This window comes from Jaculus jaculus, chromosome 10 (genome assembly GCF_020740685.1).
Source record: "Jaculus jaculus isolate mJacJac1 chromosome 10, mJacJac1.mat.Y.cur, whole genome shotgun sequence".
NCBI classification, from domain to species: domain Eukaryota; kingdom Metazoa; phylum Chordata; class Mammalia; order Rodentia; family Dipodidae; genus Jaculus; species Jaculus jaculus.
In genome coordinates, this window is record NC_059111.1 from 46,704,404 (window position 1) to 46,848,582 (window position 144,179).

Sequence of the window (144,179 nt, forward strand, 5' to 3'; positions counted from 1 at the left end):
TGCTTCCATGTCCAAATTATATGAGCTAGACTCTGAGAGGAACAACAAATTTAGTTACATGATAATTATCAGTATTTTGAGTTTGTTTTCTCTTTGGGAAAATGGGCTTGGAATATTAGCTTGATTTTTTAAAATCCTCCTTATTTGAACCAAGATCAATTTAGGAGATAGGATGATGTAACTTCATGTACTTTATCTGTAAAGAATTAAGATGGATCAGAAACTCTCGTTTCTGTGTCAAAAAGACCAAAATTACTCTCCCCTTACCCCAAAAAGAAAACATACTAGTTTTGAGAGGCAGTGGTAAAATAATCTTCACCTTAAATTGATGCTTATAATAATGACATTTTACCCAACTAGATTTGAGAACAAGTCAAGCAGAGTTTAATATTAAAACTTTGTCATAATTAACCTGTAAGAAAATGTACATTACATTTTTTTCCTTGCTGTATTTTAGACAGTTGAGCCAGATAACTAAAATGATAGATGTCAAAGTATTTGAAATTTCAGTACCAAAAGTAGAGGAAACAAATATGAAACTGACAGTAACTTAGATTTAAGACATTGCATGTAATTTCCAAAGGCATTTTTCTAAAATTTAAAACATTGTCTCATAATTTATGAGAATCACAGGAAGACTTTTAAACCCTAGTTTGTCAGGAGATATACCTCAGTGGTAGTGTGTTTACCTAACAAACAAGACCATAGATTCAATCCCCAATACAAAGACATAAAATAAGCCATGACTTTACTACATATCTAATTCACTATATAATCAGAGTAACTGTGTTAACTTCACTTCAGGCCATTGTCATTAAAGCTTTCTTGGCCTAAGTTTACTTTCCAGGATACTCTTGCCCTGACAAATTATATGACTTATATTACTGATTTTCTGAAAGACAAACCCACAGTTTACAGGGAAGGATCAATAAATTGGTTTATGCTTCATTAAGCACTTGAACGTCTTTCCTCCAGGTTCCTACTTTACTATATCCACCAATTTTAAATTGTCTGGCATAATCTTTCCTGGGACCAGATCCAAGCTGATCTGATAGTTTTTTATTTATTTATTTATTTATTTATTTATTTATTTATTTATTTATTTATTTGAGAGCGACAGACACAGAGAGAAAGACAGATAGAGAGAGAGAGAGAGAGAGAGAATGGGCACGCCAGGGCCTCCAGCCTCTGCAAACGAACTCCAGATGCATGTGCCCCCTTGTGCATCTGGCTAACATGGGACCTGGGGAACCGAGCCTCGAACCGGGGTCCTTAGGCTTCATGGGCAAGCGCTTAACCGCTAAGCCATCTCTTCAGCCCTGATAGTTTTTCTTAAAAATAACATCAAAAAACCTTTATGGAAAAATTTACATAATTTCTTCCAACCACACCCCTTTGTCTTCCCCTCCACTCAATCCCCACTTTTTTTCCTACTGTTCCTTCTTTTATGTAGAAGTTTTCTTTCTTTAATTTTGTCTTTCTTTCATTATTTTTTTAAAGCTCTCCTCCATTATCCTGAAAAACCTGTTGGTGGGTGCAATATTATGTAGGTCTTGTACAGATAATGACAGCTTCTATGAGATAATGAATATGATGGTTTTTTCAGAGCACTCCTCCTTATCCTTTGGCTCTTAAATTCTTCCCACCACCTCTTCTGTTATAGTCCTAGAGCCACTGGATGGAGTTATAGAAATGTCTTATTAAGTGCTGGACACTCAACTTTCATTTCAGTAGATTGATTTTAAAGGCTTCTTTGGAATAAGAAAACCAGAATGAAATGGCATTGCACATAGCCAAGTGTCAGGCATGTGGACTACTCCATACATAAGATCCTTATTGCTAAAAAATTATAAAAATATGGTTTTGGAAATTTGGCAAAGCAGACATTTATTTTCTGAGATAGTGGTGACTACTGATTATGAGGCTGCTTCATTTAAAACATGGGATTTCAGGCCCATTATTACCCTTTAATGCCATTCTGTAATAGAAATATTAACTGAAAATGTTTTGCCTCAAAGTATTAAAGCCAGATGATCATTTCTTAGTTTCTCTGTTTAGTTTGTTTTAAAGTGGAGAAATTTTTAATATATGAAACCTAAAAAGTAATATATTGATTAAAGTCTTGCCTTTACTTCGTCAGAGAAGTACCACTCATTACAGTATTTATTTGGACTGAGAGCTATTTCATTCTTATGTTTATTAGTAATACTGAGTAAAATTCATTCTAAACCAAGTATACTATACAAATATGCAGAGATAAATAAAGAAAACAAAAACAATAATTTAAACCCAAGCACAGGAGCAATGTGTAGCACATTCTGCCTCATTAACTGAGTTAAACAAGAATGATAAAATTATAGCTAAAAATATAAAGGAGAAAAAGTACTAAGCAAACTTATTACATTGATAGCCATATTTCTTGTACTGAAATGTAATGTCATCTGTAAAAGTGATTGTAGCAAAAACCTGTTTGCTGACTAAATCATATTTAGCCTGCTTTATAATTATATTGCTTTAAGGCCTGATACAGTGGCACAGCTGAGCTTGATCACTATATCTGAGCAAAAGGTAACCACAAAAGAGAAGCAAAGTGATTACCGATGATAGGTTATTTGAATTTATGTGTTTCATAAGCAAACCAACAGTTTCTTAAGGGACATAACAGGATTTTAGCAGGAAGTGGATTAAGGGTTTTATTTTCTTCAACTGAGGTACAAAAGGAGTGAGTTTTTTAATGTTAACTTTCGTTTCATTTGCTTAAGTGCCAGTGATCTATATTTATCTTGCCTAAGGCTTTGGTCTGAAGTGCTGGAATGCTCAGGATGTCTATGGCTTTCACATGTCAGGATAAACTTGAAGATAAATGAATGGTTGTGCCTCTCTTGAGTTCTCAGCTGCTGAGCTGTGGAAATGTGTTTACTGTCTGCGGGTCCTTCAGCAGTTTCCCTGAAGTCCATCTTAGAGAACCCACCATCTGGGCAAGTTAGCTGTTCTAAGTGTTGGTGAGCAGAATTCTTTTTGTTTTGGAGTGTGACTGTCTGTACTCTGTGTTGTAGATGTACTATTTGAAGTGTAGCAGGTCTTGTGTGTACACTTTCTGAAATGCATGCTATCTGGTGTAATGATTTAGTCTGCAACATTTCTTATCCCAAGTTTATAAGCCTGCAACCAGAGAGATAAAAACATTTTACATTTCTATTAGTCTTCAAATGCATTGTTTGATTGTTAAACTTCTCACCAAGTTACTTCTCACCAAGTTTTAGTTGAAAATTTTATTTCTTTATATTCTCTAAATTGATCTAATCTGCCATAATCTTATTTCATATTTTATTAAGATTTATTATTATCTTACAGGCTTTTTAGAATATTATTTGAAAAGATACTCTCACAAAACCACTTAGGCTTTTCTCTTCAAGATTAGAAAAATGTCTCAACTAAGAGTAGAAATTTCATAACCTTTTTATTGAATTCTGAGGTGATTTTTGGCATGTAGTCGCTATTACTGATTAATATATTTAGAAATAATATAAAGAACACAGATTTATTTTAATAGTTTAACTCTTAGAAAGGGAAAAACTGTACAAAATTTTTATATATGTCAAACTTATTGATCATTGGAAATTTTATCAACTCTGCATTAGATTGATTATTCCTGCAATAGGGAGACTTTGAAACATACTAGAGTGTTTTAAATGGTGTGTTTCATGTTCATGTCAAGAAATCCCTGCAATGAGTTCCAGTTTACCAACTTCTCCAGAAAGCAAACTTTATACCATACTCATTTCAAGAATAAAATAACTTCCAATACAAAATAGCATTTATCTATCTCTGCAGTATTCTGCAAAGCCTGAGGAAAAGATTAGATGCCTTTCTTTAATAGTAAAATATCATTAGTTTTTTGGCTTGGTATGCTGAATTCTGCATCCTGGCTAATTTTTACAACAATGTAAACTTCCAGATTCCATCTGAGTTCTCTCAGAGAAGGAACAAGATCAAATGAAGAAAATAAACAACTTGTATTCTTCTTGGGTATGCTCTAAGTAAGACAAGTGGATTAGTGGGGCATATATAAGACTCCTGTAAGCCTGAGTGGGGGGAGGAGAAATATTTCCAAATGATGTACTGCACAAACACTAATTATTTGGAATTGGATCCTTTTGAAAAGAACAATGTCAACTTTGTAATGAACTGTTCTGAGAGTTCAGAAAAGAAAGCAAACACCTGAGTATAATACAACCATTTTCACCTGGGAAAAATGATAAGCTTTTGAACTCAGAAAAATGTTGTCAAGAGGGAAAAAATAGGGCTGGAGAGATGGCTTAGCGGTTAAGCACTCGCCTGTGAAGCCTAAGGACCCCGGTTCGAGGCTTGGTTCCCCAGGTCCCACGTTAGCCAGATGCACAAGGGGGCACACGCGTCTGGAGTTTGTTTGCAGAGGTTGGAAGCCCTGGCACGCCCATTCTCTCTCTCTCCCTCTATCTGTCTTTCTCTCTGTGTCTGTCGCTCTCAAATAAACAAAAAAATTAAAAAAAAAGAAAAGAAACTGCCAGGAAAAAGAATTTGGGACAGGGACAGCGGGCTTCTTTAACACCTTAGAGCAGCACCGTGCAATGAAAAGATAATACACACCTCACACGTAATTTTAAAGAAAAAAAAGAAAAAAAAAAAGAAAGAAAAAGAGGGAAAAAATACACCAAAGTATTTCAATCACTGTCAAATTAATATTCAAGGCTGCAGAATATAACAAGTCAATGAACAAAAAGTCAAGGATTACAAAATACTGTATTACTATTATTATAAATCTGATCCATTTTGCTTTTGAAAGAAATTATTTACTTAGATAAGTACTTGAGAAATTTAGTCAGATATTGGTAATGATAATGAACTAACCTTCCCAATGATTTTTTTGAAAGGAAATAAAATAGTTAAAAATCAAGAAGAAATGTTGAAAAAGAATGAAAGGAGGAATGTACTAATGAGTTATTTGTAAGTTTTCCTTAAAGGATGTTATTAAACTGTTTTCCCATTATTTCAACTAAGTCAAATGCTTCAACAAGAGAAGCAGGTTAGCCCTGAGAGACCTGACTCACTTGAAGTGACTAAAATCCTAAATAGTGTTTAGTTCAAAGTGGTTTTGACCCTCATAAATAGGAAGTAAGGAAAGGAAACAGTACAAAATGACAAGTGCACAGAGAATATACAAGAACATATAAGTTTGGTGAAGAGTTTCTCTGTTTTGTTTGTTGTATATAGAAGTACAGACATTTCTGAAATCTGTCTGGCCATGATGGTGCATACCATTAATCCCAACACTCTGGAGGCAGAAGTAGGAGGATTACAGTAAGTTTAAGGCCACCCTATAAGTACATAGTGAATTTCAGTTCAGCTTATGCTAGAGTGAGACCCTACCTCAAAAAGAGAAAGAGAGGGGGAGAGAGAAACAACAAATTTCTAAAGCCACTGCACTAGAATATTATATGCGCATGTGTGTGTTTGTGTGTGTATTACTGAGAACTACTATACTTACAAACAAGAAACCATGATATTTCCTTCCCCTCCCCCACTTTCCCCTTCATAACTCTGCTCTCTATCATATCCCCTCCTTCTCTCCATTAGTCTCTCTTTTAATTTGATGTCATCATCTTTTTCTGCTATTATGAGGATCTTGTATTGCTAGGCACTGCGAGGTCATGGATATCGAGGCCAATTTCTGTCCAGATGTAAGGAGTGCTACCCTTCTTTGGCTCTTACATTTTTCTGCCACCTCTTCTGCAATGGACCATGAGTCTTGGAGGGTGTGAGATGTTTCAGTGCTGGAAACTCCTCTGTGGACTTCTCAGCACTATGTTGCCTTTTGGGTCATCCCAGTGGTCATCACCATCTGAAAAGAGAAGCTTCTCTAAACAGAAGTGAGAGTACCATTAATATATGATTATGAACATTAAGTGTAGTGCTTTCAGGGCAATTTGGTGAGAATAATATAGGCATTTATCCAGACAACAACAGGCTTTATATCCCTAAGGCTCATGACATCCCCTGCCATAGGTTTTTGATTAGGTTTTCAGTACCAGGCATGCATTCCCTCCCCTAGAGCAGCACTTCAATCAAATTAAATAGCAGTTTGTTTCCCCCAGAGCAGACATGCCACTATTGCACTCATTTGGTCATTTGGCCTATCTGGTCAAACTTGAGGCTTCCAGTGTCCATGCTTTTCACTGCTGATGACTTTTGTCTTCCATATGGCTGCATACAGTGCAGCTTTTCTGAGCTCGCTGTAGGCTGGGCTACAGGGAGAAGGTTTTGTGTTCAGCACCAGCTTGATTTTTTAGTGAATCTGCCATTCAGGTATATGAAGACTTCAGTAATATGGTCTTGCTGTCTCTTTGACATGAGAAACCAAGGGCCTTGTTAATAGCCTATAATGTCTTGGAGGCAACAGGGACCTTCCTTGCCAACAACTCACTGGAAGATATCCCATCTCTGGCACTGAAAATTTTATACTAACAATCTATGGCTTCTGGATGTGCCATTATTCAAGAAATTAGATTTCTTATGTCTTATTCACAATATCTTGAATTTTGACTGACCCTGCCTCTCTCCACCACCTTTCTTTTGTAAAATCATTTCCCCTGACCTCATTTAGGTCTTTCCCCTCCCTGTAATCTGTTCTTCTACTTCCATACATAAAATACCATTCCCTTAAGACTTTCCCTCTCCTTCCTCCCTTATAGCCTTTACTAGCTTATGGGCCTCTGCCACTGATTTTTGGTTCCAAATCACACATTTGTCTATACATTTGTAGATAGGATACACATATGAGAGAGAACATGTGATGTTTGACTTTCCAGGTCCATCCAATTCCTTGAAAATTTCATTTTCTTTTACTCCATTGTGTACATGTACTACATCCATTCATCTGTGGATGGACATCTAGGATGGTTCCATTTCCTAGCTATTATGAATATAGCAGCAATAAACATGGTTGTGCAAGTATCTCTAAAGTAGTGAGAAGAGTCATTAGGATGTATGCCTAGGAGTGCTATAGCTAGATCATATGGCAATTCTATTTTTACCTGTCTCAAGAACCTCCACACTGATTTTTATAATGACTGTACCAGATTACATTCCCACCAACAGTGTAGAAGGGTTCCCTTTTTACCACATCCTCGCCAACATTTATTGTCATTTGTTTTCTTGATAGTAGCCATTCTGGCAGGAGAGAGATGGCTTTGTTACCTTTTGAGGTGGGATCCAATCTCACAAATGCTGAGTGCCCACCTTAATCCCTCTGTGTTGTCCTGTGAGCTGGAGCTCTGATCAGCTGTGCTGACTGTACTGCCACTGGGGGCTGAATGCTGGAGGTTCATGGTTCTGATTATGGTGTATCAGACTTCTGGAGTTGCTCACACAGCTCCACCTATATCTATTTCAGTAGCTTCTTAGCTGATCTTCAGATGTTTTAATTTTTCAAGAAGGCTGATGAATTTGAAAATCCCTTTGTTTGGTCTCTGCTGCTGCCATTGATTGGCACGCCTGGTGGGGTGGTGCCAGGCAGGTGCACACATCACAGGGATCAACAGGCAGCAAGCACCTCAGTGGGGTTCTGGCCATTTTCCTTTTCTCTGGTGAATCTTGGTCTCTCCAGCTTTTCCACTGTGTCTAAGAAAAAGGGTGAGTGCAGTTTGCTGGGGTTTTGCTTAAATCCCTTCCTGGGCTGATTTGGTATGATTCCTATGTTGCTGTCTTACTGGGAAGTCCTGGAATCATTTTAACAAGAACTATTGTTGTGCTATGAATTCTAGTATTTTTTTTCTATTATTTATTTGAAGGGGGAAATGGGCAGGTCAGGGCATTCATTAGCTGCAAACGAAGCCCAGATGCATGTGCCACTTTGTACATCTAGTTTACATGCATCCTGGGGAATCATTTGGATTTGCAGAAGTTCTTTAACCACTAAGCCATCTCTCCAGCCCTAGTAATAATTTTTGTTGTTTGTTTTAGGGGAGGTTCTCATGAGTTTAGCCTGAAACTGCCTTAGGAGAAGAGGATGATTCTTATCCTCTTTACCCACCTCGTAAGTGTTGGATTAGAAGTATGAGGGCTGGAGAGATGGCTTAGCGGTTAAGCGCTTGCCTGTGAAGCCTAAGGACCCTGGTTCGAGGCTCGGTTCCCCAGGTCCCACGTTAGCCAGATGCACAAGGGGGCACCTGCGTCTGGAGTTTGTTTGCAGAGGCTGGATGCCCTGGCGCGCCCATTCTCTCTCTCCCTCTATCTGTCTTTCTCCCTGTGTCTGTCTCTCTCAAATAAATAAATAAATAAATAAATAATTGAAAAAAATATATTTAAAAAATAAAAAAGAAGTATGAGCCACTGGTTTATGCAGTGCTGGCATCTAATCAAGACTTCACACTTGTTAGGAAAAAACTACCCTTTGGCAACTGGGCCACATCCTCAGCCCTTGTTCTTTTTGTTTGTTTGTTTGTTTTGCTTTTCAAGATAGGGTCTCACTCTCTAGCCCAGGCTGACCCGAAACTCACTAATTCACTATGTAGTCTCAGGGTTGCCTTGAACTCATGGTGATTCACCTATCTCTGCCTCCTGAGTGCTGGGATTAAAGACAGGCACCACCACTCCCAACAGCCCTTCTAGTAGTTAAAATTATTTATTTTTAGTTTTAGTTTTTAGTTAACATGCAGAGATTTGGATATCATACATGCTGGCATTTTCAAATATGTTTTATTTTAGATGATTCTCCTCTTGCCCTCTTCCCCATTCTTTACCCAGTATCCCTCCTTCTTCTGTTTATATGTCATTTCTTTATGAAGAAGCAAAAGTTGAATTATATTTTGTGTCTTCTGACAAATTTGACCATGCAGAGAATAAATAGGACTTATTTAGGTGCTTGGTAATACCCCACTAAATATTTGAAGATATTTTGCAATATTTCAAGAAACACAGGTGCTATCACATGAAGGAAAAAATGAAAAAAAGTTGGGCCGCATTATGCAAGAGATTAGGTGGGTGGGGGCTGGAAGTATTGCTTAGTGGTTATGGTGTTTACCTGCAAAGCCAAAGGACCCATGGTTGATTTCCCACAACCCAAGTTAGCCAGATGCACAAGGGGGTGCACACATCTGGAGTTTGTTTGCAGTGACTGAAGGCCCTAGCCCACTCATTCATTCTCACTCTCTGTCTCCCTCTTTTTCAGTCAAATAAATTAATTAATTAAAAGAAAAGAGACAGAGGGGACAGCTTGACTGCATGGACTAAGACTTCAGAGCATGCTTAACTACAAGAGACTGCTTTGCCCATCAATGCTTCTGAAGTTTAAAAGTGGAATCAGGACTGGTTGTCAACATTATTATTTATAATCTAAATGATTTTTCAAATCTATCACATACAATTCTTATACTTCTCCTTTTGAGGCTTTTAGAAATTCAAAAAGATAGGAGCCAGACATCATATTATTTTTTAAATTTAGGATTAATTTATTAAATTATAAATCTATAACAGCTTCTTATTAAAATATTATTTATTTATTTGAGAGCAAGAAAGAGGCACAGAGAGGGGAAGAGAGACAATAGGTGTGCCAGAGCCTCCAACCACTGCAAAGGAACTCCAGGTGCATGCACCCCCTTGTGCATCTGGCTTATGTGGGTCCTGGGGAATTGAACTGAGGTCCTTTGGCTTTGCAGGCAAACACCTTAACCACTAAGCCGTCTCTCCAGCCCCCAGTTTCTTAACTCTACACACACACACACACTTTCTTTAAAGGAAAAACATCATGACTTATTATACCATGACCCTGGCTAATAGCTTTTCAAAACATTGAAAAAATCTTAGAAAAGATTTTACATATCACCTGAAACTTGCAAATTTAACATTATCAAAAAAGGAATGCTTCTACACCCTTACAGAGACCACTAGAAAGAAACAACAAATAAAAAGCTAAGAAACTATCTCGAAGGCATTTTTTTTTAAAACAATCCATCCTCCACAGTAACGTAACGTTACTAAATAATCCAATATATTCACAAAATGACTCCCTGCATCTGTTCTGGTGTCTGCTGTCATATCACCGCATATTTATGCATGATTCCCATAAGAGTTTCCTTAACATTATTTGACAACCTGAAGTTGTTCTGTTCCCTCTGGCTCTCATCTTCTCCAATTTATACAGCAAGGTCCATGGCAAGTAGGAAGAAGCTCAGTATAGACACCTCACACCATAACCCCCACTTCCTCCACTGCCTCTTGGACCATTCTTCCCTCCACCATATGGTTCCCCCCATGTTCTTGCTACCACCAAAGTTTCCACTCTTCATTGGACCATAGTTAGAAGATTGCTGGTTATAATTTCCAAAATCACTGTAATTTCCACTTCCATCATTTCCTCCTCCATAGTTGTCATAACTACCTCTGTATCCCCCACCCTGGTTTTCATGTTGAGGTCCTCCACCAACATTTCCTCTTCTTATTCATCCATAACCAGGTATACCTCCAAAGTTTCTACCTCCACATCTGCCTCCATATCCATTGTAGCTGACCCCATACCCATGTCCACTTCCATATCCCTCAGATCCACCCCTAAAGTTACTTCCTGGTCCTGGTCCAAAATGTCTACCACCACCATATGGGAATCTCCAGAACCAAAGTTCCCTCCTTTTCAACTCCTAGAACTCTAGACTTCATGCATTTTTTGTCTTGGCAATGGCTTTGTTACTTCTGCATTATGACTGTTGATGGCGTAATATTTTTGCACCAATTTTATCCACAGGATCATGGTCATCAAAGTAACAAAGCCAAAGCCTCTTTTCTTTTCAGATTGCTTATCAGTAATTACTTCAATAATATCAAATTTTCCATATTCCTTAATCTCTAAGGTGATGCTCCTCAGTGTCTTCTTTTTAACATTTTATTTATTTATTTGACAGAGAAAGAGGGAGAGTGAGAGAGGGAGAGAATTGGTGTGCCAGGGCCTCCAGCCACTGCAAACAAACTCTAGATGCATGTGCTCCTTGTGCATCTGGCTAACTGGGTCCTGGGGAATCATACCTAGGTCCTTTGGCTTTGCAGGCAAATGCCTTAGCCACTAACCCATCCCCCCAGGCCAGTATCTTCTTTCATACCACCAACAAATAGCTTCTTCAGTCACATGGGCTCCAGGTTTTCCAGACTCCTCTTTGGCTACTGTGCATTTTGGCTTCCATCAATCTAATGAGGCCTTGCAGCCATGGCAGCATCTACTTCAGCCATGGATGAGAAAGTTTTAAAACCAAATCCTCTTGATCTTTTGCTTTCAGGATCCTTCGTTACCACATAGCCTGTGAGATTTCCCCATTGCTTGTAGTAGTTTCTCAAACTTTCTTCAGTGGTTTCAAAGCTTAAGCCACCAATGAGTTTACAGAACTGTTCCTTTTCTCTCTCCATTGTGGACTCAGTTGCTTCATCCTGATTTCCCACATCCAGAGAGACAAGAGAGATCTCCACACATGGAGATGAACCTGGACATGATATTCTTTACACTCCAATAATACAAGCATTTCTAGTCCCAGGCCAACCTGGGCTACATAGTGAGATGCTGTCTGAGAATACAGAACAATAGCCACCACCACAGATTAGGTAATAAATCATCCTTTCATGTTTTAAAATGTATGTAATTAAATTGAGATGTCCTTACTTAAAATTTACTTAAAGATTTGTTGTGTCCTATTTTGGTACTTCATTATTACTGCTATTTGAAATGTAGCAGGTGCTATTATAAAGTACACTGCTATAATCTCATCCTGGTAAGTTTATGAATGAAGTGATAAAAATAAGCTTTCTTAGTACATTGTTTCCATAGCATAACATCTGAAGCACAGTATCTTATATTAGAGAAGATGTAAATTTCCAATAAATAAACTGGGTCTTTACAAAAACAACACACGTATCCTTTAAGAATGAACTGTAAAACATCAATGCCTGGTAGAATTGTTGTCTTTCAGATTAACTTCATGTACACTTATACATTATTTGGAAATACATAATGAGCACCTATCATGTGTCTCTACTGTAGGCAATATGGAACATTGCTAGAAACAATGCTGTGCTAAACATTTAAAAGGAAACAGCTCTACATTTTATTAACAAAAATAAGTCCTTTTGATAAAAGTTAACAAACAAAAGCATACTACCTACAACAACACCATAGGGAGTGTTATTGGGCAGCCTTTTCTCCAAGGTTCCCATAGAACTTTTAGTGAGTCAACAATCCCTTGAGGAAATGAACGAAACTGGTGAAAGTGACGGTTACCCAAGGTGCATAGAGGTGAGGAGGCTCAGTTGTCCCCTTCCCCTACTCTTTTAAGACTGTGCAAATGTAATACTCACTCCTAAACCACTATGAAACTTCATATTACAATGAAGATGTCTGTGATGTAGACTCCACACATTCATTTCAATAACTTCCTAAATTCACTGTTATTGAGCTGTTTTGAATGAAGTGGAGAATATACAGTCACTTAACCTTTGTTTTAGGAGGCTAAAGTAAAAATTCCATGAAAGCAATGGTCCTTTTCAGTTCACATGTTCAAGTTAGTACTGTCTATGTGCCTGCAACGTAACAAACACTCAATACCTAGATTCTTACCCCAAACCTAAATCCTTTCTAGCCCCAGACATTTTCTGAGGACCACGATTTAAAAGCATAAGAAGTTTTAATCCTTTAGACATTTTAAAAATATATTTCTTATGTTTACAAACTATTTTTAAATATCTAAGTTGAGTTAGGCATCTACCATAACTTAAATATATCTTTGAAACGTGTGGGATATGAAATCCTGAGGTAGTGTTGTGGTATGTTATCACCCTGTTTTACCCAGAATGCCTGGTCATCTTTTCTAAGTTGGTAGTTTTGATTGCTTTTTTACTTGTTGATTTGTAATACGGGGAACATCCTCCACTCACAAAACTAATTAAGGGATTTAAAGATGGAATGTTCTATAATACATGTTTTGTGCTAATTATGGACACTCATAGACACTGAGAAGTTCAGTGACTCATTCTGAAACACATTCATTTTACTGAATAATTTCATATCCAACTGGATGCAAGACTTGTATATTCTTTCTTCTGTGTTCAATCTCCTAGACTTTTTTTTTTTTTTTTTTTTGCCACATGTGCTGAGTTTCAGATAAAATCAGAGGAACATTAACTTTCATCCACCCCACTCTTGGTCTAAAGGTTCTCTTGTAAATTTGTCAACCTGGCCACAGATCTGTCCCTGTTTTTCTCCTTTTACTGTATGAAGTTCTCCCAGTGTGTACAATAACTATTCTTACTGGTCTGATCATATTACCCTCAAGCCTTCTCTGATGGTAGTAGGTATGGCAAACTGATTAAAGATATAGCACCTCCATTTTCTTCTTCCTCCTTTCCTCGGTTTATTTGTGACCATGTTGAAGGGCAAATGTAAGTCTGCCCCTTCAGTTTTCAAATCTCTAAAAATTAACAATCTTGCACTACAGTCCAAGTACAACACAGCTGAAAATGCTATATTTTAGCAGCTAAAGTCAGGAAATAAGGCTTGAGCAAGGGATAAGTAAATGCTGGCACTATGACACAAGCAGAAAGGGGGCATACTATAAGTATTCCCATTATTTTCTCCAACCCATTAATATTCCCTACACATGTCTGGGATGGAGTTTTGTGTTCTTAAATCTCCCATACAGACCTTCTGTACATAGTAACAGGGAGCATTTCTGAAACTTCTGAAACTGAAATCCTGTAGAATAAATGAAAGCAATTGAAACAGTCTGAAGGGTCCTTTATAGTAAAATAAAAAATGCTTCATGGTTATTGTCCATGGCCAACCAACAGTTATGAAGTCAGGCTTTTTTCCTGAGATTTAAGGAAAAAAATCTATTTTCAACTATTCTCCTCTTGCTCATGTTGTTGTTATTATTTTATTATAAAATTTACAAACATTAGAAGTGGGAAAAGCTCTTCATTTACTCCTAATAGCATTTTACAAAAGAGGAGGACCTGGCTCATGGGTATTACATGACATTACATTTTTGCTGAGGTGAGATTGCCATTCCTGCTTCCATGTGCACAGATTGCCCAAGACTAACACCCTTCCCCAACCCACTGCAACCTTGTAAGGCATCATTTTCATTCTCTTGGTAGCTCAAGTTTCTGTAATCCCAATGTGTCCAAGGCAAAGGAATGTGGAATCAAAAGAATCCTGAAGCTCACTGGACATTTAGCCTGGCATTCACTGCTGCAAACAACAAGAGTAACTCTACCTCAGACAAGGTGGAAGGCATGGACTGACACTCTGACCTTGTCCTCTGACTTCCACACAAGTGAACTCATTCATATACATACACCCACAACCTACACACAAATCTGACCCAGTTCAATACATAACTTTGTTATTGTGTGGTTTCATGAATATATGTGTCTTCAAAAATAAATTACAAGTAATATGAAATGGGTGTGTCTCACTATGCATAAATCAGTCCTGGGACACAATAAAATGTTTGCACATAAGATATGCAAATTCCTTTACAATAACTACATTTGTTAAAAATGTCCATTTATCACTAACTATTAGGTGCCTGCAACATGGTCTGATCATGAATGATTTGGGCTGAATGGAAAGAATTATAAATCACTTTCCAAGGCACCCTTTTTATAGCCAGTCTGTATAGGTTTGAAACTAAGATCCGCCATGTCCCAACTCTGACCATGAAGCTCTCTAAACTTCTGCTTTCCTGTATAGACATGGGGTTACAAAAGTACATGTGGTACACTTACATAAGAATGCTTCATGAGTTTTGTGCTGTAATAGATCAAGAATAAGTTTTTACAATGACTTAAAAGTTGCTAATATTATCCCCTCAGGTAAATGATTAAACAGAGATATTAAGAAACTGGCTGAGGGCTGGAGAGATGACTTAGAATTTAAGGCACTTGGCTGCAAATCCAAAGGACACAGGTTCAATTACCCAGGACACACGTAAGCTAGATGCACAGGTGGTTTGTGCATCTGGGGTTTGTTTGCAATGGCTGGAGGCCCTGACGCACCCATTCTCTCTCTCTCTCTCTCTCTCTCTCTCTCTCTCTCTCTCTCTCTCTCTCTCTCCCCCTTTCTCAAACAATAAATAAATATTAAAATTTTGAAAAATGAAGCTGGCTGATGGGCTTACAGCTAATGTGAAAATGCCAATATTAAACTCACATAGCATTAACGACATCCTGTCCAAAATCTTGTCCAAATTTTATTTCTTCAGGTCACTAAAATTCCCTGATTTTGTTTCCCCCATCCAAGTAATTACTTCTCAGAGCTGAGCCTTGTCTGTTAAATATTTCTGAAATCTCTTGCATTCTCTCCCCCACATTGTTAAATCAAGTTCATTGTCCTGACCTACTTATTATAGTGAGCTTCCTATAGACTTCCTTCTAGTCTGTTCTCTATGATGGCTGGCCTACTGCTGTCAAGATAATGCCTGAGAGAAAGAATTCCATCTTATTCAAGGTAATTTGTTATGTTGATGCTCCCAATGTCTCTTTGCCCAGCTCTCCAGTGATTTGTTCTTCTACAACTCATACTATAACCTTCCTCACACTGTATGTTTATCCTGTCATAATGTTCTGCTGCATGTTTCCTCATAAGTCTATTTGGAGACATGCTTTCAATCTGCTGTTTCCTCTTTACCTGGATTTGTGTTTCACAAACCTCTAGTAAATTCTCAATTCTTCCATTCAATCCTCTGCAATACCAATCCCCTGTTACAGCAATCACCCTTAACCCCAGGGTAGGGTCAGGTGTTTGTTCCCAGTAGCACAAAGGTAACTGCAACAAATAAAAAGCAAGGAATTCATTGCATGCCTCCAAGCACTGTGAGTTACTGAAAACATTTGCCAAGGTCACTTAGGGAATAAACACATAAGAAAAGGAAGAGCAAAGGAAATGTTTTTAGCTGTGATATGAAAGTAATTTCAAATGCACTCTGCTCATGTTGATAACAAGAAAGAACTAGAGCAGTAAAATGATAGCCATAGAACCAGGAAAAAAAAAAAAAAAGAGCAGGAAGGTTTGAGCTAGAATTTGCTTGTGTGCTGAGTGTTAATCTGCTGGGGAAGGGAGAAAAACCAGAACGTGCTTCAGGTTGCAGGCATGACTGGCCAGGGGTTGCTTGTTATGTAGGCAAAGGGTTGAGGGCAAGATAAGATTAGAGAAGGACATACCATACACAAGGGGAACTAAGTGCAGAGTCTGAATTAGTTTTAAATGCTTCCAAGCATTTGAGGACTGGCAAGCAAATGTAGAAACTTTAGAATGAGAAGTGTACAGTTGAGTTTTCATAGCCAATTGAATTGGGATAAGGCTAGCTAAGTTTTTTTCTGATTGGTGAGCATGAGAATATAAAAAATATCAAAAATTCTGAACTCTGTACTCATGATGCTTTTTTAAAATAATGCATTGTTGCTGTATTGTAATTATTTCTGTCACCTCATTTCTTTGTTTGATTTTGTTTTCCTGAGCCACATTTGTCCCTGGTGCTTCACACATCACTGTTTACCAAAGACTTTAATCTCTTCTATAGTCCAGCTTATTCCTTTCCAAACACACTTAAAATATATCCACTATTATCCTGGCAGCCATTACCTGGGAGCTTTATTGGTTTTCAGATTCCATTATGCTTTTCTCATGGACTCTTGTAAGAATCACAGAATATTGTCGTCACAGTGGGTGAGCCTCTTTCCCTTGCATGATGTTTTGTGATTAGACTTACAGCTTTTCCCTACCCTTTCTTTTAAGACAGAACTAGTGCCGAGCTCCACAGCGTTGCAAGGCCCTTGGGCACCACTCCCATCTCAGACATCTCGCTCTGCCACAGTCCTCAGCCACTGTGCCCAGATTGTGAACCTCAAAATCTTTGCTTTCATTATGCACATAAACAGTGATCTCTTATAAAAATGGTATCCCTTTATACTTCTTTTTTGATACACTATTTGGCTTCTTAAAAATTCTGACACTGTTCTTGCAAATATGGCAGCACATTCAGAGTCAAGTATTCTTAGATGCCCTGTTAATGCCATTATCATTTACTTCACGGCTACCAGGAACATACCTGTGGATAAATTTTTTACTCATATAAAGAGGGAAGGTAGGGCTGGAGAGATGGCTCAGTGCTTAAGGCATTTGTCTGCAATGCCTAATGACTCAGGTTAGATTCCCCGGTACCCATGTAAATCCAGCTGTACAGAGTGGTGCATGTACCTGGAGTTTGTTTTTAGCACTAGAGTCCTGGCATGCCCATTCTCTCTGTTTCTCACCTGTCTCCCCCAACACACTTGAAAATAAATGAATTTTAAAATATTTAAAAGGAGGGGAAGTATACCATGGGGGTGATCCCATGAGAAGGTGTGTTCATCAGTTTTCCATCCCTGTGAGAAAATACCTGAGAAAATCAACATGAAGGAGGAAAGATTCTTTAAGCCATGGTTGCAAAAGGTTAGTTCATGGCCACTTGGCACCAATGATTCTGGTCTCATGTTAAGTCAGAACATCATGGAGCAGAGCATGTAGTGAATATCCTGGTGGCCTGAAAGCAGTGGGACAGCAAGTAAGAAGGTACCTAGGATATCACATACTCTGGAGTACCATGCCCCAGAGCCCCGTTTTATCCAAGTGTGCCTCATCTTTTAACATTTCCCCAACCTCCCAATAGGCTTTCTATTTTCAGTTCTTTTTCAAGCTCAGGACCTCTTGTCACAGTCACCTCTCAAAGGCCTGACCTTCATACTGCTGCTCAGGGATGACATTTTCAATACATTTAAATTTCAGTTGATAGCAGAAGCTATGTTAAAACAATATAGTATTTCCACTTCAGTAGACTTGGTAGGTAGACTTGTGAGAGGGTCTCATGAAGCTGACAGAAGCTGAGGCAGAAATCAAGGTAATGTAATTTTATGACTGTTAATTTTATCTAGGTAGAAAGAAGACTAGATTGAGGTGAAACCACAATTGACAAAGATGTAGGAGTCACATTTGGTGAGAAAGGAAGTGTGTGGTATGTGTGGCTTGGACATTGTTCATAATTTGTGTGTGTTCAGATATGGTTATTGAGTGGTCTTGTCTAGATAACACAACAGTGTGGCTGTGTCATACTGTCTAGAAATAGCATGACCTAATTGATTGTGTGAGCCCAGCTTCTGAAGTTTGGCCTGCTTTCTCTTGTCTCTTTCATATGACAGAGTTCTTTGCTACTTCCTGAGACTTGTGTATGTAAGTCCAGTTCATACAGCTTTGATGACTATTTAAATAAGATTTTAACAGAATTCCTCGGTCCAAGAAATTTTCAACAAAATAAATAATAAAATATAAAATTTCATTGGTATTTTGCTTATAATTTGATCAATAACAACCACACAAAGAGATCAACTTAGGGTGGAGGTATGGCTTAATGGTTTAGGTACTTGCCTATAAAGCCAAAGGACCCAGTTTTGATTCCCCCAGGACCCACATAAGCCAGATGCACAGGTTGCACATGCATCTGGAGTTTGTTTTTAGCGGCTGAAGGCCCTGGTGTGCCTATTCTTTCTCTCGTTCAAGTAAATAATTAAAAGTTTAAAAATATTTTAAAAAAGAAAAAGATCAATCTATGTATACCAACAATAACATACACACATTGTTTAGGGAATCCAGTTTTCATTTTGTAGAACCTTATTTATGATGTAAATTAATAATTGTTATTGTCAGATATGAAATAAAATTTTAATATTGCTTAGTGAAAATCAGTTATAAAGCATTTAAACATATGTTTGCAAATCTTCTATAGCATATTATGACTCAGTGTCTTCATTCTTTATTTATGTTTTCATTTGCAAATTCACTGGTATCATGTACAACACAATGCTTTGAAGTATATACATATATACTGTCAAATGACTAATGATAATTAACATATGTTACCTCACCTAGTTATCACTTTTTTTGCAAAGAAAATATCTCTACTTTATTGTTTTTCACTAAGATAGTATAGCATCGTTAATTTTGGTCAACATGTTATATAGTAAACTCTATTTTTTTATACTTTTTAAACTATAATTTTATACTCTTTAATTGAAAACTCCCTGATACTATCTACAACTTTTCCTGCTTCTTTGGTGTCACTTTTGTATTCTCTACCATCCATAAAATCAGCTTTTAAAAACTCTACATATAAACTCATATTCATAGAGATAGTGTTATCATCTTTGTATTTCTGGGCTAATTTATGCATAATGCTCTTCTGGTTTACCCACATTGCAAATAACAGATTTTCCCCCCACCCCATTTCTTATACATACTGGATGAACCTTTAAGCTGTTTACATATTCTGGCAGCTTTGAAATGTGCTGTGATGGACATGGGAGTGAAGCTGTCTCTAAACCATATTGATGTCAGTACCATTGGGCATATGCCCAATAGTGGAATTTCTAAGTCATGTGGTGGTACAATATTGAATTTCTGAGCTTTTACCATTAGTCTAATTTACATTCCTACCAACAGTATGCAAGGATTTTTCTTTCATGTCACCAACTTTTGTTTTTGTGGATGATGTTTTATTATTATTATTATTATTATCATTATTATTACCGTTATCATTTTTTTGAGTTAGGGCCTTGCTCTAGTCTAGGCTGACCTGGAATTCACTATTTAGTCTCAAGCATGTCTCAAACTCATGACAATCTTTCTACCTCTGCCTCTGGAGTACTGGGATTAAAAGTGTGTGCCACCATACCAGCTCTTGTCTGTTTAAAATAGCAATAATCAGAGAGAGAGGTCAGATGTCTCATTGTGATATTGATTTACATTTTCCTGGCGATTAATAACACTGACATATTTTCATATCTTTGTTACTTCTAAAACCTGTTGGTGTGGGTTTGATATCCCAGTATTCATGTAGAGCCAATGCACAAAGTGGCACATATGTCTGGAGTTTGTTTACAGTGGCAGGAGGCCCTATGCACTCACTCATTTCTCCCCACACACACTTTCATTGCAATAAATATATAAAAACGTAAATGTGAGTGGTAAAGGCAGCATACTGATAAATGAGTGGACTCATTTAAGTAATAAATAGTAAATAATGCAAATAAACACAAATATCCACTATTAATCTGGGAAATAGAAAAAAAATATTCTTTGAGAACTATTTTATGTGTGTCAGTTTTTATTTTAAGTTTTTTTTTTTTTTTTTTTTACATTTTAGAAACAGAGAGAGAAAGAGGGAGAAATGAGCATGACAGAACCTTCAGCTGCTGCAAATCAATTCCAGATGCATCAGCTACCTTGGGTTCTGGGGAATTGATCTTGGGTCCTTAGGCTTTGCAGGCAAGCACTTTAACTGCGAAACCATCTTTCCAGCCCTGTAGTATTAGTTTTGCATAAAAGTAACATAATATTGGTTTGTAAGTTTTTTAATATTACTATTTGCTAGGTTGTTACAAATAAAACCCTATTGATATCTGTTTGGTAGTCCAAGGGGTATTTTACAAATACAGTTTTTGCACCATTTATTTGAAAATGAAATAAGAGATAATGCAATTTCTGTTATTGAATATATTCATATAGTTGAATTTGCAGACCCTTCATTAGAGAAGTTGTATAAATTGGGCAGCAGAAATGGCTTAGTTGTTAAGGCACTTGCCTGCAAAGCTCAAAGACCCGGATCCAACAAGGTTAGCCAGACATATAGAGAGGCAAGCATAAGATTGCACATGCCCACTAGGTGGTGCATGCTTTAGGAGTTCAATTACAGTGGCTGAGGCCAGGGAGCACCAATTTTCTCTCTCTGTCTCTCTCACTTACTCTCTCCAAAAATAAAATAATAAAAAAGAGAAGTTGTGTAATTTATGCCAGAATATTCTTTACTTAGGTATACTCTTCATTTCCCTCAGAACATTAATGGTCTTCTGATCAAAACATAGTTTTTTAAAAAATTTATATTTTTATTTTGAGGCAGAGAGAGAAAGAGAGGAAAGGAGGGAGGGAGGGAGGGAGATAGAGAGAGAGAGAGAGAGAGAGAGAGAGAGAGAGAGAGAGAGAGAGAGAGAGAGAGAGGGAGAAAGAGAGAAAGAGAGAAAGAGAGAAAGAGAGAGAAAGAATGGATGTGCCAAGATGTTCAGCATGCTGCAAATGAACTCTAGATGTTTGTGCCCCTTGTGCACATGTGTGACATTGGGCGCTTGTATTACTGCATCTGGCTACATGGGACCTGGAGATTTTGAAAGCCAGTTCTTACTTGTTGCAGGCAAGCACCTTAACCACTAAGCCACTTCTCTGGCCCTTGTTTGTTTTCAACTGCAAAATCTAGACTGATCATTTCTTCAAGATTCTTCTTGTTTTGGCTAGAATTCAGATGTTTTATTCATACTTTGTTTTAGACCTTTAAGTCAGTGGGATACATTTGCATAATATATCCAGTGACCAGGGTCTGATCTAGAAATATGCCTTCAAGACTGCTGATTTGGGGAATCATTTTATTCATTTTTTTTTTTTTTTCCTAATCAGGTTCCAGATCCTGACCCAAGTCTGTGTAAGTGAAGTAATCTGTAAGTATCACCTGCTATGGGTCTCTGGCATGTGGAGGGGGTTGTTTGATATCTTGAATTTGCATCCAGTCTTGGCCATCATACCTCTCACCTAGACATTGGGCCCAGAACAACTAGGTGCTGTCTTGAATCTGCACCACTCAGCAAGCAAACCCACTCAGCAAGCAAACCTGGGAATGAAGCCCCAAGCCCAGAACAAAAGCCTGCTACCTCATCTGGGGAATGGAAAATTAAGAAACTAATTACTTCCTACCAACTGGGGTCCATGGGTCTCCCTAGTGACTTCTCTGTTACTGTCCAGCTTCATACTGTGTTTGTTATTTTAAGCAAATCCAGTATAAAGAAGGATTAAGACCTCCAGGATTTTATCTGCTTTTACTACAACTATTGTTTCAGTCTCATCCAGTTATTGTTTTGTCTTTTCTGCTCCTACTGCTGTTTCCTGTGTAATCAAGAGGGCTTATAGAGAACACTTGTCTCAAGTATGATAATGACTCCTATTTGATTATACATCAACTTTGTTGCTTAAGTGAACAGCAAGCACCTTCCATCATAATCCACTCTCTGCAATCCACAATGGGCCTGTCTTCTCTTCACTAGGCTAAACACATATTTTGCTTCAGGGCCTTGTGTTTTTCCTATGACATTACATTAATTCTCTGGCTGGTTCCTATCTCCTCATCCCAATTTTCTGCTGTTCATGTGGGATTTAAAAAATGAAAACTCTTCCCCTACTCATAATTTCTTAATAATACTGCTCTACTTTGAGAGTAAAGTTTAAGCTCCTTCAAATATTACACAAGAGAGAGAAAATTCTGGTCTCCACTCATATTTCTTGTAGTTTGTCAGTTTTCCAAATGTATCACTCCCTTCCAGTCCCTTCACTTCTTCCTTTTGTGCTACCATAAAATAACTGCTTATCTATTCAAACCCATTTATTATTTTATACTCTATCTCCTCTCAGAAAAACTAAAATCTTTTAATGACCATGTCATATTTGTATACCAGTACCAAGAAGTCAGTGGTCAGTAAGTGTTTGAAGGAATAAATTAGTTCTAACAACTTTCCTTCCTTTTTGCCCACTTTTTATTTCCATAATAGCCTGTTAAACACATGAGTATTTTTCATGAAAGTTTATTTTTGTGGGGTCCCCTAATAATTGTTTCCAAATGTGCTGCTTACATCGTGTTTGCCATGGGCTACATTTGAGTTCAAGTGCCATCTCTGTCACACAATTATTATTTGACCTTGAAAAACTAAACTTGGCATTTCACTGTCTTCATTATGATTATGAATATAAAGTTATCTTATATATAAGATTTTAAAACATCATACCAGATATGAATAATTTGAAAATTTCCTCAAATATAAAGGATATCGCTTAGGTAAAATGTTTGAATGATTATGACATATGTACTTTTGGTTGTGTCCATGGTACTCCCTGACTAGTAACTTTCTATGCAAGGCAGGCTATAGAAAGGACAACTCCTTTTCCTCCGTATAGGTTACAGAAACTATCTTTCCTCATCTATTGTCCAAGTCATGAATTAATCCTCTGACAGTTCATGTCAGTGAGTATACCATAAGATCCTCTTCAATTCAGAATTCCTCATGTATACTCAGTAAGAATCTGGGTAGCCAGGCCAGGCTGGGTTTCCCCTTTCAGTCTGTTATCATTCAGTCATAATCTTGATGTTCAATCATATTCACCATGGTTGCCCAAGGATCAGTCATGCCCATACAGTATTCTCCATAAAAAAAATTGAATAGAGTTTGGTGAGCATTCTGATAGCTGAACATGTGGAATTTCTTAGAAGATAGTGCACTTGGAGAGGGCATGGGAAGCTCAGTTTCTCCTCTTCCATACCTCCTTTCACACAACTCTTCCTCAGAGTTCTTCATTGTATACTGGTAATTATGATGTGTTTTCTTGAGTTGTATGAGCTGCTCTAGCAAATGAGTCAAAAGAATCAAGCTCGTGAGAAGCACATTTCAAAGATGCCTAGGGATTATGACTAGCATGAGTGTCAGGTGCTTTGAGACGCAAGTCTTATCTGAAGGTGGTAATTTCTATCCCCAGATGGGTAGTGTTACTAAAAAAGACATGTTCTGCCCAAAACATAGTATGAAAATTATCCAAACTGCTGAAATTTTAAGTATTTTCACAAGATATTCTAATGTGAAGACAGAAAATGTCTCAAACCCATTTCCAGGGGGGGCAGGTTAAGTGATGAATATAGGATATAGAATTAGGTTTCTTGAAGGTGTGAGGAAAGGTCGATGTACATAAGAGAGAGTGGAATTGTTTGATGTTTGGCTGTGTCTAACATAACTTCATGGCTCTTAACAGGACCCATGCTCAGAGGATAAAAGTGTTATACTCTGAGGATGGAGTTTTGAGCTTCTGATGTCAAAAGGTTGCCCATGCATCCCACATTTTCTCAGGCTCAGATGTATGATCAATGGTTTCAATGGGTTTGAAATTGACAAAAGCACCTACAGTTTCCCTAGACATAACTTAGACAACCATTGTCATTATGATGCAAGCAGCAAAAGTGCCACACAGAAATGCTAGTTAAAGAATAAGAGCATACTGCTTAGCCATGTGACCCCAACTACATGGACAGTTTGTAAAGTCAGTTGAAAGTGAGGGCATTGACTTGAATTTAGATTTTACTTCTGTTCCAGTAGTGTCAGAAATGAATTGGATATGTGAGTAAACCCTTAGTGTCTGTCGTAGAATTGATTTCTGCCTTGGTGTGTGGGAAAAGCCTTCACTCATTTGGTGGAAGTTCTGATTCTGGTGTGAGAGCAGAGGAAATATAATAGGCATGCTTTTTCCTACACAGTTATCTCCAATATTCCCCCTATATTGAAAAATCAGGAGAAATGATTCAAGTTTTTGACTGTCTTTGACATTGAGAAAGTTACTTCTGCTTCTTAACATGAACAAGTTTTACAAGATGTTAGTTACATGAAGAATCTTCTAATGCCCTGGCTGTTTTTCTATCTAGTACTTGAATCTTCCAGGTACTATATATTTTTTGCATATAGTATTATGCTGAAGATCTCAAATTTTGTTTTTTTAAATATTTTTAAGGGGGAAAAGTTAATTTAGGTTTAAAGTTCCTGGCTACATTCCATTATGGCAGAAAAGCCATGGAGGTGAGAGCTTAAAGTGGTCACATTTAGCACACAATTTGGAAGCAGAGAGAGAGATCAATAATCTGCTTTTAATATTAACAAAGATAGCTTCATCAAAAGAAAAAAGAATTTCTAGATTTATTGCAAAGATAACTGGGCAGTGGTGAGCAATCGACTGTCATATATTAGTGTGTTTCCAAACAAATAATTTTATAGTGAGTTGATTTTTGTATATACAAAGTTATATATAGCAATTGTTAATGAAGACCTTCATGAAATTTTAGATATGATAGGCATTAATTATTCCATTTATTGATAATGCCCAATTTATTTTGTGATTAAATGTAGTGTTTTAAAATTTTTATTTGTATTTATTTACTTAAGAGGTGAGAGAGAGACAGAGAGAGAGAGAGAGAGAAGCAGATAGAGCAAATGGGCATGCCAGCTACTGCACATGAACTCCAAATGCATGCATTGTCTTGTGCATCCTGGGGAATTGAAGCCAGGTGCTCAGGCTTCACAAGCAAGCATCTTAACCATTAAGCCATCTCTACACCCCAAACACAGCATTTATAAAGTGTGTAAGCTTTAAAACACTGACAATTTTTAAAGGCATGTATGGAGTTCAATAAAATTTCCTGTGTAGGCTCATGTGTTTTGAATATATGATGGCAACTTGGGAAAGATGTGAAGCCTTTGGGAGGTTGAACATTGTTGAAAAAGGTGCCTATCTGGTGGAAAGTGTCTTTGGGAAACAGTAGTTCAGCACCAAGCTCTGTATTTATACTGTTTCCTTCCTGGTGCTATGACAAGGTGTGATTCCCTGCCTGGCTGCTCTGCCATGCTTTCTCCACCATAATCATACTTCCTCTTGAAACTGTAAGCTAAAATATATGCTTTTGCCTTGATAAGTTACTGAAGGTTAAGTTTTTTAAATGAAAGAGGGCAGTGCACCTCCCTCTGAAACTGCCCATCCACACATTCAACTCATGGTCTATAGTAGTTCTAGGTTTTGTGTAACTATTGAAAAAGAAGCATGCCTGTGTGTTTATCCTGAGTTCACAAACTTAAAGGCATTTTGATGGGTTCCATATGCTTGTTCATTGAGAGATAATAAACACTACCATGAACAGGCAGCATTGTAGGAGTTGAAACTTAGAGAATAGACCCAAAGCCATCACTGTGTCTAGAAATGTCAAAACTACAATGGTAGGGCTTGAGTTCAGAAAAACATACTTTCTTCAAGACTAGGGTCTCAATCAGCAAGACAGCTGTTTCTTCAGGGGAAACTGTGACATACTGTGACAATTGCTTGATTTGATAGTTTATACATGAATAGCATCTTTGCTGTAAAGAAGAAAATAAAATCTTATTTTCAAACGATAGATTTATAATGAAATTATTGAGAACATTAAAGACATGAGAGAATCACTAGAATGAAGATAAGATTTTTCAGGTAGAAGGAGCTAAAGGAATAGTAATCTTATTGATATCATATTAGGAAAACAATGACAATAGCTAAGATTTATAGATTATTTACCATGTGCCTGGTAAGGTCTTAATACTACTATAAAAGTTGTTCCATTTGGCCTTGAAAGAAAATTAAAATTAGATTATATTTTTACCTCAACTTTTTAGTAAAATGTGGAATTCAGAGGGAAAGTAACATTCTGCCTGTTGACCTGTTAATGAGAGGCACAGTCAGGAATAAACCTAAACTGTTTAAAACCAAAGCCCAAGTCTTATACTACAAGGAAAAAAAAGTCACCAAATATAATCTTGTTTAAAGATGTATTTACCAAATGAATGCCTATTGTTGAAAAAAGTTCTATTAGTATTTCTAAATGAAAAAAAGGAGACATAAAACCTATTCATTCCTTTTTTTTCTTTTTTATCTAGGAATAAACATTTGAATATTGTTTCTTAATTTTTAATTTTATTTATTTATTTATTTGAGAGCAACAGAGAGGGGGGGAGGAGGGAGGGAGGGAGGGAGGGAGAGAGAATGAGCGTGCCAGGGCCACCAGCCACTGCAAACGAACTCCAGATGCCTGTGCCCCCTTGTGCATCTGGCTAACATCAGTCCTGGAGAAACAAGCCTCGAACCAGGGACTTTGGGCTTCACAGGCAAGGGCTTAACTGCTAAGCCACCTCTCCAGCTCTTGAATACTATTTCTAGTTATACTTACATTGGGCTTCTTTGATTGTTTCAAATAATTTTTATTTATTTATTTGAGAAAGAGAGAGAGAGTGAGAGAGAGAGAATGGCCACTTCAGTGAATCTAGCCACTACAAACTAACTCCAAATGCATGAGCTGCCTTGTGCATCTGGCTTAGGAGGGTCCAGAGGAATGGAACTTGGGTCCTTTGGATTTGCAAGCAAGCAACTTAACTGCTAAACTATCTCTCTAGCCTTCAAATATTAATTTTAAATGGTAGTCTTTGATATTTTCATGTGGAAAAGAATCTTTAACTTTAATATTGCCACATGTATTATCACTCTATACCCTAAGCATATTTTTCACATATATATGTCTCTTCTTCCATCTGGTTAATCAGTGTACCTATCTTTTCTTTTTTTTTTTTTTTTTGTTTCTACTGTTTGCATTATGGTTATGATTTTCTTTCAAGTACAGCCAAGAAGTACCTAAAACTTGCTTTCATTCTAGTACAACTTATATTTTTCTTCTGATAACAATTAGTTACTTAAATCTTAAGACTGTTTTTCCATTTTTCTTCCTCTCTCAAATTCTCTTCATCATATAGACAATCTCTGCAATGCTCTTTCTTCTGTTTTATTTTTCTTTTGGGGTGGGATTTACATCCTTGATTTGGTGGAATCTGGATCTGGAATTCTTTTACTTTGGTGTAGTTTATGTACTATGAACATGACTTGATTGTGCAATAACAAATAGAAATTTTTTGTTCACTCACATTTTAAGTGATCATCTATTTCAATCATGAATGGAATGGTATGGCTATGGAATAAGTCTTTCTTGCTGATTTATATGATATTGCTCTCAAGTCTGCAACAAAGGCTTTTAAGATCTACTTTTGTTTTGCGTTTTATAATTTGATCTTTGGCAATTTTATACATATGCATTGTATTTGGATATTTGATCATATAAACCTCCCATTGCCCTCTGTCTTCCTCCCTCTCCTACTTAATCTCTTCTTCCTATAAATTTCCAGGAGACTCATCATTGAAGATAATTACTCCCACTCCCCACTGTGAGTTCTTGAATACATAGTTTGTGTCATGTCCAGGCAAAAGACTTTCACAGTGCCCCCACCAACCTTCCATGTCTTACTTTTTTTCCACACCAAATTCTTCAGTTTCCACTGAGCTATGTAATTAAAGCTACCTGATTTTTGAAAGACTGTAATAATACATCATGGCAAAAAAAAAAGATCTACTTTTATTAATGATTGATGTTGATTGATTAATTAAATTTGGGACAGGATCTTATCATATAGAATTTTTTTGTCTATTTTTATTTATTTATTTATTTGAGAGTGACAGAGAGAGAGAGAGAGAGAGAGAGAGAGAGAGAGAGAGAGAGAATGGGCACGCCAGGGCTTCCAGCCACTGCAAACAAACTCCAGACGCATGTGCCCCCTTGTGCATCTGGCTAACGTGGGTCCTGGGAAATTGAGCCTTGAACTGTGGTCCTTAGGCTTCACAGGCAAGTGCTTAACCGCTAAGCCGTCTCTCCAGCCCTCATATAGATTTTTTTAACTGGCTAGCACTGAACTCTGATTTCTTATTTCAGATTCCTTGGTGCTGGAATTACTGGTGTGTATCTCCATACTTGGTTTTTGCTTATTCTTGTTCCATGGAAGTAGCCTTTTACTCCATTGGGGAGTAATTCATAAGCGATTTCTTATGCTCTCTAAACCTATGCCTCTTAATTGTGACATGCATTACTTTTTTTCTATCCAAATTTCTTCATAAATTACAGAAGAACAAACATACATTTCATCTGAAGATAGAGAAGATAATGTATGTGCTCGGAGAAATTTTTGGTTTTGCTCTTTCCTCTTCATAGTCAGCCTCCATTAAATAATAGTAAAACATATGTATTCCTTGAACTACTCAGTTTCACCTCAAAGAAACTCCGCTATGAATTGTTTGCTGTAATTCTGAAATAATAATGTAGAGTTGCACTGGAATTTCTTTAAGCAGAGATATCATTCATACCATAATTGACATGTTTTCCTTATTTTAGCCACTGGCTCTTTATACCTACAGAATAATTTCTGAATCTTTGCATTTGGTGCAGAAGGAAAACACCTGAGCCTTGCAAACTGTGCGGAGAAGATCTAGGGCTTAGGACTTTTAACAAGGGTTCATCCAGCTGGCACCCACATCTCCACTAGCTTCCCATCTTGCTAGTTCATCATCCTACCTAAGATATGATTGGGGGTTTTTAGCTCTTATTGGCTTTCTGATCCAGGATCTAATGCTTAGAATTGGATACTTTAAAAATCTGGGCTGGAGAGATGGCTTAGCGGTTAAGCGCTTGCCTGTGAAGCCTAAGGACCCCGGTTCGAGGCTCGGTTCCCCAGGTCCCACGTTAGCCAAATGCACAAGGGGGCACACGCATCTGGAGTTCGTTTGCAGAGGCTGGAAGCCCTGGCGCGCCCATTCTCTCTCTCTCCCTCCATCTGTCTTTCTCTCTGTGTCTGTCACTCTCAAATAAATAAATAAAAAATGAACAAAAAAAATTAAAAAAAAAAATCTGCTGGTGTATCATTTAATCTGTTTGCTAAATATTTTCTGTCCTGTATCATATATATCTTTGGGCCAAAGGTACATTCATGTTTGTATAACTTATAACCATTGCATTTTAGTGAACTTTCAGGTAAAGTTAAAATAAGCACTTCTGTTCAATCTGCCAAACTAATGATAACTCTTGGTCATGAATTTAAATTTTAGAAATATGTTACTGTCCCTGTCCTCAGTATTTGTCCCAGCAGGATTGAGGCCACTTAAGTATCCTGTGATCTGGTCTTTACTGTAGATGTGATCTCTCAAGTCAAAGAAAGCTTGTCTTTTCTAAACCATGTGAATGGCATTGCTAATACTTTATGTAATTAGTTGGTTTTACATGCTTGGAATTTCACTTCCTTCTACTTAGTTTCAGATAATCTTCTAGGGCAGATTAATGATATAATAATTGTTAGGATATTATTTGGAGTTAAGTTCCACTGATCTCTAAGCAATACTTCTAAATCACATATTTGATTCCTGCAAGTTAATAGCTAACATTGTACAATATTAATAAGTTATATTTTCCTCTTATTCTCTTTATTATCTTTATGGATTCAATAGTATAAACATGTAAATTTGGGGGGGGGGTAAATTTTAGCCCAGATTCTGGCCTTATGCTATTACCAGGTTTAATAAAGTTTTACAGCATAGTTATGATGGGTTTGAAGTCAAACACTCCCCTTCCTTCTAGTGGAGGAGTGGTGGTGTGGAGATCTCAGCACAAGAGCTGTGGAGTGCCATTGACTAGAAAACAGATTCAAGGACATGCCTCCACTTCAACACTCTGTCCACTGCCCTGGAAAAATTGTGTAATAAAGTCAAGGAAAAGAGAACTGTCATCTACAAAATGTTCATGACCATAACAAGGGAAACATCACTGCTTCACAATTAGAGAAAGCACACCATGTGTTCTCAGCTCTTGTCACCATCAATGTAACACCTGTTGAGAAAAAAATATACTTGAGTTTTAAACATAAAATGACTGACAAATATCAAAATCTATTTTTTAACAGTGGTAATGGAATTTTCCTGCATCAGAAAGAATGGAGCTGTGGGTTAAAAATAAAATTTAAAAAAGAGAATCTCATTGTTTGTATACCTAAGTTTATGACTCAAATTAATTTGTTTCAGTGAACTATAGTTCATCACAAAGTTGTTTTGTGACAGTTCTCTCTTTCCAAAACAAATGAACAGTCCTTTCCAGGCATGTGGTAGCATTTCCTTGGTCCAAATAAATTGATATTTCATATTCTATTTGTCTGGATAAACAGTTATCTTTCCCTAAAAGAAAGAAATATGGAATTGATTACTAACATGAATTTTTATTTCATTTCACAATTTTAGTGTGTAATATATTACTTATCTAAATGTACCATTTCAGTTTTTAGGAGGCACAAGTGGAAAAGCTTGATCATGTAGATATATCATGCAATCCATGAGAGATTTATCAGAATTTTATTTTCCCAATATAAATAAGATTTCTATTTTTTATTATTTATGACACTTTTTTGTGAATAATGTAAAATGAACTATACATTTCAAAAATGCTCTTCTACATTTTAGTACTGTATTAGATGGATAGTAAAAGGTAATGTGATATGATAAAGGTTAGAAAAGGGTTGGAATGAGAGTGTGTTTAGCTTGCCCCTCATTTATTTAACCTGGAAAAAGTTACCCAATTGCTTATATCATTACCTTTGTAATTTGTATTATTGAGAAAATGACTCCCTCTGAGAACTGATTAAAAGATTTGTTTAGATGATGTACGTTTCTGGAATATTCTCCAATATGTGGTCAACACTTTCAGAATTAGCCTTGGATATGTCATGACACAATTAGGTTTCTCAACAAATGTGCTTCCAAAGAGATTATTTTGCACATTAAATATAAAGCATTACTCCAAACAATAACAATGTGGAATTTCCAACTACCTTTAAACAATCACTACCTCACTTGCCTGGCTGTATAAAGTTGCTCATAATATCTGAACATTCCTCCATTTGCTGAAAGTAAAGTTCAGTTAAGTTCAGCCTAGAAGTAAGTAGTCCAGTCCTTGTGTCAAGATAATGAGTGTGATTTTGATGGAATGAACCACATTCTGCTCTTATTGCCCAATCCAGTTGAGCAATAAGGAAAAGACACTCTAGGACAAATTGTGGACAAGGGCCAGGCAGTAATTTGTACACAGGGGTGTGTGCTGTCTTCATTCAGGCCCCTCATTGGCCTCTGCTGCTGAGAAGGTCAGTAGAATTCAGAAATGTCTGGGACCAAAAACCCTGGTATCTGTGTAGTATGTCTAAATGAGGAGGACCAAAGAGAATTTTGGAAAGAGGGAGAGAAAAGATATTAGGAGAAGATGTTAATGCTTTAAAAAAATAAATTTCATCACATAATGTTATATGCTATCCCCATATATGGTATAATGTAGGGTGAAAACAATAAATAATTTTTTTATTTGAAAATGTATTTTCATCTGCGATTTAAAATACAAAAGAAATCTCATTCAACTTAATTTCTTTAAAGTAAGACTGGAGTTTTGTCTATTTTATTGTCAATTATTATTTATACATGTTCACATTTCTTGTTTCATTAGAGTTGACTTCAAGCCCTTCTAACTACCATGTATCATCCTTAAATCTTTAAATCAGCGCTCAGAGAGAGTCCTGTTTTCTCAATAATATAAATTACAAAAGTAATGCTCTAAGCAACTGGGTAACTTGTTCTAGGTTAAATGGGTGCTGGAAGAGCTAAACACATTCTCATCCCAACTCTTTTCTAACCTAACAAAAAGAATGTTTGCTTTCTTTCATTCCACTATTCACAGAAAGATAAGATTTTGTCCACAGTAAGAGACATGGAAATGCAATGTGTATGAAATTTGTATTGCATGACAAAGTATCCTAAACACTTGCTTTTGATAGTTTGAATAGTTGTAATTAAACTTTAAAGGCTACATACAGATATCTTTAACATATTTTCTAAATTTAAATAAAGCTATCTTTAGATTCAGTTAGCAAATAAAAACACATAAAATGTCTCAAGTATGTGCTACTGTTTAGCATTAAGTATAAAATTTGAGATAGTTTCTAATTGTGCATCATTATGAAAGTAAAGTTAGCTTTTTTTCAGAAGTTTAAGACTATTGTTTCAGAATTCTAAGGTGACACCTGCATTCCTTTCCTCTAACAGTGCCTGAAAAAAAAGGTGCTCAAAGCATTTGAAATGATCTCTCATTTATATTGAGGTCAGAAGGCTTATGTTTCTTTCCTGGGGTCCTTGGATTCTGGTCGGCAGCTGTTATATCTTTTTAGGGCTGGGGAAATGTCTTCTGTCTTTATTTCTCACCTGTATTATATATGACAGTTCGGAGACCTCTGTCTCAGAAAATAACTAGAATATCATCTCAGTACAGCTTGCTCTTTTTCTTCCAAACCCACCCCTTTTGGAGATTTCTTATTTCTTTTTTTTTAATATTTTTTAATTAATTAATTTATTTATTTGAGAGCGACAGACACAGAGAGAAAGACAGATAGAGGGAGAGAGAGAGAATGGGCGCGCCAGGGCTTCCAGCCTCTGCAAACGAACTCCAGACGCATGCACCCCCTTGTGCATCTGGCTAACGTGGGGCCTGGGGAACCGAGCCTCGAACCGGGGTCCTTAGGCTTCACAGGCAAGCGCTTAACCGCTAAGCCATCTCTCCAGCCCTCTTATTTCTTAAGTAATACCATAAGCTTCATATTATGGCACCCACTATGCTATTTTGCCATCATTTTCCTATATTTTATGCTTCTATCCATTAATAGATTTTATTTATTTTATTTGCTTTGAATTTTCTGGACCCAGAAATGGCAATTTGCCAAGATTAACTTCTGAAAATTAAATGACTCTGATTAAATTTGCTGTTTTAATTATAATCAGACTTTGAAAATAATAAAACTAACACTAATATACACAAACTACCTTAGAAAACTGTTTCTGTTAAAGATTTACCCTGACAAATGGTATGAATAGATATGAGCAAGAAAAGACTCACATAATACTAACTTTATATTTTCCTAATAATTTTAATTATGAATTAGCAAGCAATGCATTAGCTCAGTATTGCCCATTTCATACTTATCATGGAAATATTTACAGTGAGTAAATTGATACAAGGAAAATCAGGAAGATTATCTCTTCAATAAAAATTTGGACTAAGAATATTTAATTTAGGGCTGAGGAGATGGCTCAGTCAGTAAAGTACTTGCTATGCAAGCATGCACGTCTGAACTCAACCCCAAATCAATGTGGGAAAAAAGAAAAGCCAGGCGTTATAATACATACTCGTATTTCCATTTCTCGGGAGATGGAGACAAGCTGCATCCTGGGGCTCATTGGTAGGAATATTTGGTAATTTCTGGGCCACTGAGAGACTCTGTCTCAAAGAAAGGTAGGTGGCTTTCATGAGGAACAACACGCAAGGTTACCCTGTGGCATCTACACCCCTAAAGATGTGCATATGCATTTGCAAACACACTCATACTCCCACACATATGCACCTGAACACATGTGAACACATATATATACAAAGAAGAATAATTTATTGAATTTTTTCATCTAGACACTTAGAAATATTTACCATGGTCCCTGGTAATATATGAGCAGGCATTTGGTAACTTCCTTATCATTTTCTATAAATTTTCAACTTGTCTTACATAAAAAGGAAACAGATGATAAGCAGAATTATAATTGTAGTAAGCAATAATTGTATTACTATTTCATATTAATTAAATAAAAAAACTATTTCAAATTTCGAAACACTTCAATTGGAAAGTTTAAGTTGATTAATTTCATATTAGTAGCAATACTAGTAAAAACATACAGAAATGAGCATAAGAAAGAAAAAGTATAAATTATCTAGAGTCTGCAACTAAAGTTGACTACGAAGGACAAATACTAATAAAATACACATGAAATTCAAGAAACAACTGATTAAATCTCAAGGAAGCAACTGGGATAAGAGATGCCAGAAAAGAAAATACAATCACGAGAACAAGTCAGCAATGTTGTGGTATGAAAAATATATCATTTTTAGAGTGATTTCAAACGCATTTATAATTCCCTGTTAAATGTTCAGGATTAAATGATTTATTCCTACAATTTTATTACTGCAAAAATGAGGGCTGGGGGCAGAAAACAAATGTATCCCACATAGAAGTAAGTGAGAAGGCTCTTGGACTGGGAGTTGTAGCAATTTGTATCTGAACTAGTAGAGTTCCCATAGGTCAAGGTGTTTTGTGGTCTTCCACCTCTGAATAGTCAAGTAGAAAAGCCATTTGTGCATAAGCTGCATCTGTAGAAAGTGATGTTTCCAAACAGCCAGTTTTGGCAGACACATGTCTGCATTGGCTTGGTTGTAATAAGAGTGTTAGTAAGTGGCAGTTCATCTGAGGCTTCATGTCCTAGCTGCAGATAGCTAACCACCTGATCAGCCAGGAAGCCAAGACTGCTGTAAAACTCACAGCTCAACAATAATTTCCAACCGAGGCTTTCAACATTCATGCTCAGTAATTTTTAACCTGTTATATAAGGGTAAAAAGTTAGTAGTAGTTTAACTACTAGCTGACAGAGGTTTGAAATCATTAATTTCTCCAGTGAAAACTTCATGGTACATATTTATGTTGCTGTTGTCCTTAGGAGATAAAGATCACAAAATAATAGAAATCTTTAAGATACTAAATCATTAACCACTCAGCCATCTTTCCAGTCCCAGTCACACTATCATGTTTCTTAGGGCAATTCATTTTTCTATAAATACAGTCTACCCACATTGCTGGGTGAAGAACTTTGAACTTCTCTTAATTCTGACTATGTCCTGAATTATCAATGATACTTTGTTCAAAATAATCTATAAAATTTAATTATCCAAACTTTTATTTTTGCCATTATAAAACTTGACAATATTTTATAATAAAGAAATTATGCAGAATGGTTAAATAAAGAAACTTCCTTAACTGAAAAAAAAAGATACTAAATCACTAGATCTAGAATGAATTCTATCAACAAAGAAAACTTCTCATTTTGTGAAAACTGACTGACAGCTCCTATGACTTATCCACTTTGCAAGTATTGGTGGTACATTATAGGAAACAAACCAGTAGGGATATGAATGTGTAGGGATCATACTGACTCTCTTTGTCAGTGTTGTTCTGAGGACCTAGTGACCACATGACAAATATCCACTTAAAATGTCAAAAGGCATGAGGTGAGTGTAAGCAGATCTAATTCCAGGGGAATTATTGCCTTAAATACTGTGGAGCATCGTGATATATGCTGGGTCTCGTTTAGCCTATTCACATAATATCCTGATTATAATACAATTTTTTTGTTTCAGTTTATTTGAATGGGATATATACATACATACATATATATATATATATATATATATATATACATATATATATATATGTATATTACATATATGTACATATAAGGCGTAGGTGTATAACATCAAATATTGCCATCTTAGATCTCACATGTGACAAAAGGGAATACTGGATATTATAAGCCTGCTTGTTGTTTTTTTTTAATATTTTTTGTTCATTTATTTATTTATTTATTTGAGAGCAACAGACACAGAGAGAAAGACAGATAGAGGGAGAGAGAGAGAATGGGCATGCCAGGGCTTCCAGCCACTGTAAACGAACTCCAGACGCGTGCGCCCCCTTGTGCATCTGGCTAACGTGGGACCTGGGGAACCGAGCCTCGAACCGGGGTCCATAGGCTTCATAGGCGAGTGCTTAACCACTAAGCCATTTCTCCAGCCCAAGCCTGCTTGTTTTATCATAAGCCTTGATAGGTTCTTAAGGCTCTCTCCCATGCCATCTTTATTCCCAGCTTTCCCAAAACTAGAGTATCCATGATTGTTTTCTTTCTCATTCCAATGGCTTGTGTACATGTTATTATGAGGTAAATAGGAAGACTGTAAAGCCTCGGAGCTGAGGCAAAGGCTGAATACCCCAGGGAACTTCTGTGAGGATTTCCCTCAAGAGGGATCTGCTCTCTGTTCTTTTAAACACCACAGAGTAATTGTTTTTTTTTTTTTTTTCCTTCAAGATAAGTACCAGAGTAAAAGGCTCCTTTTCAATCGGACAGGTTAGCAAACACTGATATACAGGGCTTACTTTGGTTTAGGAGCTCCATGGCCTAATTGGAGTATCAATCAACATACCAAAGCCATTCTTGGATACTTGGAGGTGGGGCTTCCTGATACAGCAGTGATTCTTCCCAGAGCACTTGGGGCAGAGAGGACCTGTGGGATCAGAATTGCTTGGTGCTCTTCCTACCAGCCTTTGGACAGTATACCAACACTTGCGGCCTTGAAGTCTTTCGTCCGACTTCTATCTGGTAATTACATCTGTGTTATAGTAGAAACTTATATAATATGAATATGTGACAGTTAAAAATTGTGCCAGTAATTTTTTTTAATATATAGAAATCTTTTACTGTGATGGGGCTTTTGCTTTATGATTGCAAAGGTTGGGGTGCACTTGGTGTTTTCTCTCAGTGAGGAGACTATATAGGCATTCAGGCATTCTGGCCCAAATGTTTGACTTACAAATTGTAGTCAGGTATAATAATAGTATTGTAATCTTGACAGTAATATTTATATTACTAGTGATAAGAGGACCTTCAAAATATTTAAAATTATTTAGACTCTCCAACATATATATGGGTCTTTATGCACCAAAGAGGAACATATTAATAAAACAATGTACTAAAAATATGCAGTTCTCATTTGTTCTGTTACACACACACACACACACACACACACACACACACACATATACACATGTGTAAATATATAAATATATATGGGACATACACACACATACACATGCACAGAGAAAGAACCAGTCTGTCCATCCTAGGAAGACTATTAAATTGTCGGTGTACTATCATAATGCAAGTTTTAGACTTGTACTAATAGTTTAAGCACGGAAGTTTTTCCTAGTCTTGAAGAATTAGGAATCTGTCCTTTCCTGCTTCTGGTGGCCAATAATAATGAGCAGAGGTCACAGGCAGTCTCTTGCCAGCATGGTACAAGTCAACAGATGACTTCTGTTATTTGTTTGAGAGGTGATTTTGAACCTTCCTTTTATTCTTGACTCAGGCAAGTCATCACTGTAATGTAATGGATTGACCTGGACTACTGGGTCTTTGATGCAATAGCCAATAGGATGTATGTGGAACCCAAACCCCAAAAATTAACCATTAAAAGCCAGTTTCAGGCTGGAGAGATGATTTAGTGGCTAAGTGCTTGCCTGTGAAGCCTAAGGACCACAGTTCGAGGCTCAATTCCCCAGGACCCACATTAGCGAGATGCACAAAGGGGCATACAGGTCTGGAGTTTGTTTGCAGTGGCTGGAAACCCTGGCATGCCCATTCTCTCTCTCTCTCTCTCTCTCTCTCTTCCCCCCCCCTGCCTCTTTCTCTCTCTGTTGCTTTCAAATAAATAAATAAATAAAAATGATAAAAAAAAATTTAAAGCCAGTTTCCAATTTGTGAGTTATCACTAAGAAGTTTTTCATAATAAGAATATGCTCATAATTGAATGCACAGAAAATCAACTGTTGGATTTAAGCAGAATTTTGCACATTGTAGCCACAATTGCTTCATTGGTCCTATATTCATTCCTCCCTGAATGGCCTTTTAGTTTGTCTTTCATTGTGAGCAGTGTCCAAACATAACATCTGCAGTGGTTGGGTGATGCAGTCAAGGTAACAGAGTAGATCAGTTTGCCCCAGTGGGTGGCTGAAGGGGGTGCTTGAGACAAGAACAGAAAATGCTAATATTTGCACCTTCAAAACATCCAAATTTCAACAGCATCCACATTTATGCAATCTACTTTGTCATATGTGTGGCTAATAGTGTCATTCAAATATTGTAGATAGGCCATACTCAAGTTGTTCAGCACAGGTCTCAGTTCCCTACATAAATATTTATTAGATATAAATTGAAGTGACATAGCAATATTTGAAATTATATGTTTCCATATTACCAGACATGATATGTATGAATTTTAGTATAATGTAAATTAACCTGTCTCTAATTAGGTAGATTATACTTTCCGTATTGCTTATTAAATAGTGAATGTGTAAATATTTGTTTGCTCAATGCATACTAGGTACTTACCATTTTACATATGTAACTTTATAATTATGAAAATGATCTTCCAATAGAAATATTATTTAATATACTGAATATATATCCATGTATGGGACCTCTGAGGATCCCCACTCAACTGGGTAACCAAGGAGTCCTTCACTAAGGTTGTATCACAGTGCTTGTGTTTGTTCTTTAAAGATGATGAAAGATCAGTGAAGTCCTGAGCATCTGCCGTTTTTGGAGTCTTAGGTTGCTTAGAAACTCAGTGACTAAGGACTTGCTATGGCAACCTTATTTATAGGGAATGCAAACTTAGCTGGACTTGTGCTAAGTCTCCATATTTTGCTGGTAATCACTTCGCTCTTACCAGTGTTGCAACTTATGAAAAATTTAAAATCACACTTTATAATAGATTGTAACTACATGAAACTGGCTTTATTTCTGTTATATTTTATTTCAAATCTGAAGATTTTTCTTTAAGTTTGTAAATAGATAAAAAGATAGGACAGGCATTAAAGATATGACAAACACTTCTCGGTATGTTACTCATACACTAATAAAAAGGGTTTTATAAATTTGACTCAATAGTTCTTTTATATAATCTTTATTGACATTTTAAAACTTTCCATTACTTACTACTTATTTGCAGACCATAAAAATATTTGGTACACAAATATTTTGGAAATCATTGAAAAGGCATCAGGGAATGTTTTCTCATTTAAATTTGAGTAGTTCTTCCCTGCAGAACATTTACATGGATTTTGCCCTTTCTCAGGGTAGAGATGCATTTAGCTTTTAATGATAGCTCTGCTGTTGTACACATTTATACCTTATAGGACCTGTGATCTTCCTGCATCTTTTCCCATTAGAGCTGCATTTTGTATTTATTTGAACTTGGTGTATATCATCAATAGAGAGGCAAAGCTGGATGCACTACTGAGATAAGATTACACAAGGTTCTATTTACTGTCCTTTTCTCTTGGGTTTTGGCATTTATACATTTTGTTTCAATATTTAAGAGTTCTCTGTTGAAAATTCTCGAGATTGTAAGAAGCAGCATAATGGTACCTTTGATATCATAAATATTTTTTCATCCTTTATTCATTTGTATATGATTGGAAATGATAAACTTTTGTGAATTGTCTCATAAGTTGGTTCAGCTCAACAATGTTCTATGGATGACATTGTGCCACAACTCACAGACAGAAACAAGTATGAAGAAAGAAAGTAGCCTATTTTCTTAGCATTAACTACCCCTTGAAATTCCTTTTCAGGAGTCTTTGTTTTAAGCCTTGAATGAATAAATAATGCTGATTCCTTCCCTTGACAGAGGAACATTTGGTAGTTAAAGTTTCTAATCATCATTAATATATAGAGATTTTAATAGAGCTTGACATATAATTAGATGCAATCACAAAGTGCATTAACTCTGAGTGGAATATGTTGTGGCTATTCTAAAGTAGAGTGCCTAAATTTTATGTTGAAAAATGTGTTTCATAACAGGTATTAGTTTCCTGAGATCATATAAGGTGTTCAGGATTTCTAGTATATCTACCATGTGTACAACTGAGAGGATCACATCTTCTAGGGCAAGAGAAGCTGCCAGCCTTGGATTGTCCTGTGCTCATTGTATCTGCAGAAAAGCCACAATAGTCCAGATGAAATGAAGCCAAGTGACACCTGAAAATGTACCTTAAGAATGTGTATGTGTGTGTGTGTGTAATATATATATAATATAATATTATATATTAATGATATACATATATATCATTTAAAAATGTGATTCTACTTGATTTTGGTAGAAGGGTATTAAATATATATTTTTAAATTAAAAAAAAGAAAGACATGAATGAAGAGGACTTGTAACTGGCCCACAACAAAACAATTCCACACAACTACTTGCTAGAGGTCTACATTTAATGTTTACGTGTGCTTTTTGGAGTGACTTACTACTTTAATAAATTTTATAAAACTTATTTTTAATAAAAGTTATCTATTCCTGGTGATTTGTACATAAACACATTTGGTACATGGGATCATTTGAAATGTTTGAGGAACTGCGAACTGGCTCTATGGGTAAAATGCTTGTCACACAGCATGAGGAGCTGCGCTTAGATCCCCAAAACCCACATAAAATGCCAGATATAATTGAATATAGCTGTAATTCAATTAAGCAGGCAGAAACAGGATGTCTTTGGGACTCATTGACTACTTCTCTAGACAAATTGGTGCAATGCAGATTTAGCAAAAGACCCTCTGCAGAGAATAAGGTAGAGAGCAGCTGAGAAAGACTCCTGACATTGGCCTCTGGACTCTGGCACACAAACATGTATACTTGCACATACACACATGCTCTCACCTACATGAATGTGTATACACCAAACATGCAAAAAATTAAAATAGAAATAAAATATTTTGAAAAAGCCTATTTTGCAGGATCATGCCATTCATTCATGTATTACAATTATATGATATATATCTGTAGAATGGCAGGATTAAATCCCTTCATCTGAGTATTTTTGAAGTAAAACTATATATATTATAAAATATATATTATATATTACATATATTATATATTATATATGATATATGATATGCATGTGAGAGAGAGAGAGAGGGAGATTAAATTCATAGTTATTTATTAAATTACAAAAATGTATATCTGGAAAATTATCCTTTCATTTTATATGATAACTTGAAATATAATACATGTTTTTCATTTATGTCATCATACTTTTGAGTTTATTTAGTATTCTTTCAGTGGATGTTTGAACAACAAATATGTTTCAGGTAGTATTTAAACTCTGGATTACATGGTAAAATCTACCTACATTGTTTCTAGAGATTGCATTGTATTGAGACTCCCACTGTGATTACCTCCATTGCTACCTATAACTTCAGCTCTCAGAGTAGTTCTTCTATCAGAAGATAGTAGAGAATTCTAGAAATATACATGAGAATAAAATATAGTCATATGTTATAATATATTCTTTATTTTGATTTTGGTGTTTGTTGCATCTAGTATAGAACATGATGTAAGAATATTTTTCATTTTATTCTCCCATTTTCAATAAAAAAGGTCACTGGGGAAGACATATGCAGATAGTTCAGAAGTTAAATGTGCTTTATTGCAAAGTTGGCCAGTCCAGAATAGATTCCACCTTACTCATGTAAATCTAGATTCACATGTGGTACCTAGAGTTCAGTTGGAGTGGCAATAGGCCCTGGCTCATCCATCCGTCTGTCCATCCATCCATCCATCTATCCATCCATTCTCTCTCCCTCACCCCTCCCTTCCTCACTCTTTTCCTCCTTCTCTCCCTTCTCCTATTTCCCTTCTCTCTGCTTGCAAGCAAGCAAGCAAATAATATAGGTTAAAAAGAAAGAATCACTGGCCGGGCGTGGTGGCGCATGCCTTTAATCCCAGCACTTGGGAGGCAGAGGTAGGAGGATTGCCATGAGTTCAAGGCCAGTTGATTCCAGGTCAGCCTGGACCAGAGTGAGACCCTACCTCGAAAAAAAAAAAAAAAAAAAGAAAGAATCACTGATTAATCTATGGTTCTTGACTATATCTAATGTATTAAAAAATTGTTATTGGGCTGGAGAGATGGCTTAGCGGTTAAGTGCTTGCCTGTGAAGCCTAAGGACCCCAGTTCGAGGCTCGGTTCCCCAGGTCCCACGTTAGCCAGATGCACAAGGGGGCGCACGCGTCTGGAGTTCGTTTGCAGAGGCTGGAAGCCCTGGCGTGCCCATTCTCTCTCTCTCCCTCTATCTGTCTTTCTCTCTGTCTGTCGCTCTCAAATAAATAAAAAAAAAAAAAAAAGAAAAGTGGTGAAGTCATGTAATTTAAAAAAAAAATTGTTATATATGAAATTCTAAAATATGTATGTTCTAATACCTGTTTTACATGCAGTCTGAGGATATCATTTTGAGAATTGTCAACCTAAACTAACTGAGTCAAAGCAAGGTCTTAATAGTCACATGACTAACACCTCCAGAGTTTTCACTGTTCAAACACACTTGAACCATGTTGCAGGCTATTTATTCTTAACATTAATTTTGCTTGTATATGGTGTTGGGTTCAACTCCAGCTAGATTTATTTCAGTTGATGAGAAAGAAATATAGCTTCCTGCTTTCTTATTGTGAATCATGGGGATTGATGCTGGGAAGGAGGAGAACTGATAAAAAGAAGTATATATTTGTCAGCAGCAGGCAACAAAGGATCAGAGTTTTCTAAGGCTGGAGAGAAAATAGGTGTCCTTACTACAGACTTTCTAGTTTATTAAAGAGAAAAATATTAAGTTGAAAACTGGCATTTTTAGAAGCAATAACATGATTAATGCCAGCAATACCATATTAACATCAGAACAAGAAGGCAAGTTGTGCTTCTGCTCCTATACTTCCTGTTAAATGACATGTCTGGAAGTAACCAGCAATATATGACTTCTCAAATAAAAGGTACTCCATTCTTTATGAATGATCTGAGGATGTTAAATCTTCAGAAAATGCTATTATCATTGTTCTCTCTAAGAAATTGTCAAGCAAATTGAAATATGAAGTATGATCATGATTTATTGAATTGCTAATTGATTTATTAATTACCCTTTGTCATTATCCTTTTAAAGAAAATTTCACAGAACACATTCATGCACGAGATTCTTCTGAAATAAAAATTGTGCCATCTTCTTAGTTTTAATTTATGCACCTAGCATTTGATAAAGACTAAAGATCTATTCAATGGTAGTTATTTTATAAATGGAAAGAAAAGACTTTCCAACCATTAATTTGCATGCAAATAATTTCAAAGAAACAATTCACACAGTATTTTCTCCTCACCCAAATGACATAGCAAATAAGATAAAGTTCATTAAACAACACTGTTGGAACTCAGCATTGTTTGCTTCTTGAATTTCAATCATTGGAAGAACTCAACACTTCTAGAATATGGAATGAATCTGCATTTAAGAGAGTGACAAAAGGAGTTTCAGTTTGGGCTAATATAGCTTCATATTATTTAGGGACTCATGTCTTGAGCTATGATTAGAGGCTAGATTCCCTAAATTAGGAATATCTAGCAAGTGGATAAAATGATCATATCCATAAAAGGAGTCAAGGGCCACATGATCTTATGGTTCTTCTAAGACCTTGTGTTTTTCTACATTATTGTTATATTATTATATTATATTATGTTAATTTTTATGCAGTTCCAAATTTATTTGTACATAAAGCCAGGTGTCATTTTAAAAGAAAATTAAAATAGAAAAAGAGGCACCAAATATACAAAAATCAACAAGGTTCAGTGAATTTTGGGTAAGCATGGAAGGAAAAGAATGATTAAAAAAAAAAATAAGTCCAAGGCTAGAGAGATTGTTCAGTAGTTAAGACACTTGCCTAATTCCCTAGTATCCATGTAAGACAGATGCACAAAGTGTCACATGCATCTGGAGTACATTTTCAGTGGTTAGAGGCCCTGGCATGTCCATTCTCTGTCTCTGTGTCTCTTTCTGTCTCTCTCTCTCTCTTCTCTCTCTCTCTCTGCTTACAAATCATAAATAAGTCCATCTTGATAGCTCATGGAAATTATCTTCGGGATATACTTCGGTATAACACAGGCAATATGTGATGGCTTTTAACTTGGAGTTGCACGATATGTGGCTCATTTTTTCATTTCAGAATTTTATTTCCTATTATCCTCCTTTTACCAACTTTGTGTGATTATCCTTTCCCCGAGGAGTTACTGAAAATGAAAGGAAATACAGGCCTAGCACTAATTTTGGATCACATCCAGAAAAAATATTTTTAGTCCTTAAATACAGGATGCTTCTGCAAGCTTTATAAATACAGCTTGGGAAAATGCATGGTATCCTTAGGATACTAGTTCTGAATTCTAAAGCCTTATATCCTAACAAAAGAAATATTACAGAGTGAACAATACTCAGCTGCCATGTTCATCTCACTTCCCCCCTTCAATGTTACCAAGTAGCTAGAGGCATTGTGGAGTACAATAGTGAAGATGATGTGCTAACCACAACTGAGAGACCATGGACACCAAAAGTCCAGAAAAGAAGCTTATGCGCTGTAAATCTCCAAGCACCTATATCCAACTTGGACAATGTGAGAGTAGGAGTGCTAGTGAGTAAAGTCGCTTGAGGGTGACATTACACAGCAGTTTATTTCAATTACACCCTGGAACAAAATAAAAGAGTGACATTCATGAGTATGAAAGGCAATAGTTATAAAAAACTTGTGGAGACCTTGTATGTTTCAGAACAATAAGGGTATTGACACATACATAACATAAAGACAGTGTTCATACCACTTACACCTGCCTCCTAGAGTTAGAAGGATGAAAGATTCCTTCTGTATCAACCACAAGGTAAAGTACACGAATCATTGTCATTGCCTTATACTGTGAAATAAACTTTAATGTGAGTGCTAAGTGTCAGGGTTGAAAAGAAGTTGCACAGGTCAGTCAAACTTTTGTTATTCAGTATTTAAGTATGGAGATACCAAAGGTAAGTTTTCACTTTTCTGCTTTTGGACAAGGTTGTCATAAAGAAATGAATGAACATCTAGGCAGGTAACCAGCCATCACAAAACACATGCAAGATGATGGTGGGTGCTCAGGATTTTAGAATGATGCTGAATTTATAAGGTATATGTCATATACATCATACCCTGATAGTCTGCCACATTTTTGCCTGTTTGGATTCTTTGTCCCTGAGAATATATTTATGAAAGTATGTAAATGAAGGCATTCCAATGATTCATAGCATTAAAAGAAAAATATTCATGGGAGTTTCATATATTTGATAAATGTATTGTGAATATATGGATAGCAATGGTATGTAAACACATATTAAAATACCAATATATTTTGCATAGTGTTATATGATCATCTATTGAAAATGAAAACTACACTGAGTAAAAAGTATTCCTACTTTTAATCCCATAGATTCTTGAAAATTCTAAGATGTCAAGGTTATCCTTGGGCTTGGGTTGAAAAATAAAACTTGAAACCAAACCTGCTGATGTCTTGAAGGCAGAACATTAAGGCTTCACCAAGAATAGATCCTTCCCTCAGCTCTATTAAGAGCCAATCTGGAAAATGAGCTTTGATTACACTGTAGGGTTTGGCAGAATTCTTCAGACTTCTTTAAGACTATTAGCAAAACCTGAGTATGACTCAAAGTCAGGGCTTTGCCAAATGATTTTTTGGAATGTCAGGATTGTCCTTCCCCATTCATTCACTCAAACCTAAAAAGACAAAAAGAAAAGAAAAGATCATCCAAAGCATATTATTGGGTGAGGAGATTTTAAAATTAGTTATTGGTATATAACATACTTCTTAGAATATATGTTTTCTATATTGTTTCTAGTTTTCCAAAGAAATCTAATTAGTTTTCCATACATGTCTTAGAAACATTTGCTGTGTTTTTGTCTGTATATGTACTCAACTCTTTTGTTTTGTTTTTGAGGTAGGGTCTCACTTTGGCTCAGGCTGACCTGGAATTAATTATGTAGTCTCAAAGTGGCCTTGAACTCATAGTGACTCTCCTGTCTCTGCCACCAAGCCTAGCTAAAATATTTCTTTTCATTTCTTAATCTTTAATAAATAAAATGATTGAAATCCCTGCAAATTTATCTCTTACTATAAATCACCAGTACCATATTTTGTCAGATAACTATGAATTTTATGCTGAAATCTGGCATCTGATCACACATTCATCATCAGCATGACTGAGTGAGTTTCTTCCTTGACAAGAAAAACATCAGAGATATAGTGGCTATGTCTTTTTTGGTTTCAGTCATACTATGAATAAGGCTGAAATCAGAATTCATTCATGTGACCCTTCCTCTAGAAATCTTGTAATGCATCTACATCTACTGTCTATTTCTAAACATGTCTCAATATCTTGGTTACTCAATTTGATGCTCTTCCTCTTTTCACAAGAGTTAAATTGCATGACTCAGCTTATTAAAAATACTGCAAAGAAAGCTTTTTAAAAATTAAAAAAGTACAAAATAAAAATATTTTTTTATAATTACAAAGTCAAAAAGCAGTCAGCAGTCACGTATAGCACAAAATTTATAAGGAAATGGCTGAAAATTAGTGGATAAAATGGAAACAATCAATCATTTAAATATGTATTTTGAAAAGTAAAATTAAAGTCCAATTAAAAACTACAAAATGTCAGAAGATTGGTGATTTTATCTACTAATTTATCAGGAAATGATAAAAAAATCTCTGGACAATAAGATGAGCAAGAATGTTGTAGCATTTTTAAGTGAAATTGGATATAAAACTTAAAAATTGGTTAAACTTTACTCAAATATTTTCAACATTAACAAAATGCAAACTTAACAAATATACTTTATAAACTTTAATCTTAGAATAAACCCATGTGGTTAACATATGAGGATGATGATTCTCCTGTATTGCTAAAACATAAAGTACAGAAATTTGATAAAGCTTTCCCAATGCTCATTAAAGCACATTGTATACTTTGTCCCAGAAATTTTATTGCACAGTTTTCTGGTAATGTCAAAGTACATACAGCTACAGATATGAGAACAGTATCAATTATTTCTCTAAGAAAGATGAACCAGGGAAAATTATATATATATATCGATAGATATATAGAAGATATAGATATGTATATGGAAAAATATTTTCAATTGCAGATCTTATCCCACAATAACAAGTAATCTGTAGGAAAACAAAAGAAGAAATGTGGGTAGGAAGTTTTAGGAATGAGGTACTGGGAAAGGTGAACACCTTTTGGGGAAACTATAGTGACATGTCCCTGTCTGATGTTTTATACATTAAGATGCTTTTTAAAAGTCATCCAAGTGAGTCCAATGTCCAATTACAGATTTTTTTCTAAAATATCTTTCTCACATAGTGTTTATATTTTCATGATTATTTAGCTATGTTTAAAATATACTCTTTGAAATAGACCTTATCTGCTATTGTGTTGGTGAGCTACCTCTAAATCATCATATTGATATTTGTATGTGAGAATTAAAATTTAAGAAGAAAGCACATTAAAGAGGTTTAAATTTGTAATAAACATCTACAAAATGGATATTCTTAATCAACATATGTATATAGTCATTATAATCCCTTTCCATACCATATGATGCAAATAAATATTACCTTCAGATTATCAGAATCTCTAAATAATTCTTTCAATATGGCAAGGATAATTTACATTGGCTTTATACAAGACTGTTTAAACTTTATGCCAAGTCGTGTAAAGTCTAAAAAATAAAATCACAATATCTATATTTTGTATTTAATATAATTTTCAACAAATGTTTTGATATGGAAAATCACAATAATGTTTGCGTGGCAAAAAGGTGTTTGATGGTTGTTTCCAGATGTGTTTTAAGTCTTGACAATAAGAGGAAGTACTGAGTGTCTGTCACGTCCAGAGGAGACAGTAGGAACAACTCAATGACAAGAATCTGACTATGTTCTAGTGAGCTAAAAATATTCCTGCACATGACTCTTATGGTTGCTTAATTTCAACAGAAACTTGGAGGCATTTCTCCAGGCTATCAGCTATAGACAAATTTAACCTTCTGAAGATTTTGCCTATGTGATCCTAAGGATTTCTTTGTGAGAATAGTCTTGACATTGAGAACCATGCTTTCTCCAAAGTGTAAGCCCTGTTTTGATGAGACATACACACCATTAATTTCTTTAAAAGTGACTGAAGTGTATGAAATTTTAAATTGAAAGCTCATCCTTAGTATTAATTCAAAATAAATGTTACTTAACAGCCATATTTTGGCTGAAGAAGTTTAATTGATTTGTATTTTGGAGTAAGATTTCACTGTGATCATGAAACTTATTTGAAATTAACAGAAAGTGATACATAGTTAAGATCTTCCAGCCAGAACATTAGGCTATTCCGTTTTTTAAGAACTCTGTTTGGCATCCCTGTTGATTGACACAGTTTCCAAAAATTTTTCCAAATTATTGGTGGCAAGGTAGTTTAGGCTTATTCTATGTGGTGTCTAAGAGTACCTCATTTTTAAATTTTGAGTTGAGTTTTGCAGGCTTAGTCATAACTGATGAGTGAGTGCATGATTATGTTCTCTAACTGAAATTTTCTACCTCTAGTTTCAGCATCTGGAATCTTGATTGTGTACTAAAACAAAATATAATACGAGTGGCTTAGTTCCTTTTGTTTCTCTGGCCTCTGACTTACTTGAGTGGGACAATGGCCAAAAAAAGAAAAAAAAATGTTCTGCTGAGTATCTCAGATATAGGTGATGGGTCTTCACCAGAAATAGACCCTGATGAACCAGCCCCATTAGCATTATGCATGTTTTTTTTTTTTCTTCTGGCTACAAATCACACACTGGGGTATGATGTTGAGTTTTCTTTTTCTTTTTTTAAAAGTACATTTCAACTCTCACACACATATGTAATGAAGTTTTCAGGGCAGGATTTTTCTGCAGAATAAGATTTGGTCTTCTTAAGAATTGTCTTTACAAATGTTTGGAGCAATTGTTTGAAGACTCCTTAATCTTTTAAATGGTAAGTCATATGATTTTTCTTTAAATAAAACATAAGAAGAGATGTTCTGTCTCTCAAATGGAGGAAGATGGCAGTACTATATATAGACTTCTAAGAAAACAGTTGCTTCTCGTTGTTGTAAAAACAGAGAACCACTGTTGTCTTAAAAGTTTGTAGACTTTATTAGAGAAGTTTGTATTGTTTTCTAAGCTTGCTACAGTCTATATAAAAATAATTTTAAAACTGTTCAGTGGCTAAGGATAGTTTACATACTAATGCTGAATATCATGTTTATCTGTCAGTATTTTTAATATTAACATGATTTGTAACAAATTTGGGTTTGTGCATTAGTAAAATTTTTCATTTGTGGTTAGGGTCTATTATGAAAAAGATAATTATAAATGAAAATCAATGAAATTGCTTTCTATTACTGATCTGTGACTTATACCAACATTCTTTCAAGAATCTACTTGTTAACTACTTTTAATAGGAAACTACTTGTTTTTACTTTTCAGTCCATTAACTTGAATTTTCAATATATAGTTTATGATGAATTGATTTTTCTCTACATGGTTAATGCATTGTGTGTTTTGAATATATACTTAATAAGCATTTTTCTTGAACTAAAATATTTAAATTGCCACTAAGACTGTTGAAATATATCAAATTTAAACAAGTCTTAAATTTAAGTAATCTAAATTAGTATAAAACTCTAATAACTTAAAAGTAAGACAAATTAAATCCTTTGGCTTATATTACATATTAATGAATTATATTTTAAAACATTATTCTTAGTTGAAAACAAAGCAAATTCTCAAGAAATTAACTACAAAGCTCAATTAAATAAAAGTAGTTTTATAAGTAACTGTAAATACCATGAATTTTTACCAGTAAATTTCATACAATTTTTGGTAGTATCAAGTAAGGTACTGAAAATGTATCTTCAAATATTTTAGGATTTTTCAGCCCTTTTTTCTATGAGTTTATGTTAGTCAACTATTTTAAAAGAAAACACTGCTTTAATTATTCACCAAAAATTCAATGTTAAATATTCAAAACAATTATTTTGTCAAAATTTCAGTGATTCTTCAGAGGTTGGAAGAAGGGACAAATATAGATTTTTTTTTCTTGGTTTTCTGAGGTAGGGATTTGCTCTAGTCCAGGCTGACCTGGATATCACTATTTAGTCTCAGGATGGCCTTGAACTCAAGGCAATCCTCCTACCTCTGCCTCCCAAATTCTGGGATTAGAGGCATGTACAACCACACCCAGCTCAAATGTAGAAATCTTTTAATCTACCATAATCATTACTGAACTGGAACAACAAATCAAATGCAGAACCATAAGATATTAGATGGATATGGAAAAATTATTAATGTGACAATGGGACAGGTATTTGTACAGAGTATACTGGAAATTTTAGCATTGACTTTGGAAGCCATAGTTACTGTCCTTATTTTTAATGAAAATTATGGTCATTTTCACTCAAATTAATCTGAATTTTATGTCTTATGTTTTTGCCCTTTGTTTCCTGAGGATACTAATTTTGTAACTATTTCTTGATTTAAGCACAAAATCATTGACCCAAGATATAACCAAAACCTTCCTGTAGTATTCTCTAATATAATAACTACTCTTTATTTTGCATGAGAAATTGATATCATACATGTACATATAATCAAATTTTATTGGATATTACAAATCATAATGTCCATTTTTATACAATATTCACATTTGCAGTAATTATAAAAGTAACATTTCACTCGATCAACATGAGGTATAGGTATTACATTTTTTGCTCCTTAAAATATTAACATTTAAAAATCAAGAAATGACTTAGCCACTAAAGGCACTTACTTGCAAAGTCTGCTGGCCCAGGGTTCACATAAAGTACTCACATAAAGCCAGATGCAAAAAGTGGAGCATGTATCTTGGGCTTGAATGTAATGGCAAGAGGTCCTGGCATGCCCTGACACATGCATATTCTCTTCTCTCTCTTTCTCTCTCTCTTTCCATTTATCTCTCTTCCCCCTCTTTCTCCTCTAAATTTTAACTTAAAAATATCTCAAAATTATAACATTTTAAGATAATAACACCTCATGAAATAGGATTTTTAATTATCTAGTTTTATTCAACCTTTAGAACCTTGATATATTAAAATCTATGAGAAAGTTAAATCATAAACTACTAGATGCAGACCCAGAAATGAATACACATTTCCTAACTTCAAGCTCAGATTTCTAAAAGAAATATTTTATATATTCATTTGAAATGACAGAAGGAGGGAGGAGAGAAAAAGGAACAGGCAGAAAGAGAGAGAGAGAGAATAGGCACACCAGAAACAGAAACACAAAGGTCTATATGGTCCCCATATCTGCCCACTGTCTAACATATCAGAGCTCAAAGTTTATACATGTCTGAAAAGTTAGTTTCCAGGAATTGGCCAACAGGTTCTTCTTGGATCTTCCAGTTTTTGTACTCAGAACTAGTCAGTCCTCTTAGAAATTGTTATGTCTGTAATATGCACTACAATGCACTTACTGTATTAAGATTATAACTGAGACAAATTTTATATTTAGTTTGGTAAATATAACTATAGTAATGATATAAAATTACAGACATTTGCTCATTCTATTAGAAATGGTAACTGCAGATACATCATTTCATTCAATCAGGATGTAAATGTATACAAAAGCAAAGCTATTGTAGAACTTGTAGATTTTTCTTTTTCTTTTTCTTCAGAGCCCTTAAGTTCTATTGAAATAACTGAGAGCCTTTGTAAGATGAGTATGAACAGAAATGACATAGTTCTTGGCCTTCTTCTAGCGGGTAGTTCTGTGAAATGTCTTTGCACATTGGAATTGTGTGTAAAATTTAACTTGAGAGTTCTATCTCTACATATGATTTATAAAAAATTACTGCAGGCCTTTTGTTTCCACATCTTGATATATAACCAGACTTGAAGGACTTATGTAAACATTTTTTCTATTTGCTGAATTTGAGTGTGTTTGAGTATATATTCATGTCTATGGACCCAGTACTTTTCAAACCCATAGACACGGTAGAAGGGTTATGAGTATGAGAGGAATTTAATAAATCTTGATAAAAACTGTGCTTACATCCTACCAGTTTTTTTTTTTATTTTCACCTCTAGTAATTCCAGGAGGGCCTTAATGAGTATATGTATTATTATTTATTATTATTATTACATCAACATTATTATTATTATTATTATTTTACATTAGGAAGATTTTACATCCAAAGAATGATGGTGTTTGCCTGGTTAAAAAACAAAAAAAACAGGTGTGTGATTTGACTTCCTATCTTTAAAAGAATTGGAAAGAAGGATTACAGACAGAACAGGAAATTTTATGTATCAGCAGATCACTGGAAAACAAAATATCATGTAGGTCCTGACCCTCATTTCTGGTAGAAGTACCCTGAAAATGTGAAATATTTTCACATTTCATTGTTTACATCTCAGCAAATGTTACCTTTGGACCGTGTCTTTTCTGGGTGGAGTTTCCCTGGGAACACAGCTCTAAGCACACAGGGGAGTAATTAGACATTCTCTTGGGATTTGCTCTAGTTTGGCCTATTTGCCAGGTACGAAGCCACTTTAGCTCAACTTAGTCTTTCAGCATCTACTAGGTTCCCAATGGAGTGCAAGGATATAGTGCTTCAAAGTTCTAGAAGTACTCTGTCAATCTAACAGCAAGAGAAAAAAAAAAAGAAGTACTTCTATTTTAAAAGACATCTGTAAAGCAATAGATTCCACTCACAAATTCTACAAAAGGAATCTATGCGTACTCCATACATTGAACAGTGACATCTGATCTACCTATTGACTCATGAAAGGTATGTAATTTTGAAAGCTTAAAACACACACTACTAATTTTCTTTTTCTTCTTTATATTAGTTTAAATGATTTTGTCTTCCTGTTCATTCTATTCTGTCTGAATTTCAGTAAGAAGTAAATTATTACAAATAATATGTATATGAAGAACAAATAATTGTTTTTAAAAGTTTACATTAGAATGTGGAATTATTTTAATGTATGAGAGGCTGCATAATTCAGAAACTGGAATACTGCTCCACCCACATTTTGAGTAGTCTAGGAGCTACAATTGATGGAAAGGAGACAAACTGTACTTTTTCTTAAAGATCAATAGGTGTGGAAAGCGATGCAGTAGAATGTGTTGGGTAACATGAACATTTATGACTCAATGCACATCTTACATAAAATATTTAGTCTTGCCGGGCATGGTGGCACACACCTTTAATCCCAGCACTTGGAATACAGAAGTAGGAGGATTGCTATGAGTTCAAGGCCAACCTTATACTCTAGAGTGAATTTTAGGTCAGCCTGGGCTAGACCCTATCTCAAACAAACAACAACAACAAAAATGTTTAACTTCATGATTCAACAGAACATATTCCCTCATATTTGTTTTCCAAGGAACTTGACTTAATAGCAGTGGGATGTGTTCACTGTTTCACTTCAGTTTTAAAGTTAAAGAAGTCATAACTCAGACCTTACCAAGCTCTGTCTAACATGTTGGGACTTGGTCCACAAAAGCCAAAAGAACTTCTTTCCAGGCACTGGAAAGAATGTTCTGCTCCTTGGGCTTCTAGTAGATGGTCTTGGAACTCTGTTTCCCTCATAGAGACCCTTTCCTGTTGTGCACAGGCACACTGGAATAAGGAAGACTGAGTCAGAAAGGACAGGTTCACAACTTTGTTGTGACCTAGGATCTAACAAGGGGAAAATTTGTTCACATGTTTCTCAACTAGCTTTTTAGAAGAGATTCCTCAGTATTTGACTTGTGTATGTTGCTACCTAGACTCACTTTACATATATAAAACTGCTATTGCATACAGTTACTGGCTCAGTTTTAAGAAACTGGGGTTCATATAGCCATGATTTACAAAAGTGGATCTCATGGCTGCCTGAAGGTGAAAAATGGAGAATGTTGGGCAGTAGTGAAGTTGTTGGGATGATGGCTTCTAGATTATAGCCACATCTCGTAATCTCAGTCACCGTACCTGTTGGTCATCCATTTAAGAACTGAGTGAAGAACAAGTTTGGCTTTATAGATTAAAAACTTTGAAGTTTCTTTTTTTTTTTAAATCTCACTTGACACATGAATAAATTGAAGTACAGAGAGATTAAGTGGTTTTCCCATTGTTACCTGGGAAGAGAGGGCTAATTAGAATTTGCTTTAGTCTCCAGCTGCCTGATCTAAGGTGCAGCAGGCAGGCATCCTGGGCATTGACACTGACAGCTCCTGTAGGCATAATGCAGACTTGATTAGTGGCTTATAGCACACACAGCACCGGAAGTGATGCTATATTTTAAGAAAAATGAAATGGTTTTCTTACCAGGTTTTTAGCTATGCAGGAAAAGCTATATGATTCTTCATATGTAGATAAGTATTAACAAAACTGTAAAGGTGAAACTTCTGTTATAACAAGATCTTGAAGGCCATCTCAAAATTTACCCTTTTATCTTCTTGGGCAGAGTCATGTAGACCATGCTGGGCTTAAACTCATAACATAGCTGTCAATGATCTTGAATTCCCAGTCTTACCTCTACTTCCTAAGTGCTGAGATTACAGGAATGGGAAATCACATCAAGTTGACAAAATGCAATTTTTATTTTCACACAGTTTTCTCAGACATCTTCTGTGTGTGCCTCACTGTTCTGTCTGTGGTTTTGGATCTGGAGGGATCGGTGTTTTCCTTAGCTTTGTGAATTTCGAAGTGGAGAATATTTGTTTATAAGCTAGAAAGCACATGATGACTTCATATTAACGGCAGGTCAAATTTCATCATAAAAATGACATTTTAATAATAATAAATTCTTCCTGCCTACAATCCATCCAAAAATTACTTCTAACAATGAAACTAGATACAATACCGAGTTGGTTGTCAAAAGTCAATGCTTTCTACACTATATGACAAACATTTCAGGCATGAACACACTATTCATGAAAAGCAAATTTTCTTTTAATACTTATAATGAAGGTATTAAAATGTTAGTATTAATTCTGTGACAACATAATTTTATTATGCTTTCTTATTTTGACAGGTAGCTTACAAATGATTTGAAGTATTGGTTCTTTCCGAGACTCACCAGCTTATTTCTTACAAAAGTTCTATCTTGCTGCTTGTTCAGGAAACAGGTATATCACTGTTACCCTATGGCCTTAGCATTTAGACAGAGATGTCAGCCCAGCCATAGTCAGTTTGCAGGGGATTTCTTACAGCATGTAGATGGTTGTTTGGGTGGAGAAGCCTGAAAGGGAGCTGTGATGCAAGTATGCATCCTGAGGTGTGGCACAGTGCATTAGGGTAAGAGCATGTAAACACAGCTCTCCATAGATAAGATTACAATATGTTAATCACCCACAAGATGAAATTAAAGAGAGAACATTTTGAAGAAATGCTCTCTCTGATGCTATTTCTGTCTCTAGTTGGTTCTTCAAAACAAGAAAATAGGAGAAGGCAAGAGAAATTCACCTTGGTAATGCCAAAAGAAAAGCCATTGTTATTGATAACTGGAAAAAATCATTTGTCTGTTTTCTTTGTACTTTGATCTTTTATAATAATATTTAAGCTTCTGTTTTATGGTCTCTTTCAAATGGTAGAACCAGGCCACATAGAAAACACTGTGATCATACCAGAGAGTTTAAAAAGGAACAGGTGCTACACCTTGATTCATCTGCACAAGAAAAATGGGCTGTGATCGGAACTGTGGTCTCATTGCTGGGGCTGTTATTGGAGCAGTCCTGGCTGTGTTTGGAGGTATTCTAATGCCAGTTGGAGACATGCTTATTGAGAAGACAATTAAAAAGGTACAAGTAATATACACTGTATGACTTGCCATTCAGATCCATTCTACTTGTCTATATATTTCTTTCTTTCTTTCTTTCTTTTTTTTTTTTTTTTTTTTTGCTTTGGGTGCAGGTTTTATATTTTATTGTAAAAGATCATTTTGTATCTTCATCTCAGGAAAGTGATTAATAATCACTGAAGCTCTGTAAGGTGAAATGATTATATGGAAAAGTTATGATATAATGTACACTTAACATGAATACAGTGCTAACATGTTTATTTAACATGAGTGCATTACTATCTTCATATGTCAAAACCTAATAAAACTCTAGATTAAAGCTATGAAATTTAGCAGAAATAATTTTTAACTTATATCTGAAGAGCATGATGGCATGCTGTTGAATGATAAACACTATATATACAAAGGTAGCATTTGATTCACACTGAGAAAAGCAAATTTGTTTATAACAGCATTTATATATTTATATGTCTGTAAATTAAACACCATGATTAATAATGAAGCAGGCATATTTTGCAAATAGATTGATAAACTGCTTTGTCTAATATGTATAATTTTATTATCTTGTAAATATTCATATTAAAAAGCTTAATAATTGGTTCAGGAAAACATTTCAGGAAAATGTTATGTATGATACATCTCAGTATATATCAATAAATTAACCACAGTTTAATTACAGTTTGAGTAATTCATTGTACAAAAAATCCTCTCCCACCCTAGTTCATTTAGTTAGAATAAAGGGATGCTGATCTGCAGAAATTCTAAAGTAAGGCTAACTCAAAATGCTTCAGGAGTTTAGAAACAGGGGTTGAAATAGAATCAAGTGGCCAGGGACAAAGTGAAGTAAACAGGGACTCACTGTGAACTTGAGTGTTTCTGTTCTGCTGAGAGGCATATATACTCATTAAAAAAAAACAAATGGCAATGGCCAAATAAAATACATTTGAGCATCTGAACATTGGCTCTTGTTCTCAGACTGGAACTGATTCCAGTAACCTAGACAGAGGGTTAATGTAGTCTGTGGTGAAGGAGAGGGGTCATTGATTAAACCTACTAATTTATCCTGAGATATCTATTAATGCCAAATCCTTATTGCTCTCATTCATATTTGGCAGTCTGTTCTTCTAAGAAATATAAACAAGTACTATTTTATTTTGTTGAAGCACTGACTTAACAAATTAATATAAGCAGTTGGTTTATTCATGATAAGAATTTACTACTCCTCTATTTCATTTTTTAGTTAAAGATACTGATTTTTAAGCTGAAATCTCACTGCACCTTTTATAGCCAGATAACAACTATAAGAGTATCTTATGGTAATAATTTGAATGCATTTGCATGCTTTATTTGATTAATTATATAGTCAAGCTAATATATTACAAATATTTAGCCTCATGCATTTAAAGAACAATGTATTATATTGTACATATCTTACATAAATGATATATATATCATATTTTATTCTTTCTCACTGAGTCATACTTTATGTCTTTAAATTCATAGTCTCCTTAATATTTTAATCTTTACTTTTTCATTATTATTATTATTATTGTCATTATCATTATTAACAAAACATTCAATATGGATACATCATGTGTTGGTACCTCTTTTCCCTCGTCCCTGCTCCCATTCTGTTGGGACCCTCCTCAGTGGGGTTGCAGATATCCCCTATGGTGTTGTAGTTTATGTGCTGTGGGAGCAACAGTCATTTTTTTGGGGGGGAGAATATTTTTGATGGTGTCCAATAGAGACAGATAGGGAATGGTGAAGTGGGACTTGCCATCTGACAGAAGAAGATGGAACTGCCATTGTCCCAGCCACTTATTGCTTTATTACTTATGATTACTAACTACATCTACTACAAGAGAAGGCAAGAGACCCACGTAGATGTTAACTAGTCTTTTGGAAGAGTCTTTTGTATTAAAAAAATATCACAATCTCCAAGCAATATAGCTTATTTTTATATATTGGTAATGATAACCAGCCAATATTGATTTTATAATTTTTTCTTCTCTAGTTAGCAAACTTAATGTAAATAGATTTTCTTGAGTAACTTGTTAGAGCTAGCACCTATTCCAACTTAAATATTTAAAACTTATTTCTCAGTTTATAATGGGTGCTTATAAAAATTTTAAGGTACCAGAACTTAATTTTGTAGACTGATTAAGCATAGAGTGAATTAATATAGAAACATTTGAGTCTGTAGAATTGAATTGTGTATAATATGGAAAACAAATGCTATTTAGAAAGATAAATCTCTTATTCACAAAACTTCTAGAGAACAGAGTGATTACATTAGATTTTGAGGAAGTATAGAATTTGCAACCTCAAAGAATGATTGCAGTAAAAGTACCAAAGGAATAATAACCATGTGGGAAAGGCTATGGAAGTGTAGTGATAAGGAAGAAAGATGATGGAGAACATGCCAGGAATACTGGAATAATAAGAGAATTGGTTTAAAAATGAATATGAGTTTAAATATAAGGTGCTTTAAACATCAGGCAAAAGAATGCCTAATAGATGGTATAATAGAAACTAGAAGTTGCTGTGTTGTTTTCAGTCAGATGTAGTAAACCTGCATCCGATGATTGATAGTTATCAAATGGCTAGTGCTCAGTAGCATCGTTAATTGCTTACTATATAAACATTTAACTTAACATATCATGACATCAATTTACAAAATGGGACAACTAAAGGCAAGAGTTGAAAGCACACTCTCATTTCGATCAGCTAGGAAAACAAGGGGTAAGATTCAGATAGTCCATCTAAAGGTGGAAGGTAAGACAGCAGAGAGCTTTGTGCACTGGTTTCTACAACACACATACTAGGAAGTGAGGATAGCAAGATTGATATTTGGACAAAAAGCCTTATGGCACAGGACCACATTTGAGAAAAAAAAATCAAGATTTCCCTTTGGAGAAATCTTTTAATCATTGTCTCAATGTATAACAATAAATTTCCTAATGCCATAAAACCATAAAAAAGTGATGGATGATGGAGCATAGACCTTTACATAGAGGAACTAAATCTGGGTGAGGAATGAAAACCACACATCTCAGTAACTCCAGTTGAGTTACTGATGGAACTTCATGCCTGAATAAGTGAGAGACAGAGGTTTTTAAAAGTGACTCCATATGACTGTCAATCTGAGTTTCAAAGGTCAGAGGTCAGATAGATTTCATCATCTCTGAACAGATTACAGATAAAACTAAATCTTCTTACCAGAGAGTATGAGCGTTGAGAGAAAAATAAATCAAGCCCTCTGTAAGAATTTATAAATAATCAGAGGTAAGAAAAGAGAAACAGAAAATAAAATAAATAAGTCACTTTATAAAAGCAGACAGAAACAAAAGAGTGATTTCTTAGAAGTTAATAGGAAGCCAGACAGAAAAGAATGGTTTTTGACTGGTGAACATTAGAACATGGAAGCCAATCTTTTTGAAATATTTGAATAAAGTTTTGAAATATTTGAATAAAGAAATAGAGTATTTACCTTTCTCATTTTTTGAAGTGAGTAGTATATATGTAAAAGCCAGAAACAAGCAGTACAGACCTCAACTCAAGAAAGAGGTATAAGGGCTGGAGAGATGGCTTAGCGGTTAAGCACTTGCCTGTGAAGCCTAAGGACCCCGGTTCGAGGCTCAGTTCCCCAGGTCCCACGTTAGCCAGATGCACAGGGGGACGCACACGTCTGGAGTTCGTTTGCAGAGGCTGGAAGCCCTGGCACGCCCATTCTTTCTCTCTCCCTCTGTCTGTCTTTCTCTCTGTGTCTGTCGCTCTCAAATAAATAAATAAAACATTAAAAAAAAAGAAAGAGGTATAAAACCAAATGGAAGGAAGAATGTACACAAAGACCTGTTCATCAAAACCTTGTGCTGGTACAGCCACAATGTTTTAGCATTCATGGTCGAAAGATGCATCACCCAAGTCTAGGCAATGGTCAGTGCCTGTGGTATAGTTAAAGCTAAGTTGTGCCTTGCTTTCATATCTCCACAGGATCATTTTTCTATAGTTAATCTTAGTGATCTAAAGAAGTTATAGGGCTAGGGTCCAGCTCAGTTGTAGGGAACACTATTAGCATAAACTGAGGCCTTTTGTTCAGTCTCTAATACAAACAAAAGGATGTAAGGCTTTCTCTTTGTTTACATGAGACATGTCCCAGGAACATATAAGAAGTAGCATACAAGTGAATTATTTCTACTTGCTCTAAATTAAGAAAGGTATTACTTAAATATCATTTCAACAAAAGATTTAAGATTCTAATTGAAAAAACAGAAAACCATCCCATACTGGTTTCCCATTTACAGTTGGGTGTTAGGACACATAGTGGCTTTGTTATTTAAGATGTTCTATACAGTTACCACAGTTTATAATTTATTTCTAATCATTTGTTGTTAATTTAAAGGTAAATTGGAAACTACATGTATAAGATATTAGATTAATTTTTAAAATAATTATTTTTCAGCATGTATGTGTGTAATGTATGCATATGCACACATATTTGAGGAGGCAAGAAGTCTTTTGATGCCCTTTATATAGTTCTTCCATCTTATTTCCTAGAGATAGAGTCTCACATTGAACCTGGAGCTCACACTGTTTCAGTTAAACTGGCTGAGCAGTGAGCCCAAGCAACCCTCCTTTCTTAACCTCCTCACCAATCGAAATAAAACAGCCTTTTACATGGGTGCTAGAAATTGAACATAGATTCTCATATTTATACCTCTCTTACCCATGGAGCCATTTAGTTTTTGTGGTTTGATTCTTAGTATGTTTGTGGAAGATAGCAGGTAGAAAGACTAAAAGCTAATAGCATTCCTATGGTGAGTGTATAGACTACTGAGGCAGTCTAGAAAGGCCAAAGTTTCGCCACCCTTTGCAAAAGATTTGGTATGTTAAAAGCACTTAATAAAATTTTAGTGAATATTTTATAACATAGAGAATTTTAAATAAATGTTAATTTTTCTATAATATAACAACATGGAATTTATGATTTTATCCTATTAAAAGATTAGTGTTTGGCAATTCCACAACTCAATTAAGTAATAATTTCTTTTCCCTATTCTTAAAATGAGTGCTCCTCTAATAGCTTAAAAGAAATGACTTCCCATTTACAAATTGAACTTATTATTTATAATATGATTAACTTTGACAAAATAATCCATATCTTCATTATATAAATCAATTTATATCAATAATATGTGCAAATAGAATTTCCAGACATGACAAAATAAGTTGCCCTTTTCCACATTACCAACCTAGCACAAAATGTTATCTGAAGCATTAATTACTAATAATGGTTGAATTATTCTTCTGTGCGATGACATGAGATAAAGACAACAATCAAAGATTAAATAAATAAGCCGGGCGTGGTGGCACACACCTTTAATCCCAGCACTCGGGAGGCAGAGGTAGGAGGATCACCGTGAGTTCGAGGCCACCCTGAGACTACATAGTTAATTCCAGGTCAGCCTGGGCTAGAGTGAGACCCTACCTTGAATAAACAAAAAAAATAAATAAATAAATATAAATATCACATATTACACATAGCTATAATACAAATGCCACTTTAAAACAAGCAGGGGCTGAAGAGATGGCCAAGCAGTTAAGGTGCTTGTCTGTGATGCCTAAGGACCCAGGTTAGACTCTCCAGAACCCATGTAAGCCAGATGCATATGATGGCCCATGCATCTGGAGTTTGTTTGCAGTTCCAAGAGGCCCTGGGACACCCATTTTCTCTCTCTCTCTCTCTCCCTCTCTCCAATAATAAATAAATGCTTAATATCAAGTAAGCATATATAATCTTCTTCTACTTTTCAATTTTTAATATTCATGTAATTTTCTTTTCAAGCCAAATAAAATTCTCTCACTTTAGATTCTGATTTCAGAAACATTATATCCCATTACTCCATGTATGACAAAACTTTAAAAAAATTAATTGATAACCTAAGACTAAAACTGTATCTTCATTCTTGCTATAACTTCCACTAATATTCTTACTCATGTTCTTTCATTATACAAATATAATTTCATCAGCATGTGAGAATTTTTTTTTAATTGGGAGCATTGTTCTCCTGAGGACCTGTGAGGAGTAGACTGTAAATGTGGGTAAAATAGACAGAAAGAGAATAGAATGTTTTCATTATTCATTTGCTTTCTGAGGAAGGACTGAATTTAATGGAGAATACCTATATTGCATATATGTGTGTGTGTGTGTGTGTGTGTGTGTGTGTGTGTGTGTGTGTGTGTGATTAAATAGCAGAAAAAGATGTTCCACAAGATATTGCCTGAGTCATTGCATATAACTCTCTTTCAAGATCAGTGGTTTTCAACCAAGCTGGAGATCCTGCTATGTGAGAGTCACCAGGTTGGATTCGAGCCATTACTTATCATGTGTACTTTTTATCAGTGGAAAGCACCAGTTGAGATATTAGTAAATAGTGTGAACCAAGCAGTTTCAATAACGCTGGCTTTCACTCCAATAATTGGATATGCTTTCCTATAATACTAATGGTTAACACTATTTTTAGTATTATTATTAGATATAGGCATATTTTCTATGTAAACATCACATGTGTATCATCCTTTCCTTCCTCCCTGTCCCTTTTCTAAAGAGGCCTTCCTAATTGGGGATGCAGGTCAACCCTATGTGGATTGTGGATTTATTTATTTCACTACGGGGCAGCAGTCAGTTATGGGGGAAAGACAGTGTCTCTGTGCAAAATGTCCCAACTGGTAGCTCTAACAGTCTTTCCACCCCCTCTTCCAGAAAATTCCCTGAGCTATGCTAGGAACATTTTTAAGTCTCCTTCAGTGATGGGCATTTAGGAGCATCTAGATGTCTGGTTTAGGTATGTGTTTAGTGTCCTCAGTATCTTTCTGAACTTAACTAAGAGCCTAGCATTCTTGTTCATTTCCCCAATTCCCCTATGGTTTCAGCTGGGGCTTGGGTGGAGTGTGCTGAGTCATTTATTTCCTCAAGTCCTTACCTTCTGAAAAAGAGAAGCAGATTCGCCAGCAGCATGAAGTGAGCAGCAGTTAAATAGCATGACCATTATTAATTTGGAGAGAATTACAAAGGTTTAGACACTTTTATAGTGTAAGGTTAGTGGGAGCTTGACAATGGAAAACAGAATCATTATCTGGATATGATTCTGACTTGTTTCCCAGTTCCAAATATGATTTCCTTTCCACTAAGCATATCTGTTAGCCAATCCAAGAGCAGTTGGCTACTCACCATGGCTGTGTGCCACTATTGCACTTGTGTGAGCATCACATCAGGTTGTTTGCTGCTGGGTCGCTTACACATTGAGTTATTTGTACAGATGTTGGCCACTTTCCCCTGATAGCTTATGTAGCACCTTCCAGTACTAGATGGGCTTATTATCTGGGGACTGGCTCTCTGGATTCCAATGAGGTCTTTCTATGGTCCATGCTGACAGCATTTGGTGTCTTCAGCAGTAGGCTCTTACTATTAGCTTCTTCTTCTTCTTCTTCTTTTTTTTTTTTTTTTAGTATTTTTTATTTTTATTTATTTAGTTGAAAGTGACAGAGAGAGAAAAAGGGAGAGAGAGAGAGAGACAGAGAGAGAGAGAGAATGGGCGCTCCAGGGCCTCCAGCCACTGCAAACGAACTCCAGACGCATGCGCCCCCTTGTGCATCTGGCTAATGTGGGTCCTGGGGAATCGAGCCTCGAACCTGGGTCCTTAGGCTTCACAGGCAAGCGCTTAACCACTAAGCCATCTCTCCAGCCCACTATTAACTTCTGATGGGTAAGCAAGTGCTCTGACAGAAGTCTGTCATGTTTGTTTTGGGAGATCTAGTAGATGTCTTTGATGAACAGCTCCTTGTGGATATAGACCACTTTCTGGTACAGGGAATTCCAGGCCAGCACCAAGGGAAAAGAAAAAAACAAAGAAGAAAGAGAAACAGGAGAAATTTGACATTAGGCTGTGTCTCACTCTCTTCAGGTCCCTTCAATTCCACCTTTTAGTCTGATTTCCAGTATATAGGATTGTATGGTACCAGTTCAATTTGGGTTCAGATTTTGTGCCCCCCCACCTTTTCCCTTTCTATAAGTCCTACCCTCCCTACTGTCCAAGCCTCAAGATGTTGACATAACTCAATAGCATCTTGTGGCTAACACTTTTTTTTATCATTTACTTATTTATTTAAAAGAGAAAGAGAGAGAGAGAGAGAGAGAGAGAGAGAGAGAGAATTGGGCATGTCAGGGCCTCCAGGCATTGCAAATAAACTCCAGACACATGCACCATCTAATGCATATGACATGTGGGCTGGAATCTCGCCATTACTGGGGCTAGACTCTGGGGGAAATACTGATTTGTACATTAGCCATGTAAAAGAATATTAGGTTATATTCCCTTTTCTGTAAACATAATTCTCAATTTCATACTTCAAATTTAGGGACATATTTTTGAAATAGGCTATATAGTCTATACCAAATAAATTTCAATTCAATCAGTTTAAATTTTTCACAAAGAACATAAAATACTTTGCTTTATCATGTTGACTTATTTATTTTAGAGGAAGAAGGAAAGATTTCAATAGAGAATGGGTGTACCAGGGCCTGTAGCCACTGCAAATGAGCTCCATAAACATGTGCCACCTTGTTCATCTGGCTTACATTGACATTGAGGAATCAAACCTGGGTCCTTAGGCTTCATAGGCAAGCATCTTAACCACTGAGTCATCTCTCCAGTCCGGCCCATTGTGTGTGTGTGTGTGTGTGTGTGTGTGTGTGTGTGTGTGTGTGTGTGAAGTAGAGACACTTGTAATATTTAGTCTTGTTACTTAGGCAGAAGTGATCAAATGCTCTTAAGTATAGCACAAATTTCATTCTTATTTTACCTTTCTCTTTGAACTATCTATGGCATTATAGAAGCCAGACATAACTGGATGTTAAGACCAATGTCTTTGTTATGTGCTTCAAAACTGTTGGCTCAGATATCTTTGTTACTTAGACCCATTTTCTACCTCTGAAAATTAGATGATCCTAACTCTAACAGCTGATAGATAATTCAAGGCATACATATCATTTTTTTGTGTTTCAGCACTCTCACTAAAAAGTATCTCAAGCAACAAATGTGGAAAATTATGTATATAGCTTTTAGTAAAGAAAACGACAACACTTAAACAATGTCTTTAGGGACATCCATGCACATCCATTAGCACTCAAGAGATATTCTGGCATGTCATGCACATTCTGTCACAAACCATTTTCCATTTTGTGAAAATGTATTAACTAATGTTCATTAAGGACTGAAATAAAATATATTTTTGATTGACACAAGATAGGTAATAGCCTTTGCATTAAACTTTAAGATTCTTATAATGTGTGGATGCTTGCATGTGGGCATGAGTTCTCCCCTCATAGTTTTGAAAGGGTAAATTGGTAAGATGTCAGCTTCAACATTCCCAAAGGAAAAACCATTCCCTGTAAAAGGGTAGGCTGAATAATTTTTCACAACTTTGTTCTAATATTGGGCTAGTGTGGCAGTAAACCTTTGGGGGAGCAAGTAAATGTTTTTTTCAGGACACTTTTCATGTAAGAAGCAAAAGAGATTTGTACATCATATTTGCATCTCTGCTTCCCAGCCATGTGGCTTGCACAACATTTTGCAATCACATCCTGATTGGATGCCCAGTTCCTCTCTAAGGACCTCCCTTAGCCACTGCATTAAGCAATAAAATATACTGAAAATATTAAATTTGATTTTACATCTACCAAGTAAGTGCAGAGGGTGATTGGTTGTGGTGGGAATAGCCAGTAATAAGATGATACAAAAGAGACTAAGATGAGGGTCAGAGATTAGGACTTCCATCATGACCATGCTGTTTTCTTAGGCTACCCTTGAGCCAGCCACCACTTTCTGAGAGCCTAAATGTGCTCTAGGAATGAAGGTCAAAATGTTCACTGCCTTTTCCTGACCACCTCATTCTGTGAATTAATGCTTCCTAGTGAAAGAATGAAAAGACCACATTGTTCCCAGATTCATGGATTTCTTTGGGTTCATATTCTACGAAATACCATGTTTGTCCTCTTCATGAACACTCAGTTAAGTCAGAGCTCCTGAACTGGGCATTCTTCCAAAAGTGCTCAGTTGGAAATATGACCAGTTACAACCACTCCTTTGTTTGCATGAGTTACTATGGCTTCATAGGCAGCTTTTTCAGAGAGGGAAAGCCCTGTAAGGAAACTGGGCTGGCATCTATGTTAACTCCCGCACCTTGTAGAGCACCAAATGAACCCTGAGGGTTTTGTGACTTTCCACTTAGTCCTAAAGCTCTTAAACAAGTAACTGGTGTCTAATATAGGGTGATTAAATTCGTTTTTGCTTGGCTATTTTCAGTTTAAAGGACATCCATTATTTTAATGTCTTATATACATACATACACACATACAGAACATTCCTTATTTTGTCCCTTTCTTGGAAAAGCAGTAAATAATTCAGTGACAAATTGGCCACATATAATTTTTGGAGACATAGACTTCTGGGTTGCTTCAAACATATTAAGAGTTAAAAGTCATGCATTGATTGGGATTCTACAGAGAAATTTTTGTATTTATATTTTTTATTCATAAGCATTTAATTTTATTCATTTAATAAATGTTTTGTCCTTATTCCTTTAATTGCCCAGCTTTGGACAAAAAGAAAAAGGCTAAAAAGCTTCCAATACTACATTTACTCTCGAGTTATATTTTTTTTCTATTTTGCCTCATCATTACTTCCCCTTGGGAGCATAAAATTCAAACTGGTAAAATATTTTGTAACAACTTGGATAATATTTATTTATTTTGTTACTGAATATTGGAATATTGCCACAGGATTACCCTAAAAGTTAAGTGAAACAGGCTCTTCCTATTATGCACTAATTCTCTTCATAAAAGTTTATCCAAAAGAAGATTCTGTAATATGTGGACAATATTCCTTATTAAAGTGATTGGGGACAAAACTGCTAAGATACTTACCAGAAAGATGATACTTTCACTGTGAACTTGGTCCCTTTATTATGTTTGACAAGGTAAATAAACTCCCAGAAGTACCTGTATTTGCTACAAAGGAATAACCCAAACTTTTCTTTTTCATAGGAAGTTGTCCTTGAAGAAGGTACAATTGCCTACAAAAACTGGGTTAAAACAGGCACAGATGTTTACAGACAGTTTTGGATCTTTGATGTACAAAATCCTCAGGAAGTGGCAGTGAACAGCAGCAACATCAAGGTTAAACAAAGAGGTCCTTACACTTACAGGTGAGTGAGAGAGTTCTCACACATGAGTGCTACTCACCTGATGGAGTCTATTGTCTTTATATTCTTGGAAACAATTTACCTTGAAATATTTTTTCCTACTTGTGTAAGACTTTAAGGATTTAGTAACAGTTGAATAAATAAAAAGATATGCATGCGTACTATCCAAATATTATCAGATAGTATATGAAAAAGATACATTAATTGTACTATAAATTTACCAGCAACAAAAAACTGCTCTGAATTTAATAACATAGTACATTATTTCACACTTAGGTTATTTTATAAATTTTTATATAAAATATATAAATTTATGCATATTATATATTTTCAACTCTGGAAAAGTTCTGTACTTGCTTAACATCTTAAAAATGAATGTGCATCTTCCTTCAGTAATGGTCAAAGTGTGGCTCCTGGGCCAGCAGCAAGGGCAACATGAGGAGCTTCTACACCACTCCACATGGAATGGATCAGAGACTTCTCTAGACGATGCAGATACACAGTTTGTAGAACCATGGAACTAAAATGATTTCACTTAACTGAAGCACTTGCCATGGATTTATATTAAAACTAACCTTGAAGCCATACAAGTGTTTAGGTTTACCTAGTGATATAGTTATCTTCTAATTGCTGGGACAAAACATCTGACCAAAAGCAGCTGATGGGAAGAAAGTTTTTAATTTTGGCTTACAGTCTTGAGGGGAAGCACCATGATGGCAGGGAAAGCATTATATGAGATGGAAATCACTACTGCCACAGCAGGTGGAAAACAGCAGCAGTATACTGAGCAGAACTGTACCAAAAAGGAAGCTGGCTATAACACTCCAGGCTTATCCCAACAACACATCTCCTCTAGTAAAGCTCAACCTCCAAATACCATCAGTTGGGGAACAAGTATTCAGAACACATGCATTTATGGGGCACATATGGTTTAACTCACCATAATTAGTAACTTCATTCTCACATTTTCTCAAGTACTGTGATTATGCTAAATCTTTACCTTGCATGCCCTAATAATACACTTCTAAATAGTCTTTGAGTATTAATGCTAGAGGAAGTGTTTGGTTATAATCTTTACTTTTATAAAGAATAAACAATGCTGGTACCTAAAAGTATGGAGTGATTTGTCCATATTCACACACACAGTAACTGGTAACTCATTTCTACAAACATTGTCTTCCTTCTAAGTTGTTGACTGCCTCTTTTTTTCAATTATCAGGGCTAACTTGGAGATGAATTGCTAAAATCACTACCTCAACAAAAAAAAAATCAATATATTTATAATTATATAGGAACATAATTTGTGTGAGTCATTTTTATACAGATGTGATTTTTTTCTAAAGGATAATTATAACTACTTATTGACCATGATCAGTTGATATCAAAGTTTTATATTGGTGATTATTTTTATAATCTGCAGCTATAGCTGTTAACTTGTTTTGAATATTCTGAGGTTGTATCCTTTCCTATCCTATGCAAAGAATCAACTATATTTATAGATGAATAATTGATAGCCCAAATGATAGAGAAATACAATAGTTGTTGTGAGAGTAGTGTTTCTGACATGATTTATAACCTGTCATATTTTAGCAGTCTGCTATCTCATTATGAATTCATAAATAACTATTTATAATTCTGTCAAAAAGACTTGGCTTTCATTGATACAAGAAAAGCTAACCTTGGAGGAAAAATTTTTCATGACAGTATAGATCTTATTAGTGAAATATTTTATGAGTAACATGTGCCTAAGCAGTGTGCTGGCTAAGATACATACATATGAAATTTTGCACATGAGACCCAATGACAGTCTGAGCCTACTTGCTTAAGAAGTGTAATCTAATTGAAGTGAGCAAGTATAAGGAAAGGGAATGGTTGTTAGTGTTTGAGATATTTTCATCTTCTCTTTTTTTGGGGGGGGCAATGATTTTCAATTTTTTGCATATATGTAGAGCATATGTGGTGGATAAATATGATATGTGTGTAGCATATGCATGTGTGTGTGTGTGTGTATGTGTGTGTGTGTGTGTGTGTGTGTGCAGGTTCATGTATGCAGGGGCTAGAAGAGAAAGAGAGGTATCTTTCTCTATTGTCCTTCTATAATTTTTTTTGGAGATGAAGCCTTTTACTCATTCTGGAAGTACAACTCTATTAATCAGAAAGCCTAGCAACTCTTTCGGCCTCCATCTCCACTCCACTGACTTGGTTGACAGATGTACATGGCTACACCCAGCTTTTTCTGTGGGCACTAAGGAATAGAATTCAGGTGTTTTCAGGCCCTCTCATACTCTCATATTTAGCCACCAAGTACTCGCACCCACTGAGCCATCTCCCAGCCCTGAGTTTCACTTTTGTGGACATTATATGGGATATAAGAAAACATTGCCTGGCTGCATTCTGGTAGATGGAAGCCATTAGCTGATTTGCTAAGAGACAAAACAAAACAAAAAAAGGAATATATTAGATATGCCATTTTGCTTGGAGAAGCTGCAATGTGAGTGGAAGAGGAGTACATTTAAAGGTAAAATTTATAAATAATACCGTCCTCTGCATATAACTATTTTAAGCTGGTTCCAGATTAAATATAGATTATCTTGTCTCATGACATCACCAAAATGAACTTTTTGTAGCTTGGATGGATGATCTAAATAAAGGTTGAGAAAACTGGCTAATCTTTAAAAATCAAAGTCATTATGGTGAGAATCTTCTGTGTTAAGCTTACATAAACTTCCCCATCAAGTATGCTCTGAGGCCAGTTGAAATTGAAATTACAGAAAATGCTCTTTCTCATTAGAACCATAGGTCAATGACTATAATTTTACTAATAAGATTTAGATGAAACTGATTGACAAGAGAAAAAACAAGGTCTGAATTTGCTTGCTTTGAGATCTCACTGATGATCTACTAGTGTTATCCCTTCATAATATCCTCAGGTCCACAGGGATTCTTTTGAAAAAAAAAATGCCTATGCTTGGTAGAAATAAGAAAGAAATCTTAAGGAAAATTTGTAAAAAAATTCTTTCTCTTGACTTTCTTAACGAACACTTCTAAAACTTCAATTTTTACTTTTTTTTAATTACAGTTATACTTTGTATGGATACGTCATTTGTTGGTACCATTCTTTCCCTTATTCCTGCCCCCATTTTGCTGGAGTCCTTACTCAGTGGAATTGCTGGTATTCCCCATAGGGCTGTGAGTTCTATATTGTGGGAGCAGCAGTCAGTTACTGGGGTGGGCAGTGCTCATGTTGAGGGCTCAATCTTGTAGTCTATCTTCAAGGATGATGGTTTATATGGTACTAATTTTGTGTTTAGTTTTGTGTTTGTTTACCCCCACCTCTCCCTTCCTCCATACCCTTCTGTCCCTATGGTCTTGGCATCAAGTTGCCTGTTAGGTATCTCAGCAGCTCAAGCTGGTCTAGTGAGGAACCTCAAATGAGGGAGACCATGTGGTATTTGTCTTTCTGTGATTGTGTGAGTGAATTTGCTGAGTATGATCTTTTCCAAGTCTGTCCATTTTCCTACAAATTTCATTATATTGTTTCTTCTTCTTGCTGAGCAAAATTCCATTGTGTAAATGTACCACAACTTCATTATCCATTCCTCCAATGACAGGCACCTGGGTTATTTCCCATTCTTAGCTATTTTGAATTGAGCAGCTATAAACATGGTTGAACAAATATCTGTATAGTGAAGCAATGGAGCCTTTAGGGTAAAGGCCCAGTATGGGAATAACTGGGTCTATTGGAAACTGTATATTCATCCTTTACAGTAATCTCCATATTGATTTCCATAGTAGTTGCATAAGTATACATTGCCACCAAGAGTGATTGAGGGTTCCCCTTTTTCCACATCCTTGCCAACATTTGTTGCAGTTTACTTTTTTTAAATAACTGCCATACTTACTGCAGTAAGGTGGAATCATAGATGTTTTAATTCAAATTTCCCTAATGCTTAGGGATGTTGAAGATTTTGTTAAGTGATCTCTGCTCCATTGTTTTTGAGTGGGTGGTTTGATTTTTTTATTGTTTTTCTTTAATTCTTGGTAAATTTTAGATATTAGGCCTCTGTCTATGGAATAGCAGGTAAAAATTTTCTCCCATTCTGTGGGTAATCTATTGGCTCTGATTAAGGTATTTTTGTCTGTGCAAAAACATTTTAGGTTCATGAGATCCCATTGGTTGAGTGATTGTTTAATTTCCTGGGTTACTGTGGTATTGTTCAAGAAGTCTTTCCCCCACTCATATTGTGGAGAGTTGCTCTTATTTTTTCTTCCACTAGGAGAAGGGCTTCAGGTCTTATTTTGAGGTCTTTAATGAACTTGGACTTTATTTTTGTGTTTAGTGTTATAAGTGGATCTATTTTCATTTATCTATATGTGGTTATCCAGTTTTTCTGGAACCATTTGTTGAAGATGCTACCTTTTCTTCAGTCTATGTTATTGCACCTTAGTCAAAGATCAAATAGCTGTAGTTACATGACATAAAGTCTGGGTGTTCAGTTCTGTTCTATTGGTCTATATTTATTTTTTTATGCCAGAACCATACTGATTTTGTTAATATGGCATTTAGGGTATGGTGAAACCTCTATAAGTATTTCTTTTGCTGAGGATATATTTTGATATCTGAGACCTGCTGCCATTTCATATGAATTCTGAGATTCTTTTCTCAATCTCTGTAGAGAATAATGCTGGTATTTTTATCAGTATTGCATTAAATGTGTATATTGTTTTTGGTAGAATTGACATTTTCACAATTTTTACTAGATATAGACATATTTCGCATGTAAATACCACATGTTGGTACCATCATTTCCCTCCCCACCCCTGCCCCTTTTCTGAAGAGGCCTTCCTAGTTGAGAATGCAGGTCAACCTCATGGGGATTGTGGGTCATGCATTATGGGGGCAGCAAACAGTTATGGGGGAGAGGCAATGTCTCTGTGCAAAATGTCCCAACTTGTGGGTCTAACAATCTTTCCCCTCTTCTGCAAAATTCCCTGAGCCATGCTGGGGGCATTTTAAGTCTGTTCAGTGATGGGCACTTAGGAGCATCTGGATCTCTGGTTTGGTAGGTGTTGAGTGTCCTGGGTATCTTCTCCATCACCCTTGTGATGATATAGCTTAACTAAGAGAGCAGCATTCTTGCTCATTTCCCCAATTCCCCTGTGGTTTCAGCTGGGGCCGGGGTGGAGTGTGCTGGTTCACTTATGTCCTCAAGTCCAGTTCCCATCTTACAAGGAACTGAGAGAGAGCAGCGTTCTTGTTCATTTCCCCAATTCCTCTGTGGTTTTTCTGCTAGGGCAAACGATCCAGTGCACTCCAACAATTTTCACAATATTAATTCTACCTATCTAGAACCAAGGGAGTTCTTTCCATTTTCTCAAGTCCTCCTTAATTTCTTTCTTGAGTGGTTTTATATTTTCATCATATAGGTATTTTACATCCTTTCTTAGTGTTATTCCAAGCTATGTGTGTATACATACACATACACACACATATATACATATATATATGTATGTGTGTATATACATATATACATATACTATATATGTGTGTGTGTATATATATTATATATATATAATTGAAAATGGAATAGCTTTGCTGATTTTTTTCTCTGTGTATTTGTCATTTGCATATAGAAAGGCTACTGATTTTTGCATGTTGATTTTGTATCCTGCTATGTACTGAAGGAATTAATCACCTTTAAAAGTTATTTTCTTTCTCTTTTTATTTGTTATTATTAACAACATGTGTGCATCATGTGTTGTTACCCTCTTTTCCCTCATTCCCACTCCCATTCTACTGGGGACCCTCCTCAGTGGGTTTTCAGGTATTCACCATGAGGTTATGGGTTATGTGTTGTAGGAGCAGCAGTCAGTTACTTGGGGGAGGCAGTGTCTCTGGGTATGATGTCTCAACTTTGGCTCTTATATTCTTTCCACTCCCTTTTCCACAAAATTCCCTGAGCCATGGTGGGTGTGTTTTAAGTCTCCTTAGGTGATAAGTGATTAGGAGCCTCTGGATCTGTGTTTTGGTAAGAGTTGAATATCCTCAGCTTCTGTCTCCTGCACCGTGGTGCTGATTGTCAGGTTCGCCATGGAAGCAGCATTCTGACTCATCTCACCATTTCCTCTGTGATCTCACCTATGGGTTAGCTGAAGTGCAAGGGGTAGTTTATCTCCTCAGGTCTCACTAAGTTATGAAAAGAAAAAAACAGATTCTCCAGTGTAGAATGGACTCATCAGACTTTTGGGTCACTCATGTATGGAAGCATGCCATCTGCAAATAGGGCTAACTTGTCTTCTTCTTTTCCAATTTTCTTCCCGTTTATTTCTTTTTCATATTTTATTGCTTGGTATAGGAGTTCTAGTACTATGTTGAAGAGCAGTGGTGAGAGTGGGCAACCCTGTTTTATTTCTGATCAAAATGGCATCCTCCTATCCACACTTCAGCTCCTGGGTAATAACAGCCACCATCTGTTTGAGTAGGTCTTAGCAGACCTCCAGTGATAGGGCATGCATGAAGAGGCAGTGTTGGGAATCTGTGGATTCCCAGGCTCTCAGTTAGCCTGCTATACACTTGTACCCCTGCCACTTCACTTGCCCTAGCCACCCAGCCCCTCAGATCAGGTTCTCTGTTGTGCTACCTGCAGGTTCTGGGCCTAGATGCATACCCTGTCTCTGGAGCTCCCCTTATTGCCTCTGTAGGTGACCTCAGGGCACTTACCTGGCTCCCAGAGCCACTCCCCTCCCCCACACTGTGTCTTTCATCTGTGGCCAGCATGCATACTTCCCTGTCTTCCAGAGGCCTCTGCCCACTGCAGTTGTCATCTGTTGGTGGCCTGCTCACACTTCCATGTCTCCAGGAGCACCCCCCCACACACACACACACTGCATCTATCCCAGTCTGGGCTCCAACAGGCTCCATTCACTGAGCACATGGCCCACACTTGCTCCAGTCCCCTCTGTCTTGCATCGTTGGTGGGCTGGTCTGCAGGCTGCCTCTACTTGCTCACAGACCCTACACACCCTGTGCTGCCTACAGGCACCATTTATGGGCCCCTTGGGTAGTGCCCCTGTCTCCCCCATGTTAGCCAACTCCTTGATGTGGCCTGGGCTATAGAACCCTACCCCAATCCCACTAACTACTTAGAAAATCACCTTAGTCCCAGCATGGGAACACAGGAAAATTAGGCAATCATGTGCCAGGGAAACGAGTGGGTCCTCAAAAACGTGCCCATGTGGGTACAGTAGGAAAAGGGAAAAGGAAAAGGAAAAGGAAAAGGGCAAGCGCTACTGTCGGGTTTCCATAGGAAAGATGTAGCTGAGACCACCTTAAAGGGATCCCAGACCTCCAAATCCACTTTTGGTAGTAAGCACCAGCTCAGACAGAGTAGCTGGTGCATTTATGCCATTCACAACCTGTGCGTCCCAAGGTACAAAGCCCTCTTTAGCTTATTCTATTCAATCATAAACCAGAACACCACAAGGGAAATCTCTTGCTTACCCCTTAATTGAATAAAATTCCCACATTGTGATGCGGCAAACCATAATGCAAAAGAAGCAACATGAAACTATATATATTTAGAAAAAATATGAGTGCGTGCGTACGAGAGGATTATCATGATTTTCTCTTAGTGAGTGCTACCTACTGGTAGACGGCTGCAGCTGCAATTTAAGAAATAACATTTAAATCAAAATTATGTACCTTTTGTTTCACTTAGGTCTGCATGAATTGAATGTTCCTGAAATTACTGAAGCTCAATTTGCAATGGAAAATATGCATTTTAATTTTAATGTGATTATTTTAGTGTATAAGACACTGCTAGCAATTGAGTGGGTTGGGTGCTGTTTCATTTTTTCAATATTTGAATATCTGCCTTACTCAAGGAGACGAAATAACAAAGCTCTGATGAGATGGCATGGGGACAGGGTTTGGGGCTCTTAAAAGCCACTTTTGAAATAATATAAGCCATTAATGTATTTGTGAATAAATTCGAGCCTAGTGTGGTGACCCACATCTATATTTATAGCACTTGGGAGCCATGAATATTGCAAGAGTGAGGGCCAGCATGTACTACATTGTAAATCACTGTCTACACACACACACACACACACACACACACACACACACACACACATCATAATTAAGAAAATTCTGAAAATACCAAAATCTATATGTGTATGGGGACTCATAATTGCTTCCCTAAGGAACTCCTATTTTTATAAGGATTTAAAAACTTGTTTTTTATGTAAATTTCAGTGTGATGCTTTTTCAGTCTTTAGTTATCTATTCAGTTCACATAATAGTCACCCAAAATATAAAGCAGAATGATGTCTGCCTTGTTGCATTTTAGAGGATATCGTATTCTTGAAATTTTTTTCTTCCATAGTAATCGCCTTTTTTTACATCCTAAAACTATTCATCATATGGGGTGAGGAAGAGAGCTGGCTTGTAACCCTTTACATCAAAATTACACACTTTTGCTTAATCTGTAGTTGTCAGTAAATATTGAAAAAGATGAAGAAGCCAGTGCTGGATAGATTATGTACTTTGGGAGTTCTTTCTCATATAAAAATACACTCAGTATTTTTCTGTTTAATCTTTCTATCTCATATTCTTACCCTTAGGATAAAGACTATCATTTGTGTATCCGGTCCTTTTATGCTTGAAATCTCACTTAATACAGTGACTTTCTCACCACCCTTTGCACTCTAAATCCAATAATACTCAAACATTTGCAGTTTGCAAACGAAATCTTCTTTATTTTACACATGACAATTTCCTGCACATCTTTATTCAAATTCTTCTTTCTGTTACCCATGTGGGATGGTACCAGATCACCACTTCTCCCTGCTCCACTAACGACAAGGCTGGAATTATGTGTTTTCTTATGGGCCTTTTGTCAATTAATGCCTATATGTCTTTCTGCAATTCTAATTCTAGAGACATAGTGATAGTCAATTTCTCATTGTAAACTCATTGGTTAGCATACTTTCTGACACACTGGATTAAAGTTGTATTTGTTGAATGAATGGTTGGATGATAGTTGATATTTAATACTTACATGAGAAAAATGTTTTTTAATTTTGGTTACTTTTTTTTTTCAGAGTACGTTTTCTAGCTAAGGACAATATAACTCATGATTCTGAAGACAATACCGTGTCTTTTGTGCAGCCCCATGGGGCCATCTTTGAGCCTTCAATGTCGGTTGGAACAGAGGATGATACCTTCACGGTTCTCAATCTAGCTGTGGCAGTGAGTACATAAGCAGCAGGGACTGTTTTAAGGGACTTCAGACCTACTCTACTTACTCTCATCATTACAATTATCATTAGATTTTCATTATTTTGTCATTCTATACAAATAAATATACTAGTGTTATTTTGACATTTGGAAAGAAGTAAGTCATACAAATTAGATGAATAAAAAACCTCATAAGCAAAATCATCAAAATATAGGACACAATATGGAATCTCCTGTGGCTAGAGAGGAGACAAAGAAATATAATCTAGGAATTAGGCAAGCAACACATTTTTTTTTTCCTAAATCTAGTCTAAATTTGTGAATAATTTCTAAGGTTCAATTTAAAGGTTTAATTTGTTAGCTGATTCTTATATTCAATCCATTTTTTCAGATACCATGCATTGCTGTCTTAAATATTGATTATTTTTACAGGCTGCCCCACATATCTATCAAAATGCATTTGTTCAAGTGGTTCTCAATTCTCTTATCAAAAAGTCAAAGTCTTCCATGTTCCAAACAAGAACTTTGAAAGAACTGTTGTGGGGCTATAAGGATCCGTTCTTGAGTTTGGTTCCATACCCTATTTCTACTACAGTTGGTGTATTTTATCCTGTAAGTACCAAATAAGAACTGTAATATAGATATAGTGTTATTAGCAATGCATAACTTTCTAATTTAGTATATTAGTCCTGTTGGTAAGCTGGGAATATATGCTAATTTAAAAATGTTTCTACTTCATATGGCTTCTGCTATACTAGAAGGATATTTTATTTATTTATTTTGACTACGTTAGTATAAAATTTCACTCAAGTTTTACTGTTTTTTTAAAATACAGAATTCATCCAAAGTTGGCTTTTAAGTCTATGAATCTTTGACCGATGTTTTGAATGCTCTTTTTAAAAAACATTTTATTTATATATTTTATTTATTTGAGAAAGAGAGAGGGAGAGAGAGAGAATGGGCGCACCAGGGCCTCCATCCACTGCAAACGAACTCCAGATGTATATGCCACCATGTGCATCTGGTTTACATGGGACTTGGAGAATTGAACCTGGGACCCTAAGTCTTCACAGGCATACACCTTAAACACTAAGCCATTTTTTCAGCCCCTTGAATGCTCTTTTTGATTTTGAGTTCTTTTCAAAAAATCAAGATTGACATTACATTTGTGAGTTAAATGTTAAATATATTCATTCTGTCATCCTTTCTGTAGATCTTTATAATTTTTTTCAAAGTTTAAAAGGTAACTTGGTAATATGATGGAGAATGGAATTTCAAAGGGGAAAGTACGGGGAGGGGAGAGTATTACCATGGGATATTTTTTATAATCATGGAAAATGTTAATAAAAATTGTGAAAAGATAAAAAAGGAAAAAAAATAAAAATAATAATAATAAAAATTATAAAAATGAAATGAAATTGTCTTCTAAAAAAGGTAATTTGAAGTTGATGGAAAGATTTATTTTGATGAATTTATGTTTAGTAAGCTATATTATTTAATTTATATTTTCCATTTCTTTATATTACTTTTAGGTGACACTTAAGATTGTATATATAATGAAATATTAATTAGAAAGAGTAAAGGTGTGAGAGATGAAATTATTATTTGAAATAAGAAACTCAGTTCTTTCCTAGGTTGTCAGTTTTTAATTTTGTGTGTCTAATCTATCATTTTAGTAGCCTCTATTAGAAATCCTAACATTTAGAATACCTTTAGAAAGATTCAGTGCTTCTTCACCTGATAACTTACAGTGCTAAACTTTAGGTCCTATCAAACTCTGATATGTATTTTATTACTTTGTCTCAGCATCTAGCGCTTGTTTCCAGGCAACTTTTATATACCCCCCTTAAAATACTTAAACCTTGTAATCGAAAGATCCTATTGAAATTATACATTTTAAATACTATAAAATAAATTAGAATAAACAGCTAGTTGAGAAATGTGAAAATGAGAAAAATATATTTTATACACACACATATATATAAGAAATATATATATGTATATGTATATGAAATTTGAAAATCATCACTTATTCTATAAGTGACTTTTTTGTCTTACACATATCTTTTCAGTACAATAATACTGCAGATGGAGTTTATAAAGTGTTCAATGGAAAGGACAATATAAACAAAGTGGGCATAATTGACTCTTATAAAGGGAAAAGGTAAGAAGCTAGGCTGTGTATATGTGTTACTAGTATATTTAATGTGGGGATACTTTTTTTTCTGTTACTAAGGCATAAGTACTTGCCTATGACACAGGTCTGCATTAGACCAGCCCTGGCAGTTACTGTTCTGCTACACATTCACATCTTTTTACTGGTCTGGCTTGTTCTCACCAGAGCATAGCTTACGCTGCTTAGAATTTGGTATGCCTTTCTGCATGGTTTTCTTACATGAAGAATCATAAAAGATCTGTTTTCAGCTCTGCAGCACATTGCACTGCAACCATAAAATTAAAAAAAATAAGTAAATATATAAATTATTTAAGAGGTAGGCAAGGATATTTGACTGTTTAAATTTTTAATTGAGCATGTCATATTTTTGCTTGCTGTTTTTCTTGTTTCTTTTTTTTAAGGTATGTTCTTGGTCTAGCCCAGGTTAACCTAAAATTTACTATGTAGTCAAAGGCTGGCTTCAAACTCACAAAAATCCCACTACCTCTGCTTCCAAGTTCTGGGATTCAAGGTGTGCACTAGCACATCTGGCTTCTTTTATTGTTCTAAATGTGTCCACAAAGGTAGTAGCAGGCTGTCATAATTACCAACTATAACCACCTTGAAACACTTTGTTCAAATAATAAATAAACTTTTAGGCTCTTATCAATGTAAAAATGAATTAGTAGTTCAAAAATTGTATAAAATGAAGAAACATAGACCTTTGAAATAATGAATGGCTTATAAAAGTTCTTATTTTCTTTCTCCCAGCCTCTGCCAGTTAACCTTCAGCATCACAAATTTTCAAGTGTAAAATAAAAGTGCAATTAATATCAGGGAAGAAAGCCTTCTCAATAAATGTTATAATTTTACTGTATTACAAATATTTTTGATAAAGTAAGCAAGTTGAAGGAGACTAAATGACTTTATTAAATCAAGTAGACATTGCTTCAGATTGAGTCCTTATCTAATTTAACATTCAAAAGTCCAATATGAATGAGTAAAGTACTTTTTTTCTTCTCAATTCAGAAAGCGATTCATAGTTATACACTTTAATAGACAAGTTTAGAGGAAGAAAAAAGTTATTTCTAAGTGATTACATCTAGGGAATAAGACCAACTTTAAAACATTGGGCAATAGGCATCCCTATTTTCATGTGATAGAGTGACTTTGAGGAGAGATTGGTACTCTTTATTAGGGTGAATTTCACATCACTTTCAGATTACACAAAAGACCAATTAGAGTAATGGTAAGGCTATGATTAGCAGCTTATTTGGTATCCCGCTAGATAAGATGTTGGGTACAAAAAGTACCAATTTTTTTCCCATCAACAAAAAGTAGTTAAGATCAAGAAAGATAATCCTATCATATTATCACTTCCATGTGTTTATATAGTTTATCTAGACACTAAAATGCACATAAGTACTGTCCCATAAAAGTGTGAATGGTGAAGCATTAAACATTGAATATTTACCAATTTCAGTTGTATGACATTGTGATTCCTATAATACCTTTTTTCTATTCAGTAAGAACACAAAACATTCTACCCAATAATGCATTTATCCAATGGAACATATTCAATTTCTAAGTCAAAATCCTTGTTTCTGATAAATGTTTCTATGCCTTTATTTCTCTGAAATTATGTGAACCCCAACTTGGTTCTGATTAGCCCTTTATTTTATAGTTTTATTTTATGATCTGTGCCCTTTTAATGGGATCAGGCATTTGATTTAATAGAATAAGGTTAAAGGATCAAACAAACTAAACATTATTAAGTGAATTAAAATTTTTCTTAATCTTAGTATTTGTCATATGTAATCCTCATTATGTGAGCAGCAGGTTTTTTTTTTTTTTCAGAATAGAAAAAGTAATATGAGTAAGGTACTCTGGAAATGGAAATATTTATTCATCTTCTTTCCTTTATTCCAAAGGAATTTGTCCTATTGGCCAAGCTACTGTGACATGATTAATGGTACAGGTAAGAACATCTGTGGTAACAATCACAATGAACTAATCTCATTTTCTCCCACAAGTCCAGCATGCAACCTGCAGTATTCTGAAAGTTCAGGGCATGTTTTTACCTGTTAATAGTACTCAGTCTTTCATGTAGGCTGAGTAAATCTCTGATTCATGTGATGGATTTTGAAAATTAACTGTAGAAGAATTGTCTTATTGCATTACTATAGAAAGATTGCTCTGTATAAGTCATTTACTGATATTCTAACTAATCAGTGGTTTAAAAAAAAATCATAGGTATGTCCCATTACAAACAACAGAAATACTAAAAAAAAAAAAAAAAAAAAAAAAAATCTTCCAAGTGAAATCAAAGCTGAGATGGAGCCTGTTAAGTAGCAGAACAAAACCAATTTATTTAGAGTAATGAGGTCAGGATGGGAGAGAAAAGAAAAGAAGAAAAAAAAAGATGAGGTTAAATGCCTATTATCTACATATATTTATATGTAAAAGTGAGAACTCATAATTAAATCTGGTATACAAATAACTCAAATCTTTGATTTAGAGTATAGATTGGGCTTCTTAATGTCCTTGAAGCAGAAAGAAACTAAGTATGTTAGTTTAAGATTATTATTTCACAAAGCAAAGGAGTCAAGAACTATGAGGTAATTGAATCTGCATTGAGCTTTGCATTACTAAAACACAAGTGTAATGTCTAAAAGTAGGTCAGGGAATACTTAACAGGAAAATGTTATAGTAACAGTGAACACAGGAAAATAACAAAAATACTCAGGATGCTTACTTTTCCAAAAATATGACTGAGTTTTGCATGTTTACTTATTTTCTCACTACCTTCAAGGGAAAAACCACCACTGATTTGTTTGGCTGGGTTTTGAGCAATGACAAGGATGTTTACTAGGAGCATTTTTCCACATGAATTGTCAAGTTCCTTGGTATTCTGTAAATTAAATAAGCTAGGCATGGTGGCCCATTACTTTGATCCCAGTTCTTGGGAGGCAAAGGTAGGAGGATTGCTATGCATTTCAGTCCAGCCTGAGAGTACATAGTGAATGAATGTCATGTCAGCCTGGGCTAGAATGAGACCCTACATCAAAAAAAGGGGGTTACATATTTCTGATTATTAATCCTTAGTGGCAAAAATATGAATGGATTGTACTGCGCCTACTTTGTAAGGAATACTTTGTGTTTAAGAGAAAAGTCATTAAAAAATCCTGTTTAAAATTAACACACACACACACACACACACACACACACACACTATTTTTAGACAGACCACAGAGACAGAGAGAGAGAGAGACAGAGACAGAGACAGAGACAGAGACAGAGACAGAGAGAGAACTGGTGCACCAGGGTCTCAGCCACTGAAATCAGACACCAGGTGCTTGCACCACCTAGTGGCCATGTGTAACCTTTCACTTGCCTCACCTTTGTGCATCTGGCTTATGCCAGACCTGGAGAGTTGAATATGGGTCCTTATGCTTCTCAGGCAAACACTTTAACCGCTAAGCCATCTCTGCAGCCCAAGCCACAGTTTTATTCAAAGTATATAGAGGTTTACAAATTCATTAGTGACAATAATGTAAGTACAAAAACATCAGGCATGAAGGCAAGAGACGAATAAAATTGCAAGCTTTCATATCCAGTCCTCTTACTGCCACTATCAAGCAGTGATCATAAGATGTTGCAGTTTACGAAACTTTTCATACTGCAAGAGCATAAATGAAGACTAACAAGTCACAAAGTTAAAAGACACTTGACAAAAAAAATTTTCTTCAATGGTGGCTCATTTATCCATATTAGAGAAGAAAATTGAAGAGTGATGTATATTTCTATTTAGTTATTCAGTGTGGACTATGGAGTGGTACTATTAAAATTCACTAAGCTCTAAAACATCTTTTAAAATGTGAGGACTAGATTTACAAAGTATTTGTAAGAAATTCTTTTCTTGGAAAGATATTTAGTAAATAATTTGAAGTATTTACCAGCCAGTAGTGCACATGAATGAATCACTACTAAAAAGAACACAGTTGATATTCAAGGTGGTCCAAAGGAGCCTACAAAGCAAGGAAAATGCTGACCTGCTGATGCAGTTGGGCATTTCAAAAATAGTTCGCTACATCTGATTTTATACTAATGCCTATACATAGCATACACATTTGTTATGAATCTGATAGCCTGAGGCCACATGACACTTGACATGTGGCTAGTGTGATTCAAATAAAAGAAAAAGAAACACAGGCTAGACATAGAAATGGAACATTTTCATTGATTATATATTGAAACACTACATTAGTTATACTATATTAAATAAAGTGTACCTGGTTTTTAAGTTTTTATTTAAAAAATCTTAATAGATAATTTTAAATTCACATAAGTTCATACTGTGTTTTCATTGACTAAACTGGAAATGGATTCCTAAATTTTTCTAGTATTACCACTATTTGCCACTGACTTGAATTTTGACAGATGCAGCCACATTTCCACCTTTTGTTGAGAAGTCTCAAGTACTACAGTTCTTTTCTGCTGACATTTGCAGGTAAGACACCAATGTCTTCAAGGTAGACTTTTTTAATGGTAAAATAACGTAGACAACCCTTACCTATTCTACTGCTTGATAAGAAATCTAATAAATTTAATGACATTTTTCTTGACTTCTAAAATATATATGCAACTCTATTAACTTTCAAAATAGCCTACTATGTGTTTTCCTTTCCCTTGCCACTTCTAAGAACATTTTTCTCATATTTAGAATAAACATTCAGTATCTAACATTCAAGCCTACTGAGAAATTTCCAGCCTTTCTAAAGATGTCCAAAGAAAATGATGTGTTTGTCACAGAACTACATTAATGATATGTATAGCATCATTTCACACTAGTAGGGACCCATTATATAGCCTACAAGTACTGCAGCGCACACCACTACCCTAAGATCTCACTCTTCTTTCTGAAGACAGAGATTATACACAAAGATTCAATGCACTAGAATCTTATCCTTTACCTATGAATTGCTGAGAACAGTGCTTCTCCATGTAGAGTTAGCTGAACATCAGAAAGAATGGATGTTACATAGAGCAAGGTGAGCACTGGATAGATGATGGAAAGTTTTAAGACAAAAACTTCCTTTAAATTAGATAATAAAGAAATTTAAGTCATATAAATACTGTATATAGGAGGAATTAACTAGAAGAGATATAATACATACATGCATACATACACTCAATTCATGACAGTTCACTATAAAATTGGCCTTAGAAGCTTTTGAAAACAAATTAATACTTCATGCTCAAGTTCTGAATTCTGATATGTATTAAAACTTCATAAGGTTTATTTTATTTTATTTATTTATTTTTAAATTTTTTAAATTAGTTTTCTATTCAGCAAATACAGGTAGTTTGGTAACATTATTAGGCTCATCTGTGACCTACCCCTTCCCCATTGGCCCCTCCTTGTTGATGTATATGGGTTGTGCATTGTGGAGTTAGCCCACAGTTATTGGTACAATAAATGTCTCTGCATATCATGACCCAACATGTGGCTCTGATATTCTTTCCGCCCCCTCTTCTGCAAAATTTCCCTGAGCTATGTTGGGTTCATTTTTGGTCTGCTTCAGTGCTGAAGTGTTGGGGGCCTCTGAGGCTCTGGCTCTCTGATTTGGTAGGAGTTGATTTTTCTCTGTGTTGGTCTCCTTCCACCTTGTGCTGGTATCTGGTTCATCAGGAAAACAGCACCCTTGCTTGTTTTGCCAATTTTTCTTAGTTTCAGTTGGGGCCTTTTTGAGGTATGATGGGGTGGCTCTCTCCTTAGGATCTGCATCTATCTGAAAAAGAGAAGCAGAATATCCAACGGAGAGTGAGTTAGCACCAGGACAAATGAGATAACCCTTACTTTTTTAATAGAGAGTTTAATAGGTATAGGCCCTCTTGTAGCCCATGATTGAAGGTAGCTTGTTATTGGAGAGTGGGCTTATTTTGGATATGGTTCTGACTTGTTTCCCAGCTCCAGCTATGGGTCCCTTACCACTGAAGGGATCAGTTAGCCAAATCAAGAGCTGTTGGTTCTCCACCATGGCTGTGTGCCACTATTGTACTTGTGTGGGCATCACAACAGGTTATTTGTTGCTAAGTATGTTAGACCATGAGTTGCTTGGACAGATATTTGTCATTTCCGCCAGTCGCTCATGTAGCACCTTCTGTCACTAGACACGCTGACTCTCTGGAGACTGACTCTCTCCTGGTCTCCTGCCATGCCGTGCCATGTTACGTGTCAGCTGCATATGGAGTCTTCAGCAATAGGATCTTACCACTGACCTTTGGTGGGTCATCAAGTACTCTGACAGAAATCTGTCATTCTTTGAGGAAAACTTGTAGGTTTCTCTGATCAAAAAATCACACAAATGGCAAACACACACTTAAGAAAATGTTCATTATCCCTAATCATCAAAGAAATGCAAATTAAAACAACTATGAGATTCCACTTTACCCCAATATGGATAGTAAATATCAAAAAATCAAAGAAAATAAATGCTGGCGAGGATGTGGAGAAGAAGGAACACTCATCCACTGTTGGTGGGTATGTAGGATGGTACAACCACTTTGGAAAGCAATATGGAGACTCCTGAAAAAGCTGACTATAGAGATACCAACAGACCCAGTTATTCCCTTACTGGGCATCTACCCTAAAACCTTCAAACCATAGGCCAGAGAGATTTGCTCAACCATGTTTGTAGTGGCACAATTCATAATAGCTAAGAGCTGGAATCAATCCAGATGTCCATCAGTAGAAGAATGCATAACTAAGATGTGGTATATCTACACAATGGAATTCTATATAGCAGTAAGAAAAAAATGACACAAAGAAATTTGAGGAAAAATGGTTGAGCCTAGAACAGATAATTCTCAGTGAACTTACCCAATCACAGGAAAAAAATCGCCACATAGTCTCATTCATCTACAGCACCTAACCTTAATATACCCAAGATACTTTACATACCCTGTAAGCATCTTGTGGACTAGATACTAGGATGCAGGGGGAGAGAGGGGAGGGCATCAAAGGGGTGGGAAACACTAATCTAGACCCAAACAACAATGGTACCATAAAATTCTACTTCCTAAATGGCAGACAAAATGGCTGAACCTTCACCAGGCCCTTACAGGAAACACCTGAACCACAAGACACTGGAGAGGGTAGGATCAAGGCTAACCTAAATCTTCTACATCTTTCCTCCCTCCCTCTCCCTCCCTCCCTCCCTCCCTCCCTTCTTCTCTCTCTCTCTCTCTCTCTCTCTCTCTCTCTCTCTCTCTTTCTCTCTCTCTCTCTCTCTCTCCTCTCTAACTTTTGTATATTAGTTATCTTTTTCCTCATTTTCTTAGTGGGCACTGACCTATAACTTCATAAGGTTTTTAACTAGAACTTACAATTCTATCAAGAGCATCAGACACTTTCTAATTTAAAGTAAGAACATGAACTAAAGTTAAGAAAATTAAATGGATGTTCAAGGATATGGTCCTGGTTCATGGAATGAAGCCCTTTCCTTATATTGCTGTAGGTCAGCCTATGCTATATTTGGATCTGAGATTGATCTGAAAGGAATCCCTGTGTATAGATTTGTTCTTCCAGCCAAGGCCTTTGCATCCCCAGTACAAAATCCAGACAACGAATGTTTCTGCACAGAAAAAATTATCTCCAAAAATTGCACATCATATGGTGTTCTGGACATCAGCAAATGTAAAGAAGGTGTGTGCTTATTGTCAGTGTCATGGCTCATAATGATATCTGTGTGTTCAATTAGTAACATTTACAGGAAAGTGGATGGCACAGTAGACTATTATGTTATGCAAAATAATCCAGGTTCATAAACACTATATGTTTTCACACACATGCAGAAACTAGAGCAAAGTGTATGTGTTTTTAGGTCATGAAAGTAGAAAGAGGACCATGAGAGCAGACAAAGAGATCTTAATGGAGGGATGAGGGTAATAGAATTAATGACCCATAAAAGTAGGAGGGAGGATTGTTTGGTGGAAAGAAAAGGTATAAAACAATAAAATTTAATGAAATGCATGTATGAATAATGAAATCATCACCTTGGGTGATGACTTTAAAATAACTAGTGAAAAAAAAAAAAGAAATGTAAACTTTACCCAGAATTCCTTCCTACTGAAAATTTAAAATCAATGAAGAAGGTAATAATAAGAGAAGATAAGGGTTGTTGGTAGGAATCTTGATTATGTTTTCAAATGTTCTTTAAGGCTTTATTGTGTTTCAGCATTGCACAATTTACTAGTTACTAAGAAAATCAGCTGGGCGTGGTGGTGCACGCCTTTAATCCCAGCACTCGGGAGGCAGAGGTAGGAGGATTGCCATGAGTTCAAGGCCACCCTGAGATGACAGAGTTAATTCCAGGTCAGCCTGGACCAGAGTGAGACCCTACCTCAAAAAAAAGAAAAAAAAAGAAAAAGAAAATCACAGTGTGTTATTCTATGCTGGTTTTACTTGAGGTTAAGGGAGAATTGAATCTTCTATGGACACTCTAAGATTTCTAAGGTCTATCTCTGGCACTTTTGTAGTTCCTCCCTCCCCTGATGGAAACAATAAATATAAGTTACTATGCTGTCATTCTGTTCATAAAGCCAAAATTTAAAAGCCTATAATCTATCTTGTTTGTACTTTTATACTAAATCAAGTTCAAAAAAAAACCAACTCTTCATGCTCCACACACAGACATAATACTAGAAGTATGAATACAAATCACTGTAGAATTATTCTATCTCAGCAATTTTGTTTAGAGATAAATTTTGTTTGTTGAAAATTAGCAGTTATAGAACAGCCATCAACTGACTGCTAGGTAAAGAGATATTTTCACGAAAGTAGCCCTCTATAATTCTTTTCTTCCCTCAACTATAACATTCAAAACCAACTGTTTTTAATCCAAAACATCATCACTTTCACATAAATATTTTCTGAGTGATATGTAAAATGAAGAAATTAATATCTACTGAATCCTGACAATGTATTTTCAGGAAAACCTGTGTACATTTCACTGCCTCATTTCCTACATGGAAGTCATGATCTTTTAGAACCTATTGAAGGCTTGAATCCAAGTGAAGAAGAACACAGTACATTCTTGGATGTGGAACCAGTAAGCAGATAGATTACTAATCTGGTTGGATTAATATTTTTCTTTTAAAGTTAAAGAAAATAGTCTTTATGTCATTTATGTCTTTTCAATTACATAACATTCATGTAATTAGTAAAACTATATTGATAAAATGACACTAATTTCATCCTACTATATTCTATGGCATGAAAATTCAATTTTTGTTTTGCCATATGTAAAATTATAAGTCTTTTTTATACAACATAGGTCAATTATGTTGATAATGAACATTAGTCTAATTACCTTACAATTTTATTTGTATCACTGTTTTATATTTATATTACACTTGACTGAGGAATCACTGTTATGCTATCAATAATTGAAGGATTTTTATGAATATATATGTAAGTTCCTGGCAAAATCTATGACATTTACAGTCAATAAAATATAACAGTTGTTATAGGAAATTATTGAAATCCAAATTACTTTTTAAACATTAGAGGAAGACTGGAGATATGTGTAGCTCAGTGGTAAAGCACTTGGCTAGCATTCATGAGCACCTTATATACAAATTAAATTTGAGGTCTTTGATAATCATAATGTAATTGTAATATGACTTCCTAAGTAATACATGGACTCTAAATACATGTTTGGTCACATATAGCTCAATAATTAAATTAACTGAGTCATTGTGTTACTACTGCTGTTAGTTGGCTCACAACCATGTTAGATATATTTAGCAATTGAAACATCTGTAAAGTTAAGTTGAACAAAGGAATAGTGTGTGTTTACATATATTACTATATAAATGCAGTATATGTAAACAAATTCACATCACATTTCATTACATATAGTTATGTGTAGCATTTATTCAGTCCAATTTTTATAATCTTACGTAGTATTTCATTGTAAGTTAATAGTTACTTTCTTGTAATATAGCAAAAGTACTTTTTGTATATTTTACAGAATGTATTTGGAAAGCGTCTTTAATTATTTTATTTCGTTACTCATTTTAGATAACTGGATTCACTTTACAATTTGCAAAACGGTTACAGGTCAACATATTGGTCAAGCCAGCAAAAAAAATTGAGTGAGTCTCTAGCAATATTACTCCTGTATAATTTATAATATTTTCCTATAAGAAAGTGAGTAGACCTATATTTGTAGGTAATATATTAAGTATTAACTTGCCTTTGATGTCATTATATAATAATTAAATTATTATTATTTTCACTTTTAAGAATCAGATCTAGTGTCTATTGAAATGTTCCTTATATACTATGGACCGATTGTTGTTGGATGTTGCAAGAACACCTCTTATTTCCTCCATACTCAATTGTTGCTGCTACAGTATCTGAAAATATATTCTTAAAAAAGTCAATGTAATTTGAAATATGTATGATTATGTTTGTGAATAAAAAGGCTATGAACATTATATTAAATAGATTTACTGCACAGAAAATTATCAAGTAATTGAAGTGGTATGTAAGAGTAATTCTTTTATGAGTAATAAAATGTCTATTAATATTTGTAAATATATTGACATAATTAGTTTCAACATATATTACAGAGCATTGAAGAGTCTGAAGAGGCATTATATTATACCTATACTTTGGCTCAATGAGGTTAGTATTTTAATTTATTACTTATTGACAAGTCAACTCTGTATAAAAATTTTGATATTTAAAAACTGCATGTATTCAACTGTAGTATTCAAGATTGCTTTGCCATTGCCAATATAGATAATCCTAAACCTTAACATATTGGAAATGACTAAATTGAACAGAAATATTTGTTAATTTTCAGAGCTTGTGTTTAGGAAGACAAGCACTACAAATTCACTTGTTATATTATTTAGGAAAGATATATTTCAATATGTAATACAAAAGAAATTGAGACCCACTGAATATAATAGTTCTTATAAAAGCCAGTTATGCTGATCAAAGCCAGAGTAGTCAGCTCTCTCCAAAATTCCCTGGTAGGTTATTTTCTGTATAAACTACTAATTTGATTAGTTACAGAATCAGAAAATGTATACATAAGCCTTTAAGGCAAATAGAAGCATTGGCTTTTGCAATTTCTCTTGTCACTTGGAAACAACTCTTGGAAATTCTGAGATATTTCAAAGGGTTCTGAAGATAAAATGAAAACATTTATGTGTTTGTACATCATGCACGATCAAAGTTGGTATGCTTGGCATTTATGTCCTCTTTCCGTGTAAAGGGAATTCTACTGACTTATCTACAGGGTTGATTAATACCTGAACAAGTTGGTGGAGTAAAGGGTGAGACTTGTTGTCGTTTCATAAGTTTGCCCAAATAATGCTAATTATTAACTTTAACACAGACTGCTACCATTGGTGACGAGAAAGCGAAAATGTTCAGAAGTCAAGTTACAGGAAAAATAAAACTTCTTGGCCTGGTAGAAAAAGTGTTACTCAGTGTTGGAGTGGTAATGTTTGTTGCTTTTATGATTTCATATTGTGCATGCAGATCAAAGAGAGTAAAATAAGTAAGTATACTTGCAAGATACATATCACTTAACCACTAGTTATATGTTATAATTTTATTTTATAATTTATGATTTATGTATTAATAGTTCTAATTTTATCAAAATGGAACAAAATGTTTAGCTAACTAATGCTACTTGATGAAGACTGAAATTACAGACATTTCCCTTATTCATTCAAATCGATAACTGAAATACACCTTTATATCTAGGAGGAATGTGAAGTGATATAATCATAATCATTGTAAAGTTTGCGTAAGAGAGTTTTTGTCCAAAATCTTGACTCGCACATTATTTTATAGTGAATTATTAAAAATAATTTGTGGGGCTGGAGACATATCTTAGTGGTTAATTAAAGTGCTTGCCCACAAAGCCAAATGATCCAGGTTTGAGTCCCCAGTACCCACTTAAAGCCAGATGCACAAGGTAGTTTGCAGTGGCTAGAGGTGCTGGCACACCTATTCTCTATCGACCTCTTCCTCTAAAATAAGTAAATATTAAATAATTTATTTAAAGTTAAATTTTAGTCCACATAATTCTCTATAATTTTATCAGAGAAAAAAAGATGGACATCAAGAAAAATGATATTTGTATAATAGATGGATATTCTAAGGGTTATAAAATGAATATACCACTAATGGAAAACCTGGAGGGCCCTCTGCACATGCTAGCCAGCTTATTTTCCAATCCAGAGTTCACTGCTAGATCTAGTGACCAACTAAAAATCACTATCTAAAAATGAGAATATTATAGTACAAGAAATTAAAAATTAAGTCCTTTAGTTTAGCAAAAAAGAAATATAGGAAAAAAAGAAACATAGATGACAATTAAGTCTTGGAAAATCTTTCAGAGGGTGCTCAGGTTTCTATGAGTCAGACAGCACTGGCTACATGCTCCCTGAGCAAACCTGCCCCAAGTGAAGCACATCGGTCAGGGAGAAGACCCCGCCTCCTTCACCATTTCCACCAGCTCCATCCCCAAACTACGTCATCAATGCAGGATAAATGGGACGTTTACTTTGAAAATCACGCTTCAAAGTAAGACATCATACTCTACTTGTGAGGACTATTGATCCTAACTTATATAATATAAACCTCCTGGATTTGCTACTGACAATTTATATTTGGACTTTTACTTTAGACATTGTTTCTAATTAAATCTTATGTGTTCTCAGTAACCTGGGCACATCAACATCTAGGATAGATTCAAAAGATACCTAAAAAAATATTATGTATTAGTATGAATTCAAAATTGTCTAATTATGGAAGTATAACAGTAATTATATTATTTCAAAATTATAATGGAAGTCTTGGGAGATGGACAGCTAAGTAGGTAAAGCACTATTTGGGCAAGACTAAGAACTGGAGTTTAGATCCCCAAACCCATTCTCAAAACTGGAAGCAGTAGCGCTGGTGTGTCTGTAATCCCAGAAGGCCTATGGACTCACACCTGATGTTGTCCTCAGACTTCAACATGTATATTGTACAGCATGTGTGTATCTATAAACAAAAATTAGGATTACTGATAATTCTTTGAGAGATGAAGATATTTATCTCATGAGGCTATGTCCTAGTTTATTCTAGATCATTGCTTCCATTGTTTCTTTACTAATATATACTTAGACAAAATGTGTTTAAAATACTAACCAAATGTATTCACACTGTAGAAAAATATTTTACCACCTCTAATATGTGGTATTGGCTTAATAACAAGTATGAAAATTTATGAAGATTTCAAATACTTTCCATTGAAAACTGAAAAATATAATAGATTTCTTCACACATGATGAATGATCCCTGAAGTTCAAACTCTATGGGTTCATATATTACTAAATCACAAAATAATTGGAAGTGTCCCTGTCATCAGATGTAGTTTTGTTTATATCTTTCACTGTTATAAGAAAAAAAGTAATGATTTTTGTAAAGTGTGTTTTTCAAAGGAATTAGAATTAAAGTATTACAGAGGAGGCAGGTTTCTTAAAGAATTATATTTTGGTAAATTCTAAAAATTCTGTCTATGGAAAATTTATGCACAATTGAAAATGGAGATATATGGTGAAGTGTGTTTTCACTATGATTGAAAAGAATATTGCTATGCTTCTTTCGAAAATGTAGTAATATATACAACTGTTCATGGAAGATGATCTTAAGGACATGGAAATGCTTATTCTGAGCAGATTTACTGGTACTCCTTTCTTATCCAGTTATATGTTGATTCAGAGGGGTAGGGAGCAGATTTTTCATGCATCCTTCTTGAATTCAAACATGTAGTGCCCTAGTAGTAAAGCCCATCACAGAGCTTCTCTCTATGGCTTGAGGTATTGGATTATACAATAGAAAGAACGTCATATCTTGGGTAATTATTTGTATATATATTATACATACATAATTATATTCTTATGTACACCAAATACATATATACATGATCTTAAATAAACTGTAATATATATATACATATATACATATGCATATATATGTATATATATATATATATATATATATATATATATATATATATATATATATATATATAGAGAGAGAGAGAGAGAGAGAGAGAGAGAGGGAGAGAGAGAGATTAAATAAACATAGTATTATAAAATGAATTAGTAACATTCTTTTCTTTTTCAGGTATCAGATGAGCCTACTTTTACACACCAGCTATATCAAGTCCTTTGATAACACCACTCTACAAAACAGAATCCATATCTGCTGTGTTTTTACAAAACACACCTATCTTAGCTGAAGAAATAGTGGTGCTCATTGTCTCTCTATGTATTTATATCTATCTCTAATCTAACTATATCTTTTTTTGTACTAAGCCTCAACATATTTCATAATAACATTAAGATAAACCTAAACTCTATATTTTAGACAGAACCAACAATTTGAAAAATAACCATCTATAGAATTAAGTTGATTTCAGTTTCAGCAGAAGAACCAGTTGTTTTTACTTAGTTCTGACTCACTCTACTGATGGCTAACCTGTCAAAGAAGTGAACATTCTAAAAGATGTTTTGTCTTCCTCACCAAAGGGACAATACTGTCATACTTGGAGTGTCACTGATCACTTAAAAGCAGTCAGACCTCAGAACTATCAATACACTGCATCAACACAAACTATTATGAAAAATAAGTGATTTGTCTAGAAGCTATTCATTATATATTACTTAAATGTCTTTCTCTCTGGAAGCTTTTCTACTGCAACAACAGATAGCAAACAATTTTTTACTTTGTAACACTGAGCTTACATTTTTGTCACTGATCCTGAGAATGGACATCATGGCTCACACATTAAATTTTCCATCTTTTAAGGACTTTGTTTTGTATTTCATGTTGCATAGATCTTCTGGAAACTGAGAAGATTTTGATATTTCTACTCAGTTATCTTTTGCCTGGAAACCTCAGTGTGCTCTTCTAGTATTAAGAGATGTAAATGATAAAGAAAATATTGTATGAAATATTACAAAAGTCAAACATGGATTCAAAGTTACTTGCTTTAATATTTTCTGATTTTATATCCAACTGAGAAAGACAGTTTCAATCATTAAAAGATGTTCTTTCTCTGTGTGATTTTTGTTTAGCCTCTGTCTGGTTATAGAGCATGTGGAAGGGTATGGTTGAATGACAGGCAAGTGCTGTGCTGTTGTATGTATGAGGCCCTGAACACCTGCAGGTCTGGATATCTATGTAGGTGCTGAGCTAACTCTGCTCATATCAATATGGAGAACTATAGAGTCAGAAGGAAAATAAGAAAATAATAGAAAGACTGAAGGAATAATACAGAATTGTAGGCCACTAAAAGTACAAATGTTCAAGAGTTAAAAGACATGTTTAAAGAGGAAAGAGCATAAAACTCTATAGACTTAGGGACAGACATAAATATGCAGGTACATGAAGGTCAAAAGAGTCAAGTGAGATTCTATCCAAATAAGACTACCCTAACATGTTACAATCAAACTGACAAAAATTAGAAGCATGGGATCCTAACAGTGACATGATAACAGACTCAGGTGACACAAGTAAATTCCACATTGCACAGTAGCAAATTACTAAACAAAATCTCCTAGAGAAGCAGGAAGAAATTCTATCGGCAGCTCTAAAGAAAGAGATAGCAAATGCCCATGCTGCACCAGCCAAGCTTACTCAGTCATGGCTTTCTTTAATTATCAAAAGTGGAAAAGACTTTTATTATAAAAATCATTCAGTACAGTTTTTTTTTAATCCAGAAATAAAATGATACCAACATCAACATGAAAACGTGAAAGTGTAAACCTCACTGGAAAAAGAAAACTCATTATCAGAATCAAAGTATTGTAAAATTAATGGTCAGGTATGAGTATGCATTTGCCTACAAAGCCAAAGGAACCCAGTTTGACTCTCCAGGACCCACATAAGCCAGATGTACAAAGGGGCACATGCATCTGTAGTTCATTTGCAGTGGCTGGAGGCCCTGGCTCACCTATTCTCTCTCTCTTCTTTCTTGCTCTCAAATAAATAAATAAATAAAATATATTTTTAAAAAATTGAAGATATAAATAAATGAAACATATAATCATGAATAGGAAGAGTTAATATGCTTTACATATTCACACTACAGTGTTCTAAAATTCTATTAAACATGCTGTTCTTCAATGATACAGAAAATTAGTGGCTGAGAAGCTAGCTCAGTCATTCAAGGTGCTTCCTTACAGAATCTGCTGACCATGTTTCAATTCCCAAGTCAATCACACGAGCTAGACATAAAAAACAGCACAAGTGTCTGGTATGGCAAGAAGCCGTGCATGCCACTACACACCCCCCCCCCACCATACACATGCAAATAAGCATTTTTAAACATATGGAATATCATCCTGAAATTCATGAGTAAATACAAAAATTAGTCATTGCTTGATGCACCATATTACTTTATTTCAAAAGATATAATGAAGTATAATAACCAAGAGACCTTGGTACTGGCAGTGCAACAGGATAGAGAACCTAAAACGAAACCTACTCCTTAAAAGGACAACTAAAGCCTGGAGATGTGGCTTAGTGATTACAGTGCTTGCCAGTAAAGCCTAAGGACCCAGATTCACTCCGCAGTACACCATGTAAGCCAGATGCACAAGGTGGGTCATATGTCTGGAGTTTGTTTGCAGTGGTTGAAAGCCCTGAAGCACCCATTTTTTCTCTCTCTCCTTCTCTCTCCTCTCTCTCTGTTTATCTCTCTCTCTATCTCTCTCTCTCTCTCTCTGTCTGTCTTTCTCAATCCCTTTTAAAGAAATAAATTATAAAAGATAATTCAACAAACGTACCAAGAATGTGGACTAAGGAGAGGGATACTTGTCAATAAGTGGTGTACAGGGTACTCAAAACCCACATGCATAAGAATAAAATTTGATTCACCTTAAAATAATAAAATTCAGGGGAACTAAAAATCAATATGGGTTTTGGATATCATGTGTTCACTGTGATGGAAGGTGAGAGATTTAAGGAATATAACATTTTGGTGAAAGTAAATGGTGTTCAGAGAGGGTGTCTATATGCTTAAGATTATTCACGAGTAAATTTGCACACTTCAAAGGAAACTTGCACCATTCAATCGAGAGGCACACTTTTTATTTTTATTTATTTAGATTTTTGGAGTAGGCTCTCACTCTAGCCTAGGCTGGCCTGGAATTCACTATCTAGTCTCAGGGTTGTCTTGAACTCACAACAATCAGCCTACCTCTGCCTCCTGAGTGCTGGGATTAAAGGCATCTGCCACCATGCCTGGCTACATATATATTATTCCCAACTATTTTTATTTTCAAAAATTCTAGCTACTGTTCACAATAAGTTAGAAAACCTATCACATTTGCAAATGGGCTGACAAATTAGAGAATTAACAGCACCTGAAGTCAGGTAACTGATATTGTTGCTTAGATGTGTGTGAAAAAAGGTAATAGTCAATATAGGTTTCAGTTCTTTAAAAAAAAAAAAACTGGGGAAAATAAAAATACTGTTTCCAAAACAGATATGTCTTGGTAAACATTGGTTATCTCTGTACATTTGCATGTGAAGTACTGAATACAGATAAATTCATGTGCAACACATGCAGGCTTCTAACTTGTACCAATGTCTGAGCTAAGCAATATCTTTCTGGCTAGAGTTTATGTGTGTTAAGTGTGTTCAATCCAAGAGTTAGAATTTCTGTCTGAAGTCCAGAATTTTTATGATACTGAAGCTATTTTTGTCACCTGCCTCTTCAGCCCCACCTACCTTGATAATTGGATTCTGAACTCACAAGCTCTTGTTTATGTTTTTCCTGTATTCAATAAAGAGAAACCATCTGTTTTTTTTAATGTTATTACAAGCTGAGCTAATGACTAAAAAATGACCTATTACTTCTATTTGTATCAAAAACACACAAAAACCACTTACTTTTTGCTTTTGTGCCTCAAAGGTGTCTTCATGTTTGAAAATGTAAAAAGTAAATATTTATGCTATAATAAAGTGCATTTGATCCTGTTGTGGAAGATTTGGCCAGGTGATTTTACACTAACTGTTACTGAGGATTTATGAGTTCCTTGCATATCACTTGTACATCTGTCATGTGTTCTAAGATGCTAATATATTTGTTCATACATTTCATAAATTCTCAATTTCTCATACCCATGAAAGAGAGCTGATTTAGCCAGGACAAGTATAAACATTTTTAAAATTGCCACTTTAATTATGTGAAATCTGGGCCAACAACCTTTGATTTGTCTGGGATCTTGTTAAAGATGCAGATTTGGGACATGGAAGAGTGAATGAATTGGCACATGTGTTAGTCATTCCTACACACCAGATGAAGTCATGTTGATATTGGATTAGCTATAAAAGCTTTTGTTGTTGTTGTTGTTTTGTCCCTACTGCTGGTGTTAATTTGATTTATCAGAAAGATATGGGGTCAAAGCTGTGTAAGAAGAGTGAGTTGAAAAGAAATCCATCAGACTTGAAAATATTGCCATTTTCTTCTGTTTGTAATTTGCCATGTTCAGGTGGTCAAATGATATTTTCAGACAGCAATGAAACCAATGGGGACTACAGAGCAGAAGGTAGAATGGCTCTATCTTTCTATTTCTGGAGAGCTGGAATGTGCTATTTGATTTGCCAGACAATATTCATGACAAATAGTCTTGTTTACTGATGTTCAAGTAAGGTATAGGTGAAGGACTTCTGAGAGATACTAAAATTTCACACAGTCCTTGGAAATTTACTGAACAGGAAACCAAGTCATCTTCTTGATAAAGGAAATCTCCCAGAAGCAGTAGTTTTACATAGTTCATATATTACAGAATGCTATAAAATTATAAAGCTTTAGTGTTGAAAAAATCTGATCTAGATCAGATCACATGCCAGTGAGCTATCTGGAGGGTGTGTGGCTAGTAGGGTGCACAAATGCAATAAAGAGACAATGGAGGTGATCTGCTGGCTTATGGTGGGAAATGCCTTCACAAAGAAAAGAGTGTGAATGAGGCCAGGAAGAAGAGAGGGCTGAGTTTCCAGCCATCTTGGCTCAAAGTGCCAGGATCATAGCTGATTTTCTGCCAACAATGTCTTCAGTCTACATATTTGAGGACTAAAGCATGTGTAGAAAGTTGAGATATGTAACAAAGAGACTGGAGGAAGTAGATGGTGATTACTTATGTATACACCACGTCCAGTAAATCAATGAAGATCATCTGGACATTGGTAATTTTCACGGAAATCACTATCAGAAAGTCTTAGCTGGGCATGGTGGTGCACGCCTTTAATCCCAGCACTCGGGAGGCAGAGGTAGGAGGATCGCTGTGAGTTCGAGGCCACCCTGAGACTACATAGTTAATTCCAGGTCAGCCTGAGCTAGAGTGAGACTCTACCTTGAAAAACCAAAAAAAAAAAAAAAAAAAAGTCTTAAATATTTTCATCTCCTGACACAGACTAAGACTAGTGAACAGAGCTCTAAAAATTATCTTTTCTGAATTCATTTGAAATATCAGTGTTATCACTATCTCATGTTTCCTTTAGGTATCTGAAAAGTCATTTTAAAACAACAGTCTTAATCTCAGTTGGGAAGCCAGTATTTTTCCTTTGTTCCCCTCCTTACCTTCCCATGTGAGCCCTGTAGCCAGCATGCACACAACATGTGTAGAAAAAGGTAAGCAGACTACTGGGGGCTTCAGAGCAATAACTAAATACATTTGGAAGCTTTTCTTACAAACAACTCTTGCAAAAATGTAGTTACTATGTTATTTAGCTTACATTTTGTTTAATTAAAGAGTAATCAAACTGGATGTGGTAGTGCACACCTTTAATCCCAGCACTGAGGAGGCAGAGATAGGAGAATCACCATAAATTCAAGGCTGCCCTGAGACTACATAGTGAATTCCAGGTCAGCCTGAGCTAGAGTAAAACCCTACCTTGGGGAAAAAAAAAAAAAAAAGAGTAATCAGCTCTATTAATTAATGGAAAAGTAAGAACAGATGAAAGTAAATGTAAGAGGAAGTAGTTTAATGTATTAATGTACTAGATATTAGAGAGTTGATAAGAGGAGGCAAATGTACCTGAGACATTAAAGTACACTATGCTTCTATATTTGTGTGATTCATACAAATATTCCACTTGCTGGAAATATGCAAAATATAAGCAAACAACCATCAAATATGGGAGGCACTGGCTGTGGCCAGGTGTAGCTGCTCCAATGCATGAATAAATTTGGATGCAAGACATTGTGTTTTAGAAACACTAGCTCTTGCCTTAATTGGCCTATCTAGGGAGTGGCTCTCTTCTGGATTACGGCCAGGTCTCTCAGTGTTCTGTGCCAGCAGCATATGGTGTCTTCACCAATACAGTCTTACCTTTCACTTCAGGTGAGTAATCAAGCCTGCCTTATTTTGGGGACCTTGTAGATCTCTCGAGTCACAAGCTCACTGTGGGTAGTAACCATTTTCTGTTACTAGGAGTTACAGGCAGAAACAAAAAACATTCTTAAGGTTAGGCTTCATTCCACCCTCTCCAGGGCCCTTCTTTTCAGGTATTTCTCACATACTCCTGTTGAGGGTTCAATCCTTTAGTCTATCTTCAAGGATAAAGGTTTACATGGTACTAATTTGGGGTTTACTTTTGTGATTGTTCCCCCTTCCCACCTTCCCCTTCCACCATATCCTTCCATCCCTATGGACTGGGCATCAAGTTGTCTCAGCAGCTCGAGCTGGTCTAAGTTAGGAACCTCAAATGAGGGAGACCATGTGGCATTTGTCTTTCTGTGATTATGTGAGTTTGCTGACTATGAGCTGTTCCATATCTGTCCATTTTTCTACAAATTTCATTGTATTGTTGTTTTTTTTTTCTACTGCTGAGTAAAATTCCATTGTGCAAATATACCACAACTTCATTACCCATTCCTCCAATGACAGGCACCTGGGTTGATTAAAATTCTTAGCTATTATGAATTGAGCAGCTATAAACATGGTTGAACAAATGTCTCCATAGTGAAGCATGGAGCATTTAGGGTAAATGCCCAGTATGGGAATAACTGGGTCCATTGAAAACTGTATATTTATCCTTTACAGAAATCTCCATATTGATTTCCATAGTGGTTATGCAAGTATACACTGCCACCAAGAGTGAATGAGAGTTCTTCTTTCTCCATAACTCCAGCATGATTTGCTGTCATTTGACTTTTTAATGATAGCCATCTGTTGCAGTCAGTTTCACAATGCTGGTAGAAATCACCCAACCAAGAGCAGCTTGTGGGAAAAAGATGTTGATTTTGGCTTATTGGCTTGAGGGGAAACTCCACAATGGCAGGGAAAATGATAGCATGAGCACGGGGTGGACATCACTCCCTGGATAACGTAGGTGGACAATAGCAACAGTAGAGTGTGCCAAACACTGGCAAGGGGAAACTGGCTATAACAACCATAAGCCAGAACCCAATAATGCACTGCCTCCAGGAGGCTTTAATTTCCATTTGCCATCAGCTGGGAGACTAGCATTCAGAATACCTAAGTTTATGGGGGACACCTGTATCAAACCACCATATTCTACCCCTGGCCCCCATAAACTGTTAACCACAAAATTTAAAATGCAATGCATGCAGTCCAACTTTAAAAGTCCCCATAATTTTTCTCAATTCCAATGATGTTAATATATCTCCATAGTCCAAGATCTTTTAACTGAGCCATATTACCAAAAAATACCAAAACCCCCCATAATGGCACAGAATAAACATTCACACTGCAAAAGATGACATTGGGCATAGCAAACAAATACTCAAGCAATACAATTTAAACAGGGCAAATACCAAACTCTGTAGCTCTAAGTCCAACAACTCTAGTTAGTGACAAATCTCCCAGTCCAATAACCAGCAAAAAGTCTCTGGACTTCAAATTCTGACCCTCCAGCTAAGGTACTCACAGTCCTGGAAAACTTCATTGGGGCCGGCAGCTTTCCTTAGCAGCCCTCTTATGGTCTCAGCATCACCACTGGGTCTCTACTGCAATCCACCATTCATTCTCATAGCCCCATGGGGTCTCCATGCAAGCAACCAGAAAACCTGCTTCACACTGCCCATGGCCATTTCCAAAATACAAGGCCATGCTGCAAACTCAATGACCCTCTCTTTCCTGCATTTCTTATACTCCATAATACAAGGTAGGATGCCAGTTTGTTAATCCAGGGGGGAATAAAGCAGACTTTGAAGAACAGGACACTCCTTGAACACTCAGGCCCCTTCAAAAGAGTCTACATTCTTCCTGTTGCCCCAGTGCAGCTCAGCTGGCCCAATCTAAAAGGTTGTAATCTCTCAATTGCAGCAGTTCACCCAAAGAATTTTTTTTTTCCTGTGCCATATCCCTCTGCTCACACCAGTTCATTTCTATGCAAAGCAACCCTGCACAACTTTTCAGGACATGGGCATAAGTGACAGCTTCTCACACAAACTGCTAGCCCAGTCTAGGCAAAGCTCTTTCTAACCCTCTAAACCTCACAGTCCATAGTTCTTACTGCATTCAGGTCTTTTTACTCTGACCAGAATAGTCCATCAAGCTGTACTTAAAGCAGTGCAAGGCATCTCTTAGGCCAAGGTTTCAAAACCTCCCACATTCCTCTGGAAAATCAGCTCCAAAAGGCCAAAGCCACACAGTCAGGTGTCTAGCAGCAATCCCACTCCTCAGTACCACTTTATTGCTGAAGACAGGTGCACACAGCTGGTAGAAATCACCCAACCCAGAGCAACTTGTGGGAAAAAGAGGTTTATTTTGGCTTACAGGCTCAAGGGGAAGCTCCACAATGGCAGGGGAAAATGATGGCATGAGCACAGGGTGGATATCACCCCCTGGCCATTATAAGGTGGACAATAGCAACAGGAGAGTGTGCCAAACACTGGCAAGGGAAAACTGCCTGTAACACCAAAAAGCCTTCCCTCAACAATACACTGCCTCAATGAGGCGTTAATTCCAAAATCTCCATCAGCTGGGAACCTAGCATTCAGAAAACATTCAGTTTATGGGGACACCTGAAGCAAACCACCACACCCTCCTTATTGGAGTAAGGTGGAATCTCATAGGAGGGTTGCAGTGGCTGGTGTAAGTGGTTGAGGGGACCAAGTGTCTAGTAGGCTACCAGAGAGCATGGGAATCCAGTGACTCCCAAGTGTTCCCCTCTGTATATGCCCACTAGAGGTCTGCTAAGACCTATTGACATTGGAGCCTCATATATCTTGCCTGATAGAACCCCAGGAGCTGAAATGTGGTTAGGAGAACTCCATCTTGACCCGAAGCCTCATGAAATTATTCTTGATTCTTCAATGACTATATCAAAATTCTATATGATAAAATGCAATTTTGGTCCCTGTGTCTGGGTTTGAACTCCTAGCCCAAATTTCCCATGTGAACTAGAGGAAATTAGTCATCAGCCCTATTGTATGACTTAGTTTTCCCATCTTGGAATGGAGACGCTATAATCTCCATCACTAAGGGCCTTGAAAATTAAATGAAGTAATAGACATAGGGTGCATTCATTAGTGTTTGAAATGGGGTAATCACTACATTGTATTTTAAGACTATTAATGGATATGTCAGAGCATTTGGAGGCAAACTGTCTTATAAATTAGATTAATAGCCCTGGAGATATTCCTCAAGGTAGTCAAACTTTGGAAAGTACTCATTAATTTACAGCTACCAGTTCATATAACTGTGTTCTGGATTCAAATTTGTACTTCTAAAAGGTAATAAGGTAGCCTCAACAATATTATGGACACAAGTTCCAGCTCTAATGGAGAAATGAAGTTCTGCTGCGGCACAGAGAAGTGCCCATCAGCATATTTGTCAGCGGTCTCTTGAATCTCCGAGTCCATCAGGAAAAGGTTCTATGGCCCTGGTGCAAGCTGTGTAAAATGTGGGTCTGTATCACAGCCATAGACTACTGAGTTTCAAGAATGCACAATTTTGAAGCACTTGGCAAGCTGAAGCAGCCAGATCACTAGATTGAGGCCAGGTTCAACTACCTAGTGATTCATGAGCTAGTCTGGGCTAAAATGAAGCCTTGTTCCAAACAATAACAACATACCAAACAAAAAAATCACGCCTTTGAGAGAAGGCAAGCATCAAATTCTCCTTTCATTTGTGCAAGGGCATTACTGTTTCCCTCTAGGATGACTCGGCAAACATATGCTTAAGAAAAGGTTCAAGTAAGCAGCAGGCAGAGCCATCCTTTCATTGAACACCCAGAAAGATCTGCCAAATACTGAGGACCTCAAGTATGTCCATCTATTCCAAAGTAACCCAGCTTGAATATTTTATCACAGTTTATTTCTAGTTCTGATAAAAGATATATAAATTTGGCAAATGTCATCAAATTGATTTCTCCTTAGAAAGCTTCACTGGATCTTTGATATGCTATAAATCTAGGCAAAGAAAAATAAATACTCAGTAGTGAATGTTTACTGAAGTTTTATGACCATGGATTCTTCTTAGATAGAAGAATTACTAAGGAATGTAAAAAAAAAAATCTTTGAAAAACTACCTTTAGCTTGCAGGTCATAACTTTTTTCTGTCATAACTTATTTACTGATCTTTTCTTTCAAACAATATAAGATATTAATTATTTAACTTATGTATGATTTTACAATGTCTAAGACACAAAGGTGTTCATATGAAGTGTTTAATACTGCTAATATTTGTTAGTTCCCTACACTAGTTTTCAGTGACATGTTCATTATCTAACCCTGGCAGGGACTGCACTGTTTCAACTATGTACTACATGCCCATTCCTGGACTACACAGCTACCATTGTCAGCTCATTGGACTTGCCTTTTGAATTTCTTCTCTCTTTTATCTCAGATATAATTTAATTATCATGTGGTCCTATAAATATTTTATGCTGTGGCCAGCTTTAGTTACCATTTGATAATGCATCTGTTAATCAATTCTGAATTCAGGAAACATTAATCTATCTATAGAATGGACATTTGGTTTACACAGAGAAGTTGGGGGACATTGCTAGCTGCTGCAGAGACAGAAATAGGACCTTCATTGCAAGTCTGTACCCTTGAGCCTTTCAGATCACTACAACTAGGACGGATCATACAACAAACTCTGCCCCTTTTTCCTTTTTCTTTTCTTTCTTTTAATATATATATATATATATATATATATATACATATATATATATGTAATATATATATAATATGTATAAAATATATATATAATATATATGGTATATAAATATATATAATATATATAATATAAATATATATAATATATAGATAAATATTATATACATATATATTGGTGGCTGGGTGTGTCAGATGCTAATCCTATAATCCTCACAAGCATTGAGAATCTCTCAAGCCCTCATCAACTGCTTTAACAACTGATAAAAGCACAGAAAAAATGGTAAGCTGAAACCGGACTTGCTTTCTAAGAGACTTAAGAGTGAAACCCAACTATCATTTTAGGAATGGGATAGGAGTAGAATTGAGGTTTTATAAACTAGTCTATAGTAAGATGTATATATTTTCTTATGTCTTGAATTGTAAAAGATTCCTCCATAGCTAAAAGTTTTCAAATTGTCTTTTGAGCTGTTAATAATCTCTGAAGAAACCTGTTACATCCATGTTTATTATAGCACCATTCAGAATAGACATGTTGAAGGATCAGCCTGTCTGCCAACAGATAAAAAGAATAAAATGATGCTATACTCAGGAAAATAAATAAACTTGAATTGGGAAATGGAGGTAAAGACAGAATACATTATATAAATTCATTTATGTGAACATATAAACCTATGTGTATATATATATAAGAAAAATCACCACATAATCTTACTCATCTACAGCACCTAACCTAAATCTACCTGATACCTTACATTTCCAGCCAGCATCTTGTGTTCTAGACACTAGTATGGATGGGGAGGGAGGGGAGGGCATTGAAGGGTTGGGAAACACAAATGGGGACCAAAACAGCAATAGTACCATAAAATTCTACTTCCTAAAAGGCAGACCAAATGGCTGAACCTTCACCAGGCTCTTAGAGGGAACACCTGAACCCAAGATACTGGAGAGGGTAGGAGCAAGGCTAACCTTAATCTTCTACATCTTCCCTCCCTCCCTCCCTCCCTCCCTCCCTCCCTCCCTCCCTCCCTCCCTCCCTCCCTCTCTCTCTCTCTCTCTCTCTCTCTCTCTCTCTCTCTCTCTCTTCTCTCTAACTCTTGTATATTAGTTATCTTCTTCCTCATTTTCTTAATGGGCACTGACCTGGAACTCCCAGTACCAGCATGTGGCTATCATCTACAATGAGTGTTTGATCAGAGAGACCTACAAGGTTTCCTAAAAGACAGACATATTTCTATTACAGTACTTGATGACCAACCAAAGGTTAGTGGTAAGACCCTACTGCTGAAGACACCATATGCAGTTGACTTGTAAAACGGAATGGCATGGCTAGAAGCTAGAAGAGAGTCAGTCCCCAGACAGTCAGGGTGTCTTGTGCCAGAAGGTGCTACATGGGCAACTGGGGGAAAATGACCAATATCTGTCCAAACAACTCATGGTCTAACCTACTTAGCAGCAAATAACCTGTTGTGATGCCCACAAAAGTGCAATAGTGGCACACAGCCATGGTGGGGAGCCAACAGCTCTTGATTTGGTTAACTGATCCCGTCAGTGGTATGGGATCCATAGCTGGAGCTGCGAAACAAGTCAGAACCATATCCAAACATAAGCCCACTCTCCAATATCAAGCTACCATCAATCATGGGCTACAAGAGAGCCTACACCTATTAAATTCTCTATAAAAAAAAAAGTAAGGGTTATCTCATTTGCCCTGGTGCTAAGTTACCCTCCATTGAAGAATCTGCTTCACTTTTTCAGATAGATGTAGATCCTAAGGAGAGAGCCACCTCATCATACCTCAGAAGGGTCACGGCTGAAACTATGAAAAATTGGCTAAACAAGCAAGCGTGATCTTTTCCTGATGAACAAGATACCAACACAAGGGGGAAGGAGAAGAGAAAAATCAACTCCTACCAAATCAGAGAGCCAGAGCCTCAGAGGCCCCCAACACCTCATCACTAAAGCAGACGAAAAATGAACCCAACATAGCTCAGGGAAATTTTGTGGAAGAGGGGGAGGAAAGAATGTCAGAGCCACATGTTGGGTCATGATATGCAGAGACATTTTTCTTACCCATAACTGTGGGCTAACTCCACAATGCATGACCAATATACCTCAACAAGGAGGAATCAATGGGAAGGGGATAGGTCAATGACTGTATTTGCCGAATACAAAACTAATTATTTAAAAAAAAATTAAAAAGTGAAGGAAATGTGTAATAAAAAAAGAAAATTAAAGTAGCCATGTTTCATTGAATGCTAGATATTTCCTGTGAGCATACACCTTGAATTTTATGAACATTATAAAACTAAGTGGATTAAACAAAATCCAAGCCACAAATATTCATTATCACAAGTATTATTCACCAAAAACAATTACAGCATCATCAGACTCTGGTTTTGTTGTTCTCACTGAAATTGCATTATATGAAACAATTTAAGCAATAAGCAGTAAAATGTGCAGAGTCAATTTAAGACTTACATGACAAGATAATTTTATGGTTCTTTTACTGTTTATTAAGGAAGACTTTGTAAGGATTTGGCACTGTAATAAGCAGAATAGGCCCAACATGTCCATGCTCTAATTCTTGGAATGTTTGAAGAGGCTTTTTTACATGGAAAAGGGACTTAGTGAGCTTCATTAAGATTATAGCTTCTTGGGCTGGAGAGATGGCTTAGCGGTTAAGCACTTGCCTGTGAAGCCTAAGGACCCCGGTTCGAGGCTCGGTTCCCCAGGTCCCACGTTAGCCAGATGCACAAGGGGGCGCACGCGTCTGGAGTTCGTTTGCAGAGGCTGGAAGCCCTGGCGTGCCCATTCTCCCTCTCTCTCCCTCTATCTGTCTTTCTCTCTGTGTCTGTCACTCTCAAATAAATAAATAATTAATTAAAAAAGAAAAGATTATAGCTTCTTTAGTGGCTGGAGAAATGGATTAGCAGTTAAGGTACTTTCCTGCATACCCAAAGGATCCTGGTTTGTTTCTCCTGCCCACACATAATCCAGCAGCACCAAGGGCACATGTATCTGGAGTTCATTTGCAGTGACTGGAGGCCCTGGTGAACCCATTCTCTCTCTCTGTCTCTCCCCTCTCTCTCTCTGTCTGTCTCTTTATCTCTCTCAAATAAATAAATATAATATTTTTAAAAATAAGATTATAGCTTATTTTGAGTTGAATATGATTGTCTTTCCACAGGTTTATGTTTTCATGTTCAGTCCCTAGCTGATGGTGCTATTTTGGAAGGTTCTGGTAATGTTGGGAAGTGGTCATATCTGGGGGGATAAGATAATAAGGGTGGCTCTTAGGGATATACTATCCCACAATACTTCCAGTCTTGCTCTCTGCTTCATGAACTAGTATGAGATGCTTTGCCATGTCTTCCTCACTATGATGGCCTAAGCCCTCTGAAATTATAAGTCTACATAAATCTCTCCTCTAGGTTATCTCTCTCATATAATTTGGATGCAATATCTAACACACAGGTCTCATAGGAGAATTATCTAGGGATATTAAAGGGGACCTAATTTTATTACATGACTTTTAAAAGTTGAAATTTTTCTCTGCCTGGAAGAAAAAAATATACAGCAGGAGTGTAATGACTAACAAAATAGCTTGCCAGAAGTTCCGGGCATTCACACACACACACACACACACACACACACACACACACACACACACGAAACACTTTGCCCAGGCCACCACATTTCTCCAGTCAGGATCAACTCAGAACCAGGAAGGACTTCTCTGTGGAAAAAGATAACAAAAGGACACCATGGCTGCCATCACTGCTAGGTACACCTCCACTCCTTACTGCTGGACACCCTGAAGTCCACTAACGGTCTGATTCTGGTTGAAAAGTGTTTCAAGTCCACATTCTAAGCTGTTTTTGAAGGCACTCCCCATCACCTCTGTTGCTACTGTGGAACCAGAGTCACCCTTGTAGTCAGTCCTTTTGCAAGGATATTTATCCAGCAGCCACCACTGCTCTATGTCCATGTGGTAATGCACCAAACCAGAGCAGAGAGCTTTTTGTGCTGTAACCCTAGAGCCAGACTATTCTAGGGAAACCTATCTCTGTCACTGATGTTTACTCTCAAGTTTAAATGGTACACTCTCTAATAATTTAGAGGCTGAAACAACTGGAGTAGTTACTCTCCTATACAGCAAAACCAACAATCTGTCCCCTCTCCCACCAGGGACTTCAGACCACAAGTACACTGGAAATGTCACTACCTAGGGGTTCTGTCCTCTAGCAAACCTGAGCAATTGTGCCTTCTTGTACCACAATTGATTAGGGAACTCAACTGTCTCTCTGCTGGTATTTGTAAGTCATATTTCCTGGGGTCAAGCCAATATGGTATCTTATAACCCAATGCATCAGAGACTAGATAGAGCTGTGTCACCTCACACTCCAGGTGATACACGCTCAACACCACACCTACTTTTGGAAGTGTTAGATCTTCAAAGTCCTAGCTGCTGAGGTATTCACGTGGACTAGAATCCATCCTATAATTCCAGTGCCTTTAAGCCTCAGCCACAGCAGCATCTTGCCAAGGCTAGGTGCTCAGTATAAACATATACACATAGATCATCAGCACAAACACGTTCATATAACAGAACTGATGGACTTAAAGACATGGATCAGCCTCACTACAACAATGTTAGGTGATGGCAATACCTTACTCTCACCAACAGACAGGTTACCCAGACAAAATATAAATGTCTACTTGGTCAAGTAGGCTTTATCCCAGGGATGCAAGGATGGTTTAACATACAGAAATTTGTCAACATAATACACCACAAAAATAAATTGAACCATAAGAACTACATTATCATCTGAATTGATGCAGAAAAGGCCTTTGACAAAATACAACATCATTTTATGATCAAAGTGCTGGAAGGAATAGTCATAGAGGGTTTATATCTCAACACAATAAAAGCTATATATAAAGTTCCTAAAGCCCACATAATACTTAATGGGGAAAAACTCAAGGAGTTCCCACTGAGATGAGGATTAAAACAGGGGTGCCCACTCTCACCACTGCTCTTCAACATAGTACTAGAGGTACTATCCCAAGCAATAAGGCAGAAGAAAAAAATAAAAGTTATTCAAATTAGAAAGGAAGAAATCAAGTTAGCCCTATCTGCAGGTGACATGATCCTGTATATAAGTGACCCAAAAGTCTCCATCTCAAAACTTCTAAAGGTGATAAATTCCTTTAGTAAAATTGCAGGATATAAAAATCTATGCACAAAAGGCAGTAGTTTTTCTATATGCAAAAGGACAAATATACAGAGAAAGAAATCAGTAAAGCTTTCCCATTTTCAATAACAAAAAAATATTAAATACCTTGGAATAACACTAACCAAGGATATGAAAGACCTGTAAGATGAACACATAAAAACACTCAAGAAAGAAATTGAGGAAGACTTGAGAAGATGGAAGGACCTACCATGCTCCTGGATATGTAGAATTAATATTGTGAAAATGGAAATTCTATCACAGGCAATATACAGATTTAACACAATACCAATAAAAATACCAGTATCATTATTCACAAAGATTGAAAAACAATGGTCTCAAACTTCATATGGAATGGCAGAAGACTTTGGCTATCCAAACATATCCTCTGCAAAAATAAATAAATAAAAATGCTTCTGGTGGTGTCACCATACCCAATCTAAATCTATATTACAAAGGCATAGTGACAAAAGCAGCATGATACTGGAATCAAAACAGAAACATAGACCAGTGGAACATATTTGAAGACCCAAACCTTAGGTCAAGAATCTATAGATGCTTGATCTTTGACAAAGGTGCCAATAATGTAGACTGGAGAAAAGACAGTATCTTCAACAAATGGTGTTGGACAAATTGGATGACCATGTGCAGAGAAAGGAAATTAGAACCACTCAATTCACCATACACAAAAAGACAAGTCCAAATGGATTAAACACCTCAATATAAGACCTGAAACTTTCAACTACTAGAAGAAAAATCTAGGAGGCACTATCCACAGTATAGGACTGAGAAAAATCTTCCTGAACAAAACCCCAGTAGCCAAGGAAATTAAACAAGCACTCAATCAATGGGATCTCATGAAGCTAAAAAGCTTTTGCACAGACGAACATACTATAAGCAGAGTCAATAGATTAGCCACTGAATGGGAGAAAATATTTGCCAGCTATATCACTGACAGAAGCCTAATATCTAGAATCTACAAAGAACTAAAAAAAAGAAAAACTAAACAATAAAAAATCAAAATCCCACTCCAAAAGTGGGACAGAGAACTAAATAGGGAATTCTCAGAGGAAGAATTACAAATGGCTAAGACACACTTAAAAAAATGTTCAACGTCCCTAACCATTAGCAAAATGCAAATGAAAACAGCTATGAGATTCTACCTTATCCCAGTAAGGATAGAAAATGGTTAAAAAATCAAGTGAAAACAAATGTTGGTAAGGATGTGGAGAAACAGGAACTCTCATTCACTGTTGATGGGAATGTAAGCTGGTACAACCGCTATGTAAATCAATATGGAGACTCCTGAAAAGGATGAATATAGAGTTACCAACAGACACTGTTATTCCCTTACTGGGCATTTGCCCTAAAAGCTCCACATCTCAGTTCAGAGATATTTGCTCAACATGTTTATAGCTGCTCAATTCACAATAGCAAAAACTGGTATCAATCCAGTTGAGCATCATTGGATGGCTGGATAACCAAGATGCAATCTATCTACATGAACCAAGATGTAATATATCTACATGATTGAACTCTACTCAGCAGTAAGAAAAAATGACACAATGAAATTTGTAGAAAATGGTCAAACTTGGAACAGATCATTCTAAGTGAATTCACACAATGACAGAAAGACAACTGTCACATTGTCTCACTCATCTGTGGCTCCTAACCTGGATCAGCCCTAGTTGCTGACATACCTGAACAGCATCTTGAAGAATTGACAATAGAGACGATAGGGTTTAGGGGAAAGGGAAAGGTTGGGAGGGGGACACAAAACTGAACCCAAATTGAACTGGTATCATAGAATCCTCTATCTTGGAAGTCAGACTAAAACTTGGAACCCTCAGGAGGACCTTAGGGGGAGCACCTAAATCCAAGGGCCCTAGAGAGGGTAAGATGTAACCTAACCTCAAATTTCTCATGATTCTCTTTCTTCTATGGATTTTGCTTATTTCTTTTCCCTTGGTGCTGGCCTGTAATTCCCTGTACCAGGATGTGGTTTTCATCCATAATGAGTTGATGATCAGAGAGACCTACTGGATATCCCCAAACAAACAAATAGACATCTGTCAAAACACTTGATTCCCCACCAGAGGTTAATAGTAAGACCCTACTGCTAAAAACATCATACACAGTCAGCTTGGACCCTGGAGAGACCTGGTTGGAATCCAAAAGAGAGCCAGTCTACAGACAAGTAGCCCATCTAGTGCTGGAAGGTGCTACATGAGATACCAGGGGAAAGTGGCCAACATCTGTCCAAGCAACTCAAAATCTAAGCAACTCAGAAGCAAACAACCTGATGTGATACTCACACAAGTGCAATAGTGGCACACAGCCATGGTGAGTAACCAACTACTCTTGGATTGGCTAACAGATCTCTTCATTGGAAAGGTAACCATATCTGGAACTGAGAAACAACTCAGAATCATATCCAGATAATGATTCTGCTTTCCATTGTCAAGCTCCCACTAAACTTACATTATAAAAGTATCTAAACACTTATAATTCTCTCTCTAGTAATAATATTTATCCCATTTTACTGGTACTGACTTCACTTTCTATTGTAGAATCTACTTCGCTTTTTCAGATGAAACTGGACTTGAGCAGATAAATGACCCAGTGCACAGAACCCTAGCTACAGCTGAAAAGATATTGCCTCTCCCCCATCACTGACTGCTGACCCATAATGCATGACCCACAATCCCCATGGGGTTGATCTGCATCCCCAATAAGGATGGTCTCTTCAGAATAGGAGTACTGAGCAGGGAAAGGATGGTACCAACATGTGATATTTACATACAAAATATGTCCATATCTAATAACACAAAAATAAAATATATATTTAAAAATTCTTAAGAAAACCTGAAAAAATAAAAAAAATTATTATAAAATAAAAAGTGATAAAAGACAGCTTCATAATTAATGAAATGGAATCTAAAGTAACAGCGCAATCACAAGAACAAGAGCTTGCTATTTGAAGAATAAGTAACATTGCAAAATCTCAGGAAAACTCATAAGAAAGAAGATAGAAAATGTGACTTGAAAATCTAGAAAATGTGAATAGATCTCTTGACTCACATGACATAATGAAAGTGAACCAAGTAGATGAAAGTTTCTTGTGTTGCAGAAACAAATACAATTAAAACCTTTATGGTATATTAATTTTTTACATGAGATTTGTAAAAAGTCCAGTAGATGGCAGACAAGATCTATTGTTAAATAGAGCGAACGTTATTAGGGAAAAAAAAAAAAATGGAGGATTTTTAACTGCCTCTAAGGCTCCTGAAAGCCACCATCTAAAACTAATGTCTCCTAGCATCATTTAATCATCTGTGAAAATATCCCATAATTCTGTCTCTTGTCACTAAATAACAACAAATGAGCAGACAGAGTGTGAGCTGACAAACTGTGATTTCAATGATTGACTTGGCCCACAATGTATGAGTATATAAAATTGAATTTGAGGACTGGAGAGATGGCTTAGCAGTTAAACACTTGCCTGTGAAGCTTAAGGACCCTGGTTCAAGGCTTGATTCCCCAGGACCCAGATGCACAAGGGGCACACACATCTGGGGTTCATTTTCAGTGGCTGGAGGCCTTGGCATGTCCATTCTCTCCCTCCCTCCCTCTCTCTCTTTCCCTCTCTGTCTGTAGCCCTCAAATAAATACATAAAAATAAACAAAAAAATTAAAAAATTGACTTTTGGGTTTCAGTAGGAATCTGTAAGCAGCTGTTCTCCACAGCAATGACTTCTAGCTGGACAGTGTACTGTACAAATTGGGACACTTCATATAGAGAAGATACTTAATCTTGTCAGTTTGATTTCATTGAAAAACACCTGGAGGCTTAGAAAGGATCATCTCTGGATGTGTAAATAGGAACCTTTCCTAAGAGGATTAATTAAGGGGAAGGAGACTACCACACTAAAAAGGGGTGGCATCCTCTGACTACAGACCCAGATCAGTAAGAAAAGAAAGGAGAGAGCAGCTTCCAATCTGCAATGAGGTGAAGCAAATTCCCCACCACATTTTCCTAGTGCCATGATACTCTGAGCAAGTGCATGGGGTCAAGGATCTGTGCATGGTATACTTTGAAACTGAAAGTGTGCACCTTTAAGTTGTTTCTGTCAAATACTAGGTCACAACAGTAAGAATGATATCCAGCACAATACCTTTTGCTGAAAGTTTCAGAGTTCAAAATAGTAAGGATGTATTCCGTGAGTGCTAATATCTTACTAAGCAGCATCTAACTAACCCCAGAATGAGTGGCAGCAGAATGTACACACATGGGCAATGTGAAGGAGGCCAAGGGGTACCTGCATCATAACCTTGCTCCCCTGGGAATGGAGATAAACCTTGTCTTCACTGGTGCACAAACAAGATGGAATCAGTAGTTTTGCTTGGAAAAAAAAAAAAATATATATATATATATATATACACAGAACCCCAACTTCTACTATCTGTTGAGAAAAAGTAAACAGATAAAACCTACAACAGCAGAAGCATAATGAGAGCCAAAAGATACTCTTTTCTTGGTACTGTAGAAAGTTGGTAGTTTGAAAGCACAATGAGGATAAAGATAATAACATGACGAACATGGAGTGAATATGACTGATGTAATGATCACTCTGTAAATAAGCCTCGTTTCACTTTCCCTCTCTAATCATCACTATATAAGCATATTCAGGGAATTCTTCACAGGTGTGATAGCTTCAAAACATGATCAAGTATTCTGATATTTCCTTATTCCACCCACCTCTAAAATATGAGTAGGCTTTAGTGACTCACTTCTAAGCAATAGCATGGTGTAGAAAGTATGCATGACTGCATATCATGGGTCTTAAAAGGTGATGTAGCTTCTGCCTGGCTTAGGTTTTCTACTGGTATATGTCATTGTCAAGTCCTAGGCCACCATATAATCAGGCTGGCTACACTGAAACCACTGTGAGAGACCATGATAAAAACAAAAAACAAAAATCTTCAACACAAATGACTATGGAGCTCTAATAACCTCTGATCTCCAGCTCAGAATCCTTATCCAACCTCTTAAACACAGAAGTGAAGAAACTTTGATGATGCCTCCAGTGTCAGTCACCATCCCTCAGTACCAGAGGCGTGAAGTTATCAGGACCATTCAGTTGCAATAACAGAAGACTATAGACAGCAGAACATAGACAACTATGTCTTTTCACAGGTCAGAAGGCTAGATGTCTGAGATAAGGGAGCTTTTGAGGACTGTGTGGCAGGCTTGCAGTCACCCACCTTCCCACAATGTCCTCACATGGTACAGCGTGAGCAGGGAGGGCCTGGCATCTCTTCTCATGAAGGCACTAATCTCACAAGAGCAGGGGCCCATACTTAGGGCTCATTTTACCCCATCATTCTCAAGAACTCTATCTCCACATACCTTCACCTTGTGAGTTAGGGTTCCAACATGTGAATACAAATAACACAAATATCTGGGCTATCAGCAGGTGCATAAATGCAGAATAATTACTTGGGGTCAATCTATAGCAGAGCCACAGGAGAAAATCAATCTTGTCCTTGGGTTTTATGAATCAAGTTGAAAATTATTTGGCACCTGATAAAAAACCAAAACAGGTAGTTTCTATTCATCTATCAGGATTCTCTTATTTATTTCTGAAAAAAAAAATGAGCATTCTGACCTCCCTTATCCTTCATTTTGCTTTAATGTCACATATTTCCCATGCATACGCAATTTTCTATATCCCCTATAAAGTTTCTGTGGACTGACATACAGGAAGTTATAAAAAAAAAATCCTAAAACTCTAAAAGATTTTATGACTGGTGAGATGGTTCAGTGGTTAAAGCTACTTGCTTGCATAGGCTGTTGCTCTGGGTTCAATTCTGATTCACATAAAGCCAGATACACTAAGTGGCACATGTGCCTACAGTTTGTTTGCAGTGGCGGGAAACCCTGATGTGCCCATACTAATTCTCTCTGTTGGCCTCTCTCTCTTTCTCTTTCTCTCTGTCAAATAAATGAAATATTTTTTAAACCTAAAGATTTTAAGACTCATAATATTCTTAAAGAGCTATAATTATAGGTATCAGGTCAGCATTAGATGTAGACTTAATACTTTACACCTTGGAAAATTAGTTTTACCCTCCATCTTTAACACCCCCATGAATTTTGTGAGAGTGCAAGTGAGTGGGAGAGAGAGAACAAAGTAAACATGGAGATGTCTCATCTACCAGTCTCCATTGAAGTCCATTGAAGTGTAATAATCGCTCACCTAAGAACAAACTCAGAGGCAGCGTGCTGGTTTGTGTATAATTACAAAACAATTTGATGAAGCCACAGATGGCCATTAACACCATAAACATTAAACAAAAGAAAGTTTCCAAGTGTACTCAGAATCCAAGCATATTTATTGAATAAACAAAGAAATTGGATCCATCTCATTTGCTATGAAAGAAATGAAGACACATAAGAAAACCTTCTAGAAAGTAATTTTCTAGGCAGTAAGATAAGGCAAAATTACCAAAACCTAATAAAGCAATTAAATGGCTTTCCTATGGTAAGAAATAAGCCAATGGGTGACGATGTGTGTAAATTATTTTTAGAGCTATGTTGAAAAGTATTTTTTTTCAGCAGTTCTGGACATGAGTGGGAAGGAGAGAAGGAAATGGGTGACTAGACCAAAGGACACGAAGAGCACAATGTGGACTTGGTGATCGTAGGGATCTGATGCACTATAGATATGAGCTCTTGAGTGAGTCCTGTGTTCAGATGTTTTGCCAAATGAGGTTTTCTTTGCTCTTATAAAAACCAAAATATCAACTATGTGGAATGGTAAGCATACTGCCTGTTTCACTATTATAACCATTTACTATGTGTGTATAACCACAACATCTTGCTGTTTACTTCTAATATTCAGATACCTTTTCAAATATGAGCATTTATGTGTTGACAATGTGAACTATACCAACCAAAAGTTAGAAAGAAACTACCTGTCAATCAATCAATAATACAATTCATGGGTGTGTGTGTGTGTGTGTGTGTGTGTGTGTGTGTTATGCATGGCATACTTACATGTAAATCTTGATGCACACATGCTGTACACACATGAGAAGGGCAGTGGATGGCATGTCAAATGTCTTCCTCTATTATACTTCTACTATTTTTACTTGAAACAGAGTGTCTTACTATACCTGGGACTTCCATTTTTTGATCAGATTCACTAATCACAGAGCTTTATTTTTCTCTCATCTCCACCCCATTCAGTGCTGGGGTTACAAGTATGAATGGTCACATCTGGTTTTAAATCTGGGCACTGGGGATCAAACTTAAATCCTCAAGCTTGCACAGCAGGCATTCTTAGCTGCTGAGCCATATCCCTACCCCCTCTATTGTATTTTGAAAGAAAAATAACAGTGTCCTTCAAGAGGTGTAACAACAAACAAATTTGCTTATTTTTTTCCTCTTTCAAATTTACAGGGTATTTAAAGATATTTCTCCCTTGTGTTTTATTTTTCTTTATATATTTGAGAGTGACAGACAAAGAGAGAAAGAAGCAGAGGGAGAGAGAGAGAGAATGGGTGCGCCAGGGCTTCAAGCCACTGCAATCGAACTCCAGACACGTGTGCCCCTTTGTGCATCTGGCTAATGTGGGTTCTGGAGAGTCGAGCCTTGAACCGGGGTCCTTAGGCTTCATAGGCAAGTGCTTAACCGCTAAGCCATCTCTCCAGTCCTCCCTTGTGTTTTGCAAGGCCCTGGCACTTTCAAGAATTTCTATGTGATCTACAGAAAATATACTATGCTAAAATTGATTGAGGGCTGGAGAAAGTGATTCAATGTTTAAAGTGTTTGCTTGTAAAGCCTAAGGTTCAATTCCCCAATACCCACATAAGCCAGATACAATAGGTGGCACATGCATCTAGAGTTTGTTTGCAGTGGCTGAAGGCCCAGGCACACCCATTATCTTCTCTCTCTCTCTCTCTCTCTCTCTCTCTCTCTCTCTCTCTCTGTCGCATGCTTTGTCTCTCTCAAATAAATAAATAATACAACAAACATCTTCGAAAGAAAACATTTGATTGAAGCCTCCACCAAAATATGATTGAGTTATTTCTTGTGATTTTATTTACCTTGAAGCTCAACTTGATTCTTTTGTTAAATAAACAATATATAATTTTTCTTTATATAAGAGGAAGTTAATATAATTACAGAAGTAGGGGAAAAAACACTCTGAAAGCTTAATGGAACAGATAATTAGTTGAACAGGTTCCTTCTTTTCCTTATTTATAGAGGTTAAAAGCAAGGTTATTTTTTCTAGGTTACTAGCTAGAGACACAGGCCCAGAAGACCATAGGTTCTGCCCTGCCCTGGCAAGACTAGAAGATAACATCCTTCTGGTTCATGAAAATGGCAATTAGGAGCAGCTTTCTGACTCTTCCTCTTGAACTTTTCCATGACTTATCTTCCCACCCAGTTCCTCACCCTTGAGGGAAGAAGACTTACTGTGCCTGCTTGTTCCATATGGACATATCAACCAAACAAGGTCTTCCATAAACATTTTTTTTTACATGTTCCCCTCACAGGTAAGGAGAGCATGTATTTATTTCCAAATCAATAACTCTTCAAACAAAGGAAACCTGGAGGTTTTACCAAGGTAGTATATACACGCTCATAGCAGAGAGGACTGCAGTGATGGACATGCGCCTGAATATGCCTCCTTATATTTTTTTTATTTATTTTTAATTTAATTTATTAGTTTTCTTTTCAGCAAATACAGGCAGTTTGGTACCATTGTTTAGGCTCATCCATGATCTACCCCCTCCCAATGGACCCTCCTTGTTGATGTAAATGGGTCATGCAAGTAAAATGGAACAGCATGGCTGGAAGCCAGGAGAAAGTCAGTCCCCAGACAGTCAGCGTGTCTAGTGCCAGAAGGTGCTACATGGGCGACTGGGGGAAATGACCAATATCTGTCCAAGCAACTCATGGTCTAACCTACTTAGCAACAAATAACCTGTAGTGATGCCCACACAAGTGCAATAGTAACACACAGCCATGGTGGGGAACCAACTGCTCTTTATTTGGCTAACTGATCCCTTCAGTGGTAAGGGACCCATAGCTGGAGCTGGGAAACAAGTCAGAACTATATCCAAAATAAGCCCACTCTCCAATAACAAGCTACCATCAATCATGATGTACAAGAGGGCCTACACCTATTTAACTCTCTATCAAAAAAGTAAGTGTTATCTCAATTTTCTGGGTGCTAACTTACTCTCCGTTGGAGAATCTGCTTCTCTTTTTCAGATAGATGCAGTTCCTAAGGAGAGAGCTGCCCCAACATACCTCTGAAGGGGCCCAAATGAAACTAAGGAAAACTGGCAAAACAAGCAAGGGTGCTGTTTTCCTGATGAACCGGATACCAGCACAAAGGGGAAGGAGACCAACACAGAGAAAAATCAACTCCTACCAACTCAGAGAGCCAGAGGCTCAGAGGCCCCCAACACCTCAGCACTGAAGCAGATCAAAAATGAACCCAACATGGCTCAGGGAAATTTTGCGGAAGAGGGGGCAGAAAGAATGTCAGAGTCACATGTTGGGTCATGATATGCAGAGACATTTATCGTTTCATAAACATTTTAACTTGACAAATGTTCAATTTATAAAAGGACCTGATCCAAGTTGTCACACTTTCTTATGCACCCCCTGGCTAGAGGGGAAGTCCCCTCCCAGTTTGGGAGCTTTTCTGCTTTATTTCTACTCTCTTATGTCTACTTTTTCCTAAAAGAAATCTTTCATAATTTACCCTTCTTCATGTCTATGTTTTACAATAATTCACTAATTACATGAAACAAGAATTTGAGACTTGACTTGAGAGTCACTGGCTTTGGGAGTTCTAAGCCCACCCAGCCCAGAAATGCATTGTGAGCTCTCAGCCCCCATCACTCCCTTGTTCTTTCCCTTTATTCTCTATTACAGTGAATGACACAACTTACTGAGCTGTGAGCAAAATCAATCCAAACAGCATGCAAGTTAGTACCCAGCAATTACACAGGATGATGGAATACATTGTAATCCATTGTCATTAAGACAGAACATAAGCTGAAAGAAAAAATAGACTGAGAAAAGAATTAGAAAAAAATAGAGTTATCAATGAACTCAAAGCAGGATGAATTCTACATAGAATTAAAATCATGAAAATATTGACAGGTCAGGGTGTTACTGGAAGAACAAATGAAAAAGTGACTGCAGTGTTAAGGGCAAGTTAGAGGTTGGCTAGAGGAAGGAGGAGCAATGAGTGGATAGGAGAGGGTTCTGTCCAGCAGGTTAAGGCCTATTTAACCAACCAAAAGCAACTTGGAAACATTCAGGATTATATACAGGAGAATGATACCTCCAGATAATAGTTGATAAATATTGTAAAGAATGGAGTGAAGGGTGTTATAACAAATATGATGTATGGTATTATCAATCAGAACTAAGATAATCAAGTTTGAAATAAAATTAAATGGTATTTGACAAGCATTGAGTGAATAAAATCAACAGGATATATGGAGAATTTTATTGTAAATAGTGGTGTAAATGGATGGATACCACAATCACTTATAAAGTCTCTATAGAAGTAGAAATGACTTTAACTTACTAAAGTATATATGCTCATTCCTTGAAGTATTGTTTTATATAATTTTTTTTCAAGTTATTATATGATTTATAATTGGAGGGGGATGGAAGAGATGGGAGAGGAGAATAAGAGAAAGTGAGCATGTTACTTACTGGACAGAGATAATTAAACCCATGGACTTAAATGAAATCACTCCCAAGAAGAGTATCATTAAAAGTATAAAGCAGTCTAAACAGAAACTCTAGGAGACCTGGCTCTAAAGATGAGCTGGAAGCAAAAGCATGTCTGACAGAGACTGGAAGGAATGTCAAGGACACAGCATCAGAACAGAAGTGAAGGAGCACGGGATTTTAGAAAGGAGGCTTTGTAATTAGCAGCTTTCATCCTTCTTGGAGACCTGGGAGAGGATCACTTCCAGTGGACATGTGGTGATGGAAAGTAGACTGCCAGTGAATAAGTGAAGTACTAAGTGTAAAAAATAACCTTTGTGACTCTTTCAGGAAAACTGGCTCATTCTCATCATGTACATAAGTCAAACTCCAAAAACAAGGTTGTAGGATTGTGATATAGTAAGGGTTCCCTAACTGCTGCTCTGTTATTGCAACCTGACCGACACATCACTTTGTTAACCTGTAGAAAGCCAGCACATGTCAAATTGACAGCAATGTACACATGCCCATATGGCCTCCTTCATCATTCTCTTGTTCAGCTGAGTTTCTGGTGCTTTGTGTTCATCCTCGCACTCATAGTCAAAGATTGGATTTTCCTAGTGTGATGGGGAAGAGGTAACCTAAGTTGGGGATTGGCAAGCGCCTTATTTTTGACATTAGTCAGAAAGAGCATGGGCCTGAATTCTCCTTGACACCACAGGAGACAGCAAAAAGCAGATCCTAACTAGGCCTACCCATTATGGGATTTCAGTCCTTTGAAAGCTGGTGCAAAAACAGTGCCTTGTGTTGAGTTTCAAAATTCCCTCTTCAAGTAGTTTGGGTAAGATCTCCTGGATAGTCTCTGAACCAATAGGTACAGTTCTGTCAGGCATTCCTCAATCCATTTTACCCTTATGGATATTATAAACAACTAACTTTGGAACCCAATAGATCTTAGAATAAGTAGGCATAATCCACAACTAAGACAAATCTGTGCAGCAGCCCTGCTTTTGCTGAGGTTATTTTAATTGAGATACCTGCTTGCAGTGGTATTTCATCTAAACAGGAAAAAGGGATAACCACAAAAACATTCCTTCAAAATTATAAATTTGTACAAAATTAAATTACAATAAAGTGAATCTTTTTTGGGCAAAATCCAAGTTTCTTTAAAAATCAAGTCAATGTCTTTTTGGTGGATGTTCCCTGTAACTGAATGTATAGCTACATTGTATAAATTTCCTTTCCCCACATAAACACTTTTTTCACATGGCTTATTTACTAGAATTGACATTTATTTAGTATCTTTTCACAGACATCAAGTCATTTCAGTAGAATGTATGTAATCTTTAGCCAAAATGCCTGGATACAAATATCACATCCATTTCTAAACAAATAAGTGACATTGGGCAAAATTACTTATCTTTTCTATCCCTCAGATTGCTCATTTCTAAATAACCGACACTAATATAATCTTATTCACTGGGATATATCAAGATATAAAATGTTTGGCCTGGAGAGATTGCTTAGCAGTTAAGTGCTTGCCTGTGAAGCCTAAGGACCCCGGTTCGAGGCTCGGTTCCCCAGGTCCCACGTTAGCCAGATGCACAAGAGGGCGCACACGTCTGGAGTTCGTTTGCAGAGGCTGGAAGCCCTGGCACGCCCATTCTCTCTCTCTCCCTCTATCTGTGTCTGTTGCTGTCAAACAAACAAACAAACAAACAAACAAATAAATAAAAAGATATAAAATGTTTGTACCTGAGCCGGGAGTGGTGGCATATGCCTTTAATCCAAGCACTTCGGAGGGAGAGGTAGAAGGATTATCATGAGTTTGAGGCTACCCTGAGACTACAAAGCGAATTCCAGGTCAGCCTGAGCTAGAGTGAGAAAAAAAAAAGTTTGTACTTCAAGGGACTTACAATACTACACAGTACATAAAACCACACCTCTGCCTAGCACAAAGAAAGTCATAAAAAGAAGGAATAGGGGGCTGGAGAGATGGCTTAGCGGTTAAGCGCTTGCCTGTGAAGCCTAAGGACCCCGGTTCGAGGCTCGGTTCCCCAGGTCCCACGTTAGCCAGATGCACAAGGGGGCGCACGCGTCTGGAGTTCGTTTGCAGAGGCTGGAAGCCCTGGCGCGCCCATTCTCTCTCTCCCTCTATCTGTCTTTCTCTCTGTGTCTGTCGCTTTCAAATAAATAAATAAATAAAATTTAAAAAAAAAAAAAAAAAGAAGGAATAATTTGAAACTTATTCATGAAGTTGGAATAATGTTGATAACAAAGCCAGATTAAAACACTAGAAAACTACAAAACAATGCCTCTAATAACCATATGTGCAATATCTTCAATAAAATGCCAGAAGAAGGGACTGGGGAGATGGTTCAGTAGTTAAAGTTGCATGCTTGCCAAATCTGTTGGCCTAGTTCAACTCCTCACCCACCCAGTTTGTCTGGCATTTATTTGTAGCAGCAAGAGACCCTGCTCCTCCACATATAAATACAACTCTTTTTTTTTTTTATTTAAAGGAGCAGAATCTAACAAAACAACAGAAAAATATACTCTATGATCAAGTGGAAATTTTTTCACTAGTGTAAAAGTTTATGTTAACACCAGCAAATCATTCACTGTGATACATCATACTTAACAAACAGATAAAACTCTGAAGTCACATTTGACCCTTCTTAATAATAGGTAAGAAAGAAATTTTCTCAAACTAATAAAGCTACATTTGTAAAGTTAACATCTTATTCAAATGGTGAAAAACTTGAAAACTATTCTCAAATCTATAAATCAAATTCTCAAATCCTATAAATCAAAGAATGTTCTCTCACTACTTTTATGCAACATAGTTTTGGAAATACAAAAAAAAAAAAAAAAAGCCACATCCAACCCAGAAGGAAATAACATTATTTCTGTATGTATTTTATACAATCTTATATGTAGAAAATCTGAAATACTTCACCAAACATTTGAATGAATTCAATAAAGCTGATGGGATGCATTAATCAATATTTAAAAATCAAGTATATTTCTCTTTCCTTCACCAAAGTCCACTAAAATATTTATTTTATTAACTAATTTTTAAACATAGATTCTAAAATATGCTAAAATATTTGTGTATATTTAAAGGGTACAGTATGATGTTTTGCTATGTGCATATATCATGGAATCATTAAATAAAGGTAGTGATTTGATCTTACTAATTATGATATCCTTCCCATGAAAAATTATGATTAAAAAAACTCATTTGTCACATTATTAAAATAAAATATTTAGATATAAATTTAACCAAGGAGATGACAGAACTACAAACACCGGTGTTTGAAACTGGAATCTTGAGCACATTTTAAAATATCCCATGTTCACTGTATGTAGTAGTACCATTTGATACATAAATATAACATACTCTCTGTCAAAGTTCCAAAACCATTTTCAAAGAACTACAAAAACCAATGCTAAGACTCATATCAAATTCTAGGAAATGAATATCAAAATTTATCTTGGTACACACTGGATCTTACCCTATAGGATGAGAAGTGATCCAAAATCGCCTTGAGAAGGAGTAAAGCTGGAGGCGCTACATTATTTAGCTTCAAATTATGATGCAAAACTGTAATAATCAAAATAGTATTGTTCTGGCATAAAGGCAGACATTTTAATAGCTGGAAGAGAATAGAGAACCTACAAATAAACTCAAGAATATAGCTTCACCCTGGCGCGCCCATTCTCTCTCTCCCCCTCTATCTGTCTTTCTCTCTGTGTCTGTCGCTCTCAAATAATAAATAAATAAATAAATGGACAAAAAAAATTAAAGAAAAAAAGAATATAGCTTCAGCTACCTTGACAAATGCACAAAGATGCATGCTAGAAAATGGTGGATCAATTCAAGAAATTTACTAGAAAAATGGGATGTCCACATAAAAAACAAAAATAAGCTTTCTTCTTGCCTTTTTTGTTGTTTATAATATGGCTATGCATGTGTGTGGTGTAGTATGTGAGATACATAGTGTATGCACAGGTATGTGCCCTTGTGCTGTCTCATGTGGTACCTTATGTGCTCACCTGAAAGGGGTGGAGGTGTTCACTTGCAGTGTCCATAGCAAAATATTGAGTGCCCAATTCCACAGCCCTTTGTTTGTTTCTTATTTAAACCTGAATCTCTTACTGATACCAGAGCTTGCTGTTTTCACAGACAGGCCTAATTTCCTGGTATCATTGCGAAACTGTGACTATAGGTATGTGTGACCGTGCCCAGTTATTCAAATAAAATCTGTAGTTTCTAGAAGCCGGGTGTGGTGGTGCAGGCCCTTAATCCCAGTATTTGGGAGGCAGAGGTAGGAGATTCGCTAAGAGTTTGAGGACACCCTGAGGCTACATAGTGAATTCCAGGTCAGCCTGAGCTAGAGTGTAACCCTACCTCAAAAACAAAACAAAACAAAAACCTGGAGATTCTAACTCAGTTTTCAATGTCCCTCAGGACATCATGCTTGTACAGGAAGTGCACTTAAACACTAAGCCATCTCTCTAGGTCTGGACCACTTCCTTAAGTCATGCACATACACACAAATGACAAATTAATGGATCAACAACTTATGCAGACTCTACATACTCAGAATCATAGAAGCAAACCTATGAGAATGCTCTGTCACTCACTATGAGTGGCGATACTGTGTGTGTGGTAAGGGGGATGGGTGCATATTAACATGAAAAGATGGGCTACAAAGCAGTAATGAACAAGTGATATTCTACTTGTCTGCGGAGGAAAAAGCAAGGAAAGGAGGCAACCTAGAGAATGGAAGAAAACATTTGCAAAGTGTACACCTGATAAGGGGTTAATGCCCCAAGTATATCAATCATGCACAATCATCAATAGTAGCAGCAGCCCTAGAAGTAGCACCACCAAAACAAATTAAAAACTAATTAACTGGGCTACTCTCTTTTTCAGACTGGAGCAGGACCTGAAGAGAGAAAGACCCATCGCATTTCACCCCAGCCCTAGATGAAAACAAAGAGAAACTGGGGAAATGAGCAAGAGTGTTGCTTTCTTGGTGAACCTGATATCAGCACAAGGATGAAGGAGACAGACAATGAGGATACTCAACACCTACCAAACCAGAGGTCCAGAGGCCTCCAATGAGCCCATCTTAAAAGGCACCCAACATAGCTAAGGAAATTTTCAGAAGGGGCAGAAAGATTGTTAGAACTACAAGTTGAAGCATTATGCACATATGCACAGAGACATTGCCTCTCCCCCATAACTGTCTGCTGTCCCCATAATGCATAACCCACAATGCCCATGGGTATGACCTACATCACCAACAAGGAGGGCCCATTCAGAAAAGGGGCAGGGATGAGGGAAAAGATAGTACATACATGTGATGTTTACTTTACTAAGGATGTCCATAACTAATAAAAATATATTTAATAGTTGTAGGCTATTAAATTTTCTATAAAAAAGTAAGGTTTACCTCACTTGTCTGGTGTTAACTTATTCTCCATTGGATAATCTGCTTCTCTTTTTCAGATAGATGTAGATCCTAAGGAGAGAGCCACCCCATCGTACCTCAAAAGGGCAACAGCTGAAACTAAGAACAATTGGCAAAACAACCAATCTTGATGAACCAGGCACCAGCAGCAGTGGCCCAAGCAGTGGCAGATCCAGTAGCTGCCACAGAAGCAGATCCAGCAGCAGCAGCCTCAGAGGCAGCAGTTGCAAATCCAGCAGCGGCAGCGGTGAACCCAGCAGAGGGGACAGACCCAGCAGTGGCAGATTCAGGAACAGCAGTGGTAGATCCAGAAGTGGGGGTGCTGATCTGCAGGGCCACAGTTGCCAGGCTCCATTAGCACTGCAGGAAAAGCCAGTGCCCAGCTCCAGAAATCAGAGCAGCAGCCCAACGACCCAGCCAGCAACTTGACTGAGACCAACATCATCCAAAAAGGTAACTGGGATTGCACCAGGGAAGGTTCTCACATGGTCAGAAGCTGACTTGGATCCCTCAACAGACCAGAAATCTTAACCGTTTTGTTGGTAGAGGATCTGGTTGTATAATAAGTACTCTTGCATAAATACTCTGTGCTGTTTTTGATTGAATGTGTACAGTGTTTAGTTAAATTTTAGAATCTACCTGTATTTTATTCCACTCAGCCTACTTGAATACTCTCATAGCAGGCAAACTCAACCCCTAGGAATACCATTGTAGATACACTGAGAGTCTTAAGAGCCACAACTAACAACTTAGACTCCTACCCTGAAGATATATAACATCAAATAAATTGATAAAGCTAAGAATACCCAGCTAGCTAGAAAATCCAAGCAGTAACTTAATCCAAGATGCAAAAATATATACATTATAACACAAGAAACACTAAAAAGCAAGACGATATAAATCTACCTAAAAGTATTAATGCATCAGAAATGACCACCAGTGAGAATGAGTTAGAGGAAATGCTAGAGAAAGATTTCAAAAGAATGATTGTAAACATGTTCAAAGAAGTCAAAGAACAAATAAAAGGAATCAAAGAAGAAATCAAAGGAATCAAAGAGGAAATCAAAGAAGTTGCAGGACACCAATTTAATGAAATAAAGAAGGCGATACAAGACATAAATAAGGAAATAGATATAATAAAGGAAAACCAGTCAGAATTACTAGCAATGAAGAACACAGTTAATGAAATTAAAAAAAAAAAAACAAACTCTGTAGAAAATCTCTGTAGAATGGATGAAGGAGAGGACAGAATATCTAAGCTAGAAGACCAGGTGGCAGATCTAATACAGTCCAACAAAGAGAAAGACAAACATATAGAAAAGTATGAGTGGGAATTTCAAAATATTTGAGAAACTATTAAAAGATCAAATATAAGAATTCAGGGCATAGGAGAAGAATTCCACTCCAAAGGCATAGTAGGTGTCTTCAACAAAATCATCGAAGAAAATTTTCCCCAAATTGGGAAAGAAGTGCCAATACAGATACAGGAAGCCTTTAGAACTCCAGCCAGACAAAACGTGGAAAGAACCTCTCCTCGCCATATTATAATCAAACTTCCAAATACACACACCAAAGAAAAAATATTGAAAGCAGTTAGAGAGAAAAATCAAGTTACCTACAAAAGCAAGCCCATCAGGATTACAGCAGATTATTCAACACAAACTTTTAAAGCCAGAAGGGCTTGGAGTGATATATTCCAAGTTCTGAAAGATAACAACTGTCAACCAAGGTTACTTTATCCCGCAAAGTTATCCATTCAAATAGATGGAGAAATAAAGACATTCCATGACAAAAGCAGGTTAAAGGAGTATTTGAAGACAAAACCAGTTCTACAAAAAATAATTGATAGGATCCTCCATGCTGAAGAAAAGGAAAAGCACACATATAAGGAACCTTGAAGAAACAAGCAATACTCAAATACTAGTTAACACAAGAAAGCAAAGGTAGAATAAGAAACAACAAAAGGGCTGGAGAGATGGCTTAGTGGTTAAGCGCTTGCCTGTGAAGCCTAAGGACCCCGGTTTGAGGCTCAGTTCCCCAGGTCCCACGTTAGCCAGATGCACAAGGGGGTGCATGCATCTGGAGTTCATTTGCAGAGGCTGGAAGCCCTGGCTTGCCCATTCTCTCTCTCTCCCTCTATCTGTCTTTCTCTCTGTGTCTGTCGCTCTCAAATAAATAAATAAATAAATAAAAATTTTAAAAAAAGAACCAATAAAAAAGGCAAACATAAATACACACCTTTCAATAATATCTCTTAATATCAACGGCCTCAATGCCCTAACCAAAGGACATAGGTTTGCAGACTGGGTTAAAAAGCAGGATCCTACCATTTGTTGTCTCCAAGAAACTCACCTTTATACCAAGGGTAGACATTATCTTGGGGTGAAAGGTTGGAAGACAATGTTTCAAGCAAATGGGCCTAGAAAGCAAGCAGGAGTTGCTATCCTAATATCTGACAAGGTAGACTTCAGTCCAACGTTGGTCAAGAAAAATAAGGAAGGTCACTTTATATTGATTAAGGGCACACTCCAACAGGAGGACATTACAATCCTAAACATATATACACCTAACAAGGGGGCTCCCAAATTCATCAAACAAACACTATTAGAATGAAGGTCACAGATAACACCAAACACAGTGGTGGTGGGTTACTTTAACTCCCCACACTCATCAATTGACAGGTAATACGAGGAAAAAATAAACAGAGAGGCATCTGGACTAAATGAGGTTATAGAAGGGATGGACCTAACAGATATCTGTAGGACATTTTATCCAAAGGCTGCAGAATATACATTCTTCTCAGCAGCATATGGAACATTCTCTAAAATAGACCGTACATTAGGACACAAAGCAAATCTTAACAAATTCAGGAAAATTGAAATAATTCCTTGCATTCTATCTGACCACAATGGAATTAAACTACAAATCAGTAGCAAGAAAGTCTATAGAGGATACACAAAATCATGGAAACAATACACTACAAAATGATGAATGTGTCAATGAAGAAATCAAGAAGGAAATCAAAAAATTTATAGAGTCAAACGATTATGAGAACACAACATACCAAAATCTCTGGGACACAATGAAGGCAGTTCTAAGAGGTAAATTTATAGCCTTAAGTGCCTATATTAAGAAATTAGAAAGGTTGCAAGTAAATGACCTAATGCTTTACCTTAAAGCCTTGGAAAAAGAAGAACAAGGGAAGCCAAAAATCAGTAGATGGGAAGAAATAATAAAGATTAGTGCAGAAATTAATGAAATAGAAACAAACAAACAAAAAAACAATCCAAAGAATTAATGAAACAAAGAGTTGGTTCTTTGATAGGATAAACAAGATTGATAAACCCTTAGCAAATCTGACCAAAAGAAAGAGAGAAGAGACACAAATTAATGAAATCAGAGATGAAAAAGGTAACATGTTGGGAGTCATAGAGCAAATGCCTCTCCATTTTGCCTGGGGCTGCTCTTAAGCTGACTCATTACTCAGAAAGCTGGTCCATCCAGCTTTCTGTTAGGTACTTCTGGAACCAGTCAGCAGGCTGCTTACAGAATTTATCTTTTGCAAAAGGCCAGTTTATGGTCAGGATGTGAAGCCTGGTGCAGTCAGGATGTTAAGCCAGTGAGGCAAGAATAGATGAACACCTAATTATATCCCCTCTGGGTTTCCTGACAACTCCTTGCACTGGCCATGTCCCCTTCCCCCTACAACTCCTTGCCCTGACCACATCCCCTACCCCCTACAACCCTATATAAACCTACATGTAAGAATAAACTCTCAAGGCCGTGACAAACACCTAGCATGGTCTCCTTCTTGTGTCTGTTTGCCTTTTTTCAATCAGGTTAATTTTACCCTCGCTTCCTTGTTCGACCCCCGCTGGCTGGGGCAAGTGGTGCCCCACGAATGTGAGGCACTAGGTATGAAGAAAGATCTGAACGTCCCTCAAAGTGGACAGCCATCCCAGCCATTAGACCGCCACCCCACCGGAGGGGTGAGTGAAGGTCTGCATAGAGGTCACTACAGACAATACACCTGTAAAACAGACCCGCACCGTGATCGACATAGAAAAGCCCACCTGTGAAACTGATCCATTTGATGTATGTGATGAATTTTAGGCAATTAAAGTAAACACTATTGAGTCATTTTTTTTCAAGGCACAAGAACTGCAGGACTTCCTTTTTGCACTTTTCTTCCTCCTTTTACTTTCGGTTGGCGCCATTGCGTGGAATTGCAACATAGTGACAGGGCAACTGAAGCCTCTTGGCCAGGGCTACCCTCTGGCATTGGCTGAAGGCCCCTAGCTCCCTGTGAAAATCCTGCCAGCCTGTTTGGGCATTGGCAAAGACCTCCTATCTAGCCTTTCTTCCTATTAACAAAACTGGGTACAAAACAGCCAGTAAATGCTCTTAGAGCGGCTGCCAGTACTTACAATTGTGGTCAGGCTCACATCAGGCCCATCGGGGAACCCCCCATGGTGGTTCTCCGACCGGGAACATTGCCCATTGGTCTTGCCGTTTCTCCTCTATTCCTTTTATCATGGCACAGACCCTGAGTAAGCAAGAACATTTTATCCTGGTACTTAAACACTCCCTTAAGACTTGTGGGGTAAAAGTTAAGAAAAAAGATCTTGTTTGCTTTGTCCTCTTCTTAGAAAATTTAAATCCATGGTTGCCCAAGGAAGGTACCATTGATGAAAAAAGGTGGGAGAGAGTGGGAGATTGTTTGAAAGACTATTATAGGACTTTTCGCCCTGAGAAAGTCCTGGTTCAGATCTTCTCCTATTAGAACTTAGTAAACGATGTTCTCCAAGTTGTCCAGAGTCAACCAGACATTACTAAAGTTGTTAAAGATGGAGAATTCTTTTTTAAAAATAATCTTAAACCTAGCCAGACCACTTCCACTCATGAACTAACTCCCCTCCCTCAGGACTCCCGCACGGCTGTGGCAGAGGTGGCTACAGCTCCCTCACCTGAAATGCCCTACCCGCCAGGCAGCAGCAGCCCTGAGGCAAAGGTGCTGGGTGGGACAAATGGTAACCCTGTGCAGAGCCCCTCTGTCATTGTTACTATGTCTGAGGATGACCCACCTGCCCCTAAATCTATTTATCCTATTCTCTCCAAATCTAATATTATCCCACCCAATGCCCCTCCTTCCCCAGATGAGGAATCAGAGTCAGAGGATGAGGCCGCCAGGTATCATAACTCTGACTGGCCACCTCCTACAGCCCCCATTGCAGACGTTCCACCTCATCTTCACATGCCTGAGCCATGCCATCTCTGTGCCCCTGTAACCCTTGACTGTGATTTAGAAGCAATGACTCGACAGATGATCTGCCAACTTTCCCGGGAAGCCCAATCACTAAAAACCCTCCTTGCAGTTAAAAAAGAAAAGGGTGCCTTACTTAAACAACTCCATGACTTAGACTTAGAAATCTGCTCCCCTGCTCCTGTCCCCGTCCGACATACAAAGACTAAGATCAAACCTCTTAAGATCCTTCATGCATTTCCTCTAACATGTGCTCAAGCTAAAACAAAAAGCAATTCCTTAGCCAGCCTACCACCTGAATCAAGTGAGGCTAAATCTGAATCAGAATAAAAAGAATTTGAGAGAGAGGAACCCTCTGAACAATCTTCCTGTTCGGATGAGGACAGTGAGCCACCTAGTGGCAAAAATATTGTTATAAGCCCCAACAGTATCACCCTTTAAAATTTAAACATATCAAGGAATTAAAAAATGCTGTTTCCTCTTATGGACCTCCTGCTCCCTTTATCATGTCCTTACTAGAGGCCCTTAGTGATAATTGGTTTTCAGTAAATGATTGGAAAATGCTTGCCAAGGCCGTCCTGACACAAGGAGATTTCCTCCAGTGGCAGACTAATTATACTGAGAGATGTTGGGATACCGTATGCCACAATGCATGTGCTGGATCCTCTTCTAAGTCCTGGACGCTAGATAAATTTTTGGGCAATGCTCCTTCTGATACTAATCAGGACCAGGCAAAATTCTCCCCTGGGTTACTCTCACAAATCCAACATGCTGCCCTTAAGGCTTGGCAAAATCTCCCATCTAAAGGAACTATGACTTCCTCAACCAAAGTAAGGCAAGGAGCTAACGAGCCATACAGTTTGTCAGGAGGCTCACTGAGGCTGGTTTATGGGAAGCGGAGAAACAGATAATGAATTCATAAGATATCTCACCTTTGAAAATGCCAATTTGGCCTGCCAGGCAGCCATCTGCCCCTCCCACCATGGTAAAAGTATCTCTGACTTTATCCAATTATGTGCAGATGTGGACCCTACTTCTCGCAACATTGGGTTAGCAATAGGAGCCACCCAGAAAGGCTTCACACAGGGAAACAACAATAAAACTTGCTTTAATTGTAAAATGCCAGATCATTTTTCCAGAGAATGTACCACCCCTAAGGCTACATGCCCATCTCCTTCCTCCCTCTGTCCACGTTGTAAGTGTGGCAAACATTGGGCCTCTGAGTGCCATTCTAAAATGAATATCCAGGGAAACCCCTTACCACAAAAGCAGGGAAACTTAACACGGGGCCTACCCCAGGGCCCCAAGATGATCCTCGGACAGAACCCTGGAGCTATCAGGTTTGACCCCCAGTCTACTCTAAATGTAACATCTCTGTCCTCTCTCGGGCAATCACTGGCAATGCAGGACTGGACCTCTGTTCCGCTTCCAGAACGATACTAATGCCAGAGAGGGGACTCAAGTCCTGGCCACAGGAGTTTTTTGTCCCTTGCCAAAAACACTTTTGGCCTTATCTTGGGACATGCCAGTTCAACCATTCAGGGCCTCGCCATTTCTCCAGGGGTCGTTGATAATGATTATACTGGGGAAATTAAACTCATGGCCACTGCCCTTCAGGGGCCTATTACCATTCTTCCTGGACAACAAATTGCTCAGTTAATACTATTGCTCCCTCAATGATAAAGCACCCTTCCAGAAACAAAAGAGAGGTCCCCATGGGTTTGGGTCATCAGACATTTACTGGACACAAGAGGTCACTCAAGCAAGGCCCCTTCTTAAATTAAAGTTAAAAGGAAAAACCTTTGAAGGTCTTATAGACACTGTTGCAGATGCCACAATTATTTCCAGTAAAAATTGGCCTGCATCTTGGCCTCTCACCGCTTCCATAACTCATCTCAAAGGAATCGGACAGGCCTCTAACCCCTTACAAAGCTCTGAAACTATTCAGTGGGAGGATGAGGAAGGAAACCGAGGCACCATGCAGCCTTATGTGGTCACAGGCCTGCCCATTGATCTCTGGGGCTGAGACACCCTCTCTCAAATGAAACTTATTATGTGCAGCCCTAATGAGTTGGTAGCTCACCAGATGCTTAACCAAGGCTTCTGCCCGTGACAAGGACTGTGCAAAAATTCACAAGGAATAAAAGAGCCAATGCCAGTTACTATAAAGACTGATTGTGCTGGAATAGGCTATGAAAATTTATCCTAATGGCTGTTGACATGCCTGTACCCCATGCAGATAAAATATCTTGGAAAACAACAGAGCCTGTTTGGGTTGCTCAATGGCCTCTGGCCTCTGAAAAATTAACCGCAGCCATGATGTTACTGAAGGAACAACTTGCTGCAGGCCATATTGAACCTACCACCTCTCCTTGGAATACTCCTATCTTTCTTATAAAGAAAAAGTCTGGAAAATGGAGATTGCTCCAGGACCTTAGAGAAATTAATAAGGCCATGGTACCTATGGGGGCCCTACAACCAGGCCTCCCCACTCCAGTAGCAATTCCTGCAGGATATTGTAAAATCATTATTGACCCAAAGGATTGCTTTTTTACAATTCCCCTGCACCCTGAAGATCGTCAGAATTTTGCATTTAGTTTACCTGTGGTAAATTTTAGAGGCCCTATGCAGACATTCCAATGGAAATTGTTGCCCCAAGAGATGGCTAACAGCCCTATGCTGTGTCAAAAATTTGTGTCCCAAATTATAGATCCATTTAGACATAATGGCCAATTATGTATATCATTCATTATATGGGTGACGTCCTCTTGGCCCGTTCTGATCCCACTGAACTCCTTATTTGCTCTCAAGAGCTTTCTAGGGCCCTTACGGGGGCTGGTCTTCAGGAAGCTCCTGATAAAATTCAATTAAAACCTCCTTACTTATTCTTAGGCTTTGAACTTTTTCATAACAAAATTATTTCACAAAAGATTCAACTTACAACTAATCATCTAAAAACTTTAAATTATTTTCAAAAACTCATAGGAGATATCAATTGGCTCAGGCCTTATCTTAAGCTAACTACTGGAGAGCTTAAACCCTTGTTTGACATCCTAAAAGGAGACCCAGATCCTGCTTCAGGCTGCTCATTAACAGCCCCCACCCTAGAATCCCTAAAGATAGTGGAGGCTGCAATTCTGAGCCAAAGGGTCACTTATCTCTTATGAGAAGCTTATTCTCCTGGTCATTTGTGCCCAGACTTTATACCCACTGAGGTGTTCTGGCAGAAGGGGCCCCTCTTCTGGGTCCATTTACCTGCTTCACCACCCAAAGTCCTTACCCCTTACACCTCATGGATGGCAGAGTTAATAAAATTTGGATGTGATCAAAGCAGAAAAATATTTTTAAGGATCCTGATAAAATCATTTACCCTATTCCACTACCCAAATACATTGGTTAATACAGAATGATGACAACTGGGCAATATCTTGCAACTCTTTCCAGGGTTCCCTTGATAACCACTACCGTGCTAACAAACTTCTCCACTTTCTAAGAATTCAGCCATTTGTTTTTCCTACATTAACTTCTCCCCAACCTCTTCCCTATGTCCCCCTAGTTTTCACTTATGGCTCCTCTAATGGAGTGGCAGCCTTCATTGTAAACAGTCAAACCACTTCCCTACAATCCCCATTCCACTCTGCTCAATTGGCGGAGCTTTTCGCTGTTTTACAGGTTTTTCAACAACTTCCAAATACCTCCTTTAATCTCTATACTGATAGTGCTTATATTGCTCAATCCATCCCCCTTTTAGAAACTGTGCCATACATAAAACCCTCTACAAATGCTACCCTTCTGTTTTTCTCCATTCAGCAGTGCATACATTCTAGACAACACCCCTTTTATATAGGCCATATTCGTGCTCATTCTGGACTCCCTGGCCCTGTAGCCATAGGCAATGCCATGACTGATAAAGCCACCTAGCTTGCCTTCCTTGTTGAGCTTGATCCTGTGGCCCAGGCCAAAGCAGCTCACTCTGTACATCACCTTAACGCTCAAACCTTACGTCTTCTTTTTTAAAATCACTAGGGAAAAAGCTCACTAGATAGTCAAAACGGTGTCACCCTCCTACCCATTCCCCACTTAGGTGTGAACCTTACAGGCTTAATTCCCAATGAGATCTGGCAAATGGATGTAACACGTGTTCCCTCATTTGGTAATCTTAAATGCCTCCATGTTACTGTGAATACCTTTAGTGGATTCATTTTTGCTAGCCTCCATGCTGGAGAAGCTTCAAAAAATGTCATTGCTCATGTACTCAATTGCCTTAGTGTCAAGGGAAAGCCCCAAATTATTAAAACTGATAATGGCCCTGGATATACTGGAAAAAAGTTCCAAAATTTCTGTCATCAATTACAAATTAAACATATTACAGGCATACCATACAATCCCCAGGGTCAAGAAATTGTTGAGCAAGCCCATCAAACTATTAAACATACCCTCCAAAAGTTAAAAATGGGGATTTATACCCCACAAAAAGCTCCCCCAAAAACATTCTCCATCATGGACTGTTTGTCCTAAACTTTTTAACCCTTGACACTCAAGGAAAGTCAGCAACTGATCGCTTTTGGCACACAAACATAAAAATTACTTTCTCCAAAGCTATGTGGGAAGACCCTTTGACTCTAACATGGAACAGTCCCAACCCAGTCCTCATTTGGGGCCATGGGTCAGTCTGTATATTTGATACTCAAAATGAAGCCGCAAGATGGCTACCAGAATGTTTAGTCAAACAAGTCAATGAGACTATAAGTTCTCAGTAATATACACCCAAGAACACCCTGTTCCTGAGGCAACTCCCTGTTTTCTTTTCCAGGTTTCCAATACCCACAATTCAAGATGAAAACAGCCGACCCTCGACATCTACTGTTCCTCTGCTCCTTGATACCCATCATCCCCCTAACTACTGCTACCATCTTTCAATGGGAATTTCAAGTAAAGGAAGGTCCCATCAACCAGGACTCCACCACCCTTATCAGTTCAGGGCACTGTCCTCTTAAAGGGTGCCAGACTGCCCTCACCTTTAAAATCACTCCCAAAACAATTACTACTACATATAGCCCTTTTGCCTGCTTTTCTTATGACAATAAGGGCAGTTGTTTAGATTATGAATCCACCTATGGAGGTTGTAGATATTGGAGCTGCAGAACTCATAATGTCTTTGCTAAAAATGGTATTCTCCGCCTCCAAGGAAATGAATTCATCCTTGTTATCTCTGACCCTTGGCATCAGCGCTGGGAAAAGGGAGTCACAGGCAAACTCTATGATGATGGCTGGTCCTCCTACCCCACGGGAAAAAATTATATATATATATATATATATATATATATATATATATATATATATATATATGTATATTTCAGGCAATTAGTCCCTGCAGACCCCAAGGATCAAGCAAACCAAATAATTTTAGAAAATGAACAAAACTTCCACTCTGCCCTCCAAAATAATAACAAGGAAAAATGGGACTCTTGGCCAATATATCTCCAATATGCTGTCAATCTACTTAATGCCTCCCAGGTAAATACCTCTTCTTGCTTATTTTGTGCCTCCCTTTCACGTTCAACCCTGCTGCAACTCCCCTGAATGCCTCTTCTACCTTCAACCTTTCATTTAACCAGTCTCACTATAAGGCCATTCCTCCTGTCTCCCCAGTCCCACTACTCTCTCATTATCTAAAAAAACATTTTCATGTTGCGCTGCTTCCTTACTAACAAATCACTACCTACTGACTTTACTTGAAAACAAAACACCTCTGTAACTACAGAACTTATATACCCCCACTGATTTATTTGTGGTGCAATGAAACCCTGTTTACTCGCATTAATAGCACCACCATGGGACACTGTATTCTGGTAGCTGTGGTCCCCCAACTCACCATGTATAGACCCGACGAATTCGCATGGCTATTCCACACCACTCTTAAAAGAGCAGCCTTTCTTCCATTAGTGGTAGGTGCAAGCCTGGCCACATCAGTTGTCTCTGCATGGGTGGCAGGCGGAGCATTGGGGCACTCCTTGTATTCTGCCAGCAAGTTTTCAGAAACACTACAACAGATGATTGACTCCACCACTAATAGTCTTGAATCCCTCCAGAGGCAGATCACCTCCCTGGCCAAGGTGGCCCTACAAAATCGATGTACTGTCGACCTCCTTACAGCAGAAAAAGGAGGAACATGTATGGATCTCCAAGAGGAGTGCTGTTTCTATGTCAATGAATCTGGAATCATTGAGGAAAACATAAACAACCTACAAAAACTCAGTGGAGAGTTACATTCCTGATATAATTCCTCCTCTCTCAATTTTGGGCCAATTTCCCCTTCCTTTCCTGGTTGCCATCTGTACTAGGACCTGTATTTATTTTAATCCTCTTACTCACAATCGGACCTGTTATTATAAATAAAATCATGTCTTTTGTATGTCAACAGATTGAAGCCATTAAGATGCAGCCTTTACAGGTCCATTATCACAGACTGGAGCTGGCGGATCAAGGCTTTGCCACTGAAGACCTACCACCTGCAGTTGTCACTCTCCTTTGATCTTACATTCTGTACTCATTTACTATACCGCTGTCTTCTACACCTCTGCTATCACTGCAGTCCACCTGTCATGGCCAAATAGCTACCCCTCCTAGCTGCATGAGGATCCAGACCTATACTTGTTGGCTCACAATGAAGTGAGTGTGATGTGGACACCAATGTGGGTGCGAGGCAAAGCACTGCAGGGGAAGGTCCTTATCTGACTTCTTCTGGATTCCCTGAGAGGTGTACCTGGCTTGCATGGAGGTTGGTACCATAACTATTATCACTAAGGCCATGCCTTGCTCTCCAGCCACATAGGCCCTGCCTCCCCTCCCCAAAAGTTACCAAGGGCCAAAGATTGTGGGAAAAAGGACATCCCATGGGAGGAGTCGGGTCCCACCGCTGCAAAGTGGGCCTTCCCATCTTTTTGTATAAAAGAAGGGAGGAGATGTTGGGAGCTATGAATCAAACCTTTGCCATGTTAACAAAGACTGCCATATAGCAAGTTAAGTTTCTACTTCCTCACCTAATACTCAACTACCAAAGGATTGTATGCTTGGCTGAATACTCCCCCATGCTGTCAGTAGCTGATGAAGAAACAAAGGCATTGCAGCCCACCGCTGAATAGCAAGCCTCCCCATCTTTTGAAGGGAGGAGAAGTTGGGAACCATAGAGCAAAAGCCTCTCCGTTTTGCCTGGGCCTGCTCATAAACTGACTCATTACATAGAAAGTTGGTCCATCCAGCTTTCTGTTAGGTACTTCTGGAACCAGTCAGCAGGTTGCTTACAGAATCTTATCTTTTGCAAAAGGCCAGTTTATGGTCAGGATGTGAAGCCTACAACCCTATATAAAACCCTATATGAACTCCCAGAGCGAGTTGAACAAGGAAGCAAGGGGGAAATTAACCTGAATGAACAAAGGCAAACAGACACAAGAAGGAGACCATGCTAGATGTTTGTCACGGCCTCGAGAGTTTATTCTTACGTGTAGGTTTATATAGGGTTAGAGAACCGGGTGATGGGGTCCTCAGGCTTGTAGTGGTCAAGAAGCTCCTTGTGGAGTTTTGTGAGAGTTTTAACATCTTGTTTAACAATATTTGACTCATTAATGAAAAAGCAACATTCTTCTCCCAAGAACACGCATGTCCCCGCCCCCCATATCCAGCAGTAATTAGGTCTAAGGCTCTACTGCTTTTGAAGTACCACACCTGCAAGAGAGTTCAATTGTCTCTGAAGATATGCCAGGCTGTCAGTGGTTGATATCAAGCTTGTCTCAGAAGTCTCCCACAAGGTGGTTGGTCTGGACAAGAGCAGCTCCCGCAGCACCAGAGATACCAAGAGAGAGTGTCAGGCTTAGGCACACCAGCAGAGGAATGACAATCTATTTCAGTTGGAGCAGGCGGATCTCATTGGCAGCTTGCTCTTCCTCATAGAGATACATCTGTGGAACAACCAAGACTGGGGAACAATAAGTGGAAGAGGAAATATTTATGCATGGGGTGGTTAGCCCTACACCATAGGAGAATGGTTGTCTTAACACAAGTGGTCCTGGTTATGGAAGGACTGAGGAGACATTCAGCTCTGGTCGGCTTAGATATGGACAGGCAGAGACATATACCTTGACTGGAATCAAAGAGGGGAATATCAGTAAGTTGGGGTTGGAAAAAGTTTGACATAAATGTAGGGTACTCTGTGGTGGCATTAATAGGAACTGCAGTTAGCAGGGGATAGGTAGGAGATGCACAAAAGTAGCAGTTAGAAACATTAGGACAGTTAGTAAAGAGGAGAAGGTTGGCTACATATTGGATATATTGTGTCCATATTTTTTCTATGACTTGTTTTTTTCTGTGAGTAATATGATGGTTAGTTTGCACCAGACAGGAAACAGGGGAATACTGTATAGAATATGAAGAGTACCAGAAGGAGATGATGAGTAGTAGATACTAGCACTAGCATGGAGTTTTCCAATTACCTCTATCCTCCAGCATTCATTCCACGGTTCTCTTATGGAACATGTACATTATGTTTTCTAGGAGGCTTTGAAGACATCATCTGGACGCCTAAAGCTGTTAGTGACACAGTAATTGTATTAGCATCCTGCATAATAGTCCTGGTCTTGGTTTGGTAATAGGCAAAGCATGTCATGCTATTTGTCCAAACCACAGACTTAGGATAGATATGGAAAGTGACAGTGTCTTGGCAGCCCTTAGTAGGACAATATCCTGTACCAATGATTTTATTGACCCACTGATAGGACTCTAGGGCTTCAAAGCACCATCTTCCACCAGGGACTGGGGGAGTGGCAATAAAAGAGGTAGCACAAGAGACATTTGCATTGGAATGTAAGATTGTTAAAGCCACCAACAAAATGAATGAGAGGGAGACCTGTCATGGGCATATGGCTTTGGCCGCATCCACGACATAATGGAAATTCACTCAGGGGGCTCCCCTTTCAACCTGCGGGGTGGTGCTTTCTCTGTTTCTTCATCTCTGATTTGTCAATGTCAGGTGAGCCATTGCTTTGTTCCTTGGAGTGAAATTGGACATTTTGAGCCAGTACCCAAGTGGGCCAGGGCTGATCCTGTGGGAAAACACAAGCAAATCCCCTTCCTGTGGTGAGGAGGGGTTCTGGTCCCTTCCATATTCCATCTAAGGATATCTTGCCATCATACCAGATGGGAGGGGAAGTCTCTGGCATATGCCAGTAGAGGGTGATAGAAGGGTACTTGGAGGTTTTTTATATATTGAAAATGTTTAAAGTAGACAGAGCCATGGTTAACTGAAGGTTGGGCAGATAGGTATTAGGCTGTTGTTTTTTAATTTGGACTTTTAAGGTTTGGTGTGTTCTTTCTACTAACCCTTGGCCTTGTGGGTTATGTGGAATTCCTGTATGATGGATAATCTTCTACTGCATGCAAAAATTTTTGAATAAGGAACTGACAAAAACTGGATCATTATCAGTTTTTATTTGATGGGGACACACATGATGGCAATGGTAGAGAACATAGTTTTTTGAGTTCTCTCCTGTTTGTGCTGTGACCTATATGTAATGGGAGTAAGTATCTACTGTCACAAAGACATATTTCTTATGACCAAATTGGGGAATATGAGTGACATCAATCTGCCAAAGGACATTGACCGGGGGTTAGTGCCCATCATCTGAAGGAAAGATGTTGTTATTAGTGGGGCATGGGACTGGCATGTTTTTAGTATACATTGGAGTTGATTTTTGGGAATCAGAAGGAAGCATGATTGTAAACCCTTAAGGTTTACATGGGTGTCAGCATGAAATTTTTCTGCTGACTCAAGGGTGGCCAGGAAGATGTCTGTTGGGTCTCCACAGGAGGCCATCTGGTCTGCTAATGCATTTCCCTCAGTGAGCGGGCCAGGTAAGGGACTGTGAGAGCTTCTGTGTTGCACAAACAGGGGGAGGGGGACTTCTTTTGGAAATGAGGTTGGAGACTTTTATCAGCAGGGATGAAAAAGGGTTTTCATTTAATTGGATATGTGAGAGAGCAAGCCAGGGGAGTAAGTTAGCAGCATAGATGCTATCTGAAAAGAGATTAAAGGGGACTGCTTCCTCAGGGAGTGCTAGATAGATGGCATATAATTCCTTATATTGTGGGGATCTGTCAGGAAGTGTTTAAAAAAATTATGGTGGGAGGTTGATCCCCTGGGTGATAAAGAACTACCACTGCACCTCTCTTTTCCCCAACTGTAAAAATGAGGGGGTGCTCCTCGGATGTTTTTTTTTTTTTTTGCAAAGAGGTGGGGTGGAAGCTATTTTAGAAGGGCTATTGCAGGAATCCATTTTTCATTAGGGCAGTGGTTGTCAATTTGATCGGGGAAGCCTTTTAGGCTAATGGAAAATCAGGAGTGGTTCATAAATAGCCATTGTATGTCAGTGAGGGAGAAGGGGATTATGATAGTGTCGGGTTCTTTGCACATAGTTTGGACAGCCTGATCTCACCAGGTTTTGATCATGGCTGCGAGGGCGTCAATCTCTGTTAATATGTGTGGGGCACTGCCAATGGAGGTGTGAAGCCATTCTAGGACTCCTTGGGGTTGGTATAGCACTCCTATGACAGTTGGGGAGGAATAAACATCATAAGCTGAATGGACTTCCTGGGGAGTACTTGGCAAGTGTCATATCAGAAAATATAGTATGAATCTTAATGTCTGTTTTGCCTCTGGACTTAGGAAGTGGGAGAACATGGGAGGATCAGTCTTTGTCACCTTTTAGCACATCAAATAAAGGTTGTAAATCACTAGTGGGGATAGTAAGCCATGGCTGGAGCCAATTGAAGTTCCCCAGAAAGCTCTGAAGTGAGGCCAATGTAAGCTTCTGGGGAAAGGAGAGTGTGGTTTTAAGAGGGTGTGCAGAGGTGAGAGAGAGAGAGAGTTCTGTCCCTACCTGCCTCAGTGAGGAAATGTATTAATTGATCCCTTAGCTCAGCTGGTGAGGTGGAAGAGTCTTTCTATACTAGGATGTCATCCATGTAATGATAGACATTAAGGTCTTGATATAAATGTGGCTTTAATGCCATAGCAACTGCTTCTTGGCATTTAATAGGACTATTAGCCATACCTTGGGGCAGGACCATCCACTCAAAGCATTTGGCAGGTCCTGCATTATTGATAGAGGGGACCAAGAACACAAAGCATTGTCAGTCTCTGGGTTGTAGGGATACAGAAAAGAAGCAATACTTAATATCAATAGCAAGGAATAGGGTGTTGGCTGGAATGGCAGACACATGCCAATCCTGGGGAGTATTAATGAACCCCCATAGGCTCAGGAGGAGGGACTTAGTCCATGGTGCATGGATCCCATCCTCCATAATGGCCTGTCTGAATTCTTTAAGATCACCAGCTTGATAAGGACACCAATCAATCTAAGGGTCGAGCCTGAGTTGGTTGAACATTAACGGGAAAGGTACTACTTTCTGATTGAATATCTTTTTATTGTTATCTTGGGCCTCACATAGTTTCTGTGTCCATGAGTCCAGAGGGGAGCCGCCTGGAGGGAGGCAACCCAGATTGGGAGGTGGGTTTGGTGGCAAGAGTGGATAAAGGGAAGTGGGTGTAGAGGAGTTTGGGGTCATTTTTTTCTAATTTTCTAATTCCTTCTATTGGCTTTTTCAAGGAAACTGAGATCTGCTACTGGCCAGTCCACCAGATGCCTCTCATTGGGGTTATCATCTGGTTTTTGAATGGAGGTGTTTGGGGGAGGTAATGCATTGCCTAACAGCTGCTATGATTGGGAAAAGACGAGGGGTTTCCTTCTTTAACCTCCCACCTCCTGGCTAGATAAGCTATGTGGGTCCATGTATCTGGGGTCATATAGATCCCCAGAAATCATCCAGAGGGAGACCTGGAGGACTTCTTTCCAAAAGCCTCTCTCTCGGAGAGCTTAATTTCCCTAACTTTCAGGAGAACTCTTATTCCTCAAATCTGTGATTTCTTTTGGTGGGAGGCAATGTTACCCATGACAGAGAAAGATTAGAAATACCAAGACCAGAGGTCAACGTTCCTAAGGGCTGATTAGCACATGGGAGATTCTCCAAAAATCCAGTCCAGGCATGAGCTTGTCCACAAGTTTAAGAAGCCGGAATCCTGCCCTATAGGCTTTTAAGAGGGTGATGTGTTACTTTTGTGTGTGTGTGTGTGTGTGTGTGTGTGTGTGTGTGTGTGTGTGTGTGAGAGAGAGAGAGAGAGAGAGAGAGAGAGAGAAAGTAGACAGAGGGTTTTTGCCAACATCCAATGGCCTGTCGGGGTTAAGGCAGCGGACAGCTGGCCTTCAGTCAATACCAAAGAGTGGCCTCTGCCAAGAGACGTCAGTTGCCAGTTCATCATGTCTGGTCCCATGCAATGGCATGAACTGAAAATAAAGGAGGAAGAAGAGAACCCTGCCAGCCCTCAAAAATGTGGAGGCAAGGCCGCATGGGGAGATGTCTTCCAGTCCCTCTGGGAGAGCACTCACCTACCCTTTCCATCTCATAGGGTCCGCATTCAGGCACCAGTTGTGGGTTCCTGGGTTCTTGCTCAGGGCCATCAGGGGTTCCCCCAAAGGTGTCCCAGGCAACCATGGAGACCAAGGTTGTGTGCATATGATGAGAGAAAGAATAACTCACTCCCAGAAGCCAGTTTTGGTGAATGGTTCTGTTTATTGTCAGAGAAGATGGATTTATAAGCATCTGAGTGTGGGAAAAGGACCCTAAGGGGATTGGTGGATTTAAAGATTGCTAGTTTATGGGGTCATTCATTTCAGCATGTAGACAATGGTGGGTCAGGTGATCTAGGGTCTCAGGAGAATGGGCTTTGTAAAGGTGTTGGCTCATAAGCAGTTTCCTAGGCAACTGGCTACAGGTAGCAGAGTTATGGGCAAAGCATAAGTCTTATGCAAAAGTCCAGGTATCCTGTGCTTGGAAAGGGGATGGCCTTACGTCCTGCTGATCTCAGGATACAGAATTTTGTCTGGGAGTCCAGACTCACTGTGATCCCCTTGAAGGGGGAGAGGATCCTGGCTCACTGCAACTCCCAAGGATAGGAGGAGGACCTCCCCTGCTGGTTGGGTCTCTGAGAACTGACACTGCCATACCAGACATGCTACAAGGATTTTGAATGGGTTCATTATCAAGAAAAGATTAATGTTTAGAGACAGATATGTTTAAACTGATTTGAAATTTATTCAATAAGTGAATGTATAAAAAAACACAACACCCCAAAAGTATGTGAACTTTTGTTTTTAATGTGTCAGTTAAAAATAAATTTTAGTTGAATGATAAACAGAACTATCATATATCCAGCAATCTCCCATCTACATAAATATAAATATAAATTAATGATCACCTCAACTAGATTATTTGGGCTCTCATGTTTCACATATCATTATCCATAATATCATTATAAGAAAATAAGCTAAGCACCTCTGGACAGATGGCCTTGAATAACCTTGTGCTAAGTGGATAAGCAAGAGACACAAAAGCAAAGATAATGTGTGACCTCATCCAGAAATGGAATCTTTTATTTATTTATTCATTTATTTT

General features: G+C 37.1%; 1 protein-coding gene and 1 pseudogene across 3 annotated transcripts; one reads left to right on the forward strand and one right to left on the reverse strand.

The window, feature by feature from the left end:
* Positions 1-10,298: 10,298 nt before the first annotated feature.
* Positions 10,299-11,430, reverse strand: LOC123464116 (annotated as a pseudogene).
* A 10,120-nt stretch (positions 11,431-21,550) lies between these two features.
* Cd36 (CD36 molecule) lies at positions 21,551-93,178 on the forward strand. Of its 3 annotated transcripts, none has more exons than XM_045161042.1 (15): positions 21,551-21,591; positions 55,280-55,373; positions 55,839-56,045; positions 67,152-67,312; positions 76,415-76,562; positions 76,983-77,162; positions 78,623-78,714; positions 80,637-80,683; positions 83,146-83,215; positions 86,226-86,413; positions 87,700-87,818; positions 88,793-88,866; positions 89,347-89,401; positions 90,123-90,287; positions 92,912-93,178. In XM_045161042.1, exons 3-14 carry the CDS (start codon positions 55,926-55,928, stop codon positions 90,285-90,287), a joined length of 1,419 nt encoding a protein of 472 aa, XP_045016977.1. In that variant the 5' UTR covers positions 21,551-21,591; positions 55,280-55,373; positions 55,839-55,925; the 3' UTR covers positions 92,912-93,178. The 3 variants fall into 3 exon arrangements, with proteins under 3 accessions (XP_045016977.1, XP_045016978.1, XP_004662373.1); XM_045161043.1 differs by having other exon boundaries at positions 21,554-21,591; positions 55,284-55,373; XM_004662316.2 differs by lacking the exon at positions 21,551-21,591 and adding an exon at positions 49,095-49,209.
* Positions 93,179-144,179: the final 51,001 nt, after the last annotated feature.

What these genes read in the sequence shown, in the direction of transcription:
- Cd36 (XM_045161042.1), top strand. Translation starts at nt 55,926, where the DNA reads ATGGGCTGTGATCGGAACTGTGGTCTCATTGCTGGGGCTGTTATTGGA. An exon ending in TGACATGATTAATGGTACAG is followed by an intron (nt 80,684 to 83,145) that starts GTAAGAACATCT and finishes GAATTTTGACAG; the next exon opens with ATGCAGCCACATTTCCACCT. An exon ending in CTATACTTTGGCTCAATGAG is followed by an intron (nt 89,402 to 90,122) that starts GTTAGTATTTTA and finishes ACTTTAACACAG; the next exon opens with ACTGCTACCATTGGTGACGA.